Genomic DNA, 144,179 nt, shown 5'->3' on the forward strand with positions numbered 1-144,179 from the left:
CTGTGCTTGCACTTGGACCCAGTGACGTGGTACGTCAGTTTGTACCTGTTGAGGATACAAATGACCTACTGAATTGTGGGGTAAACCGGGCATGGGACACGCGTAATTATGCAAAGTGTAGATCTTACATGAATTGTATGTGAACTAACCACGCACAGGACTCGAAGAGGTTCTGTGACCCTTTTATCACTTTCGTTCGTGTATTTCAGCCAATGCATGTAACGAGACGTTTCAGAGCCTCACTATGATCAGTAAATTATGCTGACTATTCACGACAGTGTCAATATTTATAGGATGAACTTGAATCGGCTGATTGTTTTATTCTACATTTGCTCCTCATTTCGACAGCATTATAAATATTGGAAATAAGGAACAATTTTTAGAAGAAAAAACAATCAGCATTGTTGAGTACATCACAAATATTCACATAGTCATGAACACCATGATTGTTTCACATCTTCGAGCACATCACATAAATATTAGGACGAAAAACAATAATCATTTTCGAGTGAATAATAAATATAAGCAAAGTTGTGAATACTTTAATTGTCCCTCATCTTTGAGATGGCAGTAAATTTATGGATTATGGTATGAAATGTTGTCCCTGCTAAATGACGTCCTCCAGTGCAAACAAATGAAAAAGCGAGTTGGCCGGTGTTTCTAATGATTTACCCCTTCTTGAAAGACAAACGTTGTCTGTAATTCAGTGGTGATGTCAGATCAAAATCCAAAATGCAATTTTTGTCATTTCATTTATTACATGTAAATGTCTTTGTGTACACCATTCATTAATGAGTACTTACTCATGCCTGTTGCACTTTAATATGTTCATACCAGACTGAGGGGCCTATGTCCGGGTCAATGATAGGGTACTCAGCAAATCACGACTGGCGAAATTTGCAGGACTATAGAATAAACAATTGAAAATGTTGGGCTGTTCTGACGTTTTATGGACGTATTTAACGTCTCATTGGTCCTCGTACCACTGAGTCAGAAGAATTTGGTAGTCAATATAGGAAATATCGGGCACGCTAGCTTAGATCACCTTCGTTTTCATGCACTACGTCACATCAATAGTCAACAACGAAGGGCTAATAGATTAAAGACTAATAGATAGGTGACTGCCTGCCAATAAAGTCTAGGCGTGCGAAGTCCAATACTTTGGGATGGACGAGCTGAATGGAGTCAAACCTAGCTGGACACAGAAAGGCCGGACCATGATTTTGTTATGCAAATCACAAAGACTACATTGCAGAGGAATTTTGCAAAAAAATTTCAATATGTCTTAACTAATGTACTTGGATGAGAGGCACAGGAAATGATGGCCGATGAGAATGAATTTTCACTACATTTAGATCATAATGTATCAATCACAGTTACGTCTCCTCCCCTGCACAGAAAGCTCATGCTCTGTTTTTAGCCCTGCTGTGCTGCATTATATTACCATGCCCTGTCAGTCGCATATTAATTGGTCGAGCTGAACTATGTGATCGACCACAAATACGCAAAAATGGTTTGTTTATGTGCCCGTGAATATGAATTATATCGTAAACATCGTAACGTTTCAGCTAAAACGTAAATTGTAATTTGTACAAGGATCATAATCAATCACAAAATAAAATGGAACACTTGTAGGCCAAGTTTAGACACTTTTTTATTGAAAAAATATCCAAAATTTTTACAGTGCGCACACTACTCACTGACAAGTTCTGGTGTCCCGTTGTCGTTCGGGTCGAAAATTTTCGTAAATTTTGACGGTTTTTGGGGTTCGTTGATAATATAATGGAAATATCAAACTCCGTGCTGACCATTAATGTTTATTTATGGGCGCGGGCGATACAAAATGTATGGGCTACCAGCCATTGTCACTGGACTACCAACTTCAGAAAATGGTAGCCCAAGAGGATTACTGGGGAAAAAAGGTTAATTTTGAGCCCTGGGATAGTCTTTGCACATGTCTTGTAGACAACTTGCAATAGTTTATAGATCTTTCATTTAAAACAAAATCAGGTCAACTGCAATATAATAAGTGCAACAGAGGCATTCGCGAATGAATGAAATTTAAAACGTAATGAACGGTTTCCCTATTTATCTTCTGCACCAAACTGAGACGGTCCCTATAAGCGACCGTCTCAGACTGTCGCATAAGTTCAAGAAACGAAATTCATTCGTTTACATCCAAACCCCCTCCCCCTTCCCCTAAGGAAAATTCAAAATTACAAAGTGTTGATGTCTGTTTGAGAGAACAATGTAGCATTTGGCTGTAGCTACTGAAGAATATGTATCCCCTGACCGCATTACATTGTCAAGTAATCGATCAAATTTTAGTACTAGCCATAGCATGACACGAACGAGTTGGAAACAGTTACAGCAAAATTTGTTGTGACACGTGTGCAGTTTTTGTTTATTTTTACATACAGTGTAAAGAGAACTTGTGATCACAAAATAAATGTGTGAAATTGAAGTTCATTAATAAGATGGAGGTCAAACGCCCTGCCCCCGTAAATGAACGAATTTCGCTTTTTGAACTTATATGACAATTTGAGACGGTCCCTAAGTAAGCTTTACATTGCAATTTGAACCTATCCATGCTTACTGACATTTCTACAAATAAATCAATGCCAGAAGTATACAATGGATCTCTAGAATTGGGGTAAACCGCTGTGCAAGATACAGGCTTATATTATGTGAAATATAACCTTTACGTTCCTTACAACATGCAGAGTCTGGAAAGATTCTTTGACTCTTTTAACACGAGTTGATCTAACGATCATGGCTTCACTGCAGTATTCTATCAATCGCATGATGCGACGATTTAGTGCCTTGATATTAATAGTAAATCATGCCGACTTTCACGACTCTGTCAATTTTAATGATGGACTCAAATGTGCTGAGAGCTGTTATTCTATGATAATCGCTCCTTCTTTTCCTGTGCATGGTAAATATTGAAAATGATGAAAAAACCGTGAACATTTTCAAGCCGCCCAAGAGCATGATAAATATTGACACAGTCGTATATATTATAATAGTTCCACTAAATCGAGCACATAGACATAAATATTGGATATGAGGAAGAATAAGGCAGACAGCATTTTCGTATACATCATAAATAGTGGCAAAGTTGTGAATACTACATTTCCCCTTGTTTTCGCAAAGGCGGTGTTGTTATGCATAATAATTTAAAATATTACCCCGACTAAATGGTGTTAACCCATCGAATTTGGTAACGCATTATGATACCTTATTGCAGTGCAAAGATATAAATTATACAGACATACCATTTTTCAGGCAAACATTTTAAAATGGTCACGAGCTTTGCACCAACATTTCAGGATGGATCAGTATTCTATGCCCAATGATAACAAGGAAAGATACGGTCAATATGGTCGAAATGATACCTTCATAATCCGTGACATTTTTATAGCTGCCCTTGTCGAAAAGATTCTCAAAAGCTGTTATACTACATTATCATCAGTGTTGAATAAAACTTGTCAGATTGCTCATAATCAGGAGACATGCAATGATGTCGTGTAAACCACACCAATTCAAAACTTGAGCCATGATACAATATCACGCGAAGGATGACCATTGTGTTTCTATATTATTTCATTTCATTTTAAGTTTCTTAGATTTTCGTTTTTGCTTAGAAATGCCAACCTGACTTATATGACTTCAAAGTAAAAATGAAAACTTCACCAAGTCATAAAGCAAAGGACTCGACAAAAGCTAGCTTTTGGTTGCATTATATTTCAATGAGCGCTCCCTCCGAGACATTAAATGGTTCGTCTCATCACCTTCTCTCATGGCAAATATTGAATGAGTGTAAAACAGATATCTGTCACTGCATAATTTGCGTACGTTCCTTCTTCTGCCTCCCATGCGAGCGTATTGAAAGCAAACGCGGCAAAGAGATATACGTATGCAATTAACCTAATTTAAGTCAAAAATGCGCCATAAGAGCACATGGTGTAGCTTACAGGTAGACGAAAATAAAGATAATGCCACTAACACGTTTTATTTTTGACTAACAGTATAGAAAAGCGGTACTTTTTATTCGTATAAAATCTATTTAGTAAGCTTTACAAAAATAGAAACTAGAAAAAAAATGGTCAAGTAACCTTGCACACAAGTTATTTATTGTAACCTGTTTCGGACCCCAGTCATCAAACCCTGAAAAGGCAATTGATACACACTTATTATTCATATCAATCAACAGAAGGCGGCAGGAACAGCTTTTATTGGTCAATTCTGTTACATCTCATTACAAATGACAGTTTTAGTCTCCGTTGAAGTTGAGCAAGTCATTGCTTGTTCAACATTAATGTGGAACTGCAAGTCTTGAGAGACGTTGTCCTGAAAACCATATTTCTTGGATCCTGACTTTGCTCGTCAAGTTTGGATGTGTTAGGGCAAGTCTGCAAGGACGAGAGTCTGACTTTAAGCTACTGGGCATGAATAATTCCATTGCTTCTGCTCTGTTGAAAAAGTACAACTACGAATGGAATGATACGTATGGCAGCAATGACAGTTCAGAAGGAGATAACTATTACGAAAGACAAGGCTACAATTTCGTTGCGTACAGCCTAGTATTGACAGTTATCTTGATTCTTGGGCTTTTTGGCAACTGTACATTCATGTACGTGACTTGGAAAGTGCCATCCATGAGAACGGTGTTGAATATCTATCTGATGAACCTTTGTGTTGCTGACACTGTCTTTCTTGTGACGGGCATTCCTATCCAGATCTGCCTCAATCATGAAGTGATTTCCATTTACAACGATATAGTCTTTATTTCCACAACTTTCTGTTTCATTCCGCAGGCGGCCGGACTCTTCACCGTGACTCTCATCAGCATTGAGAGATATGTGGGGATATGTCATCCGTTCAAAGCCAGGTATTTCCATAACAAGTACCGCATATGGGTCTCAGTGATTTCTAGCTGGTTGTTTGGATTTCTGCCGAGTCTGCTGTACGTTGTTGGAAAGAAAATGGAGTTCAAGGACATGACTGTCATCACAGTCGCCTTGTTATGCGACATACTGTCCTTTGTGGTGTGTCTGTGTATAGTGTTCTTTCTCTACAGCATGATCATCTGTAGAATGAGGAAAGATGAAAACACCCTTGCTAACACTTCAACAGCGATGATTCAGGAAAGAAAGCAAGTAGTCGTTCTCTTGGTGGTAACTACATCCATCTTCTTTGTCTGTCTCTTTCCAACGTATATGTTCCAGTTTGACCGGTTACTGTACGAAATGGCTGAAACTTTTATATGGGCATTTTGGCCTGAGACGTTCTCTATGCTGGCCGGCATGCTGCTGTACTTCAATTCTGCCATCAACCCTGTGATTTACAATATCACGAGCGCCAAATACAGAGAGGCATTTAAGAAAGCCTTTGACGAATGGAAATGTTAGAAGAACTCTTCTCAGCTCACAGCCACGGAATGGTCACTCCTCCAAGAACACCAACAGACAGAAGACAACTCAGGACAAAAGGCATAGAGTGCCGACTGTCTCTCGTGCCATCGTTACCTGTAGTACCGTGCAATATGCTTTTCCCAACACAGACGATGCTGGCGTACAGTGAAACGTTCATGTCGCAATGAGAGGCAAAGGACACAACGTCACAAGCGACTGCCGACAGTCCTGACGAACATTCTTTCTTAAAACATTTGTGTGATGATATGTAATGGTAAACGTTTCAAAAAGTAAGGGGTGAAGAAAGTAATTTCTGCTAGCAACAATTAAAACATTGCCTGTTTAAATCTTAAATATATCTGTCGTAAAGTGTAAGTCATCTTAAAACATTTTTCAATAACATCACATATATATGTAAACCGTCATAAAAAACGTAAAATATACCTGGCTATATCCTATTTGAGCATGTTTATTAAATTAGCATTTCTCTTGTTTGTTGGTCTAGCCCAATGAATCACTTTGTGAGTAACATTTGTCAGGAAAGATGCCTGCCAACTTCCCAGTAAAGTAATGCTTTCCTTTTGAAATGTTGAAAATTTGAAAGAAAACTTCAATTTACCACTGGAAAGAGTACTGGGATGTATGTACTTGAAGAGGGTATACGTTTGGAGAGAGCTGCATTGGGTCAAATAATGATAGCGTCCTTTTCGTGTTTCGTAGGAAATCTACATTACGTTTGAAACCACAACAACATGGTAGTTATGTTCGTTGAATTGTATTGGTCGTCAACAACATGACACATACAAACATAAACAACAATACCAACAACAATAACAACAACAATGATTAGATTTTGGGTTCCCTCTACTGCAATATACTTGCCTGAAATCCAAGTATAGCGACATGGACTTGGTGGCTTTAATTTGATTTGTGAAGCTACACACACAATACAAAACTCGATTAATAATCAACGCATGTTGTCCCAAAACGTGCAAAATTACCCCAAAACTAAACGGTGGTGGGACACAGTGTCCCCGAATTTCGATATCCTGAGTGCAACACTGCTCATGTATCAACATAGAAAATCAATCGCTTTTGCTGTTACAGTACTGTTTCTATTTGACGCTTTCAAAAATAGCGTCAATGACACTGCTCATTGATACAAGATGCACGTTAAATACGAAAAGGTAATTGTTTAGAAATGAAAATAATTTGAAGAAATATCAACTATTTAGCCGAGAAAAGGAATTTACATATTCCGCAAATATCTAATGAAATCTGAATAAAGTTAGCCTCAGGCATCGACAAATCAAATTTTAACGGTATCTTATAGACATTATAGAAGGAAAGTTGCAAAAAATGGGAGGATTGTGAAAACATATTACGATTACAATTTTTAATATTTCATCAAAAATTAAGTAAGTTTTTCCTGGGAAATAGGTTATTCCTACATCATACATCAGAAAGCTAATAGTATGTTGAAAGTGCTTTTGCAGGGCTAAAATGATAAGCTATCAAAAGACTTCTTTTTGAAACTGCACCGCATTATAAACTCGTTCAAACATTTTTCATTGCCATTTATTGGCACCATAATTCTACTGCACAAAATTTCTTATGTACATTTTCTAATGTGAATAATAGTTAATGGCACTTGGTAACACAGTCATTGCCAAATACAAACTTGCCAATAATACTTGAACTCTGATCTCTGACAGAAAAGTTTTTGCAACTGAGGAAAATTTAATAAGCGAAGCTTTTAAACTGTTACAACGTGATATTCTTAAATTACAAATCTACCAATTTCGGAACTCAGTATTGTGCTACACATATTGTGTCATACTTCAATATTGTTGCGAAGTATGCCAACATCATACGGAGATTTATGATGATGTACCACGTTCTTATCCATTCAAGAATTTTCTTACTTATAATAACGGCAATAATGAACGAAAGGGGCATAGGTAACGTAAGATAATTTATTTCAATTATCTGTGATTTTGATTGAAAATGTGAATGGTTTCTTTGTACCTTTGAATAAGGACAGTGACAATTCGTGAATTGCGCACCGCCTTGTGTTACGATTACCTTGTTCATTGACCCAAGTTGACCCTTATTAGATATTAACACCACACGGTAAGACTGTTGAGTACATGGACTTAGAGGTTCAATCATCCCCTTCATGATTTAAGAATACAAAGGAGTAGGTAAATTGTTCACAAATACTACACAAATAAAGGATAGTAATTGCTAAAAAGATATGATGTGGTGTGTTTACTCCCTGCAAGCTTTTACAATTTTTTAGTAATTATTATAATTTTTTTTTATACATTTATGCAAACCATCAAAAGAGCAAACACAGCATTATAACTAAGGCGGGTCGGTAGTGGAGTCAAAAATTAATCAGAAAAAATCGTAACTAATTAGCTCAGTTATTGAACTACTGTTTAAAGGACCGGAATTTATTCAGGTATATTTAAAGCCTGAAAATGAAACCAACGGTGGGGCAGTTAGCTGTTTACAGGGAAAATAACTCATGCCATAATATTTCGTTGTTCTTGTTCAAGAAAACAAGTACATTGCCTTGTTCTCTCTTGAGAATGTTTAAATACTTGTAAAGTTTAAACCTTGCATACACAACACATACGATATGCAATGTTGTTGATGACAAGGGATTAATAACTTCGACTGAAATTCGTTTGCTCAGAGTCACACTAAACATTACACACATTTATTGGCAGGTGGAACGCTGGCTATTTCAATATGATTTTTTTTGTTCAAAATAGAAACTGTAAATAATTGCAAGCACATTAAAGACTAAAAATATAAGGAAGTTTTAGCAATTGGGTCTTGGAATCTTGGAGAGCGAAGTATTTGACTTTAAAAGCAAGTTGTAATATTCATTTCAGCTGTCATTGATGTTATTGGTGACTCAAGTACTGTGAAAAACATTTAACATAGTATTTAACAAATACATTTACCAGTGTGTTTCCTTAAGTACACATCTTATCACTGCTGTCAAGGCTATATATTAAGGTGAGATATAGAAAAGAAATTTCACTTGTCAAACAGAATTATCATACAGAATACGTTGCACTGCTGACTTCATTACAATACACCTCAGAATTTTCAAAATGAAACCAATAAAAGGAATTGACACTTAACGATATATACAGGATCAAGAAACGCCGAGAAAGTGGAGTAACACAATTTTGACGAGGTAATACTCGTTCCTGATCTATAACATAGCCGACTGGTCAATTTCCTGACATATACACGACTGTTTCGTTTCCATATGTACTTGTAGTTGGCTGATATGCACTTCAGAGTTATCAATTTTAGAATTTTACGAACATAAGGAGAAAGGTTTTCAGGTGTATACATTTATTCCGATGCTAGTAGCCAAAGTATCTGGTGATGATGTATGTGAATTTGTGCTCCTGCAAATGATCGAAAATTTCTAAGTTATTGTTCAAGATAGGCTTGGTCTGGCATCATCTTCGTTGTGATTTTATCCAATTCTGTGTGTAACTGCAATGTCACTTTCTTTTAATGCATGGGCTGATCTTTTAAATAATTATCATAGTAATCGCGTCTATGTTCTCTCTTTCATCCATGCTCTCAAGTATGTTCCCTCATCTGCTGTACTAGTTGAAACTTTATGTTGATTTCTGAAGTTCCCATAATGCTACTTTTCAGATAATCAGTTGCTTTCTTTAGAAGTTTATGATTTTCATGCTAAAGTTTAGAAATGCGAGTAAGCAAATCCCCAAAGAGACCATTGAAATAATCCAAAGATGAATCGATTGTATTTTCGCTTTGTTTCATTTGGGAAATGGTAGCCAGGAGTGCAGGTATATCCATTACCTGTGAACTGATTTCTTCACTGTGGTCTTCTATCAATCGTTGTCTGTGAACTTGAAATATTGATGCTGAAGAATGCATTATTTCAATTTGAACTTTTGCTTTCTTTGGCATCGTGATGAATTTGATTATGCGACAGGCAATTTCACTGCAGCAGCAACAACTGGACAATAGAGTTTAATATTATGACGTAGTGTATGCATGATCAGCTTCAATTTCAACCAAGTGTTGTATGACCTGAAGGAAAAACGTCAACTCACACACATTTACCGAACAACCCGATAACTTTTGTAGGAGAAGCCACTTCAGTTTCTCACTTCAGTCCTTTACATAGCATATCATAGCAACATATTGTATTACTAGTGGCATGCGCTGCGAAAAAAAAAACATTCTCCCAAGTTGAGTCGATGTCACAACGCCTCTCTGTCAGGAACAGCGCCCTCATGTATACTTCGAAATTATTCTTAAAAAAGAAAAGATCAATGTTTGGTTGTATTATTATCGAATGATTACTATACTTGGAAATTAGACACTGTAAAATGTTTACTGAGCTGTTTTACAAAAAGGACTATTTCACTCATGAAATAATAAACTTTCACTTGCTGTCCAGTAATATACCATCAGCTCCAGCTTATGATGTGTACATTTCAAGCTCCTGAGATACGGCGGAGTTTGTAATTAATATTATGGCCTTCGAGTGTTAAAGACACAGCTTATAAGCATAAAGCTAGTGGGATCAATTCTCAAAAAGTAGATAAATTATCATTTAAAAAGTTCTACTGTACCTGTAGACACGTAGATGTGATATCAAAACTTATCTATTACTCAAATGATGAGTTACATCATCCCTGGCTTGACATATGGTTAGTTCGTGTTGCAGAATTATACCAAATTAGTCAGGTTTGGTCGATCTTGACGAGTGTAGTGTGCTGGCAGACACCTGGTATTGTCACGCTCGTAGTTAGGGGAATTTACGAGTTGAGGTACCAGTCTGGATCGTAATGCTTTCAGTAACTGAAGCTGAAACACCAAGATGTAGATTTAACACAACCTGGTACTTTATTGCAAGATGGCGACCGTGTCGCTCACTGTCAACGGTCTGATCCCAAGTCCTCTAGTCTAAGCTCTCTACAAAGTTAAATACATCTTCAAACTTACATAATTACAAAAGTTATGACGTGGTAATTTTCCCCACCAGTCTTTGATTGTTTCTTAAGATTAAATAAGATCACACCATGGAATATCCCGTTCTCGATTGTTCTCATTGAAATCTTAACCAATAATTAATTAAACTATCACACTATCTCTTAGCTGCTTCTCGTACGATCTGAGTCAATGACCTTCACACGCCTTGGCCACGTGAGGGACGCTTCGAGATAAACTCTATACAGGGAGGGGCGTTACACTATCACCGTTAGGCTGTGGTTAAAGATGATCCTACTTTTATTTTCATTTTCTATAGTTTGTTGTACCTGGGAACGTGCACGTATACCTTGAATGATATTGAATATTTGGCCTGTTTTGACGTCATATTTTTTCTTCGCCTCTTGCCGTCATAGTTACATCTTTAAACAACCTAGTTCTCCATCGAAAACATTGCTTCACTATTGAAATCAATAAATATAAAGTCGCGTGGTACTTTGTTCCGTGCATACTGACATTTCTAAAAATATATGCTTTCTGCAAGTATATAGTGGGCGCATGCAATTTCGGAAAAAAAATTGTTCAAGACACATGCTCAGTCAATATAAAATGTATTCTTTTACGTGAGTCACACACTGAGTAAAAACATAAAGGGCTAGTTCAAGTATTTTACCACCTTTCAACGTTCGTGCACAGTGGTTTCACAGTAGTATCCCATCAGTTGCATGATGTGACATTTTAGGGCCTCAATACGAAGGATAAATTATGGCAATTGTTAACGACAGTGTAAACATTTATATTAGCCTTTAATATGCTGATTGTTTTTATTCTGTAATTGCCCCTGGTTTTCGTTTTCACCATAAATATCGGAAATAAGGAACTCCTACAGCAGTAAAAACAATTAGTATTGTCGTCTAATATAAATATTGACATAATCATGAATGCTATATTAGTTATTTTCGAGCACACCAGAATAGATATTGGGAACGAACAGTACAAACAATTCACTTTCCAGTACACTACAAATATCAGCAAAGCTTTGTCTTGCTACCTACTACATTCACTTGCAAGTAAAACTTTACATTTTCACTGCGAATCGTTTTCATGTAGACAAACTATACTTTAGATGCTTCCTACCATAAAAGCAGGTAAGGCTATGTACAGTAGGGGTAGCAAAATAACCTATGACAAAGGCTAATAGGCACCTGCGGTTCTTGTGTGGTGGAGAAGCAAAGAGAAACACTATTGCAGGCATTTCAGTGTATCAAGCTGCTTACTTGGTACGGGTTACTATGACCACCGCTCTGCGATTCCATGGCCAACTGAAATATATTTTACGATATATCTCTGTAATCAACGTACTTTTAACCCTTTGCACCCTGACCCCTGGTACTCTATGACGTCATCGGAAATTTATGTCCGAGCCGGGTTCAAAGGGTTAAAGAGAATTACAATGGAAAGAAAGACTGAACATATACTTTATATGTTTCTCGCCCATCGTGTTTGAAAATAAATTCTTATTGATACTCCCATTTATGTTTTGTTTTGTGTATATGTCCTAAGATAAGTTTGTGCACCTGTTTATTTATTGTTAGATATCAACTGTTCTGGTGTCCCGCTGTACAAAGTGAACTACAACCAATGCAAGGTGTTCGCTTTATTAGTCCAGTCACAGAGTAATATCATAGACAGAGTGGCAACACTTGCATGCCTTTTGTTCCATGGTCGTCTCGGTAGACTATTGGCTTTTCATATTAAAATGAGCTTCAAAGGTGTTAAACGTTTGGGGGTTTGGTTTGTGGTTGATAATTACACGAGATTATGCGAAACATACGACGAGATGGCATCGTACTGCCAGTCGCGTAGCAACCATAGTTACTTTGTGAGCTCTCAGGCCAGAAACACTGCCTCACGCCAATCAAAACATAACACGCCAGCAGTTTCATAAACATGTCCTTTCTTGGCGCACGTGTAAAAGACGGTGTGACTGACCGTAAACCATCGAGTAAAACCAGACAGTATCGATAAAAGACTTTCAAATTTGGTTCAAACACACTCATTATATATTCATAAAAATATGAGAGGAATTTTTAAAACGGTAAAACCCACTTTCCTGAAGCTCAAAACACTCGCGTTTTCGCCAGCACATCAATTCCGATCAGCACCACACGACAACTACAACACAAGCTTTGTCGAACATACTTTCGCTTAACAATTGGTGAAAATCCGAAAATTACCGAAGGGTGCATGGTCGGCACTCTTCGGAAAAAGAGCCAAGAGCTTCGTGAGGCGAGGCAAACATGGATTGCTTACGTAACCGCTTCACGCCTTAAACAATAGCTGTTGCCACTCTGTCTATGATATTACTCTGTGGTCCAGTCAAAATAGGGTTAGATCCACCACAAATTGCAACAGAATTTTTTCTTCAAATGCATTTTAATGAGGTACCCAGAACAACATATTAAAAGTTTACTCGAATCCACCTTGGGGAACATGTCTAATTTGCAAAAATCAAATATGGCGGCCAACCATCCAACAAAATAACATAATTTGCTATATATCACATGTTAAACAAGCTGTTTCAGTGATTGCAAAGTCTGACACTAGTAATTTGGCCCAGGAAATTATTTTGGAGGTATAATGTTCCTTATAGGTACTTCATTAATTTGCATAATGCCAATATGGCGGCCAACATTCCTACAAAAGACATTTTTGGTCATATACCACGTATTAAACAAACTATTTCAGTGATTTTAAAGTTGAAAGTATATTTCTTTGGCATGGACAAACGATTTTTGATATGCTATGATTTGCATAGGTAATTTGTTAATTTGCATAAATGCGATATGGTGGCCAAAATTCCTACAAAGGACATTATCGGTCATATACCACGCATTAAACAAGCTATTTCTTTGTTTTTAAAGTTTTAATATTTTTCTTGGGTATGAAGAAACACTTTTAGTGGCTCAATTTTTACAAAGGCCCTTTGATAATTTGCATAAATTAAATGTGGCTGCCAAATTAATGCCTATGGCTTAATAGCTTCTAATATAAATAACGGTTTTGGTATAGTTTTTAGCACTAGGAAACTATCAAGAAGACATTGTTAAGTCCTTGGACATTCATTTTTAAAATATTTTGATTTTTCTGTATATGACGCTGTTAATGAATGTTAGTCTTCTGAATGATATATTCTCTTTCTAAATATAACATTGAATTCATCTGTGTGAGGCATTTTCGTAATTTGTAAGGGTGTTTAACACTCTACAGTGTCAAAGCATGTAATCTGTAATGTTTACTGTTAAAAAAAGACATGTTCAAAATCTTTAGTTTTTAATTTATACTGAACCCCCTTCTTGTGGATGGGTGCATCTTTATAAGATCCCTTAGATGATAGGCAAGAAGTCATCACACATAACAGCAAAATACAATAAACACAACAAAGCTAAAAAAACAGAAAAAATGATATGACCGAAATGAAAAATGTCGTAACACACACAAATTGAAACTTAGAACTATTGCAAACAATGTCAGATTCATAAAAACTTTATGGACACACAAACTCAAAAAAATCTGAAAACTGTATGCTTTAGCAAAGACTTACAATTAGTCCAAACAAAGAATCCAACACTATTACACAATACAAAGAAGTACATCTTGAGTCATTTTTCCAAGTGTCATTTTTCCAGATGTACATGTTTGTATCGTGTAACAGTTGGATTCTGTTTTGCTAATGAGTTGTTTGAATTAATTTTAACAATTTTCAATTTTTGTGAGTTTGTGTGTTGATCAAGTTTTTAAAAGTCTGATATTGTTTGTATCAGCGCTAAGTGTTAATTTGTCTGAACTGTGATATGTGTTATTTTTGGTCACATTATTTTATTTTTTGCGTTTTTATTATCTTTGTTGTGTTTATTGTATTTTTGCTCTTATATGTGATGACTGCTTGCTTATCGTCTAGGGGGATGTACAAAAGATGGACTCGTCCATAAGGAAGGGGTTCAGTCTAAATTGGAAACTAAAGATTTTGTCCACTACTTTTTTAAAACAGTAAACATTAAAGATTACATGTTTTAACACTGTAGAGTATAAAGCACCTATAAAATCACAAATAATGCCGTACACAGATGAATCCAATGTTATATTCAGAAATATATTATTATTAGATGACTAACAATCATTAACGGTTGTCATATTTAGAAAAATCACAAATAATTGAAATTGCATGACTTTCTTATATCTCAATAGTAAACTCACATCAACATATACGTATTTTAATCCGTTCGGAAGTCATATATGTAAGTCTACCAAATTTGCTTTAACATTCTTTTCAAAATACAATATATTTATGGGGTATTTTAACGAATTCAGGTATCACAGACACCTATTAAAATAAACTTTTATTCTTAAATGGATCGTTATTGTAAGTAACTTTACAGTATTTTTCCATATTTTTAAAAATAAATGTTCAGGGACTTAAGGTGGAGCTGCACGTTGCCAACACAGTTTTTTCGAAGAAATATTTCTCATCTAAGATGACAAGGAAACCCGTACAAACTATTTTGTGAAATGTAATATTTCACTTGAAACAAGAGTATATCCTCATTCTAAAATGGCATGGGCTGAACGACTGACACTCAAAAAAGTGCTTAAAATCATGGTTAGCAAAATAAAAATGCCTCTAATTTTATAATGTAAGAATTTTATTGCAAAACAAAATAGTTGTTTTGTTATATAGCATTTAAAAACATAATGTGAAAATTTCTGAAAATATGACCGAGCCAGAACAGAGTTATATTCTTTGGAAATCTTGAAATTTGGATAAAAGGGAAGCAAGAATTCTGGTGATTTGCATACATTTGCATACATAAACCCTTCTATATCATGCAACTTACGACCGCTTGCCAAGCTAAAAGGTGAACTTAACCAATTTTTAATCTTGGGTTAACAAATTAATAAAAATTGGAAGAATATTTGCAAAAATATATTTTGAGCAAAATACAGTGCGTTAGGTACAGTGCCCTGTTGACAGTTTTTTCTTGACATTCCTATTCCTAAAAACTCTATCATAACCTTATTTATATTAGAAGCTATTTGGGCATTAATTTCGCAGCCATATTTAATTTCTGAAAATCATCAAAGTGTCTTTTAAAAACATTTAACCACAAAAGGTGTTTCTTCATGCTCAAGAAATATAATTAAACTTCAAAATGGCTGAAATAGATTGTTCAATACATTTTATGACAGAAAATTTCTTTTGTATTTGATTTATGCAAATTAACGAAGTGCCAACGCAAATCATTCACCTCAAAACTCATTTGTCCACGCCAAAGAAATATACTTTTAACTTTGAAATCACAGAAATAGCTTGTTTAACCCTTTGACTGCTGTAATTTTTTACACCAAAATTTTAATGCAATCTTTTACCAATTTCTGTGAACATTTCTGTACGTTTTTTTTTCATAATTTTGGACCAAATGAATATCATTTTTCAGCAGCTACAGATTTTAATCAAAATTTTGGCAAAAAGCAGAAAAATTGACTGTGGTACATTTTATAAAGTTGACAAAAATAGACTTTGGCGCCCAAAGGGTTAATACATGGTATATGACAGAAAATGTCTTTTGTAGGTATGTTGGCAACCCTATTGGATTTATGCAAATTAACAAAGTACCTATGCAAATCATTGCATCTCGAAAAGTGTTTGTCCATGCCAAAGATATACACTTTTAACTTTGAAATCTAATACTTTTGCAAATCATAGCATCATAGCATGCCTAAGAAATATACTTTTAACTTTAAAATCACTGAAATAGCTTGTTTAATACGTGGTATATGACCGAAAATGTCTTTTGTAGGAATGTTGGCCGCCATATTGGCATTATGCAAATTAATGAGGTGCCTATATGAAACATTATACCTCCAAAATGATTCTCTGAGCCGAATAACTAGTTTCAGACTTTGAAATCACTGAAATAGCTTGTTTAATATGTGATATATAGCCAATTATGTTATGTTGTTGGATGGTTGGCCGCCATATTTGATTTATGCAAATTAGACATATTTCCCCAAGGTGGATTCGAGTAAACTTTTAATATGTTGTTCTGGGTACCTCATTAAAATGCATTCTGAAGAAAAAAAATCTGTTGCAATTTGTGGTGGGTTAGGTGCCAAAATCTCGTAGATTGACTGGACTATGTATTCAGCTTGCACTTGGTGACGTGCCGCACCTCAGCAAACGCCTGCCAGGAAGATATCATTTCCAGTTTGCTGGCAAGACAAGTCTTTATATACACGCCAAGTTAAGATGTTGATAAAATTATCCTTTCAGATCAATGATAAAATTGATAGCATTCTTATCCATGCTATGGTGAAATGACTGCAGAGAAAGAAACATGCGGAGAAGCACCTCTTTTTTGAAGAATATTTTGTACATTTAAACAAGACTTTTGACTGGATTGACATTTGTGAATAACGAGGCGCGCGACCCCTTTTGTTTTCAAATTTAGTGTAAATAATCAGAACTGTTTGTCAAGGATCTTATCATGAAATATCAAGCCGTCTGTTTGGATTATTGGACAGAAGTCCACAAAAATAATCGTTGCATTCTTTATGTTATCATTACTTATACTGTTTAAAGTTTGCGCAAGTCTCAATAAAGATCTGTTTTTTCAGAAGTTTACAACTATTCATAATATGGGTGTTCATTCAACTTTACCTCCATCGATAAACACGAAGTATCGTTCTTAGAGCATAGCTAAGGGAAATTTGGAGAGTATTTGAGCGGAACTGGTAACACCAACAGAACGCCAAAGTAAGTACGACATTTGTCGTTCAAAACCTTCTCTATACGTCGATCACACGATGTCAAAGTGGGTGACACGACATTCTCGTTCACTTTAAGGACCGAACGACCAGCCAACGGCGTGAGAAAAGAAATTTAATCGAAAGATGGCAGCAGATGATTTCATCACACACAGTATCATATTTTAGAAGCTGGCACCAAGCTGTGATACCAGTTCTACGTCTTTAACTTTAGCTGCCTATTTAGAGCTGTATAGAATACAAATGGTTCCTCATTGGCAGTCTGGAAAACCAGAATAGTCAGGTGGCTTAGCAACAAAAAACAGCAAGATCGTTACACGGATGACAAAAGTGCCAAATTTGCTACAGAGGTTCATATATGTGTGTAGATCAACATTAGCTATTGCCCCAAACATTTGGGCCACTGGAAAGGCTCAATGACGTCATAAATTCAAAATGGCCGCCATTATATTGCTTAAAATGGTAAAATACGGTTTATTCAGCCAGTTTTCAATATTCTTTTGAATAAACTGACACAAACATTCTCAGTTATAAATAAAACATTGAATTGATACAAATTAATTATTATGATGACGTCATAAAGCCAAAATGGCCGACCAAATTCAAAATGTCCGCCGTTTCATTGTCTAAAATGTTTAAAACACTGTTAATTAAGTCTGTTTTCAGCATTTATCTCTTGAACTGAAAGTAACACCCGAATTACAGAAAAACATATAATTGATGCAAATTAATTTTTGAGATGAAGTCATAAAACCAAAATGGCAACCGAAAGTTACAAAATGGACGATTATGAAGTTTACTATGCTTGGTACAATAGCCCATTTACGTGACAAAATGATAGTTTAAAGGCAATGTACTATTTGTATTAATATATTCCATAAACTCAAAGTGAAAGATAATTGTATCAAATCTTAGCCAATAAGTTCAACACAAGTAAAAAGCTCTTGTGAGATTATTGATTATTAAACAGTGGTCTGTGTTTGAAAACTTTAATCGATATAAAGGAAATGAAGGCAACTTCACACACTGGTTCTACCTGTGCTTGTGATACGGTATAGTGAGTAGATCAATGTGGTTTCGTGATAAGGGGCAACATCAAAAGTTCAATATAATAAATCTAACTTAATTGCTTAAGTTTGGCCTCAGACCCCCCCCCCCCCACCCCCTTCTAACTTAACTGACCTAAAATTGAAAAACATTGCGGACTCATACCCTGTAATAATTCTTTCAAAGGACATACCAATGTACCATTGAATTACATAAAAATTGAAAACCACTATAAAGTAACAAAAATACGGGTGACTGGATCGGTTTTAGCGTACAAAAAACAGCCTTGAAATCGTAAAATTTGCCAAAAAGACGTTAAATTGTTTTTGACTGCACAGAAATTAATTTGGCCAACCCCCCACCCCCAAACTTAAGCAATTAAGTTTTTTTCAAATATCGATCTTTTGACGTCGCCCCTTTAAAGGGAGACATTGTGAGAAATCAGTGAATCGATAGTGCTTTGACCCTCGTTATGTGACCTTGTCCCAGAAACAAAAAGTTTTTATGTCGATGATTCCTCCTAGAGGCATTTCGGGCCAAAGTGGGGTCCCTTCTTCAGTCACTTGAATGGTTTTGTATTCCCACATGCTCAGTTCAATGGTAGCCATTGTTCATCAAAGAGAGATGCTAAGATCATTATGTTGTGGTCTGATTGTTGCGTGAATCTTTGCTCTGACCGTTCATTTGTACTATCCTTGTGTCTGGATTTTGCTTGAAGGAGGATATCTTGTATGTTTTTCTTCCTTTTAAACATTATTATAGGTTTTCTGGAAAAACTATGGCCAGCTTTTAATCGCCCTTCCTTATTTTCCAGTTTCTTATCACACTGTTTGATTAGGCTGATTTTGATGACGTTGTTCTGGCAAGTTTTTTGTTCCATCATTACTCTTATTTTTGTTGATGAAGGATGTCTGACGTTTTGATACATTAACTTCTTTTTGATACAAGCTATCTCTTTCTTTTTTTATCTCGTTGTTGAAGTTTTGGCATTGAGAAATTGACCTTTTTTATGAAGTCCATATTGTTTTGCATGTACGAACATATCTGAGTACTTCACCTTCAATGAAGCATTTGAAGGTTGGTGGCAGATAAATATCATCAAATCGTTTTGTGTGGGTTTTAAAATTGAGCCATCTCTCTCGATTGCGTCTCTGACTTTTGAAGACCACAAGGTAAAGGTTAGTCTGGCAGAGACCCGCGATTTGCGTTCTTCCCTTTCGGAACACGCGCGCGCCCTTCAGAGACGCGACGCGAATCCCAGGGTCTGGACGTTCTTGCAAGCGACCGGTCAGATTTCTGCCTGATCCAGGTACTTTATAGAACTCCACACATCCGTTAATCAAAAAAAAATGACAAGTACCATAGCCAAATGAAATTAAAAATGAAAAATAAAAACATACCGCGTATATAGGTCTACAGCTAATAGTATATATTCTCTCCGCCCAGTTAGATAGGTGTTTCTTTTGACGTCACTACCTTATGAATATTCATATACTTGCAAGAACTGACAGTCGCTGTGTCTAGCAGCGCGTGCTCACAGCTACGCAGCGTAGCCTTCGAATGCAGGCCCACCGTGGGCGCGCACAAAACAAGGCACAGTGACTGTGGAGAGTCTAGGTAAAGGTATGAGATTTTGTCGATAGAATGTTCAATTATGGATCCCCAAGTTGAACGTAGGGTACAGGGTGTTGCACTCCTCAACAAATGTTCTGAATAATAGAAGTTGATGTTCCATTCCTTTGTAAATCATGAAAATGTCACCTTTTAAATTTCCATACGAATATTTGACCGGATTTAATATAACTTTCTCCGTTTCATGGTATGTGATATCAGCTATTTCTGACGAGCCCTTTCTGCATCCATAGATTTGCTTGTATTTTTCTTTGTTGAATTAAAAAATGTTGCGTTTCAGAATAATCAACAGTAAGGATTTCATGTACGTTGTTGGTGGGTTTTTGTATCATATCAGTTGGCTGGTACTGTTTAAGAGTCCAACGCTACGATCGCTGCATTTATGGCTTCATTTTTGGCATGTTTTTGTACATTGATACAACGTCCAATGTTACCAGAATAGAGTTTGCTTGTTTTTTATTGATTCTAATTAGTTAATAAAGTTTTTTGTGTCCCTGACATAATGTGAGTCATCTTTACACGATTGGTTTTATGACAAAGTCTAGAAATTCCGGCATTTGGTTTATTGGGCTCGAGCACCATTTCTATTTAGACGTTGGAATGATTGTTCCTTCTGCTTTGGTTTTGTTTATTTTTGGCAGGAGATACCATTGTGGTGTACAAATTATTCTACTTATGGAAATGGGGAAACTGTAAATCACCTTGTCAATGATCTTCTTGTCGCAGATAAGTGATTTCATATACAATATCCACCAAATAGTTAATGTCGCAAAGTGTAATAGTGTAGATTTCGTAGCTGTCTATAATTTTCTTTAATGTCATTTGCCTTATTCACAATCGATATGCCTATTCCTTTATTGATGGGTTTTATTGAGATGTGTTTGTTTTCAGACAGATTGTTCGGGGCAGTCTTTTCTGCTAGAGTCATGTTCTTTCTGATGTGGGTTATGAATGGAATTTCCTCTATCAATCTAAGTTGCTTCGAGACAGTTTTACAATTTTTAGGTTTTCCGCTGTTAGTAGTGTCGAACATGGACTTATCTTAGAACAGATGTCTGATTGATTGATTGTTTGTTTCTCATGATATTGCACAATCATATGATGCGAATAAATTTGTTGATATCTCATACGACAATTTTTCTGTATAGGCACTTCGGAGTGGGAATAAATTTCAAGCCTTTGCTTAATGCTTTGATTGCAACATTTGTTAAGGTTTGATTTGTAAGATTGTTGATGAATCTGAGAATCTTTCTGAGTTCTTGTCTTTGTTTAACCTTCCATTTCTGTTTATGTTCTTCCTGGCGTTTTTTATGTTTTTGGTTTCCAAACAGCAAAACGAGACCAAAAATGAAAGGCAAAGACGCTTTTCATAAAATTCACGAAAGCTGCAAAAAAGTAAGCTAAGCTAGCTTCAAAAAGCAAAAAAGTCTTCTCTTTGTTCATAAAATTCTGGCCAAATGGTCTTTTTTAGGCCAGCACATCCTCCAAAAAGAGAACTATTGTAGCACAAAACTATGTGTCTATCACCACACATCGAGACATAAAAAACCCAGAAAATTCAACAAACGAAAAAGGCTTCTGAAACAAAGGAAGCAAAAGACCAAAATCACAAACATAAAACCTTTTTTCAGGGACCAAGGTCACATGACCAGGGTCAAGGCATGATTTATTCACCGGTTTCTTGCCATGTTTTTCGTTATCATGAAATCACACTACTATTGATCTACTCTCTATATCATAACACTTTCAGAGGTAGAACCGATGGGTAAAGTTGCCTTCATTTCCTTTATATTGATTCAGTTTTCAGACAGAGGCCATTGTTAAATAATCAAAAATTTCATAATAGTTTTTAACTTGTGTTGAGCTTATTGGCTAAGTTTTGGTACATTTATCATTTATTTTGAGTTTATGGATCATCAAGACAAATTGTACATTACCGTTAAACTATCATTTTGCCATGTAAATGGGCTATTGTACTAAGCATAGCGAATTTCATAATAGGCCATTTTGTAATTTTTGATTGCCATTTTGGTTTTATGACATCATCACAATAATTAATTTGCATCAATTATGTTTTGTCTGTAGTTTGGCGTGTTCCCATTTCAGGCACTAAAATGCTGGAATTAGGCTTAATTAACAGTATTTGAACATTATCAGACGACATTATGGGGATATTTTGAATTTGGTCGGCCATTTTGGCTTGATGACGTCATCATAATAATTGATTTGCATCAATTTATGTTTATTTGTAATTTGGAATGTTTGTGTCAGTTTATTCAAGAAAATCTTGAAAACTGCCTTAATTAGACGTACTTTACCATTTTTAAGCGTTATAATGGTGGCCATTTTGAATTTATGACGTCATCGAGCCTGTCCGGTGGCCCAAATTTTTGGAGCAATGGCTAATATTGATCTACACATATATGCGAATATCTCTAGCAAATTTGGCACTTTTGTCATCCGTGTAACGATATTTTTGTTAAGCCATCTGACTAGAATAGCACAAAAACGCTATCTTGGCCGTACTCAAGATCTATAAAATAGTCTTGGTTCTTGGTTCTTTAGGGCTTGTAAATCGACGTTGTAAATGAATAGGAGGCAGGACCAGCTGCCATTTGTTCATTTGAGTTGCATCTCATGGGAGATGGATGTTTTATTCTTCTGTTGAGATGAAGTAAGTCGTACATTTTCAGCATGAAAGTGGAACTGATAAGTCTCAATAAGGCCGTATCGTCCTGAAAATGTAATTTTTGAGCCATACCGTTTCAGTAAAGTTCGATTCTGCAGGAAAAATCTGGAAGGACGACAGTCTGACTTTGTTGCTGGTCATAAAGGATTCCATTATTTTCCCTCCCTTCAAAAACTACATCTATGAATGGAATGATATGTACGAAGGCAATGATAGCTCAGAAGGAGATGATCAACATGGAGTAAGAGTAGGCACCAATTATGCTGCGCCTACGTATGGCATAATATCGGTGAATGTTTTTGTCCTGATTCTAGGGCTTGTCGGCAACTGCACATTCATGTATGTAACTTTGAAAGTGCCATCGATGAGAACAGTGTTAAACATCTATCTGAAGAACCTCTGTGTTGCTGACATTGTTTCTCGTGTTGGGCATCGCGACCGAGATCGTCGATTATATCAGTTACATTAATGCAATTAATGATATAATATCACTAACCTCATGTACGGCATCAGTGTCATTCCGTAGATTACTGCACTCTTCGTCATGACTGTAGTCAGTATTGACAGATATATATATATATATATATATATATATATATATATATATATATATATATATATATATATATATATATATATATATATATATATATATATGGCATGGTGGTGGACACTAGACACAGCTTCCCTGTAGCTGTTTATATGCCATATTTTAGAGTGGTCACTGCGAGCTAAAGAATTCACTCTAACCATTGTATTGTCATGAAAATGTAGACACGATCAAACTGCAAATAAGCCTTGCTGTACTTCTGAATTCATCATCACAAAGACACAAATATAGATTAAGCAAAGTTACATAACCAATATTGCTCTCAAAATATAATCTTGCAATAGTAATTTAGAGACACATTATTAACTCAAGCAAGTAATTTCTGAGAAGTTTAAACAATGGGAAATAATTGCAAAAATTAGAGGAGGTACAAATAGACATGTGCACGAGGAAATTAAGACAGAGTATGAAACACTCCTCAATGCTATTCCAGATTCCTGGAAACAAATCATCACTTCAAACATCCAAAACGAAGAAAACTATGATATTTTAGACTTAGAGAATTATGGTCTGACAAAAAAGTGATATCAAAACCAAGTCACTTTATTGGAAATTAGTTGATAAGAAATGGCATGCAGTCAAAGGTCAAAATGGGCTGAGAATCTAAGTCTCACTGACAGTTACAAAGCGACTTTATTCAGCCGTCTTAATTCAACAGGAATTGTCAGCAATTCAGTAAATGATTTAAATTTGAAGATTTTCCATCGGGGCCCAGTGACAGGAAGCTTGGCCAAAACTTTCAATTTAAGTGATGGGAAATGCCATATTTGTGGCCAAGAAGAAACACTGGAACATATCTTATTTGAGTGTAAAGATGTTAAAGAAATCTGGCAGAAATGTATTTCTTTCTTTGTCAAAAAAAAACAACTTTGATAATAATATCAATATCGAAAGACTAGCAATTGCAGGAATCGAAAATGATAATAATGCAACATCTGATATTATTTACTGTATTACTTCCTTTGTAAAATATACAGTTTGGAATATTCGAAATTCGGTTACTCTTAATGGGATTAAAGTTTCCATTCAATCCTATGTTATGCAATTAAAATGTTATCTCTCCTCATGGATGAATACATTTTATTTCACTTATAAGATGATGAACAAAACTGAGGATTTTATCACAAAGTTTTCAAGCCCTGTAAGACTTGAAAGAGAAGAATGCATTCTAAATGCATTCATATGATGATCTTTGTAATTGAACAGCTAATTATCTGGGTTTTTATTTTTTTTCAGACAAGGTGCATTGTAATTCTAATACATTCACAGTTATGTAGATTTATTTTATTTGTGACTATGTTGAAATAAATTTATCTTTTCAAAAAAAAAGGATGGATTTGAACTTGGTCATACTAAGACACAATACAAAGCTGTCTCCGGCCTATTCTGTCTCTCTCTAACCCGAACCTATCCCCAAGTGTATACCCTACGAAAGGATGATTTCAGATCAGAATATTCTGGACAAAAGACGACAAAAATTGCCCTATACCATAGTATTGGTGACATCAGTAAGACTAGCACAAAAGCTTACATTATTCCCTATGTCCAGTACATCAAATACCTAGGCCAACAAATATCTAGGCTATCTGACAAGCAGTATTTGAGATTTTCTTACCATTTTCACATTTTGACCTCATTTGCATATCTTCTACTCAGACATAAATATAAGAAAAGGTCCATCCCGAATATCCCTAAACACATTCATACCAATCTACACATACAAATTCAAAGTCAAAACATACAGATATATAGACAGGCAGACAACATGCTTTTTGATCCCAGAACTCCTGGTGTCACATGTACATATGATAAATTGAAGCCAAACATTTACTTTCCAAAGAATAATGTGTTTGCATTTAACCATACCGAATGCTCAAACCAAAACTATGTGAACGTGATGTGACATTTATTACTAATGGAACTGGTAGCTCACTTCAGTGTATAAGAAGTTACAAAAGTGACAAATGTAACATAGCTGCATGTATTTCTACTTCATGCTATTTTACAGCTTTTCTGCAGACTGGAGATTCTTGGTACCAGGGATCGTGCGGACAATATAGGAAGTCAAACAGAGTCTCTCAGACACTGGTCATTCTGTCATTTCATCAGGAAATACAATTGGTATTTGATTTTCAAAAAGGAGTCTTTAATTACCCATACACATTGCACTGGACGAAAACAATTGGTGAGAACTTACATAAATGATATGAAGAAAAGGTATTTTCAGTGTTATAAGGTAGAAAGTGCCTCGGGGACAGATATTCTGACTCCCAAACTTTAACAATTATTTTCTGATCTACCACTTTATGGGGGCCCATTTTAAAGCTCTTGGAGTAAGAAACATTTCACCATCTTACTTTTTCAGAAATGGAAAATTGTCTTTTTCCCCCACAGAGTTAACATAGAGATGGCGGCCATTTTGAATTTCAAATATCGGTAAATGTCAGGTACAAGTAAGTTGTTTCACATTAGTACGAAACTTTGCACAATGACCCATGATTTTTATTCTTGATTTGGAAAAGGAACAGTTGAAAGTTAAACTGAGGAAAGTTTGAGAAATAGTCTTTCATTTTGTGGCGGTAACTACCTTAAGAGAACCAGTAGTTGAAGGCTGAGATGAAAAAAATGTCGAAACCTGTCAATGTAACTCACATAAGCACCGTGAAATGCCATCAGTGGGGAAGAATCTGTATGGAGGAAAACTCCTTCCATCGTACTCTATTGACGTAAGTCTCTACATCCGTTAACTCGCGGGCATGATTATAACGTGGTGGAATAGGGCAGAAAGAAAGTGGAAGCTGGAGAAGAGAATTTCCATCGGGAGGTGAAGAAGGATCGCTGATGTTGACAATATTGTTATTCAAATGAGACCGAGACTTGAAAATGTGTAATTTACGTTGGTGTCTATTATGACGTGCTCTCTGACGTTATATATATATATATATATATATATATATATATATATATATATATATATATATATATATATATATATATATATATATATATATATATATATATATATATCCCGACAACGAACGCTCTCTTAAAGCTGTCATTGTCGAAAATGTTCTCAAAAGGTGATGTTGACAATATTGTTATTCAAATGAGACCGACACTTCAAAATGCGTAATTTACGTTGGTGTCTATGATGACGTGCTCTCTGACGTGATATATATATATATATATATATATATATATATATATATATATATATATATATATATATATATATATATATATATGCTCTCTTTAAAGCTGTCATTGTCGAAAACGTTCTCAAAAGCTGTTAAGCTACATTACCATCAGTGGTGAATAAAGCTTGTTGGACAGCTCATAATCAGGAGACAACATGTAATTATGTCGTTTAAACCATACCAATTCAAAACTTGAGCCATGATATAATATCACGCGAAGGATGACCACCGTGTTTCTATATTATTTCATTTCATTCTAAGTTTTCTTAGATTTCCGTGTTTGCTTAGAAATGCCTACCTGACTGATATGGCTTCAAAATAACACTTGAAAACTTTACCCAGTCATAAAGCGAAGGACTCGACAAAAGCTAGCTTTTGGTTGCATTATATTTCAATGGACACTCCCTCCGAGATATAAAATGGTTCGTCTCATCACCTTCTCTCATGGCAAATATTGAAAGTGTGTAAAAATGATATCTGTCACTGCATAACTTGTGTACTTTCCAAATTAAAAGTACGTAAAAGTTTTTTCTGCCTCTCATGTGAGCTTATTGAAAGCAAACGCGGCAAAGGGACATACGTATTCAATTAACCTAATTTAAGTCAAAATGCGCTATAAAAGCACATGGCGTGGCTTACAGGTAGAGATAATACCACTAACACTTACCGGTTTATTCTTGACTAACAATATAGACAAGCGCTACTCTTTATTCATAAAAAATCTCTTTAGTAAGCTTTACAAACATAACAACTAGAAAATAATTGGTCAAGTAACCATGCACACTTGTTATTTATTGTAACCTATTTCGGGCCCCTGTCATCAAACCCTAAAAAGGCAATTGGTACACACTTATTATTCATATCAATCAACAGAAGGCGGCAGGAACAGCTTTTATTGGTCCACTTTGTTATATCTCATTACAAATGACTGTTTTAGTCTTCCGTTGAAGTTAAGCAAGTCATTGCTTGTTCAACATCAATGTGGAGCTGCAAGTCTTGAGGGACGTTGTCCTGAAAACCCTATTTCTTTGATCCTGACTTTACTCGTCAAGTTTGGATGTGTTAGGGCAAGTCTGCAAGGACGAGAGTCTGACTTTAAGCTACTGGGCATGAATAATTCCACAGTTTCCCCTCTGTTGGAAAGCTACATCTACGAATGGAATGATACGTATGGCGGCAATGACAGTTCAGACGGAGATTACTATTACGAAAGAAGACAAGGCTCCAATTTTGTTGCGTACAGCCTAGTATTGGCAGTTATCCTGATTCTGGGGCTTGTCGATAACTGTACATTCATGTACGTGACTTGGAAAGTGCCATCCATGAGAACGGTGTTGAACATCTATTTAATGAACCTCTGTGTTGCTGACACTGTCTTTCTTGTGACGGGCATTCCTATCAAGATCTGCCTCAATCATGATGTGATTGCAAGTGACAACGTTAAAGTGATAGTCTTCTTTTTCGCTATTTTCTGTTTCGTTCCGCAGGGGGCCGGACTCTTCACCGTGACGCTCATTAGCATTGAGAGATATGTGGGAATCTGTCATCCGTTCAAAGCCAGGTATTTCCGTAATAGGTATCGCATATGGGTCTCAGTGATGGCCAGCTGGTTGGTCGGACTTCTGCCGAGTCTGTTGTATGCTATTGGAAATATATTGATGTTCAAGGGCACAGCTGTCATCACAGCCGCCATCCTATGTGACATACTATCCTTTGTGGCGTGTCTTTTTATAGTGGTCTTTCTCTACAGCATGATCATATGTAAAATGTGGAGAGATGGACCAGCTCTTGCTAACAACGCAATGCTGCAGGATAGAAAGCAAGTAGTCGTGCTTTTGGTGGTGACTACATCCATCTTCTTTGTTTGTCTCATTCCCATGTATATGATCCAGTTTGACTATCTACTGCACGAAATGGGTGTAACTTTTATATGGACATTTCGGCCAGGGGGGACATTCTATGTGCTAGCTGCCGTGCTGCTGTACTTCAATTCCGCCATCAACCCTGTGGTTTACAACATCACAAGCGCCAAATACAGAGAAGGATTTAAGAAAGCTCTTGGCCAATGGAAATGTCAGAGGGAAATCTTCTCAGCTCACAGCTACGAAATGATTACTCCGCCAAGATCACAAACGATGAGAAGACAACTCAGGACAAAAGGCTTGGAGCGTCAACAGTTCCTCGGGCCATCGTTGCCTGAAATACAGCCACTGTAGAAAACGCCATGCATTATGCTTTTCCCAACAGGCACGATGCCTGCGTTCAGCGAAACGGGCGAGAATCATCAAGACCCGCCGTTCATTGGCGAGAATCATCAAGACTCCCCATTCATTGGCGAGAATAGAATGAATCAGAATGAATGGGGAGTCTTGATGATTCTCGCCAGTGAATTTCAATTCTCACTGTACTTGGTGAGAATTTCCATTGTCACCGGTGAGAATTTTTTCTCACACTTGATTCTTGCCAAGGAGTGCATTTCTCACCAATCTCCAGTGAAGATTAAATTTTTCTCACCGACAGCGGTGAGAATAAGAACAGATTCTCACCGATTGCGAAAAAGCGTCATTTTCTCGCTCTAGTCTCGCAATTTTTTCCTATAGTGACATACAATACAAAATTCGATTTACAATCAACGCATGTTGTCCCCAAAATGTGCAAAATGTCCCCCAAATAAACAGCAGTGGGACACCTAATTTCGAAATCTTAGCTGCAATGTATCAACATAGAAAATCAATCACTTTTGCTGTTACAGAACTGTTTCTGATTGACATTTTCAAAAAAGCGTCAATGACGCTGCTCCCTAGATGATACAAGATGAACGTTTGACACCGAAAAGGCAATGATTTGATAATGAAAATATTTTGAAGGGATATCAAATATTTAGCCGAGAAAAGGAATTTACATATTCCGCAATTATCTAATGAAATCTGAATAAAGTTAGCCCTAGGCATCGACAAATCAAATTTTAACAGTATATTACAGACATGCATTATGGAAGGAAAGTTGCAAAAAATGGGAAGTTGGTGAAAAGAAATTATGATTACAAATTTTAATATTTCATCAAAAATGATTAGAAAGTTATGTTTGAAGTGCTTTTGCTGGACTAATGATAAAGACTTGTTTTTGAAACTGCACTACATTATAAACTGGTTTAAACATTTTTCATCGCCATTTTTGGCACAAAAATTCTACTGCACAAAATTTATCATGTAAAATTCTAATGTAACTAATAGTTTTTGGCTGTTTGTAACACAGCTATTGCCAATACAAACTTGCCAACAATTAACTGTTATTTCTGACAGAAACGTTTTTGCAGAGGAAAATGTATCAAGCAAAGCTTAAATTACAAATCGACCAATTTCGGAACTCAGTATTTTATTTTGCTACACACATTGTATGATACTGCAATATTGTCGAGAAGTATTCCTCATCCTCCATCATACGGAGATTTGTAATGATGTACAAAACAACATACAGCTTTATCTATTCAAGATCGTTCTTACTCATTACAAAATTGGTAATTAGGGGTTATTACACGAAGTTTGGGCGATACCGCGTCGTATTCGAATGATGTGTCCGTATTTTGACGAATTGCGCAGCACCGAGTCAAAAATCGGGTCAAAGTACTAGCGCCACGCAAGCGTTCGATTTCAAACTCGATCGACTATGAACAGCTGAGAGCTCTGCGACATCTATAAATGCACAGTTGATACCCTTACCAGTCAGTTTATCTCGAAGAATTGTACGTGTCCCCATGTCAAATATGCAAAATTTACCATCTTAGTAAGCAATATAGGGAAAACATGAAGTGAGTATACTGTAAGCTTTGGTGTCGTAACTCGTTCGTGATTTTATTGCTGTACGAATAAAACATTTCAAAGGTATTTCCGTCGTCTGCTCGTATATTTTCGTTCCTGGCTTGCCTAAATAAAACTAAACTTCCTTTAACAACCTAAGTGAAAGTTTGACTTTCCCTAGATCTTACATTGTATCTGAAACTCGCACAGCACCGGTGCCACCAGACACGATCATGACCTGTGAATCTCACTGACAGGTATAAATCGGAAATTATGTGCACCTTCAACCTTGTCTGTCGCGAGTATTTTCAGTGCGATTGGGTTTTTGTGTCCTTCTACCAAGTTTGACATAATTAGGTATGTCATGCCCTGGCTTTTTAAATGTCATAATTCAAATTATATGCAAGAAACTGGTCCAGGCAAGTCTGAGTAATGGCTCTTGACATCAAATATCAGAATGCTAGATGTGAACCAAAAAATGTCCTCATGTTAAGTAAAGAAGATACTTCCTATAAATAGCCATTCATACTGCTAAAATTAAAATGCCTTTCTTGACTGGTAAATCTTTGTATGATCAACATCCGCAACAAGTGTAATTAGATTTAGTGCAGTCATTCAGAATATAGATCTCTCATTACAAACAAAGTTTCCCTATTCAGCCAATCTAGGGTGCCACCCTAATCACAAAAGGTCATTAAATAAGTCAATAAATAATTTATCAACAGGATGTCACTATTCAGTATTACACTACTGGAAGATAAATATCTGATCCATGTTTCATAAAATTTGATGCAATATTTGATGCAATATTTCTGGACATAGCACAATAATAATGAAAGTTCATTAAATATGAACATAAGCTATTAATTGACAAGATACTGCTGAATGTCTTTGCGTGCTACTACAACACTTTGAAATCAACATCTGTACCGAGTTTCATCAAATTGGGTGCAATATTTCTGGACATAGCAGACTAATTAGGAAATTTCATTAAATATGCAAATAAGCTATTAAATAACATGATCCTGCTCAATGTCTTTGCATACTGTTACAGCTCTGGTATATCAGCATCTGTACCATGTTTCATCAAATTTGATTGAGTATTTCTTGACTTAGCACCCTAATTACAAAATTCATTAAATATGCAAATTAGCTATTAATTGGTATGATCTTGCCAAATGGCTTTGCACACAGTAACAGCTGTGGTATGCATACATCTGTAAGAAGTTACATTAAATCTGAGTCACTGTTTATCGAAATATTAGTAAAATTATGAAAATTCATAATTTATGCAAATTAGCAATTAATTGACGCAATACTGACAAATGCCTTTATATGCTATTAGAGCTATGTATGATCATCATGCGTACAAAGTTTCGTCAAACTTGGTGCAATCTCTTAAGAAACAGAGCTCTTTTTCAAAAATCACTAATTATGCAAATTAGCACTAATTATGCGTACCTCACCCAAAACAACGGGTGTCCACATGTGCAGAGTCTGGAAAGATTCTTATAAATTATACAGACATACCATTTTTCAGGCAAACGTTTTTAAATGACTGGACATAAATTACAGGGGGGGGTGCGTGGGCCGGTGTTTTTGGGGGTGGGTCACCATTTTTCACGCAAGCATTATTGAAGGGTCATAAAATTTTGTGCAAGCCTATGGGGGAGGGTAACCTTTTCGTCTCATTACCTTCTCTCATGGCAAATATTGAAAGAGTGTAAAAAGATATCTGCCACTGCATAATTTGCGTACGTTCTTATGCCTCCAATTCGAGCGTATTGAAAGCAAACGCGGCCAAGAGACATACGTATGCAATTATATAACCTAATTTAAGTCAAAATGCGCTATAAAAGCACATGGCGTAGCTTACAGGTAGACGAAAATAAAGATAATGCCACTAACACTTAACGCTTTATTCTTGACTAACAATATAGAAAAGCTTTACAAAAATAACAACTAGAAAAAAATTGGTCAAGTAACCTTGTACACTTGTTATTTATTGTTACCTGGTTCGGACCCCAGTCATCAAACCCTGAAAAGGCAATTGGTACACACTTATTATTCATATCAATCAACAGAAGGCGGCAGGAACAGCTTTTATTGGGTCATTTTTGTTACATCTCATTACAAATGACTGTTTTAGTCTTCCGTTGAAGTTAAGCAAGTCATTGCTTGTTCAACATCAATGTGGAACTGCAAGTCTTGAGGGACGTTGTCCTGAAAACCATATTTCTTTGATCCTGACTTTACTCGTCAAGTTTGGATGTGTTAGGGCAAGTCTGCAAGGACGAGAGTCTGACTTTAAGCTACTGGGCATGAATAATTCCACCGTTTCCCCTCTGTTGGAAAGCTACATCTACGAATGGAATGATACATATGGCGGCAATGACAGTTCAGACGGAGATTACTATTACGACAGAAGACAAGGCTACAATTTCGTTGCGTACAGCCTAGTATTGACAGTTATCTTGATTCTTGGGCTTTTTGGCAACTGTACATTCATGTACGTGACTTGGAAAGTGCCATCCATGAGAACGGTGTTGAACATCTATCTGATGAACCTTTGTGTTGCTGACACTGTCTTTCTTGTGACGGGCATTCCTATCCAGATCTGTCTCAATCATGAAGTGATTTCCATTTACAACGAGATAGCCTTTTTTCCACAACTTTCTGTTTTATTCCGCAGGCGGTCGGACTCTTCACCGTGACTCTCATCAGCATTGAGAGATATGTGGGGGATATGTCATCCGTTCAAAGCCAGGTATTAACGTAATAAGGGACTGATCAGTTTCTTCGGCGGGGGGGCGGGGGGGGGGGCGGTGGATTCAGGGGGGTCACCCTGTTTTTGACTTTGATGATAGGGGGGTCACCCTGTTTTTAAAATGCCCTATAAGGGGGGTCAGTATTTTTTAAATTTCAACACGGGCTCATACTTGCATAAAATGCATTATGCCAGCCATAAATTTCATCATTCAGTTGCATTTTTGGGCGCGCCCTTCGGGCGCATAACTTTAATAATAAAAAGACATATTTTTCAGAGCCCCGTCCTAGTACAAAACTTTAATATATCAGACATATATATATCTGAGATATCTGTATGTCTAACATTTTTCGGCGCGCCCTTCGGGCGCTTTTCTTTAAAATATCAAACATATTTTTAAGCATGCCCTTCAGCTGCATGACTTGCATATATCAGAGATATATATATATCAGAGATATCTGGATGTTGAATATTTTTCGGCTCGCCCTTCGGGCGCAGTAAATTAATATATCACAGATATATATCAGAAATATATTGAGATCTGTGAATTGAAAGCCTGTTTTGCAAAGTGTACTCATCATTATGAAATCTGCAGTTCATATGAAAAGCATGACAAATTTCTGATACTTTTCTGTTTTCTCTATGAGAATTCAGTATTAGAAAGCAACATGCACTAATATTTCACAATCACATTTTTCTTACAACAGTTCTGGACATCTGGTTATGCATAAAGAGAGTTGGAATACATACAGCTCATTCAAAATAGTGTATTCAAACTTTAGAATTGACACTTTTAAGTTCCCACTGATATGACAACAACAAATTCATTGAAACACAGAATGACTGAATGTTTAAAATATACCCCAAAATTATACACACACACACACACACACACACACACACACACACACACACACACATATATATATATATATATATATATATATATATATATATACTGAATTATTCAATTATTCAATTTATATTCCACCTTTTGTTTTACCTTTGTTTCGCGCAGGGGGGGGTCACCCTGTTTTCGAAAGTTGGAATAGGGGGGTCACCCTGTTTTCGAAAGTTGGAATAGGGGGTTCAGCCACTTTTGGATGTCGGCAAAAAATAATCCACCGGGCCCCTCCCTCCAGGCCGAAGAAACTGACCAGTCTCCAAGTACCGCATATGGGTCTCAGTGATTGCTAGCAGGTTGTTTGGACCTCTGCCGAGTCTGCTGTACGTTATTGGAAAGAAAATGGAGTTCAAGGACATGACTGGCATCACAGTCGCCTTGTTATGCGACATACTGCCCTTTGTGGTGTGCCTGTGTATAGTGTTCTTTCTCTACAGCACGATCATCTGTAGAATGAGGAAAGATGAAAACACCCTTGCTAACACTTCAACAGCGATGCTTCGGGATAGAAAGCAAGTAGTCGTGCTTTTGGTGGTAACTACATCCATCTTCTTTGTCTGTCTATCTCTTTCCAACGTATAATAATAATAACATTTTATTGCTTGCTTGTAAATATAGGATTTACATCACATTTGTGGCAATAACAGTGTGATGCAAAAATAAGTTAAAATTTTCTTCAATAGAGATAAAGTAATACAGTATAAAAATAGTAGCTAATAATAAATATAACTAGGTATTTCTTTGTTATATAAGTAAAAATATAATCTGCAAGTTGTTCATTAAAAGATAACTCTTGTTTTGTTAGTAGAGAAATAAGCTGATTTTCAGTATCGTCGTTTGGGAAATTGATTTTACTGAAAAAGTTCTTTCTTTGGACTTTGTATTTCTGACAGACTAATAAAAAGTGTGTTTCATCTTCAATACTGTTGGTGTTACACTGATGTTCCAGTTTGACCGGTTATGTGGACATTTTGGCTAAAGACGTTCTCTATGCTAGCAGGCATGCTGCTGTACTTCAATTCTGCCATCAACCCTGTGATTTACAATATCACAAGCGCCAAATACAGGGAAGCATTTAAAAAAGCCTTTGACGAATGGAAATGTTGGAAGAACTCTTCTCAGCTCACAGCCACGGAATGGTCACTCCTCCAAGAACACCGCCAGACAGAAGACAACTCGGGACAAAAGGCATAGCGCGTCGACTGTCCTTCGTGCCATCGTTACCTGCAGCAAATACCGTGCAATATGCTTTTCCCAACAGAGACGATGCTGTCGTACAGTGAAACGTTCAAGTTGCAATGAGAGGCAAAGAACACAACGTCACAAGCGACTGCCGACAGTCCTGACGAACATTCTTTCTTAAAACATATGTGTGATGATATGTATTGGTAAACGTTTCAAAAAGTAGGGTGTGAAGGAAGTAATTTCTGCTCGACAACAATTAAAACATTGCCTGATTAAATTTTAAATATATCTTTCTTAAAGGGTAAGTTCGAATTCGCTTACAACATTTATGAATCATTCACATGTTTACGTGAACTGTCATACAAAAATACCTGACTATATCCCATTTGGGCATGTTTTTTTTTTAAATTGGCATTTCTCTGCTTTGTTGGACTATCTCGTTAATCAATTTGTGACTAACGTTTGTCAAGAAAGATCCATGCCAAGTTCCTTGTAAGGTTATCTTTTCCTTTTGAAACGATGTAGAGTTGAAGATAACTTCATTTGCCACTGGAAATAGTGCAGGGATGTATATACTTGAAGAGAATATAAGTTTGGAGAGAGTTGCATCGGGTCAAATAATGATAGTGTGTTTAAAAAATTTGTAGTGTTTCTTATGACATCTATATTATTTTTGAAACAACAACAATACTGTAGTTATGTTCGTTGAATTTTATCGGTCCACGACAACACGATAAATATAAACATAAACAACAATAACACCAACAACAACAGAAACTAGATTTCGGGGCTCCTTATAGTACACTTACTTTGCCTGAAAGTCAAGTATAGCAATGTGGACCTGGTGGCTTTAATTTGGTTTGTGAAGCTACACATACAATACAAAATTCGAGTAACAATCAACGCATGTTGTAATGTGCAAAATGTCTCCCAAAATAAACAGTAGTGGGACACAGTGTCCCCTAATTTCGAAATCTTAGCTGCAACACTGCTCATGTATCAACATAGAAATCAATCACTTTTGCTTTTACAGTATTGTTTCTGTTTGACACTTTGAAAAACAAGCGCCAATGACACTGCTCCCTGGATAATACAAGATGCACGTTTGACACCGAAAAGGCTATGGTTTAGAAATGGAAATATTTTGAAGTCACATCAAATGTTTAGCCGAGAAAGGGAGTGTGCATATTCCGCAAATATCTAATGAAATCTGAATAAAGTTAGCCATAGGCTATCGACAAATCAAATTTTAACGGTACCTTATAGTCATTATGGAAGGAAAGTTGCAAATAAATGGGAAGATTGTGAAAACAAATTACAATTACAATTTTTAATATTTCATCAAAAATTAAGTAAGTTTTACCTGGGAAATAGATTATTCTTAGGTCATACATCAGAAAGCTATGTTGAAAGTGCTTTTGCAGGACTAAAGTGATAAAGCTATCAAAAGACTTGTTTTTGAAACTGCACTACATTATAAACTCATTTAAACATTTTTATTGCTATTTATTGGCACCAAAATTCTACTGCACAAAAATTTCTCATGTAAATTTTCTAATGGGACTAAAGGTTTTTGGCAGTTGGTAACACAGTCATTGCCAAATACAAACTTAACATCAATACTTGAACTGTGATTTCTGACAGAAAAGATTTTTCAGCTGAAGAAAATTTATTAAGCGAAGCTTTTAGACAGTTACAACTTGATATTCTTAAATTACAAATCTACCAATGTCGGAACTCAGTATTGTGCTACACACATTGTGTCATACTTCAATATTGTTGCGAAGTATGCCAACATCATACGGAGATTTTATAATGATGTACCACGTATAGTCTTATCATTCAAGATTTTTCTTACCTGCAATAACGTCAATAATGAACGAAAGGGGCATATTTTTATATGTAACGTAAGATAGTTTGATTTCAATTATCTGTGGTTGTGTTTGAAAAGGTGAATGGTTTCTTTCTACCTTTGAATAAGGACAGTGACGATTTTTGAATTGTGCACTGCCTTGTGTTACGATTACCTTGCTCGTTGACCCAAGTTGACCCGTATTAAATATTAACACGACACGTTAACACTGTTGTTTACATGTACTTAGAGGTTCAATCATCCCCTTCATGATTTAAGAATACCAAGGAGTAGTAAATTGTTCACAAATACCGCACAAAAAGAGGACAATAATTGCTAAAAAGATATGATATGGGTTTTTTACTCCCCTCATGATTGTACAATTTTTAGTTATTATCATAATTTATTTTTATACATTTATGCAAACCATCAAAAGAGCAAACATAGCTTCATAACAAATACTAGTCAGTAGTGGAGTCAATAATTAGATAGAAAAAATCGTCACTAATTAGCTCAGTTATTGAACTACTGTTTTAAAGGACCGGGATTTATTCAAGTATACGCCAGAAAATGAAACCAACGGTGGGGCAATTAGCTGTTTACAGGGAAAATAACTCATTCGATAATATTTCGTTGTTCTTGTTCAAGAAAACAAGTACATTGCCTTGTTCTCTTTTGAGAATGTTTAAATATTTGTAAAGTTTAAACACAAAACATATGATATGCAATGTTGTTGACGACAAGGGATTAATAACTTCGACTGAAATTCGTTTGCTCAGAGTCACACTAAACATTACACACATTAATTGGCAGGTTGAACGCTGGCTATTTCAATATGAATTTTTTGTTCAAAATAGAAACTGTAAATAATTGCTAGCACATTAAAGACTAAAAATAAGGAAGTTTTAGCAATTGGGTCTGGGAATCTTGAAGAGCGAAGTATTTGACTTTAAAAGCAAGTTGTAATATTCATTTCAGCTGTCATGAATGTTATTGGTGACTCAAGTACAGTGAAAAACATTTAACATAGTATTTAACAAATACATTTACCAGTGTGTTTCCTTAAGTACACATCTTATCACTGCTGTCAAGGCTATATATTAAGGTGAGATATAGAAAAGAAATTTCACTTTTCAAACAGAATTATCATATCATACGTTGCACTGCTGACTTCATTAAAATACACCTCAGAATTCTCCGAAATGAAACCAATAAAAGGCATTGACACTAACGATATATACAGGATCAATAAACGCCGAGAAAGTGGAGTAAAACAATTTTGACGAGGTAATACTCGTTCCTGGTCTATAACATGGCCGACTGGTCAATTTCCTGACATATACACGGCTGTTTCGTTTCCATATATACTTGTAGTTGGCTGATATGCACTTCAGAGTTATCAATTTTAGAATTTTACGAACATTAGGAGTGAGGTTTTCAGGTGTATAAATTCATTCCAATGCTAGTAGACAAAGTATCTGGTGATGATGTATGTGAGTTTGTGCTCCTGCAAATGATCGAAAATTTCTCTGTTATTGTTCTGGCATCATTTTCGTTGTGATTTTATCCAATTCTGTGTGTAACTTCAATATCACTTTCTTTTAATGCATGGGCTGATCTTTTAAATAATTTTCACAATAATCGCGTCTGTGTTCTCTCTTTCATCCATGCTCTCCAGTATTCAATGTATTTCTATGTTCCCTCATCTGTTGTACTAGTTGAAACTTTATGTTGATTTCTAAAGTTCCCATAAATGTTACTTTTCAGATAATCAGTTGCTTTCTTTAGAAGTTCCTGATTTTATGCTAAAGCTTAGAAATGCGAGTGAGCAAATTCCCAAAGAGACCATTGAAATAATCCAACGACGAATCGATTGTGTTTTCACTTTGTTTCATTTGGGAAATGGTAGCCAGGAGTGCAGGTATATCCATTACTTGTGAACTGATTTCTTTACTGTGGTCTTCAATCGATCGTTATATGTCAACTTGACATATTGATGTTGAAGAGTGCATTATTGCAAGTTGAACTTTTGCTTTCTTTGGCATCGTGATGAATTTGATTATGCGACAGGCAATTTCACTGCAGCAGCAACAACTGGACAATAGAGTTTAATGTTATGACGTAGTTTATGCATGATCAGCTTCAATTTCAACTGAGTGTTGTGTGACCTGAGGGAAAAACGTCAACTCACAGTTACCGAACAACCCGATAACTTTTGTTGGAGAAGCCACTTCAGTTCCTCACTTCAGTAATTTACATAGCATATCATAGCAACATATTGTATTACCAGTGACCTGCGCTGCGATAAAAAAAAATTCCCAAGTTGAGCTGATGTAACAACGCCTCTCTATCGGGAACAGCGTCCTCTTGTATACTTCGAAATTATTCTTAAAAGAGAAAAGATCAATTTTTGGTTGTATTATTATCGAAAGATTACTATACTTGGAAATTAGACACTATAGCGGACGCTAGACGCGTCTTTACGCGTTCAAAATGTATATGTCGGTGTTCAAATTTGAACGGCTAGTGTTCATATTGTTAACACTAGTGTTCATAATTTTAACAATGATGTTCTAAACCTGAACACTATGTGTTAACAATCATCTCCTTCAAGTGTTCAAAAACTCAGCATCACAGAAATTTTACAATACTGTGAAACAATTAACAGTCTTTTGTGTTTTTTACTTTACAATGGCTATATTAAATTTACTATTGCTTCACTGTCCGTAAACGTACACGGATTTTGGTGTAACGAATTTCACACTAAGTGAAAAATATTTCCGGCCTACAATTGCTGAAAGCATGTTTTTTCTAAAAAAGAAAGTATATACAATAATTTTACACGTTTATTACGGGTTGAAAGTTTAAATTTTGAAAAGAAAATCAGAAAACCACCATGACCGTTTTAATTTTAACATCGGCGTGCAAGAGGTGTTCTACTTCTTAACACTTGGTGTTCAAGTTTGGTGTCTTTTCCTATCCCATGATGCATCAAAACGGAAGTAGCGACATTTTTCTTGTAAGCGCACCCTGAAGTCGTGATCGTGCGGAAGCAAGACCAGAAAGGGTAAGTTTCCTCTCCAAAATAGTAAAAGGTATTAGATTTTTGAAGCATCTATACTATCGTCCTTTGAAATTAATTGTATTGTACCTTGAAATAGCTTAATTACGTATAGAAACATTTTTTCTTTCAGTGGCTGCTATACCAACAGCTAGCTGTGACTACGCAGTGGTACTTTTGGCCATAGCCTATCGATCGATCTCACTCGGGTCAAGGGTCATCGCAACACAACTGTAGCGATAACCCTTGACCTGAGCGCGATCGATACGCCTGCATAGTACCGCTGCGTAATCACAGCTAACACATGTCTTTTAGTAAACACAATCGCATGTAAAACATCAGTTAAACATCGTAGAGTATACAATGTATTGTTTCAGCATATGAGAGTTTGGCTTTTTTATTTTAATTAGTTGATGACAAGAAGCAGCAAATATTTTGTAACAGTATTGAAGAGAGGCACTGTATATGAAAGTCTCCCTTTTTTCTTAACCTAATCAGCCCTTGTCTTTCATTTAAAGTTTCATCTCGCCATATTACCTATTGCTGCATTTTTTCAGGATGTAAAAAGTTGGATTTAACTGAAAATCGAAGAGTTGTTGTAGAAGCTGGTGGTACAGATAACGAAGAAGATGAGTGTACAGGTAGCTGTCTGGAAACAAGCTTGAGAACCTCAGTTCATCTCTAATGTAGATTTAAACTTCCAAGGGTCAGTAACTGAATTTTGATAAATTTCTGTATTTTGTTCTGAATTAATCTAAGCATTGGTAGCATGCTATGATCGGAGAATAAACTTTCACAGACGTGTAGTCTCCCTTATTTAAATTAAAGCTGAAAGCGACAGACCATTCAGAGTAAAAATGTCCACTCTGAATTACTGATTTTTCTGAAATTTTCACTCTGAATTTTCTGTCACTTTCTGCTTCAATTTTTCATCCTCCCTTGCATCTGATGAAGGAGACTTCACGTCTTTGAAAGCTTATGCCCTTGTAACATTTAGTTGATCATAGCCTGCTACTAAACCGTAGATTATTTTGTATTGTAGCTCAACACGTCTCTTGTACTTAGCAACTGGTTTTTAGCTTTGCTGTCAGCTAAATAGGTGGATGTGTTGCATTGTCCTCAAATTTGTACATCCAAAGGTTTTTCTTCAAAACAGCCTGTACGAATCCTTTAATATTTGAATTACAGGTCCCAAGGGATTACCCTAATCAGATATGTTCAAATTATGATGAAATATGCAAATTTATATTTTTGAGGCTAATTTTGCTATTTTTTGGCAAAAAATTTCTTCTCTTTTACTGACGTCTTCAATATTTGGTAAACATGTCCCTAAAAATGACCTAAGTCAAATTTGTGCTAGTTGTGATGAAATATTCACATTTTTATATTTCATGGCAATTTTTGTCATTTTTGGTCAAAAAATCTTTAAAAAATCTTTTTCAAAACTGCTAATCGAACAGCTTTGATATTTAGGACATAGATCTCTACTGATAGTCTTTTTCAGATTGTTCAAATTATGTAGAAATTTGCAACTTTGTATTTTTAGGACATTAAAGACATTTCAGACATTTTTAAGACATTGGGGATTACCAGAATGTGATATATTCAAGTTATGATGAAATGTACATTTTTTTCATTTCAAGGGTGATTTTTACCATTTTTGGTAAAAAAAATTTGTATACAAATTAATTGCAGGGTACACCAGAATTTGAAAGGTCTTTACGAATATGTTTTAAATTTCTGAGAAGTATATTTTTGAAATGTCACCCATTTATTTCAGGGTTTATTTAAAGATATTACAAACAAACAAACCTTTTTGTTCATGAAGGACTTTGTTGGACAAGGAAATAGGTTTTACCCTGCCAAGGACCCACTTTCCTCACTTTCTGCATGTTGTGCCTTACTGTGACACTTTGACAACTTGACATGTTGTGTTTACTTTAGTGTGGACAACTATATACCATGTGCATCAGAGAAGCCTTGACTAACTTCTTTTTTCTTCAAAATTTACAATTGTCTATACAAGAGGAAATGTCTTTAAGAAACCATCTTACAAAAATGGAGTATGCATTTCATACGTCTTTTCAACACAATAAGTATGCCAAATTTTGAGCTTTTTCAGATGATTTTTGTATCTTTTAAACAAGTATGAACATAAAACGTAATCCACAATATGGTGATTTTTATTGCTTATGTTTTTGATAGGAAGGTGTTAACACTGTTGGTTTTTTCCTCTGACAAACTTTACATACAAAGTTGCAATGTTTATTTGCCCATTTTACAGTAAATTATTGTATTTTACTCTAGAAATGTTTCGTGTATTTTTAGAATAAAATAATTTTACTGGATATCAATGGTCTGTAATGTTATTTCAAGGCTTGAACACCCCGTGAACGCCCAAAATTAAAGGTGTTCAACAAGCGCGCATCATGTGTTCTAGCCTTTAACACAATTATCGTTGAACGGCGTCCATGCGTTCAAAAAGTGTTACAGCCCTTTGAACGCGTAAAAGCGTTCAATTTTTTGAACACATTTCCTGTGCAACGTGTGTTCAGATATGGAACACCATGGTGTTCAATATAATGTCTGATGAACACGTAGCGTTCAAAATCTGCACACGTGTGTTCAAAAATTGAACGTTGGTTGAACACGTAGTGTTAAATTTCTGAACGTCTAGACGCGTTCAAAAAGTGTTACAAAAAGGCGTTTAATTGGTGTTCTATCCTTGAACACTTAACTTTACAGTAGATAGTGTTTTACTGAGCTGTTTTACAAAAAGGACCATTTCACTCATGAAATCATAAACGTTCACTCGCTGTCCAGTAATATACCATCAGCTTCAGCTTATGATGTGTACATTTCAAGCTGCTGAGATACGGTGGAGTTTGTAATTCATATTATGGATTTCGAATATTAAAGACACAGCTTATAAGCATAAAAGCTAGTGGGATAAATTCTCAAAAAGTAGATAAATTATCATTTAAAAAGTTCTACCGTACCTGTCGATACGTAGATGTGATATCAAAACTTATCTGTTACTCAAATGATGAGTTACATCATCCCTGGTTTGACACATGGTTAGTTCGTGTTGCAGAATTATGCCAAATTTGCCAGGTTTGGTCGATCTTGACGAGTGCAGCGTGCTGGCAGACACCTTGTATCATCGTTTGGCTGTGGTTCAAGATGATCCTATTTTTATTTTCATTTTCTATAGTTTGTTGTACCTGGGAACGTGCACGTATACCTTGAATGATATTGAATATTTGGCCTGTTTTGACGTCATATTTTTTATCTTTGCCTCTTGCCATCATAGTTGCATCTTTAAACAACCAAGCTCTCCATCGAAAACATTGCTTCACTATTGAAATCAATAAATTTAAAGTCGCGTGGTTCTTTTGTTCCGTGAACACTGTCATTTCTAAAAATGAATGCCTGCTGCAAGTATACAGTGGGCGTTTGAAATTTCGGAAAAAATTGCGCAAGACACATGCTTAGTCAATGTGAAATGTATCCTTTTACGTGAGTCACACACTGAATAACAACATAAAGGGCTGGGTCAAGTTTTTTAACCACCTTTCAACAATCGTGGTTTCAATGTAGCATCCCATCAGTTGCATGATGCGACATTTTAGTACTTCCTACGAAGAGTAAATTATATCAATTGTTAACGACTGTGTCAACATTTATACTGGGCTTTAATATGCTGATTTTTTTTTATTCTGTAATTGCCCCTGGTTTTCGATTTCACCATAAATATCGGAAATGAAGAACTCCTACAGCAGTAAAAACAATTAGTATTGTTGAGTATTTTATAAATATTGACATAATCATGTTTACTATAATAGTTATGCATTTTCGAGGACACAATCATAAATACTGGGTAAAACAGTACTAACAATTCACTTTCCAGTGCATTACAAATATCAGCAAAGCTTTGTTTTGCTACCTACATTCACTTGCAAGTAAAACTTTGCATTTTCACTTCGAATCGTTTTCATGTAGATGTATACTTTAGATGCTTCCTATTATAAAATCAGATATGGCAATGTACAGTAGGGGTAGTAAAATAACCCATGACAAAGGCTTTAGGCACCTGCAGTCCTTGTGTGGTGGAGAAGCAAAGAAAAAGACTGCCGGCATTTCAATATATCAAGATGTTCTGCGATATCAACTGAAATATATCTTACGATTCATCTCTGTACTCGACGTACTTTTAATCGTGTTTGAAAATTAATTCTCACTGATATTCCCATTAGTGTTTTCTTTTATGTATATGTCCTAAGATAAGTATGTGCACCTGTTTAATTCTAGTTAGATATCAATTGTTCTGGTGTCCAGCTGTACAAAGCGAACTTATAACCGATGCCAGGTGTTCGTTTTATATAAACTTGCAATTGAACTTGTGACGTGCCGCACCTCAGCAAACGCCTGCCAGGAATCTATCATTTCCACTTTGCTGGCAAGACAAGTCTTTATATACACGCCAAGGCAAGATGTCGATAAAATAATCCTTTTAGATCCATTATGAAATTGATAGCATTTTTATCCATGCTGTGGTGAAATGACTGCATAGAAAGAAACATGCAGAGAACCACCTCTTTTTTGAAGAATATTTTGTACATTTAAACAAGGCTTTTTGACTGGATTGATATTTGCGAATAACGAGGCCACCCTTTTTGTTTTCATATTTCGCATAACCCCCCTCCGAGAAAGGATTGGTTGCTGGTCCACCCCGTCCATACAAGTGAATGCTCCCTAAAACACTTTTTGTCATTTTTTTACAAAACTTGTCGGTCAAAAGGAGATGACACAGTTTATGTTGCTGGAAAGGTGTGATTTTGGGAAAATGAGAGTAAAATTTAATAATAAAATGTGAAAGAAAAGACTCGTGACGTTTCTGCAATTGGGGGGTCAAAGATGTAATAATTAATATTTAGGAGATGTTGGTTCAAGTTTTTAAAGCTCGACAGTGAGAAGCACTTGATTAATTTTATTCTATACTCTTTTATCCTGACAAGCACTTCAGCGATCGAGAAAACTGTACAGTTGTATCTGGCAAAATATTCAGGCATGAACAATCAGAACTGGTTGTCAAGGATCTTAACACGAAATATCAAGCCGTTTGTTTGGATTATTGGACAGAAGTCCACAAAAATAATCGTTGCATTCTTTATGTCATCATTACTTATACTCTTTAAAGTTTGCGCAATTCTCAATAAAGATCTGTTTTGTCAGAAGTTTAAAACAGGGCAATGCCGCACTTACAGCTATCGGAGTATGGGTGTGCATTCAGCTATACCTGCATCGATAAACTCGAAGTATCGTTCTGATGGAATTTTGAAGAGGCTGTGAGCGTATTGGTGATGGGTACTTACACAAAAGAACGCCAAATTAAGTACGCAATTTGTCGTTTAAAACCCTCTCTACGGGACCATACTTCTGTGAACAGCATTTCATAAGAAACAGTATCATATTTTAGTAGCTAACACTAAGCTGTGATACAAGTTCTACGTCTTTGACTTAAGCTACCTATTTAAAGCTGTATAGAATACAAATGCTTCCTCATTGGCAGTCTGAAAAACCAGAATAGCACAAAAACGCTATCTTGGCCGTACTATAAAAGATCTAAAAAATAGTCTTGGTTCGTCTTTAGGGCTTGTAAATCGAAACACCAAGCGGGAGGTTATGTGCAAGGATTTTGGTAAAGTTTTGTGAAACAAAATAACATACATCACTTAAAAAACACAACAATATAAATTTGATCACAACTGTTATTACAGATCATACTGGATTTAAAATAGCCAGCAAATCTATCGTACCAATTTACGATACGAAGCAGACATACCAAACCATAAGATTACAGTTAAAAGTATTTGCATTGTGCTCCTACAAGATGAGTTACCATTTCATTATTTTCCCTCCCTTCAAAAACACCGTCTACTTACGAAGGCAATGATAGCTCAGAAGGAGATGATCAACATGGAGTAAGAGAAGGCAACAATTATGCTGTGCTTACGTATAGCATAATATCGGTGAATGTTTTTGTCCTGATTCTTGGGTTTGTCGGCAACTGTACATTCATGTATGTAACTTTGAAAGTGCCATCGATGATATCTGACGAACCTCATCGATCTGACGAATCTCTTTGTTGCCGACATTCTCTGTCTCGTGTTGGGCAACTCGACCGAGATCGTCGCTTATATCCATTACATTAACATTAAGGTCAGCTATAATATCACTAACCTCATGTACGGCATCAGTGCCATTCCGCAGATTACTGCACTCTTCACCATGACTCTCGTCAGTAATGATAGATACATGGGAATATGCCACCCGCTCCGAGCCAGATACGTTCATATATATATATACATACATATATGGCATTGTGGTTGATGCTGGACACCTTCCCTGTGGCTGTTTATATGCCATAGTTTACGTGGTCACTGGGAACTAAAGAATCACTCTAACCATTGTATTTTCATGAAAATTTTAAACATGATTAGACTGCAAATAAGCCATGCTGTTGTTCTGAATTCATCATCACAAAGACACAAATATAGAGTAAGCAAAGTTACATAACCAATATTGTTCTCAAAATATAATCTTGCAATAATTTAGAGACACATTAACTGTCAGTCTGAGACAAGTAGTTTCTGAGAAGCTTAAAGTAAAGATGGTAAAAATTGTCGCAAAAACTATAATTTAACTATTTTTATAATGATTTGAACAAATTGGGACTAAAATAATGTTTTTACTGCATACCACGATGGCCATCACCATGTCAAACCACAGACGACTGTGTTGACTAGACTGGAAGGTTCACCGCTCGAGGGCGCTCTCTACGCTCCCCCTCTTACAAGGATGGGAACGTTTGAAATCAATTTATCTTTTTCAAAAAGAAGGATGGTAGTGTCCTCAAGCGACGGATCTTTCAGTCTGTGTGTGTACCCGCATATCCTATTGCAAACCTACGAAAGTATGATTTCAGATCAGAATATTCTGGACAAAAGACGACAAAAATTGCCCTATACCACAGTATTGGTGACATCAGAGAGACTAGCACAAAAACTTACATTATTCCCTAGGTCCAGTACATCAAATATCTAGGCCAACAAATATCTAGGCTATCTGACGAGCAGTATTTGAGATTTCTTACCATTTTCACATTTTAATCTCATTTGCGTATCTTCTACTCAGACATAAAAATAAGAAAAGCTCCATCCCGAATATCCCTACACACATTCATACCAATCTACACATACAGATTCAAAGTCAAAACATACAGATATATGGACAGCCAGACACGCTCTTTGATCGAAGAAGCTCCTGGTGTTACATGTACATAAGATAAATTGGAGCCAAACATTTACTTTCCAAAGAATATTGTCATGTGTTTGTATTTAAACACACCGAATGCTCAAACCAAAACTATGTGAACGTGATGTGACATTTATTACAAAAGGCACTGGTAGTTTACTTCAGTGTATAAACTTTTTTTCTGACAAATGTAACATAGCTGCATGTATTTCTACTTCATGCTATTATACAGCTTTTCTTCAGACTGGAGATTCCTGGTACCAGGGATCATGCAGACAACATTTGGAAGTCAAACAGATTCTCTCTGACACTGGTCATTCTGTCATTTCATCAGGAAATACAAATGGTATTTGATTTTCAAAAAGGAGGCTTTAATTTCCAATACAATTAGCACTGGAGGAAAACAATTGGTGAGAACTTTAATAAATCAAACGAAGAAACGATATTTTCAGTATTAAGGTGGAAAGTGCCTCGGGGACAGACATTCACAAACTTTAACAATTCTTTTCTGAACTACCACTTCTGGGGCTCATTTTAAAGCTCTTGGAGTACGAAACATTTTCACCATCTTAGTTTTTCGGAAATGGAAAATTGTCTTTTTCCCCACTGAGTTAACACAGAGTGGCGGCCATTTTGAATTTCAAATATCGGTAAATGTCAGGTAATTTGTTTCACAGGTACCAAACTTGCAAAGTGACCCACGATTTTTAGTCTTGATTTGGTAAAAGAATGGTTGAAAGTTTCACTGAGGAAAGTTTGAGCAAAAATCTTTCATTTTTGTGGCGTTTACTACCTTAAGAGAACCAGTAGTTGAAGGCTGACATGAAAAAGATGTCGAAACCTGTCAATGTAACTCACATAAGCACCGTGCAATGCCATTGAAAAATGAATATAGAGTGGGGGAAGAAAGATATGAGAGTTTGTACTTGCTTATCAATATCTTATTTGCTGTACAAAAAGCACAACATCTTAATTTTATTTTAAAAATAAGACAAATTAGGATACTTTGATCTGCCTTAACTGTGTGTTGACAATCTCCCATCATCTTTTTTGTCATAGTTTAGTATGGTGCAAGAATATTACAGGGACAAAACAAAATACTATCGTTGTGCGATTTGCTATTGTTGCAGTATTCCATGTACATGTATGCCCCTCAGATCACAATCTCTTGGTGAATTTTTCGCCGTTTGTGAAGGGGCATGCAAGGGGTGACAAACATTGAAATGGGGGGTAGGGGTGGCAGAGTTAGAAGACAGTCAGAAGGGCAAAGACTCCATACAGCAAGGCACATGGATATGCTACCAGGAGCTGCTGTTTGTCCATCGCCAGGGCTGTCACAAATAGCTTGGAGGCCGACAGACTACACCAAAGGATGGCGGCCAGTGCAACTGCATTGCCCAATAAACCCCTGTAAAGACAGAATATGAGTAGAGATAGGAGGGTGTTACATTCACAGTAGTCTTATTAGTTAGATAAATCTTCTGCTCAAAGTGTTGGGAATTTTCTCAGTGTGTGATCTTAAGTGACCCACACCAACCCAGGATATGTTGTGAGACAGTGGTTAAGGCTGTTACAGGCTGGGGCCCCTAACAAGTACATTGTCTTTTTCTCTCCTAAGAATGTTAAAATGCTTGTATAGTCTAAACCTTGCCAACACAACACATATGATATGCAATGTTGCTGATGATGAGGAGTTACTAGTCTTGACTGAAATTCAGTTGCTAACGATAGTGCTGGACATAACAAAAATTCATTGACAGGTTGAAAGCTGGCTATTTCAATATGATTTTTTGAGTTATAAATAGAAACTATAAATAATTGCAAACATATCAAAGATTAAAACTAATTAAGCTTTTGCAGAAGGGTCTGGGAATCTCGGAGAGCAAAGTATTTGACTTTAAAACTATAGAGGGTGTATTAGACATGACATGATCACTTACTGCAATGAGAATAGTATTGCGAACGTTGAGAGAAACACCATGGGTAAGAGACAGTATCCCAGGACACTGATGATACAACTGATGGAGACGCCGGTCAGACTCATCATGTTGAGTAGCATCCACACTGCAACACAGCCAACTCCGCCTATGCCATAAATATAACCAAAATGAACTTTTCCCGCCTGAAAGAAAAAAACAATAAATGTTGTTTCTATCTGTTCAGTGCAGGAAAATTCTACGTTGATGTTATGACAATGATTTCTGCACAGTACAACCAGAAAAACAACAAGAAATATTTAAACCAGAAAAGCAAGAATGACAAAAGTAATTAAGGTCTGAAACTTTAGGTACTGGAGAACTTTAGCAACATGCATAGCATAGCCCCCCTTAGTTTGACCATAGACGGTCTTCCTCCCCTCTACTGACGGTCTTCCTCCCCTCTACTGTCTATGGTTTGAGCAGGTCTGTTTATATGTAACAGTTCATAAACAATGACAGGAAATGACTCAAGTCAGGGGAGTAAGCCTGTTTCAAGCCTGTTTCAGAATTTACCTTATTTGCACATTTTTGACACTGATGTGTTCATTTGAACAAATTCACATCTCAACCCCTACATCTACCTGTACACCAAATACTGAGACGGTAGCTTTGGCGGTATGGGAGCCTTTGCGTGTGACGGACATACATCTGCACATACCCACAAATATACAGACATTAGACTCATCATATAAGCTCTTTTTGGTATTTATATATAAAACCAAATATGAGCTAAAAATATGAATAAAAATTATGCTATAACCTTATCAATGATACTTTTATAATGCCATATTTTAAACAGGTTTGTTTTTCTCAGAGGACATACATGACCTTCTTTTATCCTGATATGTGCGTTCAGTGCAGCAAGGGGTGGACCTTTAGATCTGAAGAAGACGTGTTGTCAACAGTGGAAAAATTATCTGTGGCATGGAAATTATTGAAAAAAATTCTTTCTGGCTGTCAGAAAAAGGCTACATGTTTCTAAACTTAAGGTAGAAATGTTCAGAAATATGAACATTTTTGAAGATGCTTGTAGGTGTTTTGGGAAAGGGTGGGGAACGATAGCAATTCTATTGCTCTATAGTATTACGATTGATACAGCATCATCATACTACAAGGAATTTTGGTAACTTTTCCTTGCTCACTGCCCAATCATGCCCTTTGTCACCAACTGACCAAAAAAATCCTTCTGATGATTGAAATGTGACCAGTTATTCACACTGAATAGCTACTGATGGTACATGTACAAACTGGTCAGCTTTCATTGAGTGCATTCTGAAATGTTAGAAAAATGGTTTTATAATAAAATACATTAACCCCGAGAATGATCTCGAAGATGGGGAACATGCCGCTGTTTTGAAAACTTACCAGAAGTAGTGATGCGCCAAACATGATAGCAAAGACAAGTGGTCCGGCTATGTCAGAATCATGAATCACAGCAGGGTCTGTCTCTCGAAACGGATTCATCACCGAAAGTGTCTGAAAAAGTTGGCAAAGGATTTACAGCACTATTATTAGCAGTGAACATCGACCAGTTTTGCAGAAAACGTGATTTAAGACATCACCGTCAGCTCTTTGAATGTTGAGTGATTTAAAACTTTGGATTTTTTTATCATTTGTATTAAATGATTACAAAGATTATAAAAACACTTCTCATCATGGGTTACCCTGTAACTGAAATTTATGTCCAGTAAATACACAGACAAAAACTTCCATATGTTCCAAATGATACACAACAACGAGATCAGCATTGGCATTGAAAGTTATATGTAGTTAATTAATCCCCTAACAGGCTCCATATACATGTACAAACCATAGAAATAAATACCACTTGGGAGAAAGAAGATTGAATAATACTGTGATGTTGCCTTTGTAATTTTCTGATGTCAAGCACGTTTCATGTTCATGCAAAAACCACACATGTATACATTTCAGTTGTGATAAAATAAAGTTTCGATTACCTTTTGATAAATATGTTCAAAGTTGATACCAAGCTCTGAAAAGCAACAGAAAAACATGATTGAAATATGAATCGCAGTGAACTGCCCCTTGACTGAAATATGAAACTTTTCAATTATGCACATCATATTCATTCTCGCAAGCCAGAGCATAATTTCCGCTCCGCTGACCTATGCAAAAATCTTAATGAATAGCGCTAAGCTGTTGCAGTAAAGAGGTGCATGGTTTATGACAGTGATCAGATTACATGAAAATTCAAGACAATTTCACGTTATACTTCATGAAAAAATTGTGCCAATAGCTCTATAGCTACTATAGATGTTGATAGTCTATAAATACAAGGAAAGAAAAAGAAAGATCTTTTATAAATGTAACGTATGAAATTAAAAACAATTAGTAAATGTCATATTTTCATCCTTTATCAACTTCTTCAAGTGAGGCTCTAATGTTATCATAGAAAACAGAGACATTGCTAAGGAAAACAGCTGACTTTCAGAATTTTCTGAAAATTTGTGAGGCCAAGCTAACATCCATTCATGAATATCTGTAGAATATACTTACAGGGAAAATTTTGAGGGTTTTTTAATATCTGACTTTAATGGTAAGCCCATGCACAGTCCCTTTATCTGGCAGAGGGACCGTGGCCCATGTGCACTGCAGCACATTTGATACTTTCAACTGACCTTCTAAGAGCGGTGGTTCATCTTCAAAACTTTCTGTGTATGTGTCTTGCTGTGCGTTGGCATCTGGTGTCATGATTTGTCCCATGTACGGGCTTTGTTGCATTGGTGGCTGCACTCCGTAACCCTGCTGTGCATAACCATATGTCCCATACTGACTGCAGGGAAAAAAACATCAAATATATGAACCTACATTTACATTATATTATATTCCATTTCAAGTTGTTTGGGAGATTGTACTTTGAATTGCGTAAATTATGGCATACAGGAACCATTTCTTACAGAAGTCATTAAAAATCAGTATACAAACCAGGTGCAATCACCGTGGCACATGACAAAGTATAACAAGCCCTATCACTGTGGGCCCAGGTCTCTGAAGATGACCCTGCTTATACCGTACATGCATCTTAGCAAGCCAAGCCAGTGGAAAAAAACAGTAGGCATTTTCAGGGGTCTCCATGTAGTCAAGTTCAGTACAATACAATCATGCCGAACTGTTTTCCGCCAACTTGCTCTTAGAGTAACAGATATGGCAGTGATAGGGTTAAGACACATGTCACTTCCATTATACCTCTCAAACATAGTGAAACACGCCTGAAAGTGATGACCTGAGGGTTTGAGCTGCTGCTGGCTTACATGTACCCTTTAGCAGATATGAACTGAAAATGCTCCTGTGTTTCAGTAGTATATTGCAGTTTTCTGCATTGAAATTATGATCAACATCATGAATTGTCTTCACCATAGATTAATTCCAAAAATTGTTGAGTCGACAAATATGTAATTACCTGAAACGAAAATACTTGATTTCTTTGACTCCTGTCATTGTATCACCACTCTACAAATGGTAAGTGTAATTGCCTTATGGCAAATCCTTCAAGCTAGTCTACCAAACTGTGATAGCTCGTTAAATATACAAATTATAGATTACATGTAGCTGATGTGAAATGTAAAATGTCCTTCACTACTGTTATATATCTTCGTCATCAACTTACATAACACTTTCATCAATTCTGGTCAAGTTTCTCAAGTTATCACTTATTTTGAAAAGTTCATAAAATACATTGCAACTAGCAACTTGCTTTATTCAAGTCCTTCAGGTTTATGTGCCTAATTTTGGAATGTTTGTTCAAAGTGCAACTTAATACAATATTATTATTTCATATCCATAGTAAGTTTCAAAACAGTTAATCAAAATTTTTCTAAAAGCATGATTCTCATTTGACTGGAAGGCCCACCGTACAAGGGACTTAGCGTGCCCTTGTGCAAAGGACCTTCAAGTCAAGTTTCTAATACTTTGAAGGCAATTCATCTGAGCCATACACATACTGTACATTGAAACAAGCAGCTACAGAGATGCTGTCATCAAATGGACAAAGTCGGCCATTTTTCATGAATTTTGTTTGATACGAGATACTACTTACATTGTTTGACATGTTGACAGATACTGAATAAATGGGTGATCATGCACATATATGACCCCGGTTTTAGACAAATTAAATGAAATCATCCCGTAAATGAATTAATGGTCATGACCATTTATTCATTGTTGTGATGGTTTCATGTATCGTGTCTAAAACCGGGGTCGAATATATGCATGGTCACCCATTCATTCAGTATCTTTCAACATGTCAAACAATATAAGTAATATCTCGTATCAAACGGTCGACTTAGTCCCTTTAACGGTGTAAAATCACCAAGGCTTGTACAGAAAAACATGTAGTAGTCACTTACTTATCGACATATTCATCAGTGCCACTCATGTCATAGCCACTCTGCTGTTGAGGTTCTTCAAAGTCATAGTTGGTCTGGAAGAAGCCCTCTTGGTCAATACCTTGTCCATACCCTGACATGATAACAGTTCTGTGAAAAACGACAACACATAAACACTGCTGTGATATTGCAAATGAGCTTTTACCTGTAAGTGTAACATCAGTGCCTTTTTTATCTGTAATTACATGTACCTCCTGCATGGTGAACACAACTTACATGTAAATCTAGAAACTTTATTATTATTCATGTAGCTCTGTCTCATGACACATTTTCAATGTATTACAAATATTATTTTAACTTCCGATGTTCTGAGTTGTTTGTCACATTCTAGTGATTTTAAACTGGGGCAACATTCTGTTTACGTGGCTGCAGTTTGTGTGCTTTGAGAGGATGGAAATAAACAAAAATATCTTTTCAAGCTTTTGCCTGATATCCTTTGCAAGTGACATTCAGTGCTTGTGTTTGTTGTTTAAGTGCATGTATATTTTTGCCTACCCTTTCTTGTAATTTTTAAAAAAAATATCTTGCCAAATCTAACCAATCAAGCAATACAATGTACTGGCTACTGTCAACAGAAATTTTGACAAATTTTGGGTAATTGATACTCTTCTTTTCAACAATAATCTTTTATGTGTTATTTTTAAAAGCTATATTGATTGTAGCACATTAATGTTAGGCCCATGACATCAAGTTCATACATGTATTTCACCATAAGGTCAAGTTGGTTATCACCAGTGAAACACAGCATCTCCCATGTGCTTAAATTGACAAAAAATGAACATTTGAAGTACCCTGAAAACATAGATACTGTAAGCATGGACTGAAGCTGCTATGTCATACCAAGCCAAGTAGGAAAAATACTCTACATTTTTGGTCAAAACCGCTTTTTACTGACTTGGATGGGGAAGTGATACTGTCTAGCACGAAAAAGGTTAAAAAACACAGCTATTCTGATACACAGTATCACAAACACTATTTAAATGATGGTGATATGAACACCATATTTAAGTATATGTTTATGCATGATCCTTTCTACTTTCTACTTCCATCACATTCCAAAAACATTTCTGGGAGCCGCCATTACCAGCTTCCCAGAAACACGTTCAATGTTTTTGGAACACGATCAACGTGTTTGAACAAATACCAAACCCCATAAAAGACAAGGTTAGTGTAGTATAGTGTTTAGTTTTCTGTAGTCATAAATCGGTACGACCAAATGCAGTAAATATGTGGGATTTCACATCAAAATGCCACGTCATGTGTGACAAGCTTATTTTGAACGCTACAAGGCCTTCAGCATTGTAGCACTACTGGTGAGCGAGGTCCCAAAAACCAAAACTCACTGACTGCCTCACCATAGAACTACATTGGGAGGGTCCTATAGCCTTTCAAGCCATTCTGATAAAGTTATGTAACGTAACTGGTCATTTCGCACCAAGTCATTTTGGCCCAAGTTGTTTCAGCCTCTCGATTTCCAGCCCCAACTCATTTCGGCACCACAATCCAAGATGTTTCGGCATCCTTCTTTCAATTTTTTTCAAACTATTTAGTAACTGACTGACCAATCATATTCGTAAGCGTGACCTTAGCCTTCTTTAATGTGTATTTTGTGTGACTTTTGCCGTGCTGTTTCGGCACTGCTTTCAAACTTTTGCAATGTCGGCAGCTATTGCTATCGATAAACTTGTGTCACACATTTGCAAATGATATGAAGTTTTTTCTTACAGTCTCTTTGGGCGACATTTTTTATTTTTGTGTTTCTCATCTCCGGACCGACCGTAAATTTCAGCTCCGACATGAAAATAAAAAAAAACTTTTTTCATTTGCGCCGCCTCTGAGGCGATCATCCTAGCAACAGCACCACCATCATCAAATTGTGAGATTGCAGCGACTCAGACTGAAAGGACAGAGAGCACAGAACACTGAACTGAAAGACAAGAAACTGAAGTGACTGAATGGACAGAACATTGAACTGAAACAAATACAGGGGGTTTTTTTTGGTACTTGTTTTTGTTTTCATTGCAACCGCCCACCCTGCCCAAGTATTCCTCTGAAGATGAGAAACAAAAAAATAAAAGGGTCACCCTTTCCATGTTCTCACAAAGAGTAAAGCATGTACGTGAATGTTTAATTAATACCTGACACTATACTTCTCAGTACTTTGATTTGTAACAATATTACGCTCCAGCACTAGTTCCCACAGGTAGCCTTGAGCAGTGCTAAAATGTATTAGGTCGCGGTGCCAAAATGACTTGGGGCCTGAAATTGGGAGGCCGAAACATTTTGGGCTGAAATGTCTAGATACCATATGTATGTGCTGGTTGGTTTTTTTTGGTTTAAGTCAGATGCCTACTGTTGTATCGAAAGCCATATCATGGTTGAGTCACTGTCCCTTTTACAAGGACAGACCATGTCCGTGATAGCATTGGAGGTAAATCTCTGGTGGTAGCGTCTAGCACTGCCGATCTCCAGAGTCCAGGAAACGTGTTCCCTTTACAAATGTTTGACCCCTCTTTGCATATGTCACGAAAGTGCCCATCCAAATTCATCATACGGTCAAAGCGATGCTATGAGAATTCAAAACTCACGCCTAGTGTTTGCAAATGGCTGCATCATCAGTAATCCCCCTATTGTTCGCCCACGGTCCTGTAACTTCCCATTTAAATCTAACCCTAACCCTAACCCTAACCCTAACCATTGGAAATACATATAAACAAACAAACAAACAAATAAATAAATAAACTGCTCTTTATTGACAAATACAAACAAAACAGCTTTTCGCTGTTATTTTATTAAAAATAACAAATACACAAACACGAATACTTACACACAAACAAAACACAGACACACATAAACAAGGAGGAAGAGCTCCCTGTGCTGGGATTAGGAGTGGAGACGTCCAGGTATTTGCATATGGGCGCTGTCAAAAATATACACAAACAGAATTCCGCCAAATCCAAACTTACAATGACTGATGCAAGTGCGTAATTTAATTGTGGATCTTGTTCTGAAATTATGATATGACAGCAGAACCATGGAGGTAGCAGAGAGCATACTTATAGTCATGCTTGCGAAAATGTTGACACTCAGACCGTTAGTGTGACGGAAGTCAATCCACGTCAACAACGCAACCGTCACACCTGAGAGGAGAGTTTCAGTAGCCAGGTTGTTTCTCACACTCACCTTTTTCAAGCGAAATGGCGTATTCCGGAATGATGAAGACTTCCACTCCAATATTTGTTTTCCGAAGTCAGATGTTCCCCTTTAAATGTTTAATCGTAAATTGTCAAGGCAGTCCATACCGATACCCAAGATTTCTTCGCATACGGTGAGATAGCGGAAATGGTTGACACGCATGTGCGAAGACACGTTACACCACTCCCCAGAATTACGAGAAAATGAAAGGTTATTTTATTTTACATATGTTGAATGCTTTTGCTCACTCCTATGAATACCAATTGAAGTTGATACGTCTAAAAAAACGCAATTTACTGAGACTATCACTTGAATATTCAACCCAATCAGTTATTTCAGTTCTGTTGGTTAAAAAAGTACAATAAGATAGAGGCTCTTTAATGACCCCTGTTTAACCTTTCGCCCCAGCAATCATCGACAGGCCTTTTCGTACGGCCATCTTTGACGGAAGGTACGAGTGCATAATGAAGACGAATAAAAATCGCCCAAAATCTGGCGGATTTTCTCCCCATCCATATCAATTTTTAAAGTCATTCGAATGAACGATGTTGTATTAGTCTCGCAGACGAGATTTACGTGTTTTCACAATCTAAGTTGAGGTAAAATAAGGGCTTATTTGAGAACATCTACGTAAACAACACTTCACAACATTAGTGGGTAGACGGTTGGTAGAATCTCCGCAACCCACAATGAACGCTGCTGTGTTCTATCTATGTTCGAGATATTTTCAAAAGAGATAGCTCTTCGAGAGAGACTTTGGTGTCGCGTTGACTTTTTGAAAGCCAGCATGGAGAATTGCAATTCTGTAAATGTCTACTTCCATCTACGATAAGGCTTGTGTATTATCCAATGTAAAGGCTATTCGTTTGTGTCCAGTTATCTTGACTCGGGCCACGTTCCCTCCACAAAACGTGCTGGGTGAAACCCCTGTACGGGAACTCTCGAGAAGATGAGCATTTTCAGATGGGATGATAGCAACCCAATTTCGTAAACAACAAATTCATGGAACGTTGGGATATATGCAACTATGTGAGTTGTAAAAACTTCCTTTTACCAGCGGAACGGTCGTGAATCGTTTACAAAATATTGTAAAACTAATCGAGGTTATCAAAAGATCGATGTTGACACTGACTTGCTAGCATACAGAGACTAGAATGAGTAAAGTTGCTATTCTGATGTAAGCTCCAGCGAGATAAGTTAGTAAAGATGGGCACATGCACGTCCAAAGTAACATAAATATACAGATCCTATATATTCAACGCTGGTTTTGTTTCAGCCATGAAGACCATTCAGTCAAGTCGGACGGTTACCATCCCAGAGGGCGGTGAGTGGTCATCTCAGGTCATTTTACCCTGAGTGCAGTTCTGAAATTTGAAGAAGTAGTTACTTGTCATCGGTGGTGTTCTCATAAAGTAAGGTGACTGTGTTATCATGCCAAACAATGTCTGCAAGATTTTGCGTGCAGGTTCATGTTGTTTTTCCACGAATCAGAGAAACAAAGTGTTGGCAGGAACACCAGATTGTATGATTTGTAATTACCATCAAGTTTCAAAGGCACGGTACAATACCAAGATATATGCTGAGAAGCGATTCTGATCAAACTCAAAATTTTGGAATACCTTGGAAGACACAAACTGTAAAACCATTGTTTGTGTAGAGACAGACACTGCAGTCTTTCAGCAAGTGGTGTGCCTTCTAAGCCAATGTGATGACACACCACCACGCAAACAAATTGCCTGTGACCCAAACAAAGTTTTTAGGGGGTTTACATTATAAGGTTGAGGCAAAGAATATTCCACAATTCCTCAAGGTGGCCCAAAATTTCCAGAGGTACATGTTTGTTGGCGGGCACACTGTCAGCAATCTGCAGTGATACTGAAATTAAACATTAGTATTGTCATCTTTCTCATATCAAATACTCATTCCCAACTGTTTTCAAACTTTTCCCATGTGTGTCAAACTTATTGTACCAAGTTTTCACCAGTTTTTTATTTTAACTGAAAAATGCATAACTCATGAATTTCGTTTTCCTCCTTGTAACAGTTGACATTTCAGTCAAGTGCCGGACAGTTACCGTCACAGGACCACGTGGCACCCTAGTCAGGAACTTCAACCACTTGCACATTGAGCTGAAGAAAGTTGGCAAGAAGAGAGTCAGAGTGGACAAGTGGTTTGGAAACCGAAAGGAGTTGGCATGTGTGCGTACAGTGTGCAGTCACATCGAGAACATGATCAAAGGAGTCACTGTGGTAAGTCCTGCAACCGTTGTACAGTCCGCAGCCCGTTGCAGCTAATAATTAACAAGGAGGTGACATGTGTTTGAATAAGTTCAGTTCTTTCTGAACCATAATGATCATTTATCATACATAGTGGATTGCATTCTGAAGTAGACACCTTAATGAATATATGGAGGTATGTAAGAGTGCCTTCAACAGCATACTCCGAGTTCCAAAACCGAGTCGGACTTACAAGTCCGAGTACTCGGACTTACATACTCCGAGTAAAACTGTTTACTCGGACTTGTATACTCCAAGTACATGACCTACTCGGACTTGAATACGTCGAGTTACACTTGCTTATAGAAAAAACAATGCTGGAAAAAACACAGGAAATATTTTATCTTGTGATAAAAATTTGCAAACAGCGTATACACTGCAGTGCATTTGACCTGATCCGATCTGTGTATCTTGTACAACACGCTCAAGTCATCGTCGAGTGTAGCTACCGTCACGCAAATTATGAGTTTGTCTTGTCTTTTCGTTTCATTACCGGATCAGATGCTGATTTGATACATGACTTGAATTGGGCACAAAAACGTTTCAAGATCACCGATATGCAGCGCGGCAAGTTATTAGAACACGGACACCATAATTGAATGACCTGTTGACCTGTGATGTCATGGCCGTGGTTTGGTAGCGTGGTGAGGCGCGAGGCCATGATAGACTTGCCCAAGCATTTTAGGCATATTTATGTCTTGATAAAATAATTAAACTAATAATTTTTCAAAATAAAATGAGTGCAGTGCACTCGTGTATGGTATGAACCGAGTGCGAGTGACCACTTGGTCGTAAATAATGACCTGACTTGACCTGTGATGTCATGCATTGATTTCGCTAATGGAACGATTGTGCGATGTCGAACTGAGTAACTGGCTGGACTTGCCTGAAATTTATTGGTTTTTACTGCAAATGTTACGTCTAAGTCATCTTTCAAAAACTTTGCTGCCGGCCGTGGCAGCAGCTTTCTTCTGAGGGTAAAATCAAAGTCCCGGTCTCTCCTTATGGAGGGACCGTGGTTAAATATACATTGCGCAACAGATTACAAGACATCGTGAAAATGATTTTTTTTTTTAAAAGAGCAGATTTTCGACATACCGATCCGCACTAGCCGTAAACTCTGTGAGTAATAAAATACTTTTTTCGACAGATCGTTTCTTGTCCGGCTTGGCAAAATATGCATTTATAGGAACACGTATTACTCGGCGTATTCAAGTCCGAGTAGGCCATGTACTCGGAGTATACAAGTCCGAGTAAGCAGTGTTACTCGGAGTATGCAAGTCCGAGTACTCGGACTTGCAAGTCTGACTCGGTTTTGGAACTCGGAGTGTATAGTTTGAGATACTCCTACATACCTGATATATGTTGACACCATATTTGTTTTTGGAAGGCAAAGATGTCATGGCGTTTCCATCAATTACTGAACAAGGTTTGCTCACTGCACTGAGTGAGGAATGTTAAATTTTCTACAGCTTCAGTTGGGATTGTGTTTAAAGGTGCAGATTATTTATCAACTTTACCCAAAAGCAAATTTACTCACTTGATAGCAATTTCAATGGTAAACAAAGGACTAACACTCTGTAAATACTCAATGTCAACAAATACTAGTGCCAGAACCAGGGATTGAGAATTGCCCCTTTAACGTCAAACTTCCTCATATGAAGGGTTTTATCTGGAGAGTATTAAAATAAATAACAATTTTCTGTAAGGAGTTTGACTCGTGATGATCCCAGTGTTCCACAAATTTTAATCATGGCCACTCCACAGATGGTCAGGAAAACAAAGTGTATTCTGTTGTCAGGGATACGTATGTCCATTCGGTTACATTGTCTATTCTTGATTCCAAACAGGGAGATTTTGTGACATTTGTCTTCAAAAATCATATTAAAGGATTTTAAGTCCACCGATAGGTGCCCTTAGTATGAAGCATTGATCTTGGACTATCGGTGGACTTACAATCCTTTAACCCTTTTCCTGCCAAGTCCATATTTCACCATCAGGTCAAGATGGTTAAAATTAATGAAACACAACATATTCCATATGGTGTATTTTAACATAATACCGTACATTTGAAGGCTGTTGAAAACATAAATACTGTAAACTTGATTTTTTTGGACTAAAGATGCTATAACATACCAAGCCGAGCGGGTGAAAATACGTCATATTTTGGTTCAATACCGCTTTTTACTGACTTGACTGATGGGGAAGTAATAGTCTTAATACTGTCTGGCAGGAAAAGGGTTAATATGATTTTTGAAGACAACAGTCATTTGTCTGCAAAGGTCAACTTATGGTGTTGTAAGCCCACAGGTTGTGTGTCCTTAGTGTGAAACATCGATCTTGAAGGCAATCATTTCTGTCTTGTAATCTGGCAGGGTTTCCTTTACAAGATGAGGTCTGTCTATGCCCATTTCCCAATCAACTGCAACGTTCAAGAAAACAACACCCTTATTGAGATCAGGAACTTCCTCGGTGAGAAAGTGATCCGCCATGTCAGGATGCGAGAGGGTGTCAAAGTCTCTATGTCCACAAAGCAGAAGGATGAGATCATCCTGGAAGGGAACGATGTTGAACAAGTATCAAATTCAGGTAAGAGGAGAGCCACAATAGTAGATGTGGTCAGGTGACCAGCTGTATTAAGACCCTTCGGTAAGAGAGATGTACTATGTAGTCAATTGAGTGCCACAATGGCATGCAATTTCAGAGCTCAATAGAATTGACTGGGCATCCATATGGCATGACCAGTCATTATAGAAAATTTGTAATTTTCAAGACTGTGCATAACTTGACAATTTATTTACCTGGTAATACAGTCCCTGCAAAACTGGTCATTGAGGTTCTGCCTGTCAATACAGGCATAGCCATACCAATGCAGCCATCATGTAAAAGATTGAAAGGCTGGTCACAAAGATGAAATGTGGATGTAAGTATTTCAGTAGTCACTGAACAAGTTCAGAACATTTGCTTGTCTTGTCAGTCTCCCTTGAATTGATCTTCTGTGGTGGAGTCTGTTTTTGATGTAGACAGGGATTTACATATCAGAATGGTTTTGCCATCTCAAGTACTCGGCGTGTCATAGAATGTGACGATAACTTACCAAATCCTCTTTTCCTTTTTATCTTTACAGCTGCCCTGATCCATCAGTCAGTGAAGGTTAAAAACAAGGATATCCGTAAATTTTTGGATGGTATCTATGTATCAGAGAAGACCACTGTGGTCGTTGATGAGTAAATATTTTGCACAGCAAAGAAAAAAAACAATGTATGGAAATATGTTGGACATCATTCAGTGAACTAATAAAAATGCTGTTTGTTGTCAAAGTGTAATAGCAGTGGTGTTTTTCTTGTTTTTGGATTGCTTGGAAGCCGTTTTTGGATTGCTTGAAAGCCAGTCGTTAACATTGTGCTTTGGGAAGGAGATGTCTGAAGTTGGCAAAGAGGTTTAGCAATCAAATGTTAAAGTTGTCAGTATTTCTCCTGTACATGTGACCTATCCAAATACCCAAAAAGTTTAGATACAGCCAGTGTTCTCTCAAACTTATGGCATTTCTGAACTCTTTGGGGCTAGCGTGGGAATTTCTACAAATTTGTGTTTCAGCTGAACTCCAATATATGTAATACAACCTGTGAAATTTACCTGAGGTCAACATGTACTCGCTTCCTTTTCTGTGAGTGAACATTGACTGGCTTGTAGTTTATCAACGTGTTTGCCTGTCATTGTCCCAAGAAAGTTCTTCGTTTTGTATTCTTAGATGGTGTGGTTGTATTTTTGTTGTCCGTGTGTGAGAACAGACTGCACCTATGTTGAGATTGGAGGGCCATGGAAAGCCAAAAGTTTATCAACCTTTCTAGTTTGGCCAGCTGATTCACATTATCAGTTAACTAAGTATTCAACAAAATACTGAATATGTGAAAATTCTGCATGCATTACAATATCTGCTGGCTAGAAATTATTGCCCTGTTCCTTTCTGTGGTTTTACACTCAACAACAACTGTCTGGTCACATGCTACAGTGGTTTGTCTTTTAGTTTTACCCAGATACGTGTGTGTGGTTTCCCTTCTGTACAAATATGCTGGGAAAACAGGTCTATAGCACTTCAGTTACTTACATATTGCACGATTTCCTTGACTCGTACAAACTGAAATGCCGTGCAGAGGGCTGCTTTATGTATTTGAGGCCAGTCATTGCCAGCCTCCCTAGGTTGGGGCCAAGCAGCTGGGATTATTGTGATTTTTTATGAGAAAATATCAGATTCAATAAACGGGCATGGTAAAGCAGCATTGTGGGATTTAACCCAAGCGACATGTTGTTCTTGCCTGTAGACAAGGATTCCCCCACCTAGTCATGGTAACAAGTGATCACACATCAGTGGTTAGACCACAGAAGTATCATACAAAGTTTATTCATTAAAATTGATACAGCACAACACCGGCACCTTAAGCACTGCTGGGATAAGTGGTCTGGAGTAGAAGAAAGCCATGCCTCAGTGGTGGTATAAGATTTTAAACCCACTAAGGCTTGGCCTTGCCTAATGGTTTTTTTGCCCCCAACTGCTAATCCCAGCAATAATTTCAGTGCCTGTGATTCTGAGTAGTGATCTGAACATGCCACTTGTGACAAAATATCGAATGGAAATGAATCGTTGCATGAAAGATCTTGAAACCAGAATACTTGAGCTGTTATGTGTATCCACAATGATAACTGACGTCGTCGATGGGCAGTAGGTTTATGATGTTTTAAAATTTTATTAAAGCAAAGTATACGCAAGCAAACTTGAATGTACGCCATACTGTCATACACGCATCGCAAAAAAAAAAATGGAAACAAATTTCCATTTTGTATGGCCTTCCCTTCCGCTCCGTTCCGTTCTGTTCCTTCGATTAGGGTAAGCCCACTGAGTGTACATTACATGGCTGCATAGCTCCCAGTGATGTTATGAGACCTGTGCGATGCCATATTCAGCAACAAACCACAATCCTGATCAGTTCTATGTGTCTTGTTTTAGACTTGAAACATGACGGATGCCAACGGAAGCTTTTGATCACCTTGTCATTATTCAGCAATACTTCAGGGCAATTGGTATATCAGGAAAGTAATGCAATGACATCATGTTCAAGTACAGTCTTATTTTTCTGGTTTGGGGGAGGTGTTCTTTGGCCCACTGGTGCATGCAGAGTTGCTTGGATAGTCGATCAAAGGCCCAGGGATCAAAGTGTGAGACTGAAGGCTGAATCTCATTACACTAGTACCGAGGTTCGGCCTTCAGCCTCGCACTTTGATCCTATGCTGCGCACACCTGTGCTTGGGCCAGGGGGTTGAAATGGAAACAGTTTGTACTGGAATGTTATATTCTGTCTTTCTTTGGAAAATAAACCAGTCTGCAAAATATCAATTATCAGTTTTGCTTCACTTGTGGCCTATAAAATTACTCGTGCCGGTACTTTGCTTGCTGTGTAGCGTTGGCTTTTATCAGGTCATGTATACTCCTATCACATTGCATCTAGAGTAACATCAAAACAAACTATCCCCGTAGAGGGCATGCTGAACACTAGCTGTGGGTCCATAGCTATGGTGCTTTCGGACGGAGTTTCTGCCCTATACAGGCTGGTTGGTGGCGGGGTTCAAAACATGAGAGTCAAAACTAGCAAAAATCCTGTCCGAAAACACCAGAGCTAGCTGAACCCCATACCTTGTGGTGGAAGCTATGGAAATGACATGCATGCACATTCCTGCAATTGGCTATTTTTTTATAGGTGTAACAATTCTGTGAACTGTTCGTTTGTAGCATTAAAAAATCCATTGGATTCTTTCAGTACAAGATATTAGGTATCTATGGCATGAAGATGCCCACAAAATTTTTCCACTTTTTGAAAAAGATTACTGACAAAAATGGGTAGGTACCGGATTTTTCTGAGAGTACGCCCAGGGCCGTTAAACAGAAAATGGCTACATTGTCTGCTTCACACCTGTAGCTAAATAACGGCCCAGGGCCGTAATTCGGTAAAAATTTACCGCCAATTATTATCTAAACAATCAAGGAGTTATCAAGATTAAGTTCGTTCGGGGTTGTTCGGGTGTTTCGGCCGTCCCTCGGCAGTTGACAGATCTTCAAACATGGCGTCACGTGTCCAAGCGTCGCGTCGGGAAGTTCGAGTCGTTCCACTGATTTTGATGTACACGATGTTAAAGAGGTCGAGGAACAGATAATTGAGGAAGGGAGCTTTTGTATCTGCAAAGGCGCGGAGACTGAGTTGATGATAGCTTGCGATTACAAAAAAAAAGCCATACATCGTAGAGCAGCATTGTTAACACGCCAACTTTTTCCAAATCCAGTTCTTGGTTCTTGCCGTGTTTTATCATGTTGTACTTGCATTAATGATATTTAAGGTTAAATAAGAAAGCATAGCTTTTAACTGCTACGTCCATGACTTTAATGAATGGTCGCGATATAAAAACAACACGTACGATGCATTGAAACAAAGCGTCGCAGCGTCGCCTATGGCGTCGCTGGCGTCGCGTCGCGTCATTAAACACCCGGGAAACGCTACAAGTTTAACCCACGCTCACGGCAGTGCTGCAGTCCGCTGCACCATACTCAGTACATGATTGAAAAGTTCGTGATCAGAACTTTCATTCTAACAAGGAAAGGTTCCTGCGATCGAATGTAAAGTATATAAAAAACGACGTTAAAATTACCAAGATTTTGAGAATGAAAAACTTATATTCCTTGTAACTTCACTTTTCGTGGACGGAACGTGTCGGTTCTCACACTATCATGACGCACTTGACCCAAGCTACGCAAATACAGTCTTTGCGCATGCGTTATGACACTGTGGAGAAACTAAGTCGCATGAGCAAACCCAGGTTAATTTCACTCGGTTCGGTTGCGAAGGTACCGTCGGCAACGCAGATGGCGGGAAAGGGGTGTTAAACAATGGTGCACGATAGTAATAAACGTAATTATCTCAGTTGTGACTCCTTCTCTACTACCTCCATGGTTTGTCGAACGCATTCAGATTTAAGCGAAGAAAATCATCGATCAGATTTTGACGTGTGCACGTGTTCTGAGGTTGACCTAGTTTGTAAGTGTGACAAGTTAATCAAAGTAGTCGAACGTGTGAAAATAGATACAGTGTTTCACATTCGTTGCACGCAAAGGGGTCAATAATCGTAAACAATTGTGGATCATACCATTTCTACTAGGGATTACTACTACTGTTACGTTTGTGAATGCAACAAATTTACGCGAAGAAAATCATCAGATTTTTGTATCAAAGCGAAAAAAACTTGAAAAGTAATGATGTACATTAAATAAAAAAATAATGAAACAGAGTTATTTTTTATGATAGTCATTTTATTTATTTCATGATCCCCATCGTGCAGAATGGAAAATTCCTGGCTCCTGCTTCATCTGTCAATCATTGTCGGCATTGTGTGGCAAACTCTAACGTTGACTTTGCGTTCTTCTGGATCATTCCACCTGCATTTTAGTAGCGTAAATAGGGGGATACGGACATATATCGCCGAAGTAATCATCTTAGAAGTGTAACTTATTTTATTTTGTACGCTATATAAAACTTTTTGACCTTTGCGTAGGTAATTTTTTTCAAGGGGAGTCAAGTTGAAATGCCGTAGACAAAGGTTGAGATGAAATTTAAAATTCTTAATAACGGCCCACCCCCCAAATAACCGCCCATGGGCGGTTTTTCGAGTGGGCGTACTCTCAGAAAAATCCGGTATCAATCCATAGATATGACTAAAGAAGAGATAACTGTTGATGCACAACTGACAGTTGCATGAACCAGCTCCCTCTCGAGTCTGAAAAGCATTGTCACAATCACACATGTACCTTAAAAACAGAAAAATCAAATACTTGAAAAATCACGCGTGTCCAGAGTTGAAGTCTAAATCATCATGTGCCTTTATTGAGCTTATTGTAATATCTTGCCCAATACAAAGGTGTAAAGTCATAAGTGAAAGAACAGCTGTACCGGAAAGCTGGTTCCAGTTGAATGATTTGGGGGAAAATTGCACCTTACCAGAAGACTGGTACAATCAATAAATCTCTTCGAGTCAAATTTCATTTGAACTTTTCACCCATAAAAATTTCTAGGCAATTACAGGAAAAAACCTCCCTTCCCCTTTTGTGGACAAAATGAAACTCCTTTGACATTTATAAAAAAATTTAACCTCCTAAACTATATCAATAAGTAGTTGTTTAAATTATATGTCATGTATATGGCAAGCAATAATTATACTACAAATTACAATTTATAGAAACTCTCCCATGATTGCTGGTTGATTCCATTCAACAGAGGTAGGGACACTCCTGTGTGCCTGGGAGGCTAGGAGGGTCTCTATTAAAATTTGAACCTCAATCATTCAACAAAGGGACACTTTTAGACTACTATTAAAGAATGCACTATTTTGCCACAAGGCAGTACTTCTTCATATTGCTTGATTGACATTTAGTGGCACAACCCAATTTTTTTTCTCAACATGAATGTACAGCCCAATGTCAAACCTGACCCGATTGTGTGAGCGTTGCCCATCTTTCCATGCCATATGTGAAAATGTTCTGTGAACTCTCAAAAGAAGTCATCAAGTGGCTTGACGAATTCATGCAGAAATCAACAGCGTCCAATAATATGCAAAGGCGCCACCTAGTGGCAAAGTAATGCAACCATCCTGACTTGAAAGGCATCCAATCTGAACTCCATTGAAATACTGGCTCAAAATAGCACCCCATGAAAAAAAAAAAATTTGGATATTTACAAATAGTGATGGGAATCCAATACCAAGAAATAGAAATTTCATAAATACTTGAGTGAAAAGTTTACTTTAGTAAGACAGAAAGCTGAGGCTGGTGTATGATATGCGGCGACCAATTCAGAAATGTAGATAAAAACATACGTGAAAAGAACTTATTCTTTGTAGTACTTATAGAAAGTATTCATACACAACTTAAAAATCACTTAATGAAACATGAATTTCCTGGTGGACAGGTATTTTGACCAAACAAAGGTGTTAATTTTGACAAAGTCATTCAAGAAATGACGAGTATTCTTTCACCGGTAACAAGATAATTTTACCCGACTGTTTTACTGAAAGTATTAAATACATGTGTTACTGTTAGGAGCTATTTCATATCAGGCACTTTGTGTACCACAAAGAAAGCATGTTGTACATGTTTACATAGAGTCCCAAAACGTGATTTAGTGACTGTTGGCTAGGGGTTTGTGGTTATGGATAATTACTGTACAAAAATGAGAAATTTTCTGATTTTCAAGCTGCAAAATTTACAATCAGGTTTTCCAGGAATGTTATGTGTCATAAAGCAATCGCATAGGGGCTTTGGTTGTACCTTAGTCCTGCAATAGAGGCTTGCATCTGTGTGCAGCCTGGCTGCAGATTGACTGTACAGTTTAGGATCTGCAGCCTATCTCAACAACCTTTGACACTCCCATGGAAGAGTGAGAGTTGAGAAAATCTAATGTCACGCCATCTGTACTATCTGCCCCTTAATATTTGTTAGGCATACATTTCAAGTATTAGCAGTGTGATTCTCTATGGCAAAGATTTTCTTTCTTTCATCCTTTCAGTAAATAGACTGAAAGATGGGCACTCTGGATTTGAGGTGAGAGATCCTGGGGTGTAATAACTGCCCAACGGAATTTTTCAGTCTGTACTGCATGGTGGAGAAATCCTAACGCTGATCCATACGCATTTGCATTGAAATACAAGGTTAAAAGATTGCATGAAGAATTATTTTATAAAAGAAAAGTTAAAACATTTGGTATTATCAAAATGAAGACAGCACCCCTTGCAAAACTTGAAGTTCATCGTAATTCCGATGTCTTAAAACATTTTGCTGTAGATGAAGCAGTTTTTGCTGCTTGCTGTTGAGTTGGACTGGACAATCTGTTGCTCACGGTGGGGCTGTACTCTTCCTTAAAGAAAGGGTGCAGCTTTGCTGAGCAACAGATCTTCCAGTCTACTGTACAGTGTATAAGTCTGAATCCTATAATTTTACTGTGTGATAGACTATTAAATCCAAATAGCATGTATTTAGGGCCATGAGTGTGGGTTTTTTTAGCCATGTTAAAAAGGAAAGCTGTATAGGAATGTTGAAAACTCTACAGGAAAAGCAATTTTTATCATAAATTAAATTTTACTGATGAAAAAAAGGACAATGCCAACATTAGAATATTTTACCCTATATCTCCCGACTTCTGTTTGAAAGTTTTGTGTCCTTTTCCTGTCCTTTTCCAATACGTACAAGGAAAACGTCATTCTATAGACCCCAAAACATGCATTAAAATGTACATGACACAGAGGAGTAATCCGCTGGAATGTCAGTCCTCAGATTTAAATCTGTCAGAAAAATCTGAGTTGTATACTGCTATGGCTTGCTGTGCTGCTATTCCTTAGGAATGGGTGTGTGAGAGGATCATCCATCCAATTATGAAGTAAAACAAACACATGGGATACACTGCCAGTGATTTCCTGTTGACCGGTTGGCTGTCTCCAAGGAACGCCATGGAAGCTGAAACGAACAGGGAAATTGGCAGGTATCAAACAGAGCTGAGAACATACACAAAACTTCCAAACAGCAAACTAGATCTTTAAGCGTAATTTTTTAAGGAAGCAAACAGGCTCACAAGCATATCAGACATGAATATGATTATCAGCAATTGCTGACAAAAATTCATGTTCAAAATCATATGATATTGGATGTATACTACAAAAAGCACACATACCATGGATGTAAAAAAGAGACTTAACTATATCCAAATCAACCATCCTGTATCATATCACATCAAAATCACACATTTCAAAACAAAGGTAAAATTTTGTACAGCTTTTACAGAACACGGGTACAATTTTGCAAAGCCTGCTTTCCCTGGAAACAAACTTACAACATGAGTTACTGTTCTACAACATGAGTTACTGTTCCCCATCAAATGAAATGAAAGGCATATATTGTTTGAAGTTCTCTTACCGAGAGTTGACCAAACAAAAGCTGCAAATACTAGGATAAATCTGATGACAAATAATGCCGTTGTTTGGTGTGCCAGTAAAACTACCCTACAGATTATCGATGCTAGGTTGAGTGGCAGGATACAATAACCCAACACACAGACACTCTGGAAAAAGGATCTGAAACAAGACAAGATGCAGCAACTTTTAGAATGATGATGCAGTGTTTAAAAATATGTCCTTATATTATGCAACATCTATTTTCATGGCAGACTTACATAACAATATTTTAAGTTGTAAAAATCCACTGTCTGTACCAATTGAGTTTCAAGTTCTCAACATAAATAAATGCCAGTCAACATACATGTACAATTGAGTTGAAAAAAGTTGGTAACAGGTGTCTGTGGCATAATTTAACCTGTTCACCCCTATTCCCTGTAAACAGGTCCACAGTCTCCATTGACAACAGTGGTTTGGGGCCAAACCATAGTGTTGAATGGGTTAAATAACTTCCGGACAGCTGTCACTGGCAAAATTTAGGTAAGTTTTTTTGACATGGAAATACCCTATAGGAAATTTCTAAAATGTCAGGTCAGAAATTACAAGAAAAACATGCCAGAGACCAGAGCATTCAGTTTATTATAAGGATACTGAAAGAAATTCCACACATAAGGATACTGAAAGAAATACTGAAAGAAATTCCATCTCAAAATGCAAAATGCGTACAGGTGTAACTTTTGCGACACTCAAAGCTTACCCTTGTATTCATCTTTACAAATATACATTCCCCTTTATAAGAAAACTACCTACAAGTATCACTTACATCGTTCCTCCTAAGAGTTGTGAATTTAGCGTAACAATGACAGCGCCCCCTGTGACAATGACAAAAACTTCTGCAAACTGTGGACCACCATCATCTGTGTCATTTGCTGATGAACCCTGTAACATCCTGTGTGAAAAGATAGCAATTGGGATCAAGTTCAGGAACAGACTTGTAACTTTCAGAGAACAGACTGTAGCCAGCCAGATTTAGGACCCAATATACACTCCTTCACAGCCCTTGGTTCACTGCACAGCTGCTAATCCGTTACCGACATGGTTTGGTTAGGCTAGCCCTGTAGACAAATGTCCAGTGCACTGAGCCGAGCAATACTCAGCTCAAAACCAGGGCACTAGCTAGCCACATTGCTAAGTCAATGATGGGCTGTGTGAGAGTCTACACCCAATACAGCCACACTTAAAGCAAACATGTTCACAACAACTTGCTTCATAACATAAAATGTACTTCCCTTTGAGGGCAAATCAGGTGAAAAATTCAATTTACCTTTGACCATTAACAGTTGGTCCATATCTTGTCTAGACTAAATGACCATGATTGTATCAACTGCCAATGTTGTTACTTAGAGAGCAAGTCCTCATTGGCTTTGTAGGCATATTTATTTTTGTAAATGAACATATAATATGGTGAATTTTGTGAAAAGTCTCTTTTCATCTCATGTCTCAAAGAATATGACAAATAATATAGAGTTAAAAGCCGGAGCCAATGACTTATGTGATAATGATATTACAAACGCGAGCATTCACATTCAGGCTGTTGATGATCATTGAACAGATCATGTACCAAATCAAACAGAACTTTTGGAAGGCACATGTACATTGAATATACTCTGCAGTTAATTCAGCCTTGTAAATGTGAACGGTAAGTCTGTAACTAATGGGAGACAAAGCATCAATTGATAATACTTACATTCCTAGTAAAATACACAATACAAGTGGACCCCAAAGATCCCCTGAAAAGAAGTGAAATGAACAATGGTCATTGAACAGTCACACTAACGAGAAAACTAACAATATTGGATTCATGTTCTTATGCAGGCAAATACCATGTTATATTTTGTTCTCTGTTTAAAACCTATCAAATTACTGATGACAGAGAACCAGATGAATTCTCAGAAGAGACTTGGGAAGAAGCCAAGCACTTTATTTTGAAGTCTGTGTATTGTAACGCATTTTATACTGTATTTCAAAATCACAATTAAGGAAAATAGATGAACGGGAAAAAATTACAAAACACACTAAAAAGTATCTTCTGATGGGCATATAACCCTCTGTGATGATGATGAAATGCCCTGAAAAATACTGCAACACACATCCAAACACGAACATAGTTATACATAAAGGTAAAAAATATTCCATTGTGAGTTCTCCACAGTTATTCATTTGGCAGCGTTGAACAAGAGCTGCATTACAAGCAAAGCTTTCTCAATGGTCTATGATTTAAGATGGAACCAATGTTAAATAAAGCTCACTACACAACACCTAAAATAATGTCATCATTAGTCAAGACTTTACAGTGTGTCCATATCTTGACTAGACTAAGGGACCGTCTCAGATTGTCGCAGAAGTTCAAAAAGCGAAATTTATTCGTTTAGGGGGGAGGGGGTTTGACCTCCATTCAATTAGTGAACTTCACTTTCGCACTTTTATTTTGTGATCACAAGTTTTCGTGTGTTTATCTTAAATTAAAGAAAAACTGCACACTCGTGCCAACAAATTTATAACTGTTTCCCTCTCGTTTGTGCCCCAAACACAATTTACCGATAGGAACATTGTATCCTAAACATTCCATTCATCAAATTATACAAAGACAAAAAGTATCATTTTTTTAAAAATGTGCTATTTATAAGCGTCTGCTCTAACCACTAGATGTCTTTATTCCCACTTGTTATGCACCTGGTCATAGTCGTTTTAATATCATTGAACATGCCTTGGCCCCCTTGTCAAAGTTTTTCGCTTATTTACCGCCCCTACCAAGTACAAATTGCGTGTTCACAAAGACAAAGAACAGCACAAGAGATGCAAAAAGGGAAAGTAAAATAAAATGAAACTTTTATGCGGTAAAATGCCCTGTTAGTACTCAAATCTGATCGTTTACTTTAATTGTAATGTGGCAAGGGGAATATGTCTTTAGTAGCTATAGCAAAATTCAACATTGTACTCTCAGGCAGACATGAACATTTCGCACTTTTGAAGTTTCGTTTAGGGGGAGGGGGAGGGGGTTTTGATCTAAACGAAGAAATTTCGTTTCTTGAACTTCTGCGACAATCTGAGACGGTCCCTAAATAACCATGATTGTATCAACCGCCCATGCCATAGCATATCTATGCCCTTACATTCTCTTAGTAATGTTTTGCTTTGTCTTGGCCAAAGCACATGAAAGAACTTGATTCCAACTGCTTTTAAATCTCTTTTCTGCAATAAGGAAAAGAACAAAACAAAATGGAGTCTAAATCCTGATTGTTCGAATAACTCTGAAAATCACTGAAAAGAGTTCACACTAGGTATTTCAAATAGGAATACTGATATTGAATACCTCCATAACATTGACAGACTTTCTATTATTCTGCTAAAATTCAAAAATCCTACTTCATTGATCCTTTATTACTAACATGAAAAAAGTATTAAACCCACTGCAAGTTACTGAAGATAGCCATAGATGTTCATGATAACTTCCAGCATGAAATAAAAATACATATAAAAATATTATTTCAAAACGATCATGACTTTGTCCCTTTAATTTTTGATTTGAAATTTTTCAGGATATTTCTGTGAGCATTCACACAAAGTCAATCAAAAGGTGTTTTTAACTGTTGTCAAGTTATTATGTAAATCTGTATGTTTTGTTTGCACTTACAATTGTAACTGTAACAGGTTCATCTAATGTAGACAATTCATCACCCTCCTCATCAGGTGCCCCAGGTACTGTAATGTCGCCCTCTATAGGATGCTCCAGGGCAAGATCTGTCATGCTCTGTAACCAAATATGAAGACATTTCATTGAAAGAGGTTAGGGAATTTCATAAAGTAATAACACATATTATTATACACCTACGTCTGTAACCTATGGAGTTTCGTCATACAGTAAGTTTCGGTATCAGAGGACGCGGAGTCCAATCATAACGTTAGGTGTTATTGGACACTATTTGACCTTTGACCTCAAGACACCTTCACGTCAACATGAGGAAAAAGAAGAGAATATTTTACATTTTTTACAAACATATATACTTTTTAACATTCAGTACTTCACAAAGTAAATCATGGTCAGTCCAAAACTGGTGAATTTGAGTGAAATTATGCTGCTGACGTAAAATTTCTACCGTGTGCACTGCCCAGTGCGGGTTGAAATTTCGTTCTGTGTGCTTAGCGGATGCGCTGAACATGTTCCCAGTCTGCTCGTGACGTAAACAATAAGGCAATTGACTGCAGACACACACAAGTTGACCACACACATAAATTGAACAAGTCACTGCAATACCCCTTTTCCTGCCAGACAGTAATAACTGTATCACTTCCCCATCAGCCAAGTCAGTAAAAAGCGGTATTGATCCAAAACATGACGTATTTTCACCCACTTGGCGTAGTATGTTATAGCATATTTTGTCCAAAAAAAATCAATTTTACAGTATTATGTTTTCAACAGCCTTCAAATGTACAGTATTATGTTAAAATACATCATATTGAATATGTTGTGTTTCATTAATTTTAACCATCTTGACCTGGTGGTGAAATATGGACTTGGCAGGAAAAGGGTTAAATAGTAACACAACGTTTTTACTTGTAAAAAATCTCTTTTTATACGCACTACAGCTACATATCAATAAACAACAATTTCTTGAAAACTTCTAAATCGTGGTTTTACTAGTCCATATTTTCTGCAGTGTGAAATTGAGAGATGCATGTCTTTCCGAAGACCCAAAAGATTTCAATGTTTTTCCAACCAGTAATTAAATGAGTCGGCAACTATTATGTCTGGCTTATCAACACATTTTGTACGTACTTTAGAAGAAAATGTGTGTGATGAACATGCGAGTGTAAACACTGACCTTAAATTCCCTATAAATCCTGGAATTTTGTGAATAACCTTATACACTCATGGCCACTTTAGTCTTGATCACCCTGTGTTCAAGATTGAGATTCAATGCAACATTACCATGCACTGGTCCATGTACAAGTCTTGTTTATTTCAATTTAACTAGAGACACTGTCTGCATGGGACATACAATTTTACTTGATGCTATAGTAGTGAGCTCATAAAAGTGTGTTGCCTCAATAAATTAATTATCGCATAGAGGCTTTAATGAATGTAAGTGGTATCTTGTGTCTCAATTTTCAACACAGGGCGCCAATCCTTAGCTCTCATTTTTGGCAAGGTCTGTTTTGTCTTTATACAAGCAGAATTTCTGTCTATATCAGGTAGGCTTGATCAACACTAAAGTGGCCACGAGTGTATTACTGAGTATGTACACAGAAAATAATTTCTATTCACATGTACTTGTTTTGTTCAAATTGATTGATGCTGGAAATAGTGTATATTTAGATGTTACAGCAGAAGTGTGGGCAAAGGAATGCTCTTCAGAGTTTATGATATGGCCATTGTTCACCACCATACTATCCATAGTAGGTACATGTAATAGTCATCAATGGTGTGATAAAGATCACGGCATATATGCATTATACTTTGGACTTCAAATTTTCATTGTTCAGTATTTTGCTGTAGAGTAGCAGAATTGCATCAAGATTTGTTATAAACACACTGGGTCACACATAAATGTTTTAGCAAAAATATTGCATCATTGAGAGGGCAACTGATATCAAAATAAAACATTTTAGAATAACAAAAACAAACCTTATGCATTGTCATTAATAAATTAACACAATCTTGACAAGCAAAATGTGCATGACTTCAAAACCTAATTTTCCTAATTTTGTTAGGACTATTGAGGTACAAAAACCACAGAGACCATATTGGATTATCGATTTTTCTTTGATGAAGGGAATTTTTTCAAACTGCAATCGTAGCTGTATTGGAACAAAATAATTGGGCCATCACTTTGACTCATTGACATCACAGATCTTGTCACAGTGTTTCTCGAAGTAAGTAATACGTACGGATGCACAGCATGTATTATTTCAAACAGTGGGAAAAACAATTGAAATACCTATTTTTTAATATCTCATGCACTGAATGGAAAAACTCTTTGTTATCAGACTGTAATGCATGACCTCAGACTTTGCAGTGATCAGCTGCAACAAAAATTTGCATAGCAAATAATTATGCCGTGATATGATGTAACAGCTGCCTATGATGGCTGACTGATTGCTACTGTTCCAACCACTGCCAACCTGAAGAATGATTTACTGAGAAATATGCACTACACTAGATGCAATGTCAAGCAAAATATGATAATGACAGACACTGTCCATTTTACTCCTCACATTTCAACTCTTTACTAGCCACTATTAGTAGATTATTTGGGGGAAGGAATTGTTTTAAATTTTTGCATACAGCTTATAACTCTCCTTGTTCAATGGAAAAAAAAAATCACTGAAGAAAAAATCATGTAAAATTCAATCTTTTATTCGGTGCTATTCAAAATAAAAGTTCATAAAATAACTGACCCGGGTCCATCCTTCCACGATGTAAAATTAGAGAAAAATCTTTATCCTGGACTGTCAAACACAGTAACCTTGTTTTTTAACTTCCAATGCTTTGATACATGGGACTCTTCCAAAACTGGCTGTAACCATCAGAATTGTGCAAAAAGGGTAGCAGTTCAAAACTGTTGCATTAAAATATAGTCCACAGTTTGCCAGAATTTAAAGGAACTTAGGGACCGTCTCAGATTGTCGCAGAAGTTCAAGAAACGAAATTTCTTCGTTTAGATCAAAACCCCCTCCTCCCTCCCCCTAAACGAAACTTCAAAAGTGCGAAATGTTCATGTCTGCCTGAGAGTACAATGTTGCATTTTGTTATAGCTACTAAAGACGTATATCCCTCGCCACATTTATTACAATTAAAGTAATCGATCAGATTTGAGTACTAACAGGGCATTTTACCGCATAAAAATTTCATTTTATTTTACTTTCCCTTTTTGCATCTCTTGTGCTGTTCTTTGTCTTTGTGAACATGCAATTTGCACTGGGTAGGGGCGGTAAATAAGCGAGAAACTTTGACAAGGGGGCCCAGGCATGTTCAATCATATTCAAAACGACTATGACCAGGTGCATAACAAGTGAGAATATAGACATCTAGTGGTTAGAGCAGACGCTTATAAATAGCACATTTAAAAACAAATGATACTTTTGTCTTTGTATAATTTGATGAATGAAATGTTTAGGATACAATGTTCCTATCGGTATAAATTGTGTTTTGGGCACAAACGAGATGGAAACAGTGACAAATTTGTTGGCACGAGTGTGCAGTTTTTCTTTAATTTAAAATAAACCCACGAAAACTTGTGATCACAAAATAAAAGTGCGAAAGTGAAGTTCACTAATTGAATGGAGGTCAAACCCCCTCCCCCCCTAAACGAATAAATTTCGCTTTTTGAACTTCTTCGACAATCTGAGACGGTCCCTTACATTTCAAACTAAATTCCAAACTATTTCCATTTGATTCTATAATGTTATCTATTCAATGCAAATCATTTGTCTGAATATGGGCATTTATTTTTGAAGTACCAAAATTGTAAATCCTATTTCGTTAATTTTAATTTTATTCCTTTTATAGAAATTTGCATGATATCACTCAAGACTAACTTCACATTCATATATGACATGATATGATGAAAGTGATTGTGATGATCTCTCATTACTTTAATAATGTGTTTACAGGGGTATATGCTGATATTTTGAAATATTAGTTTACAGGGGTATTGGAGGGTCTATGTATTGGCTGATATTTGTTTTCTGGCTGTTATTTACTAATATATGTGTACATACACTAGTACATGTATCATGTGTGTTTGATATATCTCTCATAATGATTAAAAATATGCCTGTCATTGATTGTCAGCTCTATATTTAACAATAATAAAATGTGCAGTATACCGGGATTCATGCTATCATTTTAATTACATCTCATAAAAAATAAATAAATATATATATGACATGAATTTATCATGTACGGTACACCTAGTAAACATAATTAGTGGTGTGCAATGCTGTCATGATTTACATTATCTACAAGTAATTTTGTATCAGTTAAACTGTTAACAGGTTTACAAATGCTGCATTGTGTGTTCTCTGCTACCTCCATGCATCGTGGAAACAGATAAATTGGCATATATCTGTGTTTTTGAATAAATCCAATTAGCTTGAAAGTGTTTGGAGTCCATATTTATACTCGTTGTCGAACAGTAGACTGGTTGGCTACCAGTAAAAGATGGCCATTGAATTATCAAATGTGTAAAACCTCAAAGGGAAGATTTCATTTACATACTAAATTTTTTTATAATATATTATTTTTCACTTTTCAAATTTTACGGTCTGAGCTGACGTAATTTTTTAGACGACGTTGAACAGATCAGCTTTAGGGATCTTTGGAGAATCACTCTTCCCTAACCCTGATTTTGCTTCATGGCTGATGCAGAAAAAGCACGGGCTATTCACCACAGGCCAGACTCGTCACAGCTGTGGGTGACGTGGACGCATACGCGAAGATAAACCCCACGCAACCGTCCGCTATGAGTAACGCATTGAATCGGCCCGGCGACGATTCGCTTTCGGCGGTGGTAAATTATAACAACCATATTATCAGTCTGACGGAAAAAAGCGCACAGCAAACTGTTTCACATGTGAGATCGAGTGCTAAACCATACCTTAAATTGTTGTAAAGTAGGGGAAATGTAATGAAATAAAAATAAATAACGTTGACTCACATCTTTTATGTCCATGTCGTCCGCCATGTTGGAAAAGCCCTGTGAACTCAAACCTCACAGGACTTTAAGGCGCATGCGTACAGGTGCACCTTGGGAAGGGGAATCCCTACTCCGCTTCCTGTTTCACCAACGGCAACGTGTACCACCACCATAGCACAGCGTGCGTGCCAGGTCTTGCTAAGCTTTATCCGTACACCTTTTCTAGCATGCAGTAACAGCACTAAATCCATGAGATGCGTTCTTTTGTGCAATTCTGTTTTGTCGCCTCGTGCCTGTTCTCACTGTCAACATGTGAAAAGGACAAGAAGTCGAAAGAATCGACCGCCGACGTCGAAGAGGACAAAGGTTTACTGTTGTGTATCCTTTGATTCAGATCGTTTATTGCGCTGTTCATTCATCCGAGGACAGTGATATTGAGCAGCGGTTTCCCATTATTACTCTAAAGAGTACATCATCTTAGCGTCATGATTATTGTTCAGTGGTAACAGGGCCGGTAACTATACTTTTATTAATCACAGACTTAGTATATTTATTTCCCTTTGTTACAGAGTATGAGGCCTCATACTTTTGAGCACGGAACTTTTTCGAAATAACAGCTCGATCGACGCATTATCACACCATAAATCAACTGGTATACGGATGATTTACGAGCCCTACCACACTCCAACCATGGAGGTACCAGTTCTGGTACCTCCATGCTCCAACTCAGTAACTCACGTACTTTCCGGGGGAAAAAAAGTCGTTTCGTGCTTCAGTTCACATTTACTGGTCAGATTGACAGTGTCCATACTCTCATGGAAATTCCTAGAATTTTAAAGCCTCCTGAAAAGTCCAGGAAAAGTCTTTGAAGGTGAAACCAAGTTCTGGAAAATTGACAATCTACCCAACATTTTGGCAAGACTAAAGATCAGTTGACACACAAGAAATTTTGTTTGAATGGTTGGTAACCTAGGGTTAGGTTTAAGACGTTAGGGACTGGTCAGTTTCTTCAGCCTGGGGGGGGGGGCGGTGGATTCATGGGGGGGGGGGGTCACCCTGTTTTGACTTTGGTGATAGGGGGGTCACCATGTTTTTGAAATGCCCAATAGGGGGGGTCAGTGTGTTTTTGAATTTTGACACAGGCTCATCATTGCCTAAAATGCTAGTGTCAGCCACAAAATTCCTCATTCAGTTGTATTTTTCAGCGCGCCCTTCAGGCGCGTAACTTTAATAATCAGTCATATTTTTCAGCACGCCCAACTTTAACATATCAAGCATACATACATCAGAGATATCTGTATGTTCAATATTTTTCAGCGTGCTCTTCAAGCTCATTACTTTAATATATCATACATCTTTCAGCATGCCCTTCAGGTGCATGACTTTAATATACAAGGCATATATATCAGAGATATCAGGATGTTTCATATTTTTTGGCGCGCCCTTCGGGCGCCATACTTTCAGAGATATCTTGATGTTTGCTAAGTGAAGGGTACCATTATGAAATCTGCATTTCATATGAAAAGGATGACAAATTCCTGATACTTTTCTGTTCTCTCTGTGAGAATTCAGTATGAGAAAGCAACATGCACAAATATTTCACAATATATATTTGATACAGTGACTTATTTTAGAGATAGAAAAATGACAAGATATCTTTCCTTCTCATTGATGCAATTATTTCCTTTGTTTCATAGGTTTTCTGTAGAAAGATGCTTTTTATGAACAAAATAACAGTTAAAAAAGGCAGTTTTTGTCATTATTAGCTGTGCTTTTATGGTTTCAATGTTACACAAGAAAAGGTCCTCTCAGACACTGTACACATCAGATTTGGCTAAAAAAGCTCTCTATGGCTCCTCAGTAGATTTAATTGGATGGTTGGCAAGTCTTAACACCCATCAAAGTTTTGATTCACTGCTTTTTCCTCTTTGATATTAATGATTGACATCCATTTCTGTACAACAGTTCAGGACATCTGGTTAAGCAGAGAAAGTGTGAAATACATTCACAGCTCATTCAAAATACAGCTCATTCAAAATGTACTGTATTTAAACTTTAAGATTGACACTTTGAAATTCCTATCTTACAACTGACATGTCAACAATTTCACTAAAACATAGAATGACTATTTAAAATATAAATATATGTAAAAATGTAAAATATATATATATATATATATATATATATATATATATATATAATTTATATCCATCTTTTGTTTTACCTTTGTCACGCCCGGGGGGGGGGGGGGGTCACCCTGTTTTAGAAATTTGGAATAGGGGGGGTCACCCTGTTTTCAAAATTTGGAATAGGGGGGGTCAGCCACTTTTTGACGTCGGCAAAAAATAATCCACCGGCCCCCCCCCAGGCCGAAGAAACTGACCAGTCCCTTAGGGTTAAGGTTATTTAGAGGCCTTTTTAGTTCGCAACCAAAGGTGTGTCCGCTAATCATCAATTTCCCAAATTTTCAAAAATGACAAGATGATCAGTCATGATAATGTATCCTGAAAATGATGTGAAAAATTATACATAGAAATGATATATTGTAAAAAATGGTGGTATTGTGGCCCTCAAAAGGTCCTATAAATTGAAAATTGGTAAAAAATCCTCAAAAGTCCTTGAATTTTAAGTGACTTTGAGTGGTTTGACTCTGATTTAAAAATGTATCACAGCATGATTATTTAAAGTTTATCGAGGGAGAGTGGCCATGCCATTTGGAGTGCCCATTCAATCCTGATTCAATGTAATGTGCACCTCAAAAAATATCTAAATTAATAGAACTGGTTTATGAAAAGCAATGGCAGGCCAAGGACACAGTTAGAGAAATCATGGCAAGGTGTAGTAAGTGGAGAGAGTGTGTTGACACTGACTACTATTATTTAAAGTAAAAGAGCCACCTATTAGCTTTGTTAAGAACATCGAGGTATAAATACCATCATGATAATGTTAGAACTTTCTCAGAAAATATTCACTCCCCGGGGAGAAATGTGATTATCACAACTCTCATATCAACAAGGCAAAGGTGATGGTGAGAGATACAAATATAGAGGTTGCCATAAAGCCATTATGGTGATAACCGGGAGGGCACATTGTATACATTTTGTGTATATATATATATATATATATATATATATATATATATATATATATATATATATATATAAAGTACGTAAGTATTCTACATCTTATCCAAAAGTCAATCAAGTGACATAACCAAACATTTGTTTTTCAGGGTGGAAGGGGGGTTTGTAGAATTTCAAGCTCATATACTGAATGAATATTCAATACATAATGCTTGTGACCCAAATATCAATTACATGAACTTAATTTATTATAGGATGACAGAGAATTTCTGTTCGTTTCACAAACAACACAGAAAGATATGGTCAATGCATTTGTTACGCAGTCCTTAATGCCATCCCAGACAGACAACTCTTTCAGACTAGGAGACAGGACCACATGGAAGCTATAAATAACATACTAGCATTACAAGACTATGAGAAGCAATACAAACTCATTAAGATGGTTTATGAAAAACTTTTTGAGGTAAGAAGTAAAAAAAGTGACACAAATCTGTCAATAGTGCTGCACTCTGTCTGAAAGTGAAGCAGACTTTATTTTGCACTGACCATCCAATCAGTTTCTGATTGTGCTGTTGTCAGACTACTCAAGTTTAAATGCTTAATTTTCTATTTGACAGTAAAATGTATTTTTCACAATCATTCGTTGCTGCATAGTGCCAGGTTTCAGCCATAAATTTAAAAAAAAGGAACATAAACATCACAACTGGTTTCAGTACCTGTATTGATCTGGACCGACACATTTGGATTGTAGAATCATTTGAAAGCCAGGTTGAAAGTTTTCCCAAACTGCATGGCCCTAATTTTAAATTCTCTACAGAAAGCATAAGCTTCTTTTGTGCACTTTACAGAAAGTGATACTAAACTGAAACTATTGAATGTAAGATCTGGTACCGGTACCTCATGTTGAGATATTGATTACATTGAGTTAACAAAAACCTGATATATATCATAAACTCTTTACTTCAAGAAAGCATTGATTTGCCTGAACCAATCCAAATCTCTTTTGACAACAGAAATAAAACCATACGCCAAACACTTGACTTATCTATATAAAGGCCACAGTAAGTAAATTCTTTGTTTTGCGTCCATTGAAAATTCCAAAGTGTAGGTGTGTAAGCGATTCAGAACACACAGGAGAAATTTAACACAAAATGCCAGTTAGTTGGACAGTTTATTCATACAAACTACTAATTCCTTTAACCGTATTCTTCTAGAGAATGGAACTTGACCCCTTGATCACTAAATTGTTTAATGGTTTAAACATGACTGCTGTGAGCAAGTACTTTAACTGTTGCGATGTAAAAGTTGTGGCTTTGTTTTGTGACAGGATACCACCAACATGGGAAAATTCTGCAAAAAAAAATTGCATTTTTACTCCCTGGAAAACTCTGAAAACCTGTGTACATGAAAGCAAAACAAATAATTTATGTACTGTGGCTTAACATATGCATGTTAGCAGATCTCTTATCACTCTTCAATAAGTAAACATGAAATTACTATATTGTATATATTGTATCACATGCTTCAATGCTATTTTGAAAATTGGTTTTAAAATAATTACTACAGGGCTCGACATAAGCGCTAGCCCACTAGCCCGAGGCTAGTAAATTTTCAAGAGGACTAGTAAAAATGTCTTCGGAGGTAGTCCTGCGGACTAGTGCAATTTTCAAGTTCCGTAGCTGTCCAGGAAAGTTTATCGCTACAAAACTAATGAGACGCCGGGCCACTCATTCGATAAGAATGAACCAAGCCTCGATCATTTTATATAAAAATAAACTAACTTTTACCCAAACAAACTGGACAGTGAAACAGTGAAGCAAACTTTATTGATCACCAACTTAAAATGAAACAGTTTACCTGCTACGGAGAATCAAATTGTACTGTACATGCCAGTAACATGGCCCCGGGAAACATGGCTCAATGCAATGCTGAGCATCAAACGGAATTGTCTGCACGTCGTGTATTTTGGTTTGCTTGAAGCTCATCACTTCGCCTAAAAACATGAGCAACCCCACAATTTCGTTCAAACACTGTATCCTTGCCTTTCAAAGAAGATTTTTCTCAAGATTTCTTCAGGGGCATTCCCAAACAACACCTCCGATAGTTCGTAGCCAGCTTGACCCTGCTTTAGAATGCCTCCACATGCTGACCTCCATATATAGTCAAGACCCCCTAGCTTAATTGAAGCTGATCTTAAAAAGAGCCATCTAGCTTGCCAAAACAGTGCTATGGCAAGTTGCTACTGCTTGTACAGGTGAGGGAATTCCTCACAGATAATAACTTGGTGCTAGCAACTTATTGTTTTGCCATTTTAGTGGAAAAGTGTAAATTATTGGGGCAATAATAGTGAAGTGACCCTTAAAACAGTAGTGAATAAACAATGTATGAAATGGGTGTATCAAACTGTTGTATCCAATCACTTCTGGGAGTCTTTGGTTATTTTTGTGCTAATCACATTTTGTTACCAGTAACTGGCCAAAACTCATAAAAGACACAAGCACATGAAATGGTAAAATGCAACATTTTTACTATTAAAAACAAAGTTTTTCACAAACCATTATTACAAATGAGAGGTCCTCCCCACAAGCTGGTCAATTTTAAATGTGATATATGTCAAAATATGAAGGCACTCCACAGGAACATTGTGAATGGCTGTATGAATTTCAGTTCTGGAGAAACAAATCTGTCCCCACCATGAACAAACAATGTTCTTTGCAAATTAATGGCGCACTACATGAGCTATGAAGGATTTTCCTACAAATTCATCCCTACATCTGATTTTATTCTTGATGGCAATAGGCTATTTTCATGACCTCTCCTCCTACACAGGACATTTCATTCAGGTTATTTTTGTGGTTTATATTATTAATATATGATTCAAAGTTAAACATTTTGCAGTAAGCAAATGTGCTAGTCTTGCATGAAAGTTAGTTATTGGGTTTAAAAACCTTTGCGACAAAAAATACGAGAATGGTCATATATACACCTCTTTACAACATGAGAGCAACATTTGGCTTTGCTTGAGCAGGACTAGTAGATTTCATTTAGGACTACTAAAAATGAACTGCTACTAGTCCTTCGGGCTAGTGGATGATTTGACCTTACGTCGAGCCCTGTACTAAATCGTATGGGACAAACTATCAAATTGAACAGTAAATGGTGCATTTTGCTGTTGGGATTAATTCAGTCTGCTGTTATGATGTTGTTACTCTTCATTTTAAACTCAATGATACCCATGGTTTGTATGACATACCATTTTTTTTCTACTGCATAGCATCCAGTCATGCATGTAAAGATTTTTACATTTTTTTAATGCACGGGAAAGCTGTTACACTTTTGGACTGCTGTTACTGTGACAGCTGAACTGTACAAAATTTACTGATTCCCAGACCATCCTGATACTGGAATATTTATAATAGGGTCAGGCTTTCACATCCATCTGTTGATATGTGCATTCAGTAATCCTACTGACATAACACTGTATTTTAGAAACAACAGTTCAGAGTATGGGTCCCCACATTCTGATTCATGAGCCCATGCCACCATTTGATCTTCTTTTTTTCCTGGACCAATACTTCACTTTATGGACAATTTTTTTTTGATAATATTTATTTCAAGTGCTTCTATAAATTCAAATGACTCGCATTGCACTGATTCATATCATAGATACTGGAGCAACCCAGTGTCTGTGCTTGAATATTTGACAAGTCAGAAAATGATTGATATCACAACTACAGTTGAGGTGAAAAGGTATACATATGAATAAGTGGACACGCCCCCTATAGAGTATAACATGTCAGCCTACATTTCATGGACCTCTGCTCTGCTCTGCTCTCTTGCAATTGCTGTTCTGGTACTTTCATGTATAATTCAAAATTGTTAAGAAGATATCACTTAAGTGATAATAAAATCAAAACGGAAATTTAGAATCATTGATTTACAGTCATTATGATCGACAAGTACACCTTCCATGGACTTTGCTTCATGGGCTATGCTGTTTCAAAGTTTATTGAACCCTGCTCATGGCAACCATCCAACTTATGTATCTATGATAATTTTCATAATTCAACCTCATATGAAAATTTCCTGTTATTTCTAACAGGTTCTAAGTGGCGCTAAAACAGCATTGGAACAGATCAACTTTAACCCCAGTGACAGGTTTCCGACAGATGATATGACGAAAGAAGGTACTCAGTCTTTTCATGAAATGATGCTGTAATTCATACAATGGATTCATAACCAGCTGGTGTTTAGAGCTGGCATATGAATCAAGCTAATAATTTTTGATTTTTATGTTTGATAATAAGTAGAAATGATGTGAATTTAGAAATGATAAGAATGCTAAATTATATATATGTGCATATACAGTATCTGTATACACTATATATATATATATATATATATATATATATATATGTGTGTGTGTGTGTGTGTGTGTGTGTGTGTGTGTGTGTGTGTGTGCATGTCTATATGAGTATGTGTTGATTTTTATTTATTTAGTTATTTATTTATTAATTTATAATTAATTATTTCTTAATTTATTTTTACAGCAAGATAGTTTGTGTAAGATGTACAGAATTGACTTTCTTTTAAGTGCCTGTTCTTTCTTAACTGCTCTTATCATATCATTAATAATAAGTAATACTCTGATACCATACTATATGATTAATCATACATGGGTATAAAGGTAATGATTTCCATGTCTCAAACTCTTCACAGCTGTGTCCAGTGTGCTGGAAAACACTGCTTTCTTTGGCGAAGTGCTGCTTCGACTGCCGGATATATCACACGACATCTACGAGAAGCGGAAAGACTGGCTGGAAATCATGACATGGGCGATAAAGTTTTCAGAGAAAACTAGGGTTTTTGAGGGAATACATGGAAAATTTTTAAATCTGGTGAGTCACTGAAACTTTCTGTATAAAAAGCCTATAAAAAATACGCTCTTGATGAAAACACTTGGCCCAATATTGTCAAGCGTTGAGATAATGCAGAGCCATATATGTTGAAAGTTCCTGCTCATTTATATTTTTTGAAAGAATCTTCAAACAAGCAAATTACCAGCATAAGAAGTAGCTTTCTTAACTATTACAATATTCATCTTCGGAATGACAAACAAGACATGTCCTGGCCTTGAAAATAATAATAATTGTAAATAAAAGTTAAATTCACATCTCTTGCAGAACAGTGACTCTTAATACCACTGCTTATACCACAGCAAATGATAAATCATAACTTTAACCCATTGAGAGCTGTAATTGGTCACACCAAAATTTTAGCACAACATTTTACCAATTTTCGTTAATTTTTTCTGCATTTTTAAAAATAATTTTAGATCAAACGACAACAGTTTTTTACAGTTTACAGTTTTAGATCAAAATTTGGGAAAAATCTGAAAAAATTTTTCTGGATCTGAAATAAATTGTATGTGTTATATTTTATGAAGGTGACAAAAAATGACTTTGGCGCTCACCGGGTTAATGTCAGACATGAAATTATCCTGTTTTGAAATAAAACAATTGAAAGTTGAGAAACATCAAATTATTAGAATGTGCATCATCAGTCGGAGTGACAACGAGGTGCAGATTTCAATCATGTATTTTTTGTTTTAATTGACACCTGCTAGGTTGGCCAGGAGCTGAATATTTTTGAACGTGATCCTGATTATCAAAACCCATACAGCCTAAATTCCAAGGTGAGTGATGTCTCAAACTTTACCGATCTGCATCTGACTGATTAGAAATGTTTTGAGAAGTAGTAAAAGAAGTACCATTTTCACCTCTAGGGACACATCAGTGGAAGAGGTTTTAGAATGAAATGTGATCATAGACTTTCTCTTCAATTTACAGCTGAAATTTCAGGGCAGTGAGCCAATCTCCCAGAAACCCAAGAAGAAAGAGAAGAAACCAAAGAAGAGGGGTCCCCGTCTGTCGCAGGCTAAAACAGAACTGTGAATTGACTCTATCACCTTTCTTGTGAGAAGTTCAAGTTTTCTTCATGTCTATTTCATTCCTTTTCACCATATGCTCTGAATATTTCCTGCTCAAAAACAAAACAAAATAGACAATCTGTCTTTCTTTACTTAAGTTCTTTACTTAATTTTTTTCTCATTTTTTGGCAACTATCAAAAAAGCAATTATGTCACAAGCTACATTATTATCTTTTGATCATGTTAAATTAGAGTGAACGATTTGCCTCTGGTGGAATAATATGCATTGTCAGCCGGACATGACAGTCATTTGAGGTCATGACTGCATGCAACTAATAACCATTTGCATCAAAGTTTCACTCACACTATCGGACTCTTTGTAGGGATATCTCAAAGCAAAGTTGGTGAATTGCACCACAATGAAAATTAACTGTTACAATCAAATATTTCTGATATTTTAATGCAAAAATGTTTAGGTGACTCCAAGAACAAAATGGTTTGAAATATAACTTCAACTACAATAGCTTTGGGCATCTGAGATGATGGTTAGCTTTCTTATCATTCCTCAGACGACGTGCCTTTGAGGAGAATTTTCTTTTTCATTTTCAGCGTGTTCCATTGTGAGGACAATTTTCTTTTTCATTTTCAGCGTGTTACATCAGTATTACCATGCAGACAGCAAAATTTGTAGGTTTCCAATTGGCAGCTAGATCAGAGGTTGAAATGAGTTTTGACTCCTGAGATGCAAACTAAGTTTTTTTTAAATGTGTATTGTTGTGTCAGGGATTGTTATGAATCTTAGATTCTCATCAGCTAATGAGCTTTCATTTTGCTTTTACCTAAATCATTACTTCAGGAGAAGTTTTGTTTGGGGTTTCTTTGCTCAACTTTTTTGTTAATCTTAGTATTTGGATTAGAGGTGGAGGAAGGAGTTTTAAATGGTCACAACTCATCCTCTTATGAATTAGTCCGTAATCAAATCATTCTTTATCCTCATAATGGAAATGCTAACAGCTTTGGAAGTGCTCAAAAGAGTAGAATTCTGATCATTTCCAAAATTTCAATCTTAGCATTATTGGCAGCAAACCATCCTGAACGTGAAATACACACATCTGTGAACTTTTGGATTTCTTTGAAATTTTTTAAAAGCTGTGAAGAATTGTTTTAAAGCTCAGCATTGACATGATAGAGTAAATCTTAAACAAACAAACAAATTACTAGACAAAAGTACATATTTTAGAGACTGTTCATGCAAAGTTAGTCCTGATACTAGTACATTTACAACCTTCGGATTGACTTTTTTAAGCACCTTAACAGAGAATCTTAAAAACACACAAACAGTGCCTACACATATTTGATTATTTTTGGTATTCGACCTTGTCTTCAAAATGTTCTTAGAAGCTGTACACTTTTAAACAGAAAGATCAAAAACTGTGGATAAAAGAGTGAAATTTTAAGGGACTTTTGCCAATTTTAATGTATTCTTTGTAAAATGGCCGTGATTGATGTTGCGGAGTGACTGCTACAGCTTCAGTCGTGTCAAATGGTTCTGTTTCACATTCATTTCTGTCCCGCTTGAGTTCCGAAAATTCCCTAGCCATGCATCCTGATGACAAGCTCGCAAAATCTCCCATCAGAGTAGAAAGCTGCTTCCTTATTGCTTGTCGGAGGCAGGTCACCAGCAGAGACAGTCAGTATCAGGCAGGACTCTGGTGAAATTACAGTTACCTGCCTAATAAATACAGTAGGCAAAAATTATTTTGATTTTCTGGTTTGCTGAGATGGGACAATATGCATACTGGTGTACAGTATGCAAAAATATATATTTCAGGGTAGGTGATAGACTGGAAGATCCATCACTTGAGGGCGCTCTCTACGCTCCCCCTGAGAGGAGGCATGGTGCATGGTGCCTTTTGTGGAGGGACTGTGGAGATGGTGAGGGTAGGGAGCAACCTTAGGCAACGGATCTTTCAGTCTAGGTAGGCGACTTCTCAAAGCAACCTTTACAGATATTTTGGTCGTTTAACTTTAAGGAATTTTCTACTCCGCTTTTTATTCTATTTACTTCCAAATGTGGTAAGTTCATGGAAAAACAGCATAGTACACATTTGTATCACACGTCAGCAATTTGTATGTAGGAAGTCAATACCCACAAAGTGTACCAACGTAAGTTTTTCCCCTCAAAAGCAATAGCCTTGTCAATTTATACAGAGATTGTTACAACTCTATGACTTGAACAAATATTTTTAAAAGCAACAAAATTTAAAACAGTACTAGTTCTTGTGTTTTATATCATGTGAGCAATGGACATTAATCATCCAGAATAAAAAATATAATGATTATAGAAATGTAATTGAACAAAAATTTTATTTTGACACAGACGACAGCGAAGTACAGGCAGCTGTATAAAATGTAACAGGAGCATTTGTAGGGGCTTCAGCTGTATCATCATAGGCAAATATGTTCATATCCCTCTTTGGAATTTTGACCCAGAAGGAAAGTCAACAGCAAAATAGTGCCAAAAATATCTGAAAAGAAAAAGAAAATTAATGAAAAGGAAAAAACGGTCAAATGTTAACAGGAACTAACCACTATTGAGTTTTTTTTACCAAAACAAATATACTAAGATTTCCATAGCAGTTACATCAAATGAAACTGGTGATCCATCCCTTCTGACAACCATCATATGACACAATTTCATTGTTTTCAGTGGTTAGTTTGGACCTTTACACTTCGAACAGGGGTCAAAGATAGTTCAAAAAATGGATGAAAAAAGAACTCAAAGATTGAAGCAATTCAATCAAAGTAAAATGTACATAACATCTATGAACACTTCTCTCAGCACTCTGTCTAATGAAAACATATTTCATGATCGAGCTAGTAATAAGTGAGGAAACAAAACATTCAAGTGGAACTTGGAAGTGATTTACAAGTAAAATTACAAGAAGTTGGAAGTGCAGTCAAATCTGAGAAGTGTTTAAATAAGTAATAATGATGGAAAATTGTTCACTTTGTTCCAACTATATTTGAATATTATATCATGTTTGTGCTTGTGGCCTGAAATTAATGTACACCTATCCCTTTACTGGAAAAATCTCATCATGGTGCAAACAGATCAAGTCATTTCGTTGTCACAGGTATGGCAGCATCCAGTGTTTTCCAGTATTTGATGCTCATTCAAAAATCTGTTGCACTTGAATAAAATGCTGCACAAAATAGTGGTGATCCCTCCCTCTTTGAAATACCAAGAATTTCAAGGAAGTTTTTTGAAATGTTAAGAGTCTGAAAAAAATCCAACTAGATTTGCCATGATAGGCAAGCTAAGTAATTTCAATTTCATGTTACATGTATATCTCTTTTCGCTTTTAACTCCGAGTTTATATGTCATTTTGCATAATTTTAATTTTGTCCACATGTACCTGCATACCAATGTGCAAGGAACTTCAATATCAGCTTTTTTAAATATTAGGGTTTCTTTAGAAACAACTTTTCTTAAGTTAGCATTTTTATGAGTCACAGAACAACTTCACAAAGTCAGTCAAAAACTCAAAAATGCTATTCAAGCATGTTATGAGTATTGGAGCTTAACTGTACTGTACACTACTTCATTTGTGTAGACTTTTTTGTTTAAAATAGTTATTTTATCAAAAGTAAAGGGGAAAAAAACCGTAAGTTCTTATAACCTTTTCGTTTGTTATGGTAATAAGTACATTTCATATATATCTCAGGCTGGTACACATAGCCTCACAAACACCACAGATTGCGTACAGCATATGCAATGTTATTGTTGACAAATGAATTCAAGTCCAGACCAGAACTCAGTCATCAACAACATCTGATAAACAGGGTTTGTTGTCTAGTTGGATACTTGGCATTCCAACGTGATTTTTTAGAGTATGACAAGAAAGTGCATTTTAGAGTAGAACAAAACAAAAAAATTCTGGAAAATATACCAAAAGTTGCTGCTTTAGGAATTTAGAATTGAGCCATGTAATATTTTATGTTTCAAACTTTTTTTTTATTAAGAAATGCTGCTTCTGTGATACTCTTATGTCTTTGAAAAGATTTTGTACCAAAGAAAATTATTCTGTCACATCTTAACAACGTTTGATGTGGTTAAGAGGTTTCAGTCTTTTACAAAAAAAAGTGTACAATAAGTAGTGTCCATGGTAAACAGACAATTTCTTCAAACTATTCTCTTTATCAGACAGATTTTCTACACCTGAAAACAGAGTAAGGTCAGGTGAGGATTTTTTTTGATTTTTATTTTTTTGCTTTCTATGACCCGTAGAAAATTCCCTTGGTAACCACATGTAGCATGTTTGAACATACAAAGGAGGAAGTTGCATGAGGTCAAGTGCAATACCAGGAATACGTATATTTTGTCTTTGGCCAACATTTTCAACTTTTGTCTTTACTAAAAAAACTGTTTTGAACAGAGTCGACTGAACTATTAGTTGACAGTGAGGTGACTTTTGGCTTCCAACCTATGCATGGTATTAAATGGAAAAAAATGCTGTAGCTTTACAAAATAAGGCATTTCGTTTGTTCTGTAAAATTAATCCATTGTGTTCATCGTGCTTTCCCTGGAATGCAAAGCCTTACAAACACAACATGTACAGTGTGCAATGTTAATCCTGACAGGTGAATTCTTGTCCAGACTGAATTTTAGTCGTCTAACCAAGCATCAGACATATACCTATCTGGCCAAGTTAAAGCAAAGACAGTAGAATCCCCCCCCCCCCCGCCTCCCACTGTCTGTGGTTGAACACTTGGAATTTTGACATGACGTCGGGAGTAGAGCAAGAAACTCTATTTCACAAACATAACTAAATTGTAAGAATATATGCCTAAAGTTGTTAGCCAGTGGAGCCTTGAATATTCAAATTGGGTCAAAGGTGATGGTGCTGAAGAGCAGAAAGTTGGTTTCACCACAATTTTCACAGTGAAAACATGAAATGTAGACTTCCATATCTTTAAGCATAAAGTACTTCTGGTAGTACAACTGGATCAATTTTACAATGTATCGGAATTACTGACAGAAGGTGCAATTACATGAATTGCTTTTTACCATGTAGCGGATGCAGAAAGAAAAAGATTCTAACTTTCTGAAATAAAGTTTGATAAAAACAGATTATTTTGTGTTGTTATTTCATGAAATGTATTTCAACAGGGCTGATTGCACTCGAGACAACTTGCCAGAAAGTTGATGATTTCGGTTGCCTGCTTGATTCACATACAATTACTATATTATTATTATGTACTCTTATTGCTATTACTACTACACTGTACTATTAATGCCATGTTCATGCTACGAAAAATCCATAACATGCATGTACAAAAACACTGGAATTGAACAAACCTTTACAGCGCTGTAATAGACTACTTTCGGAACGAAACAAATATCAGTACCGTAAATACCGTTGAAATGCCGCCTCCAACGTCTGAAGCCGAACAATAATCGTACTGTCAGAGAAGATAGGCAACTTTGGTCGTAGGTGGCGCCAGTTAATGTGAGGCTGTATGGCTTCATTCCATTCAACAATACTAGGTATGCCTGACGCCGGGCAATCGTCGTATACTGATACTATGAAAGTGCAACTTCTGCATGCATGATATTTGTTGTAAACCCAATTTCCGAGGTGAATGCACTAACAAATTTCAAAACATGATTTATCCAATATTTGACACAGACGCGAGAACGATATATCTTTGTACCAATTTTCATCAATTTTGCATCCGAGTCCGCAGATGTTCTATCGCGTACAGGTCCCGGGGTACAGGTACTGATTACCATTACGTGAATGATGGCGATGAATGGCGGAGAATCGACTTTAGTCCTACATAGCCATTTCGCATGCTTTAAAGTAATATGCACATCGAAAGTGAAAGACTTAAACTTTTGCTCAAACTTTCCTTAAGAATATTTAAACCATTCTCTTTCAACATCAAGAATAAAAATCGGGGGTCACCGTGCAAATTTTGGTACCAGAGAAACAAATAACACAAGATTTTCAGATATTTGAAATTCAAAATGGCCGCCATCCCTGTGTTAACTCTATGGAGAAAAATAAAAAATTTTCGAATTTCGAAAAATTAAGCCGACGTAAAGTTTTCTTACACCAAGAGCTTTAAAATGAACCCTCACAAGTGGTACATGTATATCAGAGGAGAATTGTAAAAGTTTGAGAGTCCGGATGTCTGTCCCGAGGCGCGTTCTACCTTAAATGTAATTGCATTTTAACAACTGTTTCGCATCTTTTTTCGTACATTAATGTTTTCCCAGACTTCGTCTCGAAAATTATGAAACTGAATGTCATCGTCACCTTGACAAAACACGTTACGTGAGCATAGAATACGAAATGTGCAACGTTCGTTGATCCTGGTGCTACGGGGTGCGAACCGTAGGCTAATTGAAAGAATTCAGTTTCAGTACCAGCAAATAATTATAATAAATCATGGACGATGTACTCATATTTTCAAAAAGGATGCTTCAGATTATAAACGCGTTTCCCTCCAGCAGCGATAAAGCTATCCCTACGACCGCGCCCGTCATCACTGATAATAACGAGAGGCAAGAGATTGTTATTCAGATACGAAAGATACGCAGGATAAACGGATAAATGAACTTTGCTAGCACAGAAACATTAACCTAACCTGCCCGGCGATGAGTCATTCCACAAGGAGTGGCCCAGACAAGTTAATAAGCAACACCTGGATCGGCGTCTGTACCTGTATTATATATCGAACATACTGATGTGTAGTGGACAACAGCGTTATCCTGCCATGATAACTCCACTGTCCCGCATCATGATATTTATTTGAGATATCTGCAGGGCTAATTACCCAGTGCACCAAGCTTTTATCAATGGACCGCACGTAGCGTGCTGCAGGCGCACCTGTACACATCGGCCGTCCACGCGGACTGAGCGACACCGCCGATAAACTCCCGTTTCTCTGATTTGATATTTTCCAGCTCAGGAGCTTTGCCATGGCAGTGTCGGTTCTTCCCGTGTCAGCTCTCAGCTTTGGCTTGCTTGCCGCCACATTTTACGCAATGAATTCCTTCTTAGAAGGCTACTCAACAAATTCTCCGCTGTACTTGTGTCTGGTGTTTGTTTTAACAGGTAGGTAACATTCAAATTATTTGTCAGTGAGTAAGCTTATGTTCTTCATGGGTTCAAGGCGAAGGCCCATATGTCATATAGTAGTAGCACATACAATTACGCCAAGATCGAAAAAGAAGAGTAAAGACAGAATGTATAACAAGCGTTCAAGCACGGTCCCTCCACAAAATTTTTGTGGAGCGACCGTGGTTCAAGTTACTGATAAATAAAGCTACAAGTTCCATGTCTTTGACAAAATTTGGCCCATTGATTAGACCTACCATGCACAAACGGGTAATTATAAAACGCCGAATGGAAAAGACCAACAAGCGTGTTGAAAAGCATGCTAAACTCAGTGATTTCATGAGATTTTCCTCTTTTAATATTTCGACCGTAAGTCCAAAATGATAGTTCAACTATGGTTGCCAAGTTTTGCTCAACAGCGACCTACGCTAAATAAAGGATGCGTGTGATAATATGACAGAACCCCATGGCGAGAGAGTGCAAGCGCGCCGTACCAGCGGTATTTGCACGAGTGTTTGCGGGGGATCCGGCGGTCGTGCTTTCACGAGCGCAGCGAGTGAAAGGACAGCCGGATTCAACGCAAACATGAGTGCAAATACCGCTGGTACGGCAAGCTTGCTCGCTCGCCATGGGGTTCTGTTATTATTACATATGTTTCCCCCAGTTTATTTTATCGAGAAAAAAAAGGAACACATTTTAAATAGTTTACGCGACACACATTGAAAGACAAGGATCACGCGCTGTTCTATTCATTTGCATGCAGGTATGGAATAATGTTTTTGGTATTTGCACTGCAGTGCAAATACCGGTAGTACGCGCGCGCTTCGATGCAAGTAAACTGTGGTACATATGTAATAACTTGTTTTATCACCTCCACTGATTACGATATGCCTTTTCTGCTTTTACACGGAGAAGCTCAATTTTTCTTGTTCGTCATTAAAGTAAGTACCTCTGGTAAGAAGAGATCAACAACAAATAGACATATCTCTTCGTTCATACCGTCGCTCTGTGGAGAGTAGACTGCCCCCCCCCCCCCCCCCCCCCGAAGTCACTTGGCCTTTCTCGGCAGCAGTTACTGGCTGTGGGCACAGTCCCCTGTGATCTATTCCGCTCTTGGACTATGCGTCCCATAGACGTGTATATATATATATATATGCCTTTCTCAGGCATATGTACACATGTCTATGGGCGCATAGTCCAAAGGCGGAATAGATAACAGGGGACTGTGCTGTGGGCCTCCGCGTTAACTCCATCCACACGCAACAACCTGCCAGAGTATATTGCTTCAACTCTGTTTTGATCTTCCTATGCCCTCAGACTTGGGGCAAGTCGAGAGTCGAGAGTTGTTCACATAAGCATGCATATGTTCTTTACGTTTACCAGGTTGTCTGGGCTGCGTGGCCTTCATCTCAACAGTGTTTACGTTACGGATAACCGATCGTCTGCTATCGGACACCCACACGACCTTCACTGCGCTTGCGCAGTTCCTCTTCACTCAGGTTCTGGCCGTCGTCGGCCGTTTCTGGACGATGAAATCCCTCGAAGAGGACACGCGGAAAGCCAGCCAGGCACAGGAGAAATTTCTAGCGGAACTTCTGTCGGAAAATGCCAAAACAGAGTACGGCATCCGCTACGACTTCGCCGAGGTGAAAAATAAAGTCGATTACGTCGCCCAGGTGCCTCTGTCGACGTACAAAAATTACAAAGATTACGTCAAGAAAATCACGAAGGGGGAGCAACGCATCTTGACCGAAGATACAGTCACGTATCTGTCGATGACGGCGGGCACAACTGGCGCCCCGACTGTTATTCCGACGACCTACACCTCTCTTGGCACATACATAAAAGAGTTCTCAGTTCCTACCAACTATGTAGTCAGCCGCGACTTTCCGTCGACGAAGAAGTTACAGAAATCATTGATGATGACTTTTCCCAATGTTGTTAGCGTGACAGAGGGCGGGCTACCGATCGGTCCCCTGAGCGGCACCAGTTCCGACGACTCTCAGCTTATGTGGCTGATGCAGACGACGCCGAAAGCAGTGCTGGGCATCAGAGAAGAGAGTAAAATCATATATATTCACATTCTCTTCGCCCTTCTGGACAAGAACATGTGTAAGATAGTGAGCAACTTCACGTCTACCGTGTACACCATGTTCGTCGCCCTTGAAACCAACTGGGAGCAACTAGTTGACGACATCGAGAGGGGAAGCTTGGAGGCGAAATCGGACATTTCTCTCGACGTACGGCAAGAACTGAACACGCAACTCTCGCCGAGACCTGGTCGAGCCGCCGAGCTGAGAAAGGAGTTCGAAAAGGGCTTCGATGATATAGCACGCCGTATTTGGCCGTCGTTGGTCGTGATCGTTGCTGGAGATTCTGGTACAGTCGGTCATTATGGTGATCTGATTCGAAAGAAATACGTCAGAGGTAAAATAGATTTTATTGCGTTTTTTTTATTTCATTTTCAAACACATCCATCCATCTCACAATGCAAGACAGTCAACAAAATCAGTCAAAACTAGTATAACATTGTAATATGACAATAATTTAAGACTTTTGTTGGTTCTCGTCCAAACGTCTATCACCTTTTAAATGGCGATTCTTTTTTCACACAGAAAAGGTTTTCAGACAAAGTTGCGTCGCCGCTACACCGACGTCACTTTTACGTTTGTGTTATAAAAACATTCTGAACGCTCGGCGTCGGCCTAGCGTTGTACCAATTTTGTCGCGATCGGGAAGGGGTCTAGGGCCGACACAAAATCAGAGTCGGTCCTGATTTCCGAGTGTGTGGACGCAGAACACCGGCCCTGGTTCCAGATAATCGCCCAGTTTGATCATGGATCTTTTTAAGGGTCTATGGTTTGATCGTCAAGTTTATATTTACCCGAAGTTTGCAATACAATCCTTTCAGAGCGACACTGGAACGACATTTTCCAACCGAACTTCTCTCCGCAAACGAGACCATGTAATTTTTAGTATCACTGAGCTAGCCTATAGTGCCAATACGCACTATAAACGCTGAGCGTTGAGCAGCATTTCCAATAAAAAATCCAACCATGCTTGTGTTCATTTCAGATGTACCCATCTATTCAAGTATCTACAGCGCCACCGAATGCGGTTTAGGAGTCAACTTGTGGCCGCTTAAAGAACGATCTAACTTCGTCCTGCGAACCAGAGCTAATTTCTACGAATTCATACCAATAGAGGAAACGTAAGTAAGGCAAACAAAAAAATGTGCTGTTCCGATAACCCGACCCACCCTATTTTTAACCTGCCGACCCTAAATTTTTAGCCCTTATTTAGCCTGCGTAAACACAAAAGTAAAAGAAAAGAAAGAGAAAAACCATAAAATCACACGACCATTATCTCGCGCTTGGTTTGTGCTTGAACGAGGATGTCTTTTATGTTTTTATACTTTTATATGTACGAGGCGTTTTCTGGAAATGTTGTGGCCAGTGTTTGATCGCCCTGAACCCCTGAAAAATGCACATTTAAAAATTAACATATTATTATAAAAAAACTGCCTACCTACTTACCCTTGAAAACCATGTTATGGGAACAGCACAATTTATTTTTTTTTTTTTTGCCTAAACCTACAGCCGCCTGATTTCAATCATATTTCTTTTGCATGGGAACCGTGTTGTGTACAGTCGTATACTGTTGTAGATAGATTCAGTTACAGCCCAGACTCGTGGAAGGACCATAACAATCTCTTGTCATTCCTTTTGCTAAATTGGTTTTACACATAAGCTCTGCGAAACATGCCGAAAATGGTTTGTCGACAGAGCTGACAGGATCCAACTTTAGGTCGCTAGAATGAAGAAATGATTCGTATATGGGCCCAGGAAATTTCCGAATTCGACCATGTTGTTGTATCTGACAGGGTGTGAAAGTTAGTTAACTTAGTTTCACTTTCTGCATTGTTCGGAAAGTCGAATTTAACCAGCTGAATTCCTGCCTAGCAAAAGTTCTAAAATACGTGTGCATTTTGTCAACTCAACCAAAAAAAAGTATCTGTGTGCGTCGATGATGAATGTGGTTTTCTGGTATACCGATGATTGAGTTTCTTGGATGGCGTCTGATGTGTTAAGGTAATATGCGCCTCCGGAACAGATATTCACTCCAAGAGTGGTTGAAAGTGTTTGGAGCCAAAGATTAAGTCGTTCACTATCGAGGCGCATATTAGTATGCACATTGAAAGTGAAAGACTTGAACTTTGGGTCAACATCTTTCCAATAATTCTATTTAAAAATCAAAATTCGGGGTCATCATGGAAATTTTCTGGGTATAAAAATTTAGCTTAAATTTAGCACTGGTATTTGAAATTCTAAAAGGCCGCCATCCCTGAGTTAACCGTATAGAGAAACATTAATTTTTCAATTTTTACAAATATAAGCCCGTGAAAACTTTATTTACTCCATGACATTCAAACTGATCCCCCCCCCCCAAAAAAAAACCAAAAGTGGTCGACCAAAACAGTATGTAAGAAGTTTGAGATTCCCGATATATGTCCCGAGGCACATTCTAGCTTATGAGAAGCTGTTGCGAAAGGTAATATGAAACCATGGCAACTGGTTAATAGTCAGTGACCCTTCACATGTTCCATCAGTGCACAGCTTTCTTCAATATCTGATAAGCAATTTACTCTGTTAGAAGATGTTTGTTCTTACAATTACCTTCATTTCCATTTTCTAGAGTTAATCCCGATCCCAAAACTTTGTTCCTGGACGAGGTGGAGGTAGATGAAGAGTACGAGGTTGTTGTTACCACTGTCGGAGGTCTATACCGGTACCGGCTCGGAGATGTCATCAAAGTGACTGGCTTTTACAATAACTGCCCCGTAGTTGAATATCGATACAAGTAAGGGTCGCTATTTCATCTGTAAGACTCTAAAACTAGAAACCTGTTAGAATATTATCTAAAACAATCTAAAGCAATCGGTAAAAGAGATACCTGTGTTTATTAGTGAAGGAATATTTAAATGATTAATAAAGTAAAAGGGTGGATTCGCATATTTTAATTTAAATGGCGTCACTCACGGAACGCAGGTAACAAATATAGTTTCTTTAGTTGAAGGGAGAATGGCTGTTCAATTGAAGGGACAGTGACTGTAACTGCTCATAACATTTTTTTTCTGTAAGACAAGTCCAGATTCTGAATCTTTGCCCTTTAAAGTATGATAAAATACAAAGAAATGGCTTTACAGTCTATTATCGTGCTGTATGAAAGTTAATCTTAGAGCGGACCTGAATTCAGTCATCGACAAGATGTTGGCATTATTACACACGTACAGACTGTGTTGGCAATTTGAACACTGGGCATATCGATCTAACCAAAGAACAGAACAGGAAGCTTAACAAAACATAGACAAAAACACTTGAGATTACATAAAAAGTTACACATGGTGGACTTTTGACTGCAGCGAACAGCTTGGTATCGGGTAATAAGATCTTAACCCTTTGAATGCTGTAAATTTTCCCGCCAAAACTTTTGTGCACAATTTTACCAATTTTTTACCGATTTTGTGTAATTTTTTTGACAATGTTGGACCGAAGGGACATTACTGTTCCTTGGCTACAGTTTTTGATCAAAATTATGGAAGAAACATGAAAAAATTGTGGGGGTTACATTTTACAAAGGCGGCAAAAATTGACTTCGGCGCTCAGAGGGTTAATGTGTGCTGACGTACAGCCGAAAAGTGCCGACAGTACATGCAAGAATCGAAAGAGAAAATCGGTTTCTTGGTATACTCAATAATCCAACGTGCAAGAATTAATGAAGCACTCATCACCAAATTGAGTGAGAAGTAAAGTGCCTTGCTAGAGTCTCGAATTCACCATCCTCTGATAGTGAACAAGCAACTCTTGGCGCGTACAGACCCCAATCTACAACTCAACATCTTAACAATAAATCCGGTACCTCTACCAACTTGGTCACGAAGCCTATCAAATTAGAAAACGGAAAACACTTTCGCTCTTTGAGACTGCGTTTCCTAAAATCGCACGAAGCTGGAAATAATATTTTGACACTTGACCCAGAGGTTCTACGTTTGACTTTCAACGGACAGACTATAATCCTTAAATTGTGTCTCCATTGAAAATAGCGTGTAGGTATTTAGAGCGAGATCGCAATAACGGTGTGAGACTAAACTTGATAAAATGTGTTACTACATTATCACGTGATAAAACGTCTTCACTACATTCACATTCAGGCGAAGCCAATCACTTAGCGTGGTTGGTGAAAACATTACAGAGGACGTGCTGTACATGGCCGTGAGAGAGACTGTAGACATGTGGGACTCCATGGAATTGATAGATTTCTCGTCAACTGAAAGTGTACTCCTCGATGACAAAGGTAACGTTGCGATTTGCCCAGTCCGATGTTATCATGTTCTTGATAATCCAGCATGACACCATACTGAGTTAGTATTTATTCTAATAGAACTATATAAAGTAAAGATGTTTCCGTAAAAACTGAATGCAGTGACATAAATCGTATTCTACCGCTCAGTGGCACAGAATGCTAATATTTTGGCAAATGTTTCACGGTTTCGAATGTTGTCCAAGGGACAAGGAAAGTACAGGTACATCTTGCAAATATAAAGTCGTACTGCGTAGGAACCAGAGGGCGGTTTAAATCAGTGATATACATACATATATATATATATATATATATATATATATATATATATATATATATATATATATATATATATATATATATATATATATATATACATATATATATATATATTATATATATATATATAATTAAGAACTAAAATTATATATACAAACACATACACACACACACACATATATATATATGTGTGTGTGTGTATAATTTTAGTCTGAATTATAGTAATATATATATATATATATATATATATATATATATATATATATATATAATATAATATAATATAATTTTTTCTACCAATAACTTTAGTCTCAATTGTAGAACAAACAGTTTTTCCACTTTACAATTTCTGTTTCTCATAAGATACTGACCAAGGAAAGGCACCACACTACGTGTTATTCTTGGAGCTGGAATCCAAAAACCAGATCAACGATATAGAAGTCACTGACGATAAAAAAGAAATGGTAAGATATCATCGGGCAAGCTTGGGTGAACGTTCAGAAAAACAACACATTTAGCTGATTAGGATTCAAATGGGGTTGGTGCTTACTCTGCGGGATGTTAACCTTTACGTGTAATATAATGAATTGCGCTCTGTAGACTACACATGTGGTACAAAACAGAAATCCTAAGACGATGGTGCAGGAGGGTCGGACAGAGCCAGAGTGCCCCTCCACTCATCTCCGATTTTTTCGGTTTCCCAAATGCCCGAGTGATGACCGGACTGAAATAAACAGTGAACAGTGGCCCGTAACGTCCATAAAGCTCCATAAGCTGTATAGTATCTTTTGGCTATTTTTTCAGAACTTTTGTTTTGTGGTTTCCCTACACTTTCTGCATTGAATCCCTTAACTGTAATGTTAATGCCAAGTATTTAGCATATCAACACAATCTATATGAGTATAATCTACATCGTTATTGTTGAAAATTGTATTCAAGTCCGGACTAGAATTCATTTATAAACAATGACCAATGCACTTCACACATACAAGCTGTGTTGACAAAAAGAATACTCGAAATTTCAGCATGACAAACGGATTAGGGTCAGACACGGTAGTTGATATACAGAAGCAGAATACTGAAAACTTGCCACAAGTTACAGCTTATGTCCCTTTAATTCTTTTATTCATTATGGACAAATATATTTTAATGAATCTGAAACTCTAGTTGATAACTACCCTTTTTCCTTTTACAGTTCGACCAGGTTCTCCGAAAGCACGCTCCCGCGTACGAGTCTCGTCGACGCGAAGGGAATATATCGTCCCCGAGAGTCTGCGTCCTGAAAGAGGGCGCATTTGCCGCCCTCGTACAACATCAGCTGAAGAATAATCCAACCTCGTACAATCAAGTCAAGATACCTCGAGTCCTGACATGCGCAGAGCATATAGACTTACTCTTGGAACAAGAAATGTAACAATTCACGGAAAATGAACACGTCACAAACCATCAAAAGGGATCGGGGAAACAGAAACCTCGAACCAAACCTAAAGACAGCCATATATATCCTAGCTCTTCTTTCATCATTTTTATTTAAAATGTGTTTCCTTTATTGAACATGCAAATGACAAACCGAGTAACTTGCCCGAAAAAGGTTGAGACAGCCAGCGTTTAATAATTTGGGAAGACATATACTTAGAACGAAAGGATAAATATAATATACCTACCGTACCCCATTTGTGATTGTTCCAATCTGGAGTCAGATATAAATAATCTTTACCTTGCCTTGGTGCAGCAGAAATAGAGACATTTTTGTAGTTAGACTTTCTAGCGTTTCCCTTGTTTCTTGTTTATATTTCAAAAACGTCGATTTATTCATCGACAGACCTGTTTGAAAAGTAACTCGATATAAATGAATCGAACGTATTACCTGTCTTCAAATTATTGGTATGTATGTATGTATGTATGTATGTATGTATGTATGTATGTATGTATGTATGTATGTATGTACTTACTAAGGTATATGAAAAAGTATTTCGAGATATACAAGCGGTCTCTTCTGTCACTGTGCCCTTACTGACCCTATCACCATGCGATGACAGAATAGTTACTATAGCCTATTCAAACTCAGGCAACCGTGACAAATTTGCTAACTCTGCGCTGTGCAATGTCGTCTGCGACTTAAAGTAGACATACAGGTGTATTAGAAAAAATGTAGAGCGGTTCAAGCATCCTTGTAGCCTATCAACCTATGACCTGTTTGTGCCGACATCTACGAACTTTGAAAAAACAAAGTATGTCAATAAACAGTTTGTTTTGTCCGAGTTCCGGTCGAAGACGGAACTTTGACCCCATCCAACTTTACCCGTCAGTTTATTTTCATTTCGTCGTATTAATAACTTAGGTGGAAACTTTGACAGGCTGTCAGTCTGTTTTCGGTCTGGTTGATCCCTGAACTTTGATGTCCGACTTTACATGTTGTCATTTCGTGACGTTCGGTAACACGCTTGAGTAGACTGACAAAACTTTGTATACAAACACTTGTGGATAATGCATTTGGTTGACTCTAATTTCTTTGTTTGTTTGTTTGTTTGAGTGGTAATATCATTTAACATTGTATACTCTGCTATTTAACATATATTATATACGAAATGAGAACATTTTAATAACAATGTATTTCAATATTTTATCATGGCTAAACTCATACGATAAAAATACCCGAGGATTAGCGTTTTTATAATCGAAAATTCTTGTTGCCTCATCCTGTACTTTATGTGACAAATTTTATTGTGTGTTTATTTATGTCAGAGTTAACTCAATTTAAGTTACATTTTGCTTTCCTTTTAAAGAGAATATCTATTTATACGATAATTACACATCAACCATGTAGATCGAGGATAAGCATACGTCCTGCCAGGGGTCATAGTTCATGCCGACACCCTAATTCCATACATATCGGCGGTCACACTGATTTACAAACACAGTCACACGGATTTCTGACACGCGTTTGACCCGCACATGAAGCCCTACGCATAACTACACAGACGCTGAAGATTTAAGAAAATTACAATGGCTTCTGTCGTGAGAGGTATCGTGTATTCACTTGTGGCAGCTACCCTGTCTGCTTATATCTTTCGGTGGTGTGTTTTTGAAGCGCCCCTGACAGTGACTACGCTGGTGTACTGGCTCGTCTCAGGTGAGTGTTCAGATACGTGCGTCGCCCGTAATCACGACAAGTGTGCGTGTGCCCATAGTATACAGCCGACAGTAAAAAATCGCTTGCTTTGATTGATTGAACAGCAGTGATGCTCCGTGCCTGCGGGCCCACTGTTTCAAAATTTGTTCTTTATCTGTTATTTTGCGGTTGTGAAACTGAATATCTGCGTTTCGATTCAAAAGAACCAAACGAAGCCATGTTACAAACAGCCTGACCATAGCAGAAAAAGATCGATCAATAGCACCATCACAAACGGTTGCCATATCAGCAATGTGGTCCTATTTCAAATTGCCGGGTACTGATACAAAAAGTAGTTGACATTTGGACTCGCCATGACGATCCACCGACACTACCACCACATCGGGCAGCCTTCTTCCTCGTTGAAGAAAATTCTTATATAACATTTTTCAATTGGGACTTTCCCTATCTGAACCATGACCGTCACCTCAGTGACCTTTGCTGCACACTCCAAACAACCGCGAACACACCAGCTTGCCTAGTTCTTTTTTCATAAGGGTGACCTTCGAATGCCCGTAATACTATACAGCGTGAGGGGTACGTGCGACGCAAAAATGATCGCCCGGTCGTTTCAATCGGTAAACAACAAAAGAGTCAGGATTTTTATAGAACTGGAAAGACAACTATTCAAAAAACAATCTGACTCAACTCATCACGCTGATCAGCCTCTGGCAAAAAGCTAGCGTGAGAAACAACGTACTGAACGGAATAACCGAACCATTACAGATATTTTCATTGGCTTCTTCTAAGGTTCCAAAGTGTGTTGGTGTTGCTTGAATGCATACCTACATACATACATACATACATACATACATACATACATACATACATACATACATACATACATACATACATACATACATACATACATACATACATACATACATACATACATACATACGTGCATTGAATTCTTCAATCAGTATATGGTGTCTAAGTCATGTCGTCATAGGTATTGCGGTAAAAAAAGACCAAAAAATGTAAGAAACAATGTCTGTGAATAATTCATTGTGTCATCGATCTGTAGCTAAAGTGAAAGTTCACAATCTAGGTCAAGTGCCAAGACACCCAGGTGTTCCCTGGCAGATACATCCGTGACACATGAATAAAGGTTTCATTGTATTTTGGTCTCGAGCCTGTTCTGATTTGTCGATAAGCGTCCAGTTTGTTTGCTGTGCATGAATCCTTTGGACAGGGCCTTGTTGTAGGTTCGTGTGGTGGTGGAGGTCAGCTTGACCGCGAAGAAGCCGCACTCCGGGTAACATTGTTACCTTGGCCAGAGTACAGTAAGGTAGCTTGAACTATACCACTACGAAAAAACGGCATCGGATGCAGCACCAAGCAACATTTCGAGCAAACACCTGCATAGGTATGCGCATGCAGCTATAGCAACGGAGGCATTTAACAAACCACAGTCCCTCGTGAGCTATTCAGCTCTGGGACTATTCTCCCCATAGACGTGTGTACATAAGCTAGAAAAACGCTTATGTACACACGTCTATGGGGCGAATAGTCCCGGAGCTGAATAGCTCACGAGGGACTGTGAACAAACTTGTTCAAAATAACTTTCCAAATGTGCTTTCGATGAAATCGTAGAAGCGATCGCCCTTGTCGATGATATCACAGACAAAGAGAAACACTGTGTCTCTTTGTCTGTAATAATATATAATCTTCAGGAGTCGTGACTCTCCGAAAATAACAAATATGTCGAATTTCATTTTCGATTTGTTTGTGGGCGGAATGCCCTCTGCTTCCTCACTAGCCCTGGGCAGACATAGACAGCCTACTGCTGCAAACAGTGACCTACTCCACACTGTGCCAGTGTACTATAGGGGCCGTCGATAATAAAAGCTGACGCACAAGAAACGTAATTCCTTCGTTTCACTTGACCCCCCCCCCCCCCTCAAAACGAAAGTTCTTATGCGAAATCACTTTCGCATTATGATGCCGTTTCTGACAAACCCACACGCACCTCTCCGATCCGAACGCCCATGAAAAAATACCAGAAGGGCACTAATAAACCTCCATTTTACGCGTTTCACTTTTTAAGACAGAACATTTTAATGTATTTCGCACGTAGGAAAATGTTTCAATTTGAAAAAGGATACAAGTTTTTACTTCACATTCATGTCTTTTCGTTGTCTTTTCTGTCTCCGTATTTTGTGGTCATTCTGTTCTCGATGAACACGAAGGTAGTTTTGTGTTCTCGCTGCAAAGTCGCACTTCGAAAACAATAGAAAACCTTATGCGATTTTGACGCGCACAAAACAAATGAGCTTTTACCCCCTCCCCCCCTAAACGAAAGAATTACGTTTGTCGTGCGTCAGCTTTTGTTATCGACGGCCTCTAAAGAGATCTGTGTTTCCGCTTTCGTTTCAGCTGGGGCCGCTGTCGTCTGCGTAACATACGGGTACTTGGCTTACAAATTCTTGGACGAGAGAACCTCGCCCTATCACACATACACCTCGGCTTTCATCCACGCCGTCATTGTCGTTCTGAATGATGTATTCGGCAGGGATTTCCTCACTAAGCACGAGATGCAGACGATGAAAGCCAGGGAGACTCAGGAAGAGCTCCTTCTCCACATCTTGACGTACAACTCAGACACCGAACACGGACAAAAATTCGACTTCCAAAATATCAAATCCAGGGAAGAGTTCCGCAAGAAACACCCTCTAACAAAATACGAGTCTTACCGGAAAAACATCGAGCGAGTAGCAAAGGGAGAAAGCAATTTACTGACTCGGAACAAAACTATCCATCTCGCGCTCACTTCGGGAACAACCGGCGGCGAGTCAATGTTCCCCGTGTCTCAAAAGTATTTTGCCGAGTATTTCAAACCCTGGCTGATTGCAACGAGCGAGATTTACAGACAGATTCCAGAAAGCAAAAGTCTGCAAAAGATACTGTGGATGAAATTCGGCTTCAAGGCAAGACATTCCGACGCGGGAATTCCAATTGGCCCGGCGTCGGCTTCATACAAACGGGCTGGGTGGGTAACAAAGCTGCTGCAGATGTGCGAAACATCGCCTCCACACGTAACGGAGATCCTTTCTGAACCGGAGACCCTCTATATTTTGTGCGTGTTCGGTCTTCGCGACCGCACAGTCGGCACGCTGAACGCCAATTTCACTCAGTCTATCTACACTTTGTTCATGACAATGGAAACAAAATGGAAGCAGATAGTCGCGGATGTCGAGCGAGGCAATCTAGACCCCGAGCTTGTCATCCGCAGCGACATTCGAGAAAAATTAAACGCCAGTCTCCAGCCTGATCCGGTGAGGGCGCGAGAGCTGAGGAGAGAATTTAGCAAGGGATTCCGGGGCATCGCCAAGAGAGTGTGGCCTTTTCTTAACTACATAAGTGCCATAAATACAGGCTCAATGAAACCTTACGGTCAGCGACTTCACGACTACTATGCCCCGGGTAAGCATGTTTAACCATTTTCTCTTCCTTACATCAATTTTTCAGACGGTGCTGTTTACATTTGCAACTAGAATTCCAGTCCGAGATATAGCAGATATGAACTGTAAATGCTCACGTGTTTTATTATATATTGCAGTTATGTATAAATTTGAACATTTGCCACATGTTTGCAACTTCATTGAAAGTATTATGATCAACATAATAAACAATATTCACCACAGATTAACTCTATAGGTCATTAAGTATTAAAATATGTAATTATCTGAAATAAAAATAATTAATTTCTTTGACTGCTATAATTGTATCACCACTTATATAGCAAGTGTAATTGCCTTTGGTCAAGTCCTTCAAACTATATATTCCAAACTTTGAAAGCTCATTAGATATGCAAACTATTAATTAGCTGACATGAAAACTTAAGTGCGAAATGACTTCCAATATTGGTATAACCTGGTACAATCATCAATGTCATAGCATGTTATGCCAACTTTGATCAAATAAATCAAAGAATATATCCCTAATTAGGAACGTTAATTAAATACACACATTAGGAATTGGCTGAAGCAAAAATGCTTAATGCCTTTCAATAAAGTTAGCTTACATAATAGTATCTTTAATGTACATAGCAAGTTTCATCAATTTTGGTCATGTAAATTCAAATATATATCCCTAATTTCAAAAATTCATTAAATATGCAAATTAGGAGCTGGATGAGGTAAAAATGCTGAATGACTTTCAATAATGTCGTATCGTAGCATCTTTAATGTACATAGGTAGTTTTGTCAACTTTTGTTCAGTCAATACAGATAAATATCCCTGATTATGAAAGTTCATTAAATATGCAAATAGGAATTGGCTAAAGTTCAAATGCTTAATGAATTTCAATATTGTTCCATCATAGTATCTTTAATGTACATAGCCAGTTTCATCAACTTTGGTCTCTTTAATTCAAATAAATACCCCTAATTAGGAAAGTTCATAAAATATGCAAATTAGGGATTGGCTGATGTAAAAATGCTGAATGACATTTAATAATGTTCTATCATAGTATCTTTAATGTACATGGCAAGTTTCATCAATTTTGGTCATGTAACTTCAAATAGATATCCTTAATTTCAAAAATTCATTAAATATGCAAATTAGGATTTGCATGAAGTAAAAATGCTTAATGACTTTCAATAAGGTTAAATCATAGTATCTTCAATATGCATACCAAGTTTCGTCAATTTTGATCGAGTATATTCAGATATATACTCCTAATTAGGAAATTTCATTAAACATGCAAATTAGTAATTATCTTTCACGTCACCCGTTAATATCTTTCAAAGCTGATATATCTTGGTGTGATCAACATTTGTAGCGAATCTCATCAAATTGTGTGCTGTCGTTGTCAATATATATCAGTTTTTTCTAAAAATCATTAATTATGCAAATGAGCAAAAAGTAAGCAAGCCACACCCACCAAAAACTAATCAGTTCTTGCCATTTGCAAACTGAATCTATGTACCAGATTTGATTCTGATCTGATTAGCCGTTTTTAAAGATATTGAGTACACAGACAGACAGACGGACAGACAGACAGACAGACAGACAGACACACAGACAGACACACAGACAGACACAGACAGACAGACATCGCTGCGACATATGCCCACGTGTGTCAACACGTGAGCAAAAAATCATTCAATCAACATAGGACATACGTTTTGCTGACGTGCTGACAATCTGAATATAGAACAATTCGTAATGGAACATGCATTAAATATTACAGTTAATGGCACTTAGAGGTTGTTCCCTGCATAAACCACCTTTTCTTTTCATCAGGTGTACCAATCGTGTCCTACATGTATTCGTCGTCAGAGGGAGTCATCGGAGTGAACATGTGGCCTCTAGAAAAACAATCCTACTATTCTCTCCTGTTGGGAAGTAACTTCTACGAGTTTATTCCCGCCGAAAAATGGTAAGTACTCTCCGTACGCTGAAATTTAAGATTTACGATAGAATTTGTCTTTTACCTCGTAAAAAATGGAATGCATCACGAGGAAAGAACTTCGGACTCTCAGATTTTTAAAATGTATGTTTTGGTTACCACTTTGTGTGGCTCATTTTGAAGCTCATTTTTTGCTCACGTGTTGACACGTGAGCATATGTCGCAGCGATGTCTGTCTGTCTGTCTGTGTGTCTGTCTGTCTGTCTGTGTGCTCAATATCTCAAAAACGGCTCATCAGATCAGAATCAAATCTGGTACATAGATTCAGTTTGCAAATGGCAAGAACTGATTAGTTTTTGGTGGGTGTGGCTTGCTTACTTTTTGCTCATTTGCATAACTAATGATTTTAGAAAAAACGGATATATATTGACAACGACTGCACACAATTTGATGAGATTTGCTACAAATGTTGATCTTACCAAGATATATCAGCTGTGAAACATATTGAGGGGTGACATAAAAGATAATGGATAATATGCATACTTAATGAACTTTCCTAATTAGGGATATATATCTGATTTGACTTGATCAAAATTGACAAAACTTGGTATATATATTGAAGATACTATGATTTTACATTATTGAAAGTCATTAAGCATTTTTACTTCGTCAAACTCTTAATTTACATATTTAATGAACTTTTGAAATTAGGGATATTTATTTGAAGTGACTTGACCAAAATTGATGAAACTTGCTATGTACATTGAAGATACTATGATATAAAATTGTTGAAAGTCATTAAGCAGTTTTACTTCAGCCAAATACTTATTTGCATATTTAATAAACTTTCCTAATTAGATATATAAATCTGAATTGACTTGACCAAAATTGATGAAACTTGCTATGTACATTGAAGATACTATGATATAACATTATTGAAAATCATTAAGCAGTTTTACTTCAGCCAATTCTTTACTTACATATTTAATGAACTTAACTAATTAGGGACATATATATCTGAATTGATTCGACCGAAGTTGAAGAATCTTGCTACATATATTGAAGATACTATAAAACAACATTTAAAAGTCATGAAACTTTTTTACTTCTGCCAATTCCTAATTTGCATATATAATGAACTTTCCTAATTAGGGATATTTATCTGTATTGACCAGACCAAATTTGACGAAACTTGCTATGTACATTAAAGATATTATGATACAGCAGTGAAAGTCATTAAGCATTTTTTCTTTAGCCGATTCCGTATTTGCAAATTTAATGATTTTTCCTAATTAAGGATATTTATCTGTCTTGACTAGACCAAAGTTGACGAACTGCTTTGTACATTAAAGATACTATGATACGACATTATTGAAAGTCATTTAACATTTTTACTTCAGCCTATTCATAATTTGCATATTTAGTGAGAACATTTCAGTCAATTCCTAATTTGCATATTTTAATGAACTTTCCTGATTGGGGATATATACTTGGATTTAGAATTAATCTGTGGTGAATATTATTCATTATGTTGATCATAACACTTTCAATGAAGTTGCAAACATGTAGCAAAGGTTCAAATTTACACATAACTGCAACATATAGTTAAACACGTGAGCATTTTCAGTTCATATCTGGTTGAAGCTTGTTTTTGTGAAAATGGGAAAAAATCCCCTATAATGTGCAACAGAGATAGCGGTCATTTTGAATTTCAAGAGTCAGTAAATTTGGGGTAATCTGTTTCTTTAGTTCCAGATTTTTTTATATTTTAATCTTGATTTCGAAACCGAATACTTTAAGTTGCCAAGAGGTAAGAATGGGCAAAAGTGAAATTTTGAGGCGCGAACTAGCGTAAGCTGTTGTCTTAAATTGTGACAGTCATGTCTGTCTGTTACCTCATGTGGCATGCAAAAACAGCGTTTAAATTCTGACCTAGCTCTGCGTGATATCAGTGGATTGTTCAGTAAACTTTTGACGTCTCTCACACAGTGTTTTGTTTTTTCTTTTCACTATCACAGCGACGGGGTGCAGCCACCCACCCGCTTCATCGAGGAGCTGGAGATCGGACAAGAGTACGAAATAGTACTTACAAACGAGCACGGGCTTTACCGCTACCGCCTCGGCGACGTGCTGAAGGTGGTTCGCTACCATAACGGCTGTCCGGTGGTCGAGTTCATGTACAGGTGAGCCGACTATGACGTCACCATTGAGTACCAGTCTTATGAAATAGTTCAACAGCAGCGTCACGTTTTTCAATCATGAAATTTCGCATCGTCACATCTTGTCTGCTCGCCACAAAGTTTATCAGCATGACAAAGAAATGTGCACTGTAGAAGAGATCAATTTAGACAGAGAGAAACTTTCTGACAGCCTTTTTTTGATCTGCTTCATTTGTGGACTCGTTTTGAAGTCTGTTGAACGGAAGAACTTTTCATCATAATGGTGTTTTTGTGTGAAATATCAAAAATTTGATTTTCCAAGTGAATTTCAGAAGAATAAGTTTGCCATTTTGAATTTCAAATATCGACAAATCCTTCAAGTTCAACTTTATGGCTATTTGCTCCGCTAACTTTGCAGTAAGAGAAAGAATGCGTCAATGGCTTCCTTGAAGAAGATTTCAGCAAAAGTTGAAAATTTTGTTTCGAGGCTGAATTACCATGAACTCCTGACACATTCAGTGGTATCCTATGTTGACAATGAGCGAAATTAAGAACCATGCCACCTCGATTTTTTCAGAAGGAGATTTCAATACCCTCAACAAATGAAACAAAGGTTTCTCCTTAGTTGTGTCGTTGCCTCAAATAACCTAACAGTAACATCTAGTACTGTTCGGGTTCAAAGTGCGATGATTTATTTCTGTCACTGAATATTTCATACCCGCACATGCTACCACTTTTTGCAAGAAATTTATCTTGCTCAGAACTCGATCGATCCTGGAAGTACAGTAAAAGGGCCGATGTCGTCGCGCAACTAGCGCATCGTTGGTTTTTCGCTCACGTCAGCGTACCATGAAACCATAGAATGAAACAATGCATTCATTCATTGAGGTATGCCCCGCATACAAGACCACAACACTCACTCATGTTACACGACTTGGCCATTGCAGGCGTGGACAACTGCTGAACGTCCAAGGAGAGAAGACGTCAGAAGTGGCCGTCTACAGCGCACTCCAGGACGCCCTAGCGGGGTGGAAATCATTGAAGCTAGTGGACTACACCTGCGCAGAGAGCATCATGATAGATTCCCTAACACCTGGTAAAGCATTTTATTGTGTGATCTTGCGCCGTGTTGTTCAGTGTTTAATGTGTCGGAAGCTTTCAGCCAATTAATTGTCTTAAAAACTATCTACTGTTGATTGACCAATCAGAGTGCTCAATTCAGGGTGTTTTATCTACTCGTAAAGCCTTGGTCACCAAATTCTAGAAACGAATGTCAGCGCCGTAGTAAAGTACTGTCCAATCAAAAGTGAACATGTCATATTCTGTAGACATCTGGTACGTTTTAATATTCAAATTTGGTAACACAGCGGAAACCAGATGCAACACAAAACCTGCTGTGGTACAAACATAAACTAATGTGCCCTAGGGCATTTAAACTAATGTGCCCTAGGGCATTTACAGGATGTTCCATTACATTGGAAGGCTATTTCACAAATAAAAGTTTTAATTCATATCCTAAACATGTTACATTGACAAAGGGGACGGTACGGTTGACGTAAACACATTGAAAACGAAAATATATCAGTTAGGGGCGATAGTTTTTAAGTCGGATAAAACCCTCGTACTCGGGCTCTTCTGGTATATAAAGTCCAACCCTACGATAAAATGTCTCGGCCTGCGGCCTCGACATTTTATCGTTGGGTTGGACTTTATATACCAGAAGAGCCCTCGTACTCGGGCTTTATCCTATACTTAAAGTCATTGTCTTCATTGAATTATTTCCAACCAGCTAAATCAACTAAGCAATGGCCCTAGTTTCAAACCCCTCAAGATGCTGAAAATAACGACAATCTACCAATCAAATATAACCTTCCGATACGTTACACATCAGCAGCAACTCAGCAGTGATGGCGCGCTAAATAAGGCCTGTTCCTTCCATTTCCCGTAACTTGACATAATGGGATAATGAAGGCTGGGAATATTTTGAGGTAGTTTCATTTATTTTGTTTGTCTTTATAACAGATTTTCTTTTCTTCTAATCCGAAAATGATGAAGTGTCCATGATCAATATGTATGCACAGACCGCGTGTGTGAAATGTCCTGGGGGCAGTGTTTTTGTTTTACAGGTCGATCAGCCTTAGGCTGGATTTCATTTGTAAACAACAACATGATATAATTGTACAGAACATGATGTGTGTTTCCATGGCGAGCATTTTGTCTTTCAATATACTGCGAGGAGAACAACAAAAATGGATTTACTTTCTAGAACTGAGATAATGATAGAATTATTGAGGTAATAGCTATTCTCACTGGAAGTTCATACCCAGCCGTTTAGCTTACACGCTTATCACTTGGTTCTGCCAGGTGGCAAGTATCAGGTGTCACACTACGTCATCTTCTTGGAACTTGAACACGAAGATGGGGCTGATGTGCAGCTTTCGGAAGAGCAGCTGACAACGGTGAGTTAAAATATCACATTATATCATTCCAGTATATTGATGGCGCAAATACTGCGATATGATTGGGCGAGACGTGAAAATAACCGTGCTATATTCGCAATATAGCACGGTTGGAACAGGCACGAGCTCTCAGCTAAAGAAAAATTCCCTTTTTGACATTTGAACTTGGAAATTTTCAATAGAAAACTGAAAACGCGCATTTTCTCCAGAGCATACAGCGTGGTTTAGCATAATGCAAACACTGTTTTTGGATTCTTGCGCTATGTAAACTTTGCTGATTGATTGAGTTCACGCCAGAATTTCAATGTAATATTAAGTAATATTATGATATAATAGCAATACCATATACCACGAGATTTTGACCAGTTCACTTCATATATGCACTTGCTATCGCTCGTGCACATATGTCGTGAACTGGTCAAAATCTCGTTGTATACCGTGTGGTTTATTGCTTAGTTTTATATTATATCATGCTACCATGCGCCATTCTGGACGAGAGCTTATTTCACCGATGCTGAAATATTGTTTTAGCAGTGCCAAAACGGGCCCCTAAACCAGCATAGAGAGTTCATGCGGAAATCAATGAAATAGAGGGCATTTATTATCTGGCTGGGAATTTTTTGGGGGCGGGGTAATAAATTAATACAATATACAAAAATATACAAAATATAATAAAAGACAGACTGGTCATGACTTTACATACCACTGCCATCTTTTGCCAGTACTTAGCGAGTAAGGAGTGAGTGAGTTAAGGGGAGCGAGTCGAGTAAGTCACCGTAAAGAGGCAGTATGAATCAGCCCACGCAATTCAAAGTTGATGCAAACGCAAAGAAGTCTAACTTTACCATTTCAAAAACAAGTTGTCTTGCCCCAAAGTTTGTGAATTTCATATCCCTTCTCTCGATCGTCCTTGGTCATGGCATAGGAATTTTGTCATGGAGTAACGTTGTCGATTCGAAATTTGTTTTATAATCTTTTTCGGGGCGTTGAAACAGAGTGGCTATCACGTACATTTTGACAGTAACTCGTAAAGGCTAAGAAATTGGCCTTTTTTCCTAGGAAGTTGCATTCATTTAATGCGAAGTGCTTCACTGTTTCCATCTTTCTGCTCGTTGGCTTTCAGTTTGATTGGAATCTCAGAGAACGATCACTCGGGTACAACGTTCTTCGGTCGAAAAACACCATGGCGCCGACCACAATCCACATCATGAAACCCGGCTCCTTCGTCCAGTTACGGCATTTCATGATCAGCAACACCTCAGCATCGTCCACCCAGTACAAAGTTCCGCGGGTGTTGAAAAGGAGAGAAGCGGTGGTTTTCATGTTAGAACGGGTAGTCCGAACTCAGAAGAAAAGTAAATAAAAAAGCGAATTTAAGACCGTCCCGAGAACTTGCAGTCCGTCGCGTGTAAGCTCTCACGAGGATGCACACATTGGTGAGAGGTCACCGTGTAGTTCAAAGAATTGCCACTGTCTACTATCAACCCGCTCGTCAAACAGACTGAGGCAATATATTATAATGCTTTTCCATGGCAAACTCAGCAAGTTCACGTTTGTAAGAAACCAGTACCAAAGTTCTGGCAAATTCAAGATTCGTTCAGATATAAAGTCATACGAAAAACATGAATGACTATTAATTTATGGGAACACTCCAGAATATATATGGTCGGTCACCTTTGTTGTATCTTCTAGACAGCCAGGCATTGCCGCCTTTTACAGAAATTTGTGTTATAAAACTAGCAGGGAATTTTAAGCTTTGCTAAGTCGGATAAAGAAAGGCGACACAAAGTCGCAAAGTGCGGATTCAAACATCGTTCTTTTTGATTGACCAGTGGTGCTGCAACGATTGCGCTGCTTGCCCGCGTAAATAACGTTATCACTTCGTTGTTGTAGATATTCCTGAGCAAAGAAGAGATGCATTTCTAAAGATAGAGCAAATGGATTATATGTGAAATATGTGTAATTTTTATATGTGGGCAAACGTTACTGAGTATCTTCGGAGTCAGTGACGTTTAGCCAAACTGAAATGCAATTTTTGAATATGTCTTTCTCCCATTGGAAGTCACGTGACTCGCCATAGGCGTATAGACCGACCTTAATCGGATGGTCGGTGCTGATGACTATTACAGTAGCTATGGTTACATGTGTACGAGATTACCCAGGTTGAGGTGTACACAGACATGTAACTGAATATAGTTTTGTGCGTTGTAAATTTTTGAGAATTGCTTCTGGTTACAGACTGTGTGAACTACAAGTACTTTAATTTGAAGTGGAATCTTTCAAAATGAAGGAGGAGTAAGTGAAGGTAAAAAAAAACTGAACATCCAGACGATGCTTGAAAGATAAATGTGATTGTTATCTTCCGGCAAAAATGATCTGAGTATAGAGTTTAAAGGTTATAAATTAAACATTTGGATTTCATAAAATATTGTGCATGTTTAGTCTATACATCATGGTACCACGTTATCACGGCAATCACACAGATTTTTTGCCGCAAAAGCTTCTCATTGGCTTCTCAGGCCGCATGATGTAACCGATCAAAACCGAGATTCAAATTTTAACACGTGAAGGTATTTGCTAAAAGAGCTACTGACACTCCATGACCATTGTCACATGTTGTTTTAGCAATGGCTCAGGTTTTTTTTTTCAGATGTCTAAAGCTTCACGTCGTTTGGCAGTGTAGTGTTGGTAAGTAATTTATGGTAACCGCCATACTATCAGCGACAACAATAATTGAAACAACGTGCAAGGACAATAGATGCAGCTTAACCCTGTTTATGTACTGAGTTATAAATAGCAGCATCGGCCACATGTTGCAGTGAGGTGGATTAGAAAACGTTTATCCCCCTTTTTGTTCCGGTAGAAAATTTGAGAATAACAGATACGGCATTTTATTTACAATAGTTATTTGCGTCTTTCAACATTCGATTTTCTTCTCTTTTTCAAATTTTTATGATGTTCCACAAGCTTGAGAGAGAGAGTAAAATATGTATTGTTTGCTAAGACTTACAGCCTGGTAGTTAATTGAAAAAATGATCGCTGAATTTGGCGCCGCGTATTCGAGAATCGTTTGCGCTTCTTTGATTGGCTCAACGTTGTCTGGGCTAGTGTCATAGGATGAGCTGAAAATTGATGTTGACTATTGCTGTGAAGCATGCCCGTGGTATAGCGTAAGTATCATGATATTTCTGCTGAACTTCAGGGCGTTGATGATGCTATTAGGGAAAGGGACTCATCAAATCATACAAAAACAAGAAACAAAAATTACATCGACAAAATGTTTTGATTAGCATACCAAATATTCACATTACATTGAAAGTTGTTGTACCCTACATATTTTGTGAATTGTGTACTTGATTCTGATTAGTATAAATAAACAATAATATTAAAAAATATTGGGGTCTGACTATTTAGGAGATGCTTACAACTTTCATCGCGATATTTTAGTGCATTTATGTCGCACACGCTACGAACAGTAGCCATCATTTTTTGCCGCGAAGCATTCCTCTTTCAGTGTTGTTCACCAGACTTCAAACGCTGATTTCAGATAAAACTAGAATTTATCGTCAACTAAGCTATAGTTCACAATATGTTATCAAAATGATACTGATTATATGAATTTTAATGACGTGTTGGACAGCTGCTTTGTATTGTTAGGTATCCCTTACCATTCTGATTGTGCAACCAGTGGCTTAGAAAAAACATTGTTTTCCATTCTCTTGCGCATGAATTTAATATACTTGTGTCTCCATTTTATCCCATATCACAATTTTGACGCTCTAGTGTTATCGTTGTGTAGTTCAGTGGGATAATGTCTGGTTCAAGATGATCGTAGTTTATCAATCAACATTTTTAGAATTTGCTGACATAACGATAACTAGTGTATTACGTGAGGCGTACGACACAATAGCGTTGTAATTACTGTCTGTACTGTCGAATATAGCGGACAAGATAAACAGGGAGGTCATTGTAAGTTTGGAGTTAGACGTTCTACAGTACGCAAAACCAGCTTTGTACATTTAAAATAGACCGTTTTTGAATGTTTCAGTGTTCTGACCTTAAAATAGGGTAACATGTGAAAATTCATACAGCTATTTGTAGATGCAGATTTATCGCCCGAGCTTGCTCACATTTTGACAGAATTAGGGTAAACGAGCTCAAAATAGGTCTGGATAAATCAGGTATGCGGAAAGTCTGTTCATTAATACAAATACGCAATTGCGTCGAGAACATTGCATATTTTGGTGTGTGTGCTAATTCTTAGGTGCAGCGATTATAAATATCCATCTTTCATGCTCGTGATATGTGTTAATACCATAAAAGATGGCTGCAGCTTTGTTTATTTTTTACGATGGATTATGATACCCATTTTCCAGTGCTAACAATTACCATGAACCCCCGCTACGTTGGTAAAAGGATTGGTGATGTTCAATGTGCCCCATACCGAGGCGATATGCTCTCTATAAATTACAAAGAGGCTGTTTTGCAAATTCAATATTCATCTTTTCCACAGGTCAAAAATTTGTGATTCGCCAAAGAAGATAACTGGTATGTTGTCGACTGCAAACCTCTTCGGAGTTTCAGTGTTGTTGTGCTTCCTGGTATTTCACGACTTCTGCATGTTTTCGTCCGGACAGAGCGACGAGCACGCCGCCTACAACCTGTCAGTTGTGGATATCTCCGCCAACGATATGGTGATAGAGCTCTACGCGAATTCCACCGGCGGACACCGAAATAAGACCTACTATGTGGAGTACTCTTCCATAGGCCACGAGGACCGAAAACACCATGTCGTTGAGGTGACCCCCAATGTTACTAGCAACGGCACCGAAGTGATATTGCACAACCTGACGGCGTACACTTACTATAATGTGTGCGTCGTGAGCATGGAGTACGGACAAGGTGCGGTCGGCGGCGAGTGCACAATAGTGTCGACGAAATACGACCCGTTCAACCGCAAGGCTGTGGCCGCCATGCTGGTCTTCGCCGCCATCGCCGTAACCCTGATAACGGTGCAGCTCATCCGCCTTGCGGTCGACGTCGACGAAACCGTCAAAGACATGGAGAGGCGCTACATACTCGAACTCAGAGAGATGCGAGAGAAACGGAAGAAAGTTAAGCGAATGTCAAGGTCAAGAGAAAAGAAAAAGCGAAGTGATTACGGTAGCATGGGCGCGTCATCGTCACGTCCTGAACAACTCCTCGACGAAAGTGACCAATCGGAAGAAGACGAGGAAATTGCCGATCCGGCAGACGTTCTTGTGGAAAGCACGACCGATGCTCAGAAAACATCTTAATTAGTTACTTAGTATGGGGATAATGTGGACGATATGTCGTCGATATTTTTGTTTACGCACAAATTATCTAGCCTAGATTATTCTAGCATGCCAAATTTGTCGAAGAGAGACATCTTGAGAAATTGATTACAACTTCATCGGCAACAATACATTTGTTCCTATTTTGATTTCTTCAGGTTACGTCTGGTTGAATCTTTTAGGGATCAATCATTCCAATATCATTAAACTCTGGGGAAATGGTATTTTTATCCGCCATAATGTGAAATGGTAACATCTGCCACACTCGACGACGCATAACAGAATACGGGAAACTGTTGACAAAAATATCACAACACGGTAGCACAAGCTACCTTTTTTGTGTGATTTCGATGATTCTGAGCTCCATTCCTCTCTCTCTGGATATACTTACTAGCATTCCTATCATTAGACAATGTGAAAGTATGGCCATCGAAGATAAAACACAAGAACTACAGTCAATTTCGAAAATACGTATCCGACGTTTTATGTGATGTTGCCCTCAGGGTTGGAGCTCTAATTTTGAATGATTAACTACTATATAACTCTACCATCGAAATATTTAAGAGATCTACTATTCATTTTACAAAACAAAACGTTGATTTTTATTCGATAACGTGCACTGCACTGATATGTAAATTTTCAATATCGAGATGTTTTCAGGGTGTATTAAGCAAGCACGTATAGTACGGAATCCATGTAATTGTTACGATGGGCTGTAATAACGCTTCGAGCATCATGTTTTTGCTCACACCAGTGAAGACGTAACGGAATTCAGTGGTTTGTGCCTGTGATCGGCTGTTGTAAGATTTCATCCGATCGGTATTTAGAGGTGATCGTCAAATCACTTTTTTTTCGATTAAGATATTCGTGGAGGGTGATCCCAATCTTAGACGGTGCAGCACGGTCTGCACAGCAATGCTCGTTCCGTTTTAGAGTCAAGAAAAATTCCCATGCCAGCTAAAACTCCGGATTTACCTGGGACAACGCTGATACTGACCTACTTACCGATGGACCATTGTCAAACGACCAGCCTTACGAAATATCGACGGATAACGAAACTGTTGTGGTACGTCGAAGCTGGTGGGTGCCTATCTGGATCTATAAGGCGCATTTCAGCGTCTGGTTGGGACTTCAGCTTTGATCACGATATCTCCATCCAGGATTAAGTGGCTGTCTCGAAAGTTATAACCTCTGTCCAAAGCTAACGACGTTTGGCATCGACTTCCTGTTGGGTCCATTGATCTAAATGTGTGCGGAAAACACGACAACACCAGTTGGTTATGAGGCGGTATGGGGGCAGCGGCCTTGTTAAATTGCCTCACTGTTAGTAATGGCATGAAAAAAAAATTATACAGACTTCTTTATAAAAGAGGTATATTGTCAGGACTGATAAGAACTAATGCAGACGTATTAGACATCAGTATTTATGTTTTAATGCAAATGTTTAGTGCAAGTCGGTCAATTTGAAGTCAGTGAACATGGCCCCAATGTCATGACCTAACTAGCTTTGATCGATAATATCGTTACGTTAATCAAATTTCCAATGAAGATTAATTTGTTCCTGAATACACATTCAAAAAAATCACGACCAATTATCTCGATAATGAATCATATGTGTGATGTCACGGACGTGTTTGTTTGGATTTCCAGTGCAAATGCCTGATAAAATGACCGTCGTTTTAGGTTTTCCTTGCAGAGCATGGCAGGAACGATATTGAGAATATGTTGAGCTAGTACGTGCTTCGAAATTGAAATCCTTTAATACCTTTGCTCGAAATTTCCGTAAAAAAACGTTAAACCATATCCCTTCGAAATAATACAAATAATAGCCAGACGTCAAAATTTAGTACTTAGGAACAAGTTACTAATTATTCAAGGACACTTGAAATTCAAAATGGTCACCATCCCTGTGTTAACTCAATCAGAAAAAAATTCAATTTACACAAAATTAAGCCGATGTAAACTTTAATTGTTCCATGGCATGAGCTTCAAAATGAGCCCCCCCCCCCAAAAAAAGGTAGACCAAAGAGATATTGTAAAAGTTTGAGAGCCTGAATATCTGCCCCCGAGACACATCATGTATCAGAAGGCCATCAAAACGCATGCGTATTATCCCATGTCCCCGATATCAAACAAAGCAACACTTCGGGTAGAATGTGATTCGGAAACAGATATTTGGCCTCTCGGATTTTCTTTTCTATCTTTTTTTTGTCTTTATTATCTGAAATTTGCTCGATGAGTCTGGTTTTTATTCTTGACTGTGAGAACGAATGGTTTAAAATATTACCTCGAGGAAACGTTTCCAAGTGCGCTAATGGCAGCAGTAAACGTAGGATTTAGATATCCCAGATGAAATATTACATCAATTGTTCTCATGATACCGTAACAACTTTCATGTGCGCCCCAATGATAAAAAATGAAGAGATACAGTAAACAACGGACAAGATATAGGTTTTAAAAATGCTTGAAGGAGTCCGATTTAAAAATGCTTATACCTTATATTGTACAATATGACATTAATACAGAGCAAGGCGCTTTAAATAAAATTCTTTGTTTGCCGTCCGCGTGCAGGTAGGTTTTCAGAGAAAATTAAGAAAACAAACACAATGTTAACATTATTACAAATAAAAATATTATTTTTTAAAAGGAAACCAAATAAAAATTTAGCTTATGTCAATACACTTGTGTTTTTTGTCTGTGTTTGGTTTTTTTTCCCAGACTAGCTGGTAGGTTTTTCAAAAATCCAAGGATGGCAAACAAAGAATTTTCTTTAAATGGCCCAAACAAAGAAACAAGAATGAAAATAAAAAGGGATTCTGAACATATACAAATGCGTGGTAACTTCCTAAAGCAGAAAAGCATTTTTTTTCGAAACCTCTTACCCTGGCATTTGACTTGACGCATCGATAGCACAACAAGGAGGATAATTGTGGCAAAAAATACTGATATGAACTTGTGCATTTGACTGTTGATGGATTGGGTCTGACGAATGTTCTGTTGTCGACAAATCGATTGCAGTGAGAGTAGATGTGAAACAATTGTCCACTCATTGCAAATTGAAAGGAGTTCTATTGAATGTAATTCTGCACTCTATTCTAAAACTCCTTTGCCATGATTATTCCGGCTGATTCCATGTGAGCTCGAGCGATTGCTGTTAACAGCCCATTCAGCTCCAACTATCATTTGTTATAGACGTTTACCTGGGGATGAGTTACATGTTGCCTTACTTCCACTATGATCGCGTCTTTTAATTTGCATCTCATTAAAAATCGTATCATATCTTATCTTCACACAAGGACACAAGGACCACAACCTGTTCTTATAGGGCCTTATCATTCTGCAAATTAATATTGCAAAAGATTCTTGAGATCTTTGAAAATGACATTACATGCTCTTATGTGTTTCGGAGATTGATGCAGTAACCATGTCCAATTTTAAGTTTAAATATTTCATATCTTGCAGGGCGGGGATTCCTGCGTGTATGGTAACCATTACGCACGATTATCCGAAACCAAAATGATGACGAACTCACGTTTTATGTATTGTCACGATGTTCGAATTGTCCGTGCTTTTAATACTACACAGCTAGTGTAGGTATCGAAAGTGCGGATATGCGTGTGCAGATCGGTAAGGTAGAATGCGCCCCGGGGACAGACATTTGGACTCTCAAACTTTTTCAATTCTTTTCTGATCAACCACTTGTGGGTATTCATTTTAAAGCTCTTGGTGTGAGAAAACTTTTCAACGTCTTAGTTTTTCGAAAATGCAAAACACAGGGATGGCAGACATTTTGAATTTCAAATATCGGTAAACCTCTGGTAATTTGTTTCTCTTGTACCAAAATTTGCACGGTGACCCCCGATTTTTATTCTTGATTTTGAAAGAGAATGGTTGAAATATTTCTCGAGGTAAGTTTGAGCAAAAGTTTAAGTCTTTCACTTTCGAGGCGCATACTACCTTAAGTGCGTCAAGTTGGATCACCTTTGATTGATTGTACGCTATACTTCATGTGTCCGCGCCAGGCGTTCGGTACACTTCTCGGTGCTCAAACCTTCTACACTTAAAAGAATAATGTCGATGATATATTTAAACAATACAGAGTTAGCTTGAGACGGAAAGTACCCGTCACTAGAGCTGTGCTAGCAGTTGCCCACCTGTACACAGCTAATGCTATAACAATTGTCATTTTTTTAAAACGCCGTTTCTTTTGTGCGTCTACGTTTACCACAGAAGAGGCTAGCCGCGAAATGTTTCCTATACGAGCTGATTGACATCTCACTGTGTTTATGATATTGAATACCTATTCACACTGCGTACATACCATTACACGATGACTCTCGCGAGCGAGGGCTGTACTTTCGCCCCTGTATTTTGATTACGCTACCAGCTGCAGCTGTTGCCAATGATGCCAGTAGTCTAAGATCATGATGCGTGGGATAGAATAAAACATGATTGTTTCAAGTGATTTATTCACTATATGCAGTGAAACGATAGGATCTAAAGCCCTGGCAAAAATTAGGCGGGTATCGGTAGCTGGTCTGGCATTGTATGTATTCTCGTCTAAAGTACAGGAGCTTGTGCTCTCGTCCACGTCCAAAACATAATTTTACCTTCGCCAGATACAACATTTACGTAATAGTCACACTTGTCTGTTTATACTGAACACAGTAGACATTAAACAAATCAAAATGCCATAGGAGCGTGATGTGTCACGTGTCGGTGCAAAAATCACAACAGAAACCTAAAAGAGCAAGCCCTCTGGCGACAGCCCTTGATAGCCAATCAGTGTAATCACGCAGAAATTAAAATGTAATCAAAGCAATTAGAATTGATAGTCGATTTGTGGGTACAAAGAAGTTGAAGAAAACACGTCGAAATAAGAATTTATTAATTTTATTTCTGATTTTCATAGATTTACAAAAAAACTCGATTGAAAATATAAAGCTAAAAGTGGCAACAGCTTGAAATTGTCTTACCTTAATAATTTTGTAAGCCAATGTTAATTTAGACGCAAATAATAAGTGAAAAGCCATTACGTCACCAGGGTAATCACCCATGGGTGTTGCTAAGCCACGTCAATAGATTAATTTAACTATTTGAGCAAAAATATCACAGTCTTAAAGCCCGGATCGAGATCTGAAGAGTCAGTGCATTGGACTGCAATCATGGACGGGCGGTGTTCTCAAGATGTGGTGCGAGGGAATTCCACCTTAACAACGGCGACGGAGACGCCGGCCAGCCTAACAACAATCGCAGGTTTAGCGGCTGTGTCGGCTTCCGCTGTCGGGGTCGTCGTTGTGAATGGGTTCCTGACGATCGCCGCCGGCTCAAGACACACTCTGAACCCGACAAGGGAGCGGGTGCTGATCAGTTTCCTTTTGGCGAACTGTTTCTGTGCTGCCAATGTCGCCGTTCAGTCCGCGTTCTTCCTGTCGGTTGTCGTCACCACCTCCTATTGGGTGTGCGTCACAGCTTCAGGGCTTCACGTCTTCTCCTACTGTATGATCGGTTTCAACAGCGTCTTGACTACCTCCTGTAATTACATCTTCCTCAGGCGTCCGTTCCTCTTCGAGAAGGAGACCACGGTGAAAATGTATTCTCTGGCCATCTTATCTAGCTGGTTTCTGAGTCTGACCTTCGCCCTGCTGCCTGTCTTCAACGTCAATGAATACACCGACGCGCAAACTTTTACTTGCTCACCTGTAATTTTCCTGTCGAGGGGTGCTTTCTTCATCATGAGATACTTGTTTGCTTTGCCAACCGTAATAGCCTCCGGGTGTCTCGGGATTGCTATACTGGTCAACGCAATAAGGACGAACCGCAAAGTGGAACGGACGGCCAAGGTGCTGGCAAAGAACGATCGACAGCCGAACAGGAAGGCCCCGTCCGCTCTTCCGACCATCTCAAAAAGTCAGAAGCAGTCTGCCGTGGTCGCCGTCAAGGCCATAATATTCTTCATCACGTGGTTTCCATATTTTGCAGGTATGCACTATGCCTACCTGTTTCCACAGTGTTTGAAACGTGAACCGCTCCAGTTCTTCATCCTATTGCCCTCCGTCGTTGCCATAGTTACTCCGATGGCGATTATCTTCAGGTTGAAAGTCTACCGGCAACCGTTGAAGAAAACTATGGAGAGAATATTCTGTTGACCTGGTCGATAGAATCCGACAAAAACTTCAGTGTTCAGTTTCAGGGATCATTTTTGGGCTGGCAATTGAGACATCAAGCCACTCAGTGAGGCATAGCATTGGTGTAATACTGCGTTGACAAATCCTTGACCTTGTACTTCACGGGAGCCGAAGCACCGAGCTGTTTTCACGCTTCGCACCGAGCTTTTTAATTACACAACCATGAACATTAATTACATTAATTATATTTTGAGGACCGAAAGGTTTATTATAGTCGTATGAGGCTCCGTCACTGTCTCGGCCGCACAAAATTGAAGAGTTTAAAGTCACTCATCTTTTACTGTCGAGGATACTGTTGACATTATAATTTCTGAGACGAGAATCCATGCAGTATGGCCACCTTACGGTACATGCAAGATGTTCCTTTTTTGAAAAACTGTTGATATACGCCGAGTCGCTTATAGTCCAGAAGGAGAAAGTGTAACTTCAAAGTTTTTATCTCGTTTGATCAAAAATATTCTCAGGATAAGAATTATTCGTGTTTCGCACAAATATTACCGTAGACTGTACATTGTTTGGAAGTGTCACCAACAAAAGAAAGCGGTGAAAGATATCTGATGAAGCGCTCACTTGGAAGTAAAGGGAACCCCTATGGAAGGTCGAAAATCACTATGTTACAAAAAATACAGAGAAGAGAGGTATATCAGTGGCTTAACATTCTCCGATTCACGATATTATGAGTAAACTCGTAATATCGTGAATCGGGGAATGTTAAAGACACTTATACTACAGAACAAGGCGTCTTGCGGAAATGGTGAAGGTTGAAGACCAACAGTGATCGACAGAATGGCGTCAACCGAGTTTTATGTTGCACACGACACTTCATGTAGAATGCGCCTAGGAGACAGACACCTGTTCTCTCAAAACTTAAAGGGGCAGGTTTTTTATCAGCTTTATCTCTGAGCAAATTGACTAACTGTGCACATCTTTCAAAGGAGAACAAAGGACTAAAACCATATAGACAGTCAATGTAAACAGCCACTCATGTGAAGACCTGGGTCTACAACTTTTGGATCTAAGCTTGGAGCTTTTTGAGTAGTACGTAATGTTTTCGCCGTCTTAGTTTTGCTATTTTCCCCAAATCGAGTTAAAACATAGGGATAGCGGCCATTTTGAATTTTCAAATATCGGCAAATGTTCGGTAATATATTTCTCCAGTGCCATAATTCCCACGGTGCCGCTGGCTATTGATATTATCCTTGATTTGGTAGGAATATGGCCTGGTTGAAAATGTGCTTGAAGAAAATTCGGGCAAAAACAGAACTGTGTATGTGCGACTGTCTTGTTTACAAACAATGTATTTCATGCACTATTTAGAGATGCATCATGTCACCATAGCTGCAACATAAAGATTTTACGATAGTCATTGTTAAAAAAACATGTTTTAACTTTCATTAGGCATCAATAGCAAACTTACCCTCCACATACCGTGTTTACATCGGTCGTGTGTGTCCCATCGACCTTTGAGCACAGTTCCGACGATTGCCTCCCTGTAAGTCTTTCGAGAAGCGGATTTCTGTAAGCCTTCAAACATGATTGTACGTAAACTGTTACTACCGCACTACACTCACGTATTTCCATATAGACCCTAAGACATCATTTGATTTACGTAATACGTAAATCAAATGATATGTCTTACATGATAACTTGGCGCCTTTCATCAAGTTTTCTGTTCTCTACAGATTGACAAAACTTGAAAATATTCTGACTCAGGCTTGACAAAAATATTCATGGAACTCGAATTTTTCGAGCAACAAAGGCAGCAAGCGATGTTTCTAGAATAAGACCCAATAATTTTATGACAATGAATGCAGAGTATGTATCATGGAATTAGAAAAATAAACGACATTGTTATCGATGACTGCAATATAAAAACCACACATGCTAATAATGGGTTTAATTCTGCCATAGTTTGAATTCGTCTCCAAGGTAGGAATATAGGCATGTACGGAGTGAAATAAGATGGAAGTTGAGCAATTATATGAAAATGACGGTCAAACCAAAGGGTCCTCAGTCTCCGATGATATTGATGATGATGATTAAATATTTAAAAACGGAGAAAAGTAAAAATATATTTGGACTCAGTCAATTTGTTGTTGTTATATTGTTGTTGTTGTTGTTGTTGATAGTATTTGGCTGATAGTATTAGGCTGTATTGAATTTTGCAGTGCATACTTTGTTCTTTTCTGCAAATACTATCGACAACAACAACAACAACAATAATAATAACAACAACAACAACGCATTTACTGAGTCCAAATATATTTTTATGTTTCTCCATTTTTAAATATTTAATCATCATCATCATAATTAATATCATCGGAGACTGAGGACCCTATGGTCAAACCTGTATAGCCACACTCTGCTATGACACTAGTAGTTTCAATTTCAGTTGCATTTTGTAATAGAAATAGCGTGCTTCAAAATATTGTATTCATGATTGCTGGGAAAGACGTAGAAGAAATTTCTCTGAAACTTAATATGAGCAACAGAAGGCATTTGCGGATGGAGATATCACAGAGTTCAAGCTCGACGAAAGTAAAAAAATGGCGACTTCGATGCATAAACTATTTGTTTACATTTGTTTGGTTTTACGCACTCATATTTCACCATTCAGAAGCGCCCTCACATTATACTAATAGTATTTTCACATCCCTCTTGGTTTTGGTTTGTACAGTTCAAAGGTCAAACTACACATTTTAAAAACTTCGAAAAACAAATAATTTGGCAACATGGATGCCATGAACGATAAGTGAAACATCATTTTCTATCAGCACTGATTTACAAGAACGAAGTTGTAGCCACAGTTGGCTATTGTGGCCACTGTGAACTCTCAGGTTGTGGAATTTGGTCCTCATCTTCAGTATCTGTTACCTGTGATGCAATGTAATGGTCTCTGGAGACTCTGCAAGAGTCTTCAGTTCACTGGTGTATGAATACATGAGAAGCAGAAAGTGACCGTACACCGTTGTTCAACTGGGTATTGACGAAATCACAGCATGGAGGTGTTTTCGATCGCGCCTCCAACATGTATCTTATTAAAGGCATCAATATGCAAGGTATTAGTGGCTTAATTTATCACCCATTGCACTATTAATCTGTGGACAAGTAAGTCACGGTTCACTGAATAATTGGCGATGTTGAGTCACCTTTAGGTTTCGTTTCCTCTGTAACGGTCACTCAGTTTCATATGAATTTAGTTTTCAAAAAAAACGCTGGGGCCCGGGTTGTCGTCATAGCTACGAGTCCAGAGCTCAGTGTTCCCCCACCGCCAGGATGTTGTTGGTGTCAGTACCTGAACTTTTATTGTTTCATGCCGTCATGTGCCGAGTGATTCATTATGGTGGGTCAACATTTTTACCCGCCAAAATCAATGGCTTCTGGGGAAGCGCCAATTTATTGCGATAGCTGTTGTCTGTGTATTTATTGTGGTGTGCAACTGGTGCTCTTAATTAATTTAGATAAATATTGTGAAGAGTTGCTCGAAGTCTGTGGGTATATACATGCAAATGTAAAAAAGGTACATTGAAGGAATGACCTTTAGCAGCTGTAGCGTTAATGGTAAAGGCTGTTGGGTAGATGATCGTGTAGGATGGCCGGGTCAGCCAGTAACTGCAGTGCTGCCGCGAAAGCCCGCAATCCACGTTTAAATAAATTAAAATGAAATTATGGATCGCCTGTTCCCTAATCATATTTGGATTTTTTGCAAGTGCTGATTTTTTAACCCCTATCGTCTTCTTTCACCCTAATGCACTATAATTTTCTGTTGGCACAGCGGCCCGGGAGAAAGAGTCAGTTATGGCATGGAGCTAAAAAGAACGTAACCTTTCGAAAGGTCTTGACCTCTCACCTATCTATCACTTAGCTCAGCGCGAACTTAATTCAAAAGTTGCTATGGCAACATTTCAAGATTTCAGAGGTGGAATGGCGGTAGCGAGCCTAGGTAAACAAGGACATTTGGCGGGACGGGCAGTAAGCAGATTTTTCAATCCGGTCTTGTGACATGGTACGGCCACAGTCTATTCCCTGTTCCGCTCGGAGTCTATGCTCCCATAGACGTGTGTACATATGCCTGGGTTTTTCTCAGGCATATGTACACGTCTATGGGGGCATAGACGCCGAGCGGAATAGACTGATCACGACTGTGGTACGGCATCGTGGATGAGAACATCATGAAACAACTGAGAAATGAAAAAAAACGCACGACAACAATGAAACACAGGTATACGGCTCTCTCTTTTTGGATAATGTGGTGGCCCTGAAAAGGGCCGTTTTTGGTTGGGGTTTGATCTAGTAGATAAAACTGCTTATTTCTTCTTAGCAGCCTTTTTTGGTTTAGCTGCTGCCTTCTTTGGTTTGGCAGCCTTCTTCGCTGGCGATTTCTTGGGCTTTGGCGCCTTGGTTTTCTTCACCTTCTTAGCCTTCTTCTCCGCCTTCGCTTTAGGTTTCTTCGCCTTGGCGGCAGCTTTTGGTTTCTTGGCTTTTTGCTTCTTGGGTTTGGCGGCTGGTTTCTTTGCCTTTGGCTTCTTGGGCTTCGCTGTCTTTGGTTTGGCTGCCTTCTTGGCCTTCTTTGGTTTCTCGGCCTTGGCTTTAGGGTTGAGTTTGAAGCTACCGGAAGCGCCTTTGCCCTTGGTCTGGACGAGATCACCCTTGGTGACACCAGCTTTCAAAGCACGACGGATGAAAGGTGTGATCTTCTCGATGTCCACCTTGTAGTTACCAGCGACGTACTTCTTGATGGCCTGCAGCGACGAGCCGTTACGCTCTTTCAGGTTGCCAATAGCGGCGACGATCATCTCCATGGTCTTCGGGTGTCCGGCCGGAGCTCGTGGCTTTTTCGCCTTCTTCGGCGATTTAGGAGCTGGAGCGGCTGGAGGATCGACAGCTGGGGCGTCGTCAGACATGGCGAGTGAGTACGATTACAGCAACGTTGAATTGGCAGTGATAGACGAATATAAATTTCCCGCTGAACGGGGACTTTATTTATTCTTTCATTGCGAACGTCGGAGGAAGCACCCAAACAGTAGCGCAGTGATTTTCCCAAGGTCGTGAAGAATGCTAAACCAAATGTGCTTGCAACCGTTTTAAAAACGTTTCGTTTTGTCATAAAACGTCCGTAACTTTGACCTTTCCTTTATATTTCTGATTGATCATATTCCAATTGTCATACTTCCATGCGTTTTCTAATTGTTTTGCACATGGTTTTCACAAAATAGACGAATAAACTTGAAAACACCAAACATGAAATCCAGACATGCCAACTTGAATTCTCGATTTTTTTGCCAAAATTCTCTTCGCGCCATATAATTGCTCTTTAAATACTAGCTAAACGTCTCCTCTCTTCGTTTCGATCAGTTTGAAGTGAATGTACACTTTGTTTGAGGAAGTTTCTGACGCTCAAAAAATACCTTACAAGCACACCGCGGCCATCTTTTCTGCAGCACGTTGACAAATGGAGAATTGTGATTTTAAGTTGTAACGCTCTTTGCATGGCGAAAAAATAAAGTTTAGCTCAAAGTTGATGTAATTCATGAAAAAAATATTTAGATATTTGGAATTGTGTGGTGAACTGACAATTTTTCCCGTGCAAGATGATTCAAATTATTTTCACTACTGCCAACATGTATTGCTTCGACTACATGTACGGTAAAATGTTTTTAATACTCTACACCTCAGTGCATATGCAAGCTCAAAGTTCGCATGGCATATCACAAAAACTGCAAAGATGCGACAGATTTACGCAAGCATGAGTAAAACGTACATTGTTTACGATTTTGACATTTTAACTCTGTCACTACTCCAAATGGGGTATGTACGATATCATTTGTTTAATGTGTATGCTGTACCGGATGCTGTATCACGGGTGTTCTAGAGTGTTCTGTGTTGCTTTGCCTCACTATGTAGGGTTCTGTTCTCAAAAATTCCCTCTCCTATAATTGTGAATCACAGTTTTCTTCTACGATAACGCTCATGTTTCCTTCTTCACACAGAACATACGATTTTTGTCCGTGAAAGCATACGGATTTTGATTTGAACATTTGAGTTTGGGGCACTGAGTAAATTTACGCATCGTAACCTATGGAAGGACGGTATGTTTTACATATCATGTTACCTTTGCCCTTTGCTCAGTTGATAAGGTGATCGACTACGATTTGTTGAATCCGACAAGCATGAAAAGCTGGTATAGCCAAGACACATAGTCATATTTCAATGGTTTGTGTCTTTTAAGTCACGTTTCTGTAACAAAGCACCGAATTTTCGTTCCCCTGGGGAGAACAGAGGAAAACAGAGACAAATCGGTCTCTTATTAATTGTATTTCAGTTTGGCATGCGCAGGGCCCTCTAGGGTGGTATGGTACATTGCAGATCAACATAGCAAATTGGAGTAAACAGGAAAGAGGTTACAATTAGCTAGCATGCATCGTATAAGAGAAAACCACCAAGGGAATTCTTAGCACACTTATACAAGTAACGGAGCGTGGGCCTCCAAAGTGTAAGTCTGGACTTTTGCTCAAACTCTCCTCAAGAAAACTTGCACCCGCCCTCTCAAGAATGAACACAGGGGTTATCTCGTAAATATTGGCACCAGAGATATACTTTGCCTTAAATTTACAAATTTTCAAAATTCAAATAGACCGCCAAGCCTGTGCGAACTCTGGGGGAAAATGAGTTTCCGATTTTCACAAAAATAAGACGGTCACGTGGCAATTTTATTTACTGCAAGAGCTACAAAGCCCATAAAAATGGCAGATTAGGAAATTATTGTAAAAGTTTGAGAATCCGAATGTATGTCCCCAGGTGCATTTCATCTTCAGTTTAGTTTAGATTATTACAGCGATATGCAGAGACGGGCGAACGGATTATGCTGTTTATTCACGATTTAAGGGTAGCGTAAACTGTGGTTAATCCGGGCACTGATTGGTTCTAGTTCTTTCGCATTGCATAACATGGCGTGCAAATTCAATGAGAGAAAAAAATCACAAATGCAATTTTTTTTCGCGTCGCATCACAGGTGTTGTTTTTTGAAGCGAATGGAGACGGTAGTTAAAACATGCAATAATTTTCAAATAAAATTCCAGAAATCAAGCATACTGAACAAAGGCATACTGTCTGCGTTGACACGTGGAACATCGGGTACTATTTCAACAAGGTTTTAAGAGTAAACCGATGATGTTTTCTTACAAACTTCAAAAATAATGGCAAATGCATAAAAAAGTCACGACCAATGGATAATCCAATGGCAATAATACCATGTCAACACCAAAACTGTTGTACATAAAGACCGAATTGAAGACAAACCACAAGAAATAAGTAAGCAAGTCACGATAATTGAATAGACGTGGAAGTTAACACCTTCGCTTGATGGAAAAGTTGAATTGAGTGAAACGTTTTTAGATCCTTACCAAGCATGCCAAGGACAAACGGGTGCACTCTTGTCCTGCAATACGTTTCAAACTTGAGAATTCAGCAGGTATATCATCAACCCTTTCACCACCATGGTTTGGCCTACACCCACTATGATCAATGGTGAGTGTGGATCAGTTTACAGGGAATTGAGGGATGAACAGCTTAATTTGATTTTCCATCGTATAAGAAAGAATTAAATAGTAACTTGCATTTCACAGAGTTGAGTGCCATTTCTAATGTATGCATTGCATCTCAGAAGTCCCCCGCAATTGTCTAAGATTTCATGAAGGCAGATGTGCAATATAATAAATAGATATGATGCACTGCATTGTCATTCTCTAGTCCTGATATCGCTGTTTAACGTAAATGCTACCGTTGAGATTACATTTAAGTTCCTTTTGTTTCTTTTATATATCCATAGCAAATAAAATGCGCGTAACTGTTGCTATTTTCACTGCATTTGCCATCACACTTCAGTAGAAAGTTTCGCCAATGCTTGGCATGCAGCTGCAGCTGTAGGGGAGCCTTATTGCGAGTAAAAGGGTAGTTGGCAGTGAAAGTAAGTTTGAAAAATGTTGGAGTAAGTATGTTGAATGAATATTATCTCAATGTTTGTGTAATGATGCGATCGTCAGCGCTTTTGTTATCCACGACTTCGTCTTCTTCTTCTTCTTCTCGTTCTAAGTCTTTGCAAATTTCTGTCGCTCTTTTCTTGTTTCGGAAGTTTGTTTTACTTTCTCCTATTCAATGGAGATTTTTCATGCACCACGCATCTTGCCTTCTGTCAACGAATGACAAAATTGTGCTTTTTTCAGATTTAATTGGTATCTTTCCTCATGTTGCTGTGATATAGCTACCTGTTTGCCTTTTACCCAGTTATCTCCGTCTCGCTTCAGCTTCAGTGTCACAGCCATTTTGCAGTTTTTGCTGTTTTTATAGTGCCCAACTTTGCTTAGTTTTTTCAGTTATGTAATTGATCATCATTTGATATTACGCATTTGTCTGATTTCAATTATGCTTTTCGTCTCAAAATTGAAATGATTTGATATGTACTTTACTGTACAGGAGTTTTATTTTAAAAAAATCAAAGTCCTTTGAACAATAAAGTGTTTCTGATTTTACTAAGCTGCGGGAGAGAGTGCAATATTGCATAAGGGTACCATAGGGGATTATCTGCTGCTGGGTATCACGTTGTTTAATCTGGTCCGCAGCACTGACAGTACATGATACGTATGCCAGGTATGTACACAATGTTATCACAAAGTCTATTCGTGATCAGGGTCATTCATTAAATTTTGTAACTTGGTTGCATGTCCAGCGAGTACTTTCACCTCAATATGTGCGTTCGTCAAGAGTCCGTGTCTGTACTTAATGCATCAGACTGCATCAGAGAGAGAGAGAGAGAGAGAGAGAGAGAGAGAGAGAGAGAGAGAGAGAGAGAGGAGATAGAGAGAGAGGGACTGGAGGGAGGGAGGAAGAGGGAGGGAGGGAGGAAGAGTAGCTGGATAGTTTCTGATAAAAACAGTTTAGATTTCACTCTTGTCGTTGGGGGCATATTGCATGCGTCAATTTAGGTCAGTCAATTTCCTCAGACTTGTTATGCTATCCTCGACTAATACCTTATACCGTTGTCTTTTTTTCACTCTCAGTTCACCATTGTATTAAAACTAGATGATTTGATATTTTAACACTTCTCAGATGTGTCCGTCGGAAACACTCTGTGCAATGTCTGCGATTGTTATTTGCGAAGAGAACCTGGAGACAACAATCTATTGATGCTGAACACTATTCTACAGTAAACGCTTGATTCAATTGAGGATAACGCGCACGTTTTGCACAAGAACATGAAAACTCCAGTCCATCCATGCAGAAAAGTGACATTTTTTCCTGGCCTCTAATTGGCGCTGTCGTGACCGCAGAGCCCGGCGAGAAGACCACACCAGCGAGGATTTTGGAACAACGCATTATAAAAATTTCCGCACAATGAAGTACAAACAGTATGCGGAAATACAAACAGTGCTAAAGTACAATTTCGTCGGGCTTGTCGAGCAATCTCGAAAGTAGTCGATATGTATGACGGAAGATTGACATAATGTTACGAACTTGTACACAAGGAAAGGACACATGATAGCGAATGCCGTATGTATCTTTAATACGAACGAGCTTTAATCGACAGGTGCACATTCTATGAAAGTGTTCAAGTACAGATCAATATCACTGAAAAAATGTACAATCGGAAAGACTCCTCCGGCCCCACACATTACAGTAAAGTTCTGTCAAGTTCAAGTCTCGTCAAATTTCAAATGCGATCAGGGTTTACTACATGAATAGCGAAATGGAAGAAATTTATGCAGTAAGTAGCACAGAATACTGTAAATTGAAAGTTTTGCACTTTTGACAATCAAGAGACATGTCACTGGATACATACAACACAGCCATCAAATCGTTTTTCATGGATTACATTTCATTAAATTACAGAAATGACGCGCAAATTGTAAGAATTACATTACACTATCCGAGACAAATTTCAGCACATGTCGTTTGATTTAGCGGCTCAATCTCGAGGCAAATTGATTAACTTGATAAACTCTCCTAGGGACTGGCACTTTCTTTAAAAAATCACTGTCATCAAAACACGTTTTTCTAGTCCAAGGGTAGAGAAACAATGAACAGATTTTTGTCGTTGGTAGGAATACGAACCGGAACCTATCATGATTTAGGGCTTCGGTTTGTGAACGAAGTCATACGGGACTGCTGTGTGCCTGTTCTCTTCTGCGATATTGGTTGAATGTGCCAGTATAGGTGCACAAGAAATCTACATTATTGATAATATTTTGAAGACGATCCTACGTGTGTTGTCTATATTCAGTCCTAGAACCATGCACAGTAGAAAAGAGACTGTCTACTAGGTACAATCTACCATCAGAACCAGCTTTTAATTGGAGATAGATATCCATGGTTAAATTAGTATACTTTTTTATAATCGCCTGTATAGTCCCATGTTCAAAATGAGATCCTTTCCCTACAGACGGGGTGCTCTATCTGAATTAGTCTTTGTACAAAAGGAATCCGTTAAATGACGGTTGTCTTCCATTGGTAGCTTAGAAGGCGCGGCCGCTGTAGAGATCTATACGGAGTTTATCACCGACATTTAAATGTAAAGAATGTATTAAATGTAAAGAATGTATTTCCTGCAAGCACAGCTAGACCTGACCCGACCTTAGAATGTATTTCGTGCAGACCTTTCATGTTATAAATGTAAAAAATGTATTTAATGTAAAAATGCATTTTAATGTACTAAATGTAAAAAATGTAAAGAATATATAAATGTAAAAAATGCATTTCGTGCAAGACTGGCCCAAACTCCCGATGATGTCCGATAACTCCCGAGAAAGGCCCGAGAATTAGGTGTATTTCGTACGGACATTTGTTGAAAAAATGTATTAAATGTAAAGAATGTATTTCGTGCAGACCTTTCATGTAATAAATTTAAAAAATGTGAAAAATGTATTAAATGTAAAGAATGTATTTCGTGCAGACCTTTCATGTAATAAATGTGTTAAATGTAAAGAATGTATTTCGTGCATGGATAAATTTAAAAAATGTAAAACGTGCAGAATTCTTGACTCAACGAAACCGAGACGCAATTTTTCAAGTTCAGCGGATCTACCAAAACTCTTTATTTTCATTCGTCAGTCACGTTCATGACATGTCACCGAGCCTTCTAGCCAGACTATCATCGATTATAAAAAATACAAGTGCAAGGTGTTTCAAGCAATTGCTCATTTTGTCGGTAAGTAATACTACATTTTAAAAGTTGTTACATCTCGTAATCACTAATGAGACAATAAACTAAGCAATACCTATAATTTCGATGACATTCAACAGTTTTATCATATGCCTCTCAATAAGTAAACTTCTACCACGCTTGACAAATTTAGGACTTATATCATGAAGATCTTTGTCATGCAAAGTATAGCCCTCGTGCCTCGGGAACAGATACTAGATTCGCGGACTATTGAAGACAGAAGTTGAAAACTTCCCCGAGGAAACTCTACCGGTACACGGAATTTTCATAATTTTTTTTATTTTTATTTTTATTTTTTGCTAGAAAACAAGTTCACGCTAGTCTTCTATCCCCAAAATATGCTAAGACGGACCGTTGAAACGCAACGGATTGCATTGAAGATGCAACGCATCGCACAATCAGGCCTATAATTAATTCTTATCGACAATAGCATCACATTTGTCTCACATACAGCCTCTGTTGACAGATTGGTGTCTTGGCACTTCGACATTTTTCTAAGAATAGAGTAAAAACTATACAAACAGGACCAGAACACTGGGAAACGTATCAAAAGTGACAGCTGAAGATGTTATGAACATCTGGTTAAATTATTAATCACGCAACGATCCCACGACAACAGTAACGTGATCTACCCTGAATGCCCTACACTGACGTCGACGTCACTTAACGTCAGTCGCAATATGGTAACGGTTTCCTTCATCTAGAAAGACTTTCACATCCCGAGTTGTGAGGAAAAGACAAAATGTATTCTTCGGCATATCTTTCATTTTTTCATTTCTAAACATTAAGTAAAATGCGCTTCAGGGTAAGATATTTTAACTCTCAATTTACAAATCGTTTCTGGTATACTACTTCTTGGGGCTCATTTCACGAGCTGTTAGAGTAAGAAAAACTTTCACCGTCTTTGCTTTTGGAAATTTAAAAGTTGATTTTTCCCCGAAGAGTTGACACAGGGATGGCGAGCATTTTGAATTTTAAATGTAGGTATATACGGTGTTAGGTAATTTGTTCCTCTAGTACCAACTTGAAACTTTGCATGGTGACCCATGATTTGGTAAGAGTATAATCCGTGGTACATTGGAGCCAGTCAATATTCCAATTTATTCATTCAAATAAAAATAGAAATTAGGCTAATAATCGTTTTGTTTACCTTTCTACCGTGTTGATGAAATGTTTTGGCCCCTTTTTGAAAGAGGTTTCCAAAAGTAGCGAAATTATGAGATATTGGTAAAACTCCTGTGATGGTGGTACCAGCCAATCAGAATATATGGCGCAGTTGAATGGGCATGCTGTGTAATACCGGTGAAGAAAATGAACAATTCAAATGAACACGCATTCTGTACTTAAACAAGAAATTTGGATATTCAATATTTCACTTAACACGTAGGGCGCTATCATCTGACCCTAATTCGCATGTATTACCATTCTCTGCTCAGTGTTTTAATCACAGCCATTCACCGCGTGTCCAATGTGATATATGTTTACATACTACATTGGACAGGCGGTGAAGGTTCTTTCTCCTCTTGAGGGATTGACAAAGTGGATTATCTTTCCATCAGCATGTCTGTCTATTCCGGCTACTTTTTGGCAGAAAAGGAAAAAAGATCGAAAATTCATTCTTTCTCCTTAAGAGGGTTCGATACAGGAATACCTTTCCATCTTTCACTCACTTATCTCACAAATCCGGATGGATCATTCAAGTTGGTTCACGCGTTTGGTATCCATTTTAAGTGATTTTCTTGAAAGACAGCGACTCTTAATCGCAGGTGTGTAGGAAATCAAGCACGGTGACTACATCTGTTTTCTATAATTTCTATTTCTTATTATTCTTATATACAGGAATTTAAAACTCCCTAATTCAGAAGTACAGCGATAATTCAAAAGTATAGCAATAATTTCAATTTTTTCCGATCGTACAGATATTTAAGCTAGCAGGATTACACCGAGATTTTGAGATTTTTCAGTCATTTTCTCCTTGTATCAACTAAAAATCTCCCTTTTATACCTTATCAAATTGAAATATTCAGTATTCAGCTTACCAAGACGATCGACATATGTGTTATGTACACTCCCAGCAGTTGCATGTCAATCCAGCTACAGATCAGAATGTCGATATATCAGGTACGAGTACACTGATACATATTCATACTAAGTCGTTGTTAACATGGTTTCAACGTGATTTTACAAAAAATCGTGTCGACACACAATGAAATGTTGAGAAAACAAATATCAGGTTTAACACATCTACTGATCATTCACATCTTGGTTACACTGTATACGACGATGTATTCATTGCAAAATGAAAACTACATGTAGTCATATAGGCGTAGAAGTAAATTGTACCATTGCAATCAAGGAGATGTACGCTCTTTTGTGAACAATAGTCAACATTATTTCGTAATAATCGTTACACATATTGTCCCTTTTTGCCATTGTTTTTTGATAACTTTGAAGTTTCCCGGCTTTCCATGCTGTTGCTCTCCGGCCTGATTTTGTCTAAAGTTGTGTTTCACTGTCATGAGCGTCATATGACCAGAACTCTTCTTCAAGTACATGTACTTCAGAGATGTCTCTGTCACCGTCACTTCCGGTATGCAGTGACAGTGACACTGCCCGAAGACAGTAGTAGGGCAGGAGATGTATTAATGAACGGTATTCATACTATTTTCAACATGTTTCGAAAGGAAAGTCTTGAAACGCTGTACAAAGATTCCAGTATTTATTTCATTATAACTGATATTTTAACCGTTGGATGAGATAAAATGTTTTATTTGTTAATGAATATACCACCAAACTGGGGAATCAGAAAATGTGAAAGTAAATGGAATAAAAAATACTTTCAGATCCCCCGTATACGCAGTGCAAACCCTTCAACTCCCCCTTTACTACCCCCCCCCTGAAAATTAAAATCCCTCTGAATTTCTCCAGTCCCTTCCTAGTATTTGTGGCATTACTCAGCCTGGTCGCGAGCAGGGTCAATTATTAGATCGTGAAATTTATCAGCGAGTGTTGCCAGATTTGTCTCCTCAAGAGTTCATTACTACTCAGTTTGTATATTTTATGGAGAGAGAGAGAGAGAGAGAGAGAGAGAGAGAGAGAGAGAGAGAGAGAGTTGACGGTTGTCGGGGGCGTAGTATCAAACGCGATTCGGTTTGGAGCAGTGTTTTTCTCAAACTGGATACTCAATTTACTTTCCTGGACTATAGTACCACTCATTTTGCAGGTTTGTTAAACTCTATTGTTTGATGGATTTTAACACTCCTCAGATGCAGATGTGCCAGTCGGGAATACGCCGACTTCGATCCTCCGAACCGTTTCTCTAAATATGAATATTATTATCATTGATACGAGCAGAACCTCAAGATATATGGCTACTTCATGCTAACCAATATTCTAAAATGTAAACACTTGATTCAAGTGGATAAGATTTGACGAGCAAAACACGAGAAATCCGATCTGTCTCAGTCAAAATTTAAAGCGACAGTTTTCTTACTTGAATTTGGGCCTGTAGGGCTTGCCGTCGAATCTTGCGAGTGAACGAATATGTATGCTTAAAGAATGACAAAAGAGTTTCTGACTTGTCCACAGCCTAATCGACGCAACAATTCACGATATAATGCTATATATGTGTGTTTAATACGAGTATGAGTCAATCTACATGGTTATACAAGTGCCATGAAAGTATATGAGTATAGATGCAATAACACTGAAAAAATAGACGATCGGAACGATCCAAACTTCAACAAATTACTCAAATTCTTTCAAATCCAGGTCAGTCTTTCAAATTTTAGGGAGCCTTCAGTAATTACAAGGGGGGTGGGCCGGGGGAATGGGGGGGAGGGTCACTTTTTAGAAAACAGTTCAAGGGGGAGGGTCACTTTTTATAAACCTATCTTGGAGGGAGGGTCACTTTTGACAGAAGCTTATTTTATGGCCAAAACTTTGATTGTCCGTGTGATATTTCCTGAATAGGAAATCACCAACAAAAAACGTACACACTTATAGAACGCCATGCATAGTGAATTGACATTTTGGTGAAATTCCAAAATCAAGTTTCTTACACAACCATAGACTTGTAACCACTCTAGTCTAATCAAGAACAATAATCTAAATAATCAAGCATACATAAATGCACAGATTTATCTAATTTTGTACCGAAAAAAAATTATATATAGTTTCATCATAGACCCCCGTGCATAGTGAATCGACATTTTGGTGAAATTCCAAAATCAAATTTCTTGCACAACCATGGACTTTTAACCACTCTAGTCTAATCAAGAACAATAATGTGAATAATCAAGCATACATAAATGCACAGATTTATCTAATTTTGTACTGAAAAAAAATTATTGATAGTTTCATCATAGACCCTATGCATAGTGAATCGACATTTCAGTGAAATTCCAAAATCTAATTTATTACACAACCATAGACTTGTAACCACTCTAGTCTAATCGAGAACATTAATATCAATAATCAAGAGTACACAAATGAAAAGATATACCTATTTTTGTATTGGAAAAAACTATTCATAATTTCATCATAGACACCATGGATAGTGAACCAACTTTTTAGATGAAATTCAGAAATCAATTTCTTGTACACAAATGCACATTTTACTTCCCTATTCAAGCAAAGTACATTTAAATACATTATCAAACATGTATAATATACAGATATAACATGTTTAGTGGGGGTAAATTGTCAATAATTTGCCTGATAGACTCCATGTATTGGATGAAGCACTAAATCAGCCACATCTTGTCTTCTTATAGCTGCACAAAATATGGTGACCCTCCCTAAAATGTATGAAATAAAATATCTCTTTAAAAATCCTTGCGTGATAAATTGCGACCGGCCTTTCAAAAGCACCAGCCCTCCCCTCTGTAATTTGTCCCTAACATAACAATTGAATCAATTGTTATGTAAATTAGCTGATACTGTTTTAGTTATTCCTGGGGAGAATAACGCAGTGGCAAGGGGGGGGGGGGTGTCAAGTTTTAGAATGTGGGACAAGGGGGAGGATCACATTTTAGACAGGAGGATAGGGGGAGGGTCACATTTTACGGTACAGGTGTGCGCGAAATTCCCCCGGCCCACCCCTTGTAATTACTGAAGGCTCCCTTAAGAGTAATAGTGTACACAATGACCTAGCGCAATTGAAGTAATGCACTCAGTAGCGTGCAAATCGGAAAAATTGGAAGACTGCACTGTGCTCGCTTTTTGACCAGCACAAGACAAAAATATACGGTAAAAGAGATACATCACTGGAGACAAGACAGACATCAAATCTTCTTTTCAAAATTGACTGGCCAAGTTCATGTGAACTTAGAGTGAACTGCAGTGATTTTCATACCAAGTTGTCTGAACAAGACTTGTACATGGACCAGTGCATGGTATAGCGTTACATTGTATGAATCTTGAACACAGGGTGCCAATCGTAAACTTTCATTTACAACCCAAGATATTGCCTTTGTACGAACAGAATGTCCGACTTCATCATCACCGAAATGTCAATTCACTATGCATGGCGGTCTATAATGTGTACGTATTTTGTTGGTGATTTCCTTTTCAGGCAAAATATTACATGGACAATCAAAGTTTTGGCTATAAAATCAGCTTCTGTCAAAAGTGACCCCCCCCCCCAAGATAGGTTTATAAAAAGTGACCCTCCCCCTTGAACTGTTTTCTATAAAGTGACCCTTCTCCCATTCCCTGGCCCATCCCCGCCTGTAATTACTGAAGGCTCCCATAGCATATCAACACAACCTATATGAGTATAATCTCCAGTGTTATTGTTGAATATTGTATTCAAGTCCGGACTAGAATTCAGTTGTAAACAACAAACAATGATCACTACACACATACAAGCTGTGCTGACAAAAAGAATACTTGAAATTTCAGCATGACAAACGGATTAGGGTCAGACACGGTAGTTGATATACAGAAGCAGAATACTGAAAAACTTGCCACAAGTTACAGCTGATGTCCCTTTAATATAGTGGTCAATCCAAAACCTATGACTGTGTGTGAAATAATGCTGCTGACCACGTGCAGTGTGCTGCGCGGGCTGAAATTTCGTATCTGTGCTTCCCTGTACTATTGGGCTAAATAGGTGTATAATAATAAGGTTATTCACAAAATACCTGGATTTATGTCCGAGTATACATCGTACGCTTCGGTATTGTCCCCGACGCTACGCATCTTGGATGATATCTCCGCCGCACGATGTATTTCCCGGTATTTTGTGAAAATTACATTATTGAGTTATTTAGCAGCTATTCAGCTTATTCTTTTCTGCAGCGCTAAATACCTCGGTGGGTCAGCTATTCAAGTTATTATAAGCCGTTTTAGCCGCCATTAGCTACTCTTAGCTAGCTATTAGCTGGCTATAAGCTGTTCCGTCATATCACAGTCGAGTGAAAACTATCACTCAATACAGATCAATGTAAGTGTTATGGTAACGTTAGTAGAAAGTTGACCTGTCAGAGAGAAAACAATTTCCCTGCAGAACTAGATACAACCACGGTTACTCTCCCAACGAGGGGAAGAGTAATCTTGATAGTACCTTTTTGGTTCTACAATATTTAATCACCATCTTTTATTACACGTTTTCTATGTACACATAAATGAAAAGTCACTCGGTCCCTGACCTTCCTGTGTAACTAGTTGCTAGACCTTCTCAGACATGTCAA

At 37.6% G+C, this 144,179-nt stretch overlaps 9 protein-coding genes across 9 annotated transcripts; 6 read left to right on the forward strand and 3 right to left on the reverse strand.

Annotated features, from left to right (window-relative positions):
• Positions 1 to 4,451: 4,451 nt before the first annotated feature.
• LOC139132115 (neuromedin-U receptor 2-like) lies at positions 4,452 to 5,414 on the forward strand. The gene has a single exon (XM_070698507.1). The coding sequence runs from the start codon at positions 4,452 to 4,454 to the stop codon at positions 5,412 to 5,414; it is 963 nt and encodes a 320-aa protein (XP_070554608.1).
• A 22,116-nt stretch (positions 5,415 to 27,530) lies between these two features.
• On the forward strand, positions 27,531 to 28,637 carry LOC139132116 (somatostatin receptor type 5-like). The gene has a single exon (XM_070698508.1). It carries the CDS (start codon positions 27,531 to 27,533, stop codon positions 28,635 to 28,637), a length of 1,107 nt encoding a protein of 368 aa, XP_070554609.1.
• A 19,016-nt stretch (positions 28,638 to 47,653) lies between these two features.
• Positions 47,654 to 57,054, reverse strand: LOC139131086 (protein YIPF5-like). The gene is made up of 7 exons (XM_070697037.1): positions 56,873 to 57,054; positions 53,651 to 53,779; positions 51,923 to 52,077; positions 51,242 to 51,276; positions 50,649 to 50,759; positions 49,245 to 49,426; positions 47,654 to 48,712 (listed from the first exon to the last, which is right to left on the reverse strand). Exons 2-7 carry the CDS (start codon positions 53,767 to 53,769, stop codon positions 48,550 to 48,552), a joined length of 765 nt encoding a protein of 254 aa, XP_070553138.1. The 5' UTR covers positions 53,770 to 53,779; positions 56,873 to 57,054; the 3' UTR covers positions 47,654 to 48,549.
• A 180-nt stretch (positions 57,055 to 57,234) lies between these two features.
• Positions 57,235 to 62,486, forward strand: LOC139131090 (large ribosomal subunit protein uL6-like). Its single transcript, XM_070697041.1, has 5 exons — positions 57,235 to 57,335; positions 58,161 to 58,208; positions 58,928 to 59,133; positions 61,536 to 61,749; positions 62,288 to 62,486. Exons 2-5 carry the CDS (start codon positions 58,163 to 58,165, stop codon positions 62,389 to 62,391), a joined length of 570 nt encoding a protein of 189 aa, XP_070553142.1. The 5' UTR covers positions 57,235 to 57,335; positions 58,161 to 58,162; the 3' UTR covers positions 62,392 to 62,486.
• Positions 62,487 to 67,057: 4,571 nt separating this feature from the next.
• LOC139131088 (protein YIPF6-like) lies at positions 67,058 to 78,997 on the reverse strand. Its single transcript, XM_070697039.1, has 7 exons — positions 78,861 to 78,997; positions 73,835 to 73,951; positions 73,314 to 73,392; positions 71,888 to 71,930; positions 70,964 to 71,089; positions 70,163 to 70,320; positions 67,058 to 69,706 (listed from the first exon to the last, which is right to left on the reverse strand). Exons 1-7 carry the CDS (start codon positions 78,885 to 78,887, stop codon positions 69,588 to 69,590), a joined length of 669 nt encoding a protein of 222 aa, XP_070553140.1. The 5' UTR covers positions 78,888 to 78,997; the 3' UTR covers positions 67,058 to 69,587.
• Positions 78,998 to 79,035: 38 nt separating this feature from the next.
• On the forward strand, positions 79,036 to 92,985 carry LOC139131087 (coiled-coil domain-containing protein 134-like). The gene is made up of 6 exons (XM_070697038.1): positions 79,036 to 79,217; positions 82,264 to 82,385; positions 86,025 to 86,109; positions 86,642 to 86,820; positions 87,549 to 87,617; positions 87,772 to 92,985. The coding sequence occupies exons 1-6, from the start codon at positions 79,094 to 79,096 to the stop codon at positions 87,874 to 87,876; spliced, it is 684 nt and encodes a 227-aa protein (XP_070553139.1). The 5' UTR covers positions 79,036 to 79,093; the 3' UTR covers positions 87,877 to 92,985.
• Positions 92,986 to 94,530: 1,545 nt separating this feature from the next.
• On the forward strand, positions 94,531 to 103,482 carry LOC139131074 (GH3 domain-containing protein-like). Its single transcript, XM_070697023.1, has 7 exons — positions 94,531 to 94,978; positions 96,365 to 97,408; positions 98,057 to 98,192; positions 99,677 to 99,841; positions 101,193 to 101,335; positions 101,984 to 102,084; positions 102,816 to 103,482. The coding sequence occupies exons 1-7, from the start codon at positions 94,843 to 94,845 to the stop codon at positions 103,032 to 103,034; spliced, it is 1,944 nt and encodes a 647-aa protein (XP_070553124.1). The 5' UTR covers positions 94,531 to 94,842; the 3' UTR covers positions 103,035 to 103,482.
• A 1,016-nt stretch (positions 103,483 to 104,498) lies between these two features.
• Positions 104,499 to 117,448, forward strand: LOC139131073 (uncharacterized). The gene is made up of 7 exons (XM_070697022.1): positions 104,499 to 104,753; positions 107,172 to 108,218; positions 110,043 to 110,178; positions 112,167 to 112,331; positions 113,255 to 113,403; positions 114,672 to 114,766; positions 115,890 to 117,448. The coding sequence occupies exons 1-7, from the start codon at positions 104,627 to 104,629 to the stop codon at positions 116,127 to 116,129; spliced, it is 1,959 nt and encodes a 652-aa protein (XP_070553123.1). The 5' UTR covers positions 104,499 to 104,626; the 3' UTR covers positions 116,130 to 117,448.
• Positions 117,449 to 129,570: 12,122 nt separating this feature from the next.
• On the reverse strand, positions 129,571 to 131,220 carry LOC139131089 (histone H1-like). The gene has a single exon (XM_070697040.1). The coding sequence runs from the start codon at positions 131,171 to 131,173 to the stop codon at positions 130,577 to 130,579; it is 597 nt and encodes a 198-aa protein (XP_070553141.1). The 5' UTR covers positions 131,174 to 131,220; the 3' UTR covers positions 129,571 to 130,576.
• Positions 131,221 to 144,179: the final 12,959 nt, after the last annotated feature.

The sequence above is a fragment of the Ptychodera flava genome, chromosome 4 (assembly GCF_041260155.1).
Source record: "Ptychodera flava strain L36383 chromosome 4, AS_Pfla_20210202, whole genome shotgun sequence".
NCBI lineage: Eukaryota > Metazoa > Hemichordata > Enteropneusta > Ptychoderidae > Ptychodera > Ptychodera flava.

What these genes read in the sequence shown, in the direction of transcription:
- LOC139131086 (XM_070697037.1), bottom strand. Translation starts at nt 53,769, where the DNA reads ATGTCAGGGTATGGACAAGGTATTGACCAAGAGGGCTTCTTCCAGACC. An exon ending in TTGGCGCATCACTACTTCTG is followed by an intron (nt 49,427 to 50,648) that starts GTAAGTTTTCAA and finishes TTTTTCTTTCAG; the next exon opens with GCGGGAAAAGTTCATTTTGG. An exon ending in GCAATACTATTCTCATTGCA is followed by an intron (nt 48,713 to 49,244) that starts GTAAGTGATCAT and finishes CTGTCTTTACAG; the next exon opens with GGGTTTATTGGGCAATGCAG.
- LOC139132115 (XM_070698507.1), top strand. Translation starts at nt 4,452, where the DNA reads ATGAATAATTCCATTGCTTCTGCTCTGTTGAAAAAGTACAACTACGAA.
- LOC139131073 (XM_070697022.1), top strand. Translation starts at nt 104,627, where the DNA reads ATGGCTTCTGTCGTGAGAGGTATCGTGTATTCACTTGTGGCAGCTACC. An exon ending in TCACGACTACTATGCCCCGG is followed by an intron (nt 108,219 to 110,042) that starts GTAAGCATGTTT and finishes TCTTTTCATCAG; the next exon opens with GTGTACCAATCGTGTCCTAC. An exon ending in TTTATTCCCGCCGAAAAATG is followed by an intron (nt 110,179 to 112,166) that starts GTAAGTACTCTC and finishes TCACTATCACAG; the next exon opens with CGACGGGGTGCAGCCACCCA.
- LOC139132116 (XM_070698508.1), top strand. Translation starts at nt 27,531, where the DNA reads ATGAATAATTCCACAGTTTCCCCTCTGTTGGAAAGCTACATCTACGAA.
- LOC139131090 (XM_070697041.1), top strand. Translation starts at nt 58,163, where the DNA reads ATGAAGACCATTCAGTCAAGTCGGACGGTTACCATCCCAGAGGGCG. An exon ending in TGATCAAAGGAGTCACTGTG is followed by an intron (nt 59,134 to 61,535) that starts GTAAGTCCTGCA and finishes GTAATCTGGCAG; the next exon opens with GGTTTCCTTTACAAGATGAG. An exon ending in TGAACAAGTATCAAATTCAG is followed by an intron (nt 61,750 to 62,287) that starts GTAAGAGGAGAG and finishes TTATCTTTACAG; the next exon opens with CTGCCCTGATCCATCAGTCA.
- LOC139131074 (XM_070697023.1), top strand. Translation starts at nt 94,843, where the DNA reads ATGGCAGTGTCGGTTCTTCCCGTGTCAGCTCTCAGCTTTGGCTTGCTT. An exon ending in TCGAAAGAAATACGTCAGAG is followed by an intron (nt 97,409 to 98,056) that starts GTAAAATAGATT and finishes TGTTCATTTCAG; the next exon opens with ATGTACCCATCTATTCAAGT. An exon ending in TGTACTCCTCGATGACAAAG is followed by an intron (nt 101,336 to 101,983) that starts GTAACGTTGCGA and finishes GTTTCTCATAAG; the next exon opens with ATACTGACCAAGGAAAGGCA.
- LOC139131087 (XM_070697038.1), top strand. Translation starts at nt 79,094, where the DNA reads ATGCGTTCTTTTGTGCAATTCTGTTTTGTCGCCTCGTGCCTGTTCTCA. An exon ending in TTTATGAAAAACTTTTTGAG is followed by an intron (nt 82,386 to 86,024) that starts GTAAGAAGTAAA and finishes TATTTCTAACAG; the next exon opens with GTTCTAAGTGGCGCTAAAAC. An exon ending in ATGGAAAATTTTTAAATCTG is followed by an intron (nt 86,821 to 87,548) that starts GTGAGTCACTGA and finishes GACACCTGCTAG; the next exon opens with GTTGGCCAGGAGCTGAATAT.
- LOC139131088 (XM_070697039.1), bottom strand. Translation starts at nt 78,887, where the DNA reads ATGGCGGACGACATGGACATAAAAGAT. An exon ending in AACCTGTTACAGTTACAATT is followed by an intron (nt 73,393 to 73,834) that starts GTAAGTGCAAAC and finishes TCCTTATTGCAG; the next exon opens with AAAAGAGATTTAAAAGCAGT. An exon ending in CAACTCTTAGGAGGAACGAT is followed by an intron (nt 70,321 to 70,963) that starts GTAAGTGATACT and finishes GTCTTGTTTCAG; the next exon opens with ATCCTTTTTCCAGAGTGTCT.
- LOC139131089 (XM_070697040.1), bottom strand. Translation starts at nt 131,173, where the DNA reads ATGTCTGACGACGCCCCAGCTGTCGATCCTCCAGCCGCTCCAGCTCCT.